Source organism: Aulonocara sp. 'chitande type north' Nkhata Bay, linkage group LG14 (assembly GCF_057382095.1).
Source record: "Aulonocara sp. 'chitande type north' Nkhata Bay isolate Kocher_YH1m ecotype deep benthic linkage group LG14, A_spYH_male_GT1.1, whole genome shotgun sequence".
Taxonomy (NCBI): domain Eukaryota; kingdom Metazoa; phylum Chordata; class Actinopteri; order Cichliformes; family Cichlidae; genus Aulonocara; species Aulonocara sp. 'chitande type north' Nkhata Bay.
Genome location: NC_141357.1, coordinates 21,231,730 through 21,341,779, shown reverse-complemented (window position 1 = coordinate 21,341,779; position 110,050 = coordinate 21,231,730). Strand labels below are relative to the sequence as shown.

The following is a 110,050-nucleotide window of genomic DNA, read 5'->3' as shown; positions in this document are numbered from 1 at the left end:
ACATGGAACACCAGGAACACAACCAGCCAGCACATAATCAAGGAATCCATGACTTGTGACAATAAAACAAGATCATTTTCAAACAGCGTAGTTATGTTATCTCTGTAAGGACTCATAAATAACTACACATAAGTGATAAGGATATCTGTTTATGTTTAATGTGTAACACCTTTTTTAAAACACCTAGTATTGTTCTTAAAATCAGTCTAGATCAAAGGGACTTGTAAATCACTTTTGTTCTCCATTCAGATGCTCAGTTTGAACTTGAGCAGGTCATCTTGGTCATACCTCATTTACTTTAATTCTATCTTTTACCCCTCTGTTCAACACTTTGGCCGACACTTGATGTCTTTTAAATGTGCTATACAAATACAGCTGACTTGACTAAATTCACTGATTTTCTGCCATTTGGTTGGCTGATGAGATATTTGCCTTAATTTGCAGTTGGCCAGGTGTAATTAATAAAGTGGCCAGTGAGTGTAAGGTTTAATTGCACTTCTAGTCCCTGTCCAAGTAAAGAAGACATCATTTCATGTGTTCCTATAACCTGACAGTGCCTCACAATGTGTATTACTGTTCTCAAAGTAAACGTCGTCATTTGTCACGAATTCAATCTGTCACATGAGAAAGAGAACGTAATTTCGTACATAACTTAGATTAGTTTATTTCTTAATCATAATGTACATTGAAAATAAACATTTTATAATCACAAATAAAACAAAAAAAAAAAGTGTTTTAATTAAAATCATGTAATCGGGTGGTAGATCCTCAATACAGAAATCAGAGCATGCCAACAAATACATAATCACCTTCTTACATGTTACCATCTCGCACACAATTGAATTAAAACAATTTAATTCAAATACAACCCAAGAGCATGTTACCTCCTTCTGTTGTTCTTCCCCTATATTCTACTGCCCAGCTTCACATATTCCTCAAAGAAATAAACTCAATCATGTATGTTAAGAGTATGAAACAGATCAGCTGACATGTACTGCAAGGCTCTTGGTTTTAGGCACCGTGTCTATTGTTCATCTTTGCCAGCACGTTTTCACACGAAGCTTGTACACAACACAAGTCCTGTGTTTTAAATGCAAGATCAGGATGCTTCGGTTAAAATATCATGAAGGTTAATTCAGAGGGTGACAGTGACAGTTATGTTGTACACAGCCATTCAAAGTTATTAAACCCCATATCTCTGCCCTTAAATCTCAAGAAAAGTGAACACCACTGATGGCCAGTGTGCCACAGATGGGAAAGAGAAGCACTTTTGCAGTTTGGAGCAGCTCCGGTGAACTGAAGGTGCAGAAAAGAATGAAATGATCTCATTCTTGTTTGAACTCTTTCACCCCATAAAGATGACATTTCACAACCTGCCCAGTACCCTTAATGATAAGTTTTGACAGCTCAGTATATATCAATTAAAACAACCATTGCACATGCAGAGGCCACCCTCGTTAACGTCTAATGCAAACTAGGGCTGCCACAAACGACTATTTTGATAGTCAACTAGTCATTATTTTTGCGATTAGTCGACTAATCAGATCATGCATCCATTGGACGTAAAACTACAGCTTATTACACCAGCATGCATCTGCTCTCATATAATCATTAGCTTACAGCTTGAAGTGTTTAAAGTATGTTCTAACTGAAAATAAAGACAAGATGATAGTTTATTAAATTTTAATGAAATTTGCAGATTGTCTCGGTGGGGTTTAATAAACTCAGCCGTCTGCTCTTTGCTCCCTAAAATATAACAGGACACTGGAATAAATTCTCTACCATCTCACTGTTTAATCAGTTTTCTGTTTGATGTTTATTCAGCTGTGTGAAAACTAGAACTACTCAGGAACAAATAAAAGTCTAAGTGACTCATATATCATGTTTAACCTGAGTAGTGAAAGACTGCGGGGGTCTGACAATGATGTGCCGGAAGTTCGGTGTTCTCGCCGTCTCGAGTGAGCCTTGACCACCCGGTCAGCTATCAAGCTGGTGGGTAACAGATGTGTCTGAAAACGTCGGAGCACTTTTGCAAATATGTGATGTGTTGATAAATCGAGCAGATATTTGAAGTTCACACAGCTACATTCTCACCTGAAAATATCTTAAAAGTTTATTTTGTGACCCAGAAAGAGTAATATTAAAACTAAGTAGCTGCCGCCATTGTTGGAAACTGGAATTGGCTGAGCCATAGTATGAATTTTGGAATAGGTTGGACCGGAAGCATACACCCGACCCATCCTTCAAATCTGGGGAAAAGGAGGACGCATTTGGAGAGGTCCTCAAATTTCATTGTGTCTTCGTAACGTAATCGGCCTCAGAAGGATGTGGTCTCTGAATTTGGACAAAGCTACGATACAGAAGACAGCTTCTTCTTCTTCTTCGGCATTTAACGGCAGCTGGCATCCTTGTAGATGCATTGCTGCCATCTTCTGTTTCAGTCTGCTTATTCCTGCATCTTTCAGGATATTAAAAAGCTTCAAACGCCGCGACGACTATAAAATTTGTTGTCGATGATTTTGATAGTCGACGTAATCGTGACTAGTTGACTAATCGTGGCAGCCCTAATGCAAACTCAGTCATTTAGGCCTGAAATATGACAGAAATCACTCAGTTCAGAAAAGAGCTTTAAGGGTTACTCCTAGTAGGCTTTAAAGGGGTAAAGAGTTAAGATAAGTGTTCCAAAGCTTTGATGTAACTCAAATAAGAAATGCACGTAACAACACACTCATAGATAACCATGTTGCTGCTCTGTATTTCTACTAAAATTAGGCATTTGTAGGTATTAACTGAACTATCAGCCATGTTTATTTCCCCCAGAAGTATATTCTCTGCCTGTTTGATGAGAAATAGAACAGCTGGTACATTTTTAAAAAAAAATTAAATATCCAATAAAAGACTCTGAGATAGTGCCCGAGTTGTCTAAATGCCTTCTCTTACTTGATTTTATTCCTCTTTAGGCATGAGCAGTTATTTTTCAGCAGCTTTATTCTCTAAAAAAAGCTAGACTAAATAAGAGTCAATTATCCATTTGTGCCAAATTGTAAATAATGTTTTCTTAATGCTGGCTTTGTTTGCTTGTTTGAGTTGCCCCCTGGAGATTTCACACGTCAGCTGTAATATCCATGAACAACTCTGTCACAGCAAAACAGATTAAAGTTAATATTTAAGGAGATTTAATATTCAATCTGACATCTTTGAGACCTAAAATATGATTCAGATTGGTGCATTTTATCTATATGGTCTTTATCCTTTAACCTTAATTGGCTGGTCTTATATAATCCTGATGAGATAATAAGTGCTTCACTACAGACAGGTGCTTGAAGATCTGAAGAGCCTTATCGATACGTCTTTAAATACAAACAACTGTTTAGTGCTACACGTGTCTAATTACAATGATCAAGTTTATTTTTTTGAAAGCCTCCAAGTAACCCTATGTTCTAGTCAATGAAATAAAAGTCATACACACAATTAAATTCAGACTCAGCTATGCCTCACTTTTAATGCTATTTACAAGTTGCGATTGAACCCAAGAGTGCAAACATACGGGGTGTTAAAGCACTTTGAAAGGCAGTGTGTGAAATACTCTTTATGAAAGTGAAGTTAGATAATATGACAAAAATACTTACCTTCCGGTATAAAGGGCCAGGTGGTTGGACAGGAGTATGTACAGTACATTAAAGTGCTGCTGAACAGATATTTCTGACTATATTAACTCATTAACACAGTACCCAAGGATGTATCACTCTGCTAGTGTTTTCAATAGAGCATCACGGGAGGAAAAACAGCCACCGTGTATGGATTTTGAAGTTCTTACCAGCAGGTGGGCTACAGTTTGCCAGGACTGTTGTCACACGGACGATTTATTAAGAATGGAAGCTGCAGGGAAAGGCTAATGCAGTGTCAGCTGGACTGGAGGAGTCAGAATAAATCCAAAGAAATAAGCACACTGTGGATCTGCCATGAAGCAAAGGAGCAAGTGCGGCCAGGTAAGAAAAATAACAGCGCGAGGCAACGCTGTTTGTCACAGTGAGATCAGGGCTAGCCGCTGGGCCCCAACTGAAGCTTTTCTTGCTTATGCTTCTCCAGCCACTGTAAGATCTGCTGTTTGAGTTCATCATTTGGCCTGATTTGGTCCATTGTCAGAGGACTGCGGTTGAAGGGGTCTGTCTGGTCACTAAAAGGCAGACACAATTAATAAATGGTCATGACTTCTATATACCAACTTCATAAAGATGAACACATTTTCCATCCATCCATGGAATTTGCTTTTTTTTTTTCCCACATCTGCGTGGATTCTCTCTAGCTCCTCTGGCTTCCTCCCACAGTCCAAAGAAATGCACGGTTTAACTTAATTGTGACTGGCCATAGATGTGACTGTGAGTCTGAATGGTGTTTTGTCTGTTAGCCCTGCGATAGACTGGTGACCTGTCCAGGGTGTACCCTGCCTTTCGCCCTATGACCCTGAATTGTTTAAGCAGAAGAAAATGGATGTATGGATGGCTAATTAGATGGCTAAATCTAGCCTGCTTCGCTCTTGCAACAGAGATGTATGTGTTTGTGTACACATGTATAATTAAGGTCGTGCTTGTACATCTGCCTCTTTGAAATGATGTGTGTGGAGAAGGGCTGCACTGGTCCATCATCATCTCCCTATTTCTGTCTGTCGATTCTACTTTAAAATAGAACTTAATGTATCGTTTGCTGCTATTAGAGCATCTTCTCAACTATTAACCAGTGGGCTTGTATGTGTGTTGGGGAAAGAAGTTACTCTGTGTGGGGAGGGCATGATAAATGGTGCAGGAGACATACAGATGCAGATTAAATGTGTTAAAAGAACTAAATTAGGCCTAAATTTAAAACCAGTAAAAAGAAAAAACCCTAAACAAAATTTTTTTTAAAAGTTACAAAAAATAGCCCAGCATATCTTCAGACTTCAAAGTGTTTTAGCTGTTCAACTGATTAATTACAGTTGGCTTAATCATTTACAGTTGTATGTGAACAAGGTTCTCACACAGGTATAGTCAACCTTCTGTTTTATCACACCGGAAGAGGGAAAGAAACATCCACATATGTCTGGATCATATAGGTTATGGTTATGGGCAATCTCACAGATGAATCATCAGACAGTGTAGAGATCATCCAAACAGAATACAGTCATGTAAAAAAATAAGGTTTTTACAAGACAAACCCTATAATTGCCACTTTGTAAAGCCACTTTTAACAGCAATAACTTAATGAATCGTTTTTTTCTGTATGACTATCAGTGTCTTGCATTGTAGAGGAAGTTTGGCCTACTATTCTGTGCAACTTTGCTTCAGCTCCTTAAAATTTGTAGTATCTGTTTATGTACAGCTCTCTTAAGGTCATGACACGCCAATTCAATCAGGCTGAGGTGTGGACTTTGACTGGTCCACTGCAACACCTTTATTCTTTTCTTTTTCAACCATTCTGTCATAGATTTGCTGCTGTGCTTGACACCATTGTCATGTTGCATTACCCAGTTTAGCCTAGCTTTATCTGTCAGACAGATGGCCTCACATTTGACATAATATTTTGATATACAGAGGAGTTCACAGTTGACTCAATGACTGCAAGATGCTTAGGCCCAGTGGCTGCGAAACAAGACCAAATGATCATCTCTCCCCCACCGTGCCTGACAGTTGAAATGAGGTGTTTGGTTTTCACCAAGCCTGGCGCTGTGCATTATGATCAAACATCTCCACTTTGGTCTCATCTGTCCAAAAGACATTGTTCCAGATGTCTTGTGATTTCTTTAGATGCATTTTTGCAAACCTAAGCTCTGCTGCAATGTTCTCTTTAAAGAGAAGATGCTTCCTCCTGGTAGCCCTTGCAAACAAACCATACTTGTTAATTTTTCCCCCTAAAGGGAAGGAGTAAATAATCGGTTCATTTTTGTTTGTTAGCAGTGGAGCATCTACAGTTTTCAAGATATTATTTTGTGTGATGGTAGACAAGATGATAGATACCATCACAAAAGCTCAGTGTGATTTCATTTTGTTGAAAACTGAGTCAAGGTCATACCAAATGTGAAAAATCTGTAAAAACTTACTGACTTACCCACAACTTTTTATGGATCGTTTTCAAATCTCACAATATATTAGGCCTTGGAGGACACGAGTGACATGAGGGGCAATCACTCCCCCCCACACAGAGCCATATAGGTTCAGATTTTTTTTTTACCCCTTAATAAGAAACACCTTCATTTAGAAACAGCATATGATGTTCATTTGTGCTATTTTTGTCTAATATTTAAATTTGCTTGGTGATCTGAAACATTTAAGTGTGACAAACATACAAAAAAAGGAAATCAAGAAGGGTTCAAACACATTTTCACACCATTATAAATGCTTCAGACCAACAAACTGCCAAAACATCTCATTTTACAGCAGCGGCCACGCTTGCTTATGATCAGTCAGTCAATTGCCTTTAATTAGCAGCACTTAGCTGCTACTTGGAACATGGAAGCAGGGTGAGGGTGTTCTCATTTTTTCACAAGAAACTTTCTTTTTTTTTTTTTTTTACATGACTGTACTTTCAATTCTGGGCTTTGTAAAAAGGAACAAACCTGAGGAGGTGTCTTGCTATAGTTGAGCGGTCTACTGTTACATTGGAAGAGGGGAGAAGAACAGGGTCCAGCATCAGGGTGGACATGATGGGATCCAAGAATTCATCTGGAGCATCTGCATATGTCTCCTCTTCCTGCTGCTGTCTGTCTGCATGAGACTAAATAGAGGCACAATGGAAACAAACATTCATGAGTACCTCCTATCGTCTTTTATTACTCTGGTAGCCTCTCCAAGTAAAATGATACCTTTATTTTATCAGCGAGGAGTCCAAAAGCTACAATCATATCCCCAGGCTTGTTGATCTTTTTCAATACTCTAATGGTCTGGGAGAAAAGAGTAGGAGAATACGATCGCCCATCCTTTGGGACAGTGGCACAGAAATTCTCCTCATCGCTGTTGGAGAAACAAAGCAACAGTCTGTTTCAGGATCAGATTTAACAGGGATTACAATTAAAGAAATGTAAGGAAACTGATATTTTTCTCTGTAGAAGAATGTTTTAAACATACCCCAGGTTTAGGTAGATTGTGCAGATGTCAGAAACGAGCTGCTGAGGTTTGAAGTCAAACTCACTGAAGTCCTTGACTTTAAGAGCGCCCATTTTAGGGCCCGCCAGGTGCTGCAGGAAGTAGTTAAGCATGGAGATGATCCTCTCAGCCAGGAATGGGTGCACAAAGATACCCTTAATTTCTGAGAAAGAGAAAAAAAAGAAAAGCAAAAGGCAGAAATAATCACAGTGAATGGATGAGGACAACAATTAAATGGGTTCATGAGTGTAGTGGAAAGGATGTGTAGCGGTCTTTTCTGCCTGACCTGAGGTGAGGAAGGCCAGTGTGCCGATGGTCTCATTGGACATGATGTTGTGGAAGCGTCCCAGCTGTCCAAACATCTGCAGGCTGGACTCTTTCTCTCTTCTGGCATCAGGGGCCAGGCCTTCCCAGTCCCCTCGATCCCTCTCCAGCTGCAGAATCTTGATTTTACTCAGGTACTACAGAGGAAAGAAGATTCAGCTGAAAAACGGAGTCTAAATCACATCAAAAATATCTTTAAAAACAATAAAGTTATTAATAATGATGCTACTATAGAACCGTTTTAGAAAGAGATATGCAGTAGATGACAAGTACTGATAGATTAAACTAGATTTCACCATCAGAATATTGTATAATGTCAGAATAATATTCCAGCAATGTTCAGAAAACATCACATAATACAGAACCAAGGCTGAAGGTTGTGAAGTCAAAATACATCACGGTCTCACCTGAATGGCCTCATCCAATAGGAAGATGGCATCATTCATCAGTAAATTGAGGAACCTGAGGAAAAGAGGGGGGTTCATGGCCTCCAGGTTTTCAGATGCATAGTTGGCCAAATGCTGAAATAAAACATACCAAACTAAATTAAACACATTTATGCCAGTTTGCAGGTATGCACTATCCATTTGTTCCCTTATTATGACTACATGGTTAAAAGGGTTTATACCAGCATGTGTTAAGTGTTAAGCAATTAATTTTATGTTAAAAAACTAAGGAAAAACTTTCCACTTTCACTCTGTCTCTTAAGCAGTAAGTGGTTCTTCATTGCTGGCTAGCTCCCCTGAAACAGGAAAATCCACCTGTTGGCCGTAATGATGGGGTGTGTAGAGCACTTTATAAAGAGAATAGTGTGGAGAAGAGAGTAAATCAGGTGCCCCAGTGGTTCGTTGACTGAATTCGACACTGTCCCCGCCTTGTGTGACTTTTTCCACTCAGTGGAATCAGTGCTGGCAGAGCAGATCACCACAAGATCCGAGCAGCACTACGTCGTGCCATTTTAAGGTGCGATTTAACCCCCAGTTAAATGAAGGTTAAGTCTTTTTTTTCCTTCCAAACACACCCAACAGTTTACAACATGATGTGTTATTATATGCACATAACACTACAACCACAACTAAGTTTGCAACAGTTATCAACAGGAAGGGAAAGCGGAAGGGGAAAAAATACTGCCACCTTACACCCTTCTTCACTTTTGATTGATGTGTGCAATGGACCAAAATCAAACAAAAAGAAACAAAAAATAGGAGCCTTCAAAGAAGAGTCGATAGAATTTTTGAAAACCTGATTTCCTTGTCTTGCTTTAAAAATTCATTAGGTAAACTGCGCTCAAAATGCCTGACCACATTATCTCATGGAGTGAATTGCTTCTTACTAGAAGTGAGGAAAACTGAAGCCCGAATGTAAGCAAAGGAGAGCACGAGGTGGCTGCAGAAGAAAAGTCAAACCAAGGAATTTCATGTTGCATGGCTAAAAAGTACAATCATCACACATCTAACATCTGAAATTTATATCTAGAACATCAACATTACCTTGATGCTCTCTCTGTAGTTGTCTTTTCCCCACATGTATTTAAGAGCTGGATACATAGGCCTTCTGTAGTTGAATTTCTGTTCAAACTGATGAGGATCACCTGTGGGGGGGGACCAGAGGAAACCTTAAACCCCGCATGTTTCAGCTCTCCTTCCTGTTTGCTTACACTTCAGAGTTTATCTCTTTATCTTGTTGTGCAGAGCACGTCCAGGTGAGCACACAAAACCTAGCTTCTTCACTGTTCACAAAAAGACCCTAAATAATACTACGCCTCACCAAGCCGAGCTCTTTTAATCACAGATGGTCTTAGTAACAGTTGACAGTTAACTTAACAGGAATGTTAACAAACAGCTGTTTCAGCTTTCCACCTACAGATCTTTAGAATCTAGAAAGTCTAAACTGTGTTGTACCTGTGAATTCAATGTCTACAAACACAGTAATGAGGGCCTCAGCCAGCTGGGGTGCGTGTCTATAGGAGCAGAAAACTCTTTCTCTCTGGAACACGATTGGCTGAGCAGCACCAGGGGTCACCGGCTCCATGTGGGGCATCACTGCCTCCAAAACCTCGGCAAGCTTTGCTCTTAAATGAGGGTTCTTCATCCTGTTGTCCAAACAAGACATGACAAATCTGAACGACTCTTCATTTCATCTGACTGAAATCACAGACATGGTCGATAAGGTCACTGACCTCTCTACGTTACCCATGAAGACAGTAATAAAGTTTAGAATCTGCTCTAGACTTTCTGCAGACGTCTCCAGGATGTCTTCTGCAAACCGACGAAGGAAGATGAAAAAATCTCCCAAATTTTCTGCAAAAAACTCTGACAGACAAAATGCAGATTAATGACTATCGTGTGAAATGCTCAATATTATTGAGATGAGTGACTAAAAACTGCGATATTGCATGCACAGATGCAGTCATTTCAAACCAGTCTGTAGTGTCTGCTGTGAATGAATCGCATGTACAAAAGCTTGCAGTGATTTACAAACTCACACCTTGAACTTTGACAACAAAAACGCAATTAAATGATCAGTGATGTTATTTATTACATGCCGGTGGGGTGTGGTAACATTCCGTCAAAATGATGTTTGCATGACGTTTTATGAAGTGGGGTAAGGCTTTTTAACACAACGTTCACACCTTCAAATTTAAGGAGGCGAAAGAAAAACACCTGATCCAACTCAATCCTGAGAAAATTAAGAGAAATTAAAAGGCTGAACATGTTGGCCCAGTATGACAAAAAGTAAACCTGAGTGTTTCACCCCATTGTATTTACTGTATAGTGAAATATCTGACGTACCAGGTACATAGCAGAGCATCGTGTTCTGCAGGGAGGGCAGGGGAAAACTGAGTGCTACATGTTCAGGCCCCTGGTTCCCCATACTGAGCTGAACGAGCAGAGCAGCAGTGGAAGCTTGTAGGTTAAGGCAACATTGCAGCATGGCAGGTTGTGTAGTGGCAGCTTTGGTTGAGAGATAGACAATCATCAGGCGCTCAAACTGCTCCAGGAGCTGCTCCGACATTGGGCTGCCTGTTCGCTGGGCCTCCTGCCACGTCACCTGGAGCCGGTGGAGAGACTGGCTCATCTTCACCATCTGCTCATGGAGTCTGCATGCACACATTATGCATGCAGACAAGTGCACAGACACAGTGGGAACAAGATAACATACGTTGGAAGTCTCAGTATTCTCTTTAGCTTCTATATGGAAAAAATCTGCGTTTGTCTGACTGTGTTTACCTGTGAAAGCCTAGATGCTGGGTGAGTTGTGTGAGGATGAGGTTTTCAGTCAGAAGGCTGTAGGACTGCGCCGACTCCATCGGCTGCTGGGGAGGCACAGGGATCAGGCAGGTCTCCTTATCAAGACCTGACATAAGAAAAAGTGGACAGTTTATTTATTACCAAAGGCGTTAAATTAACAATCTTGAAACCATTATAAATAAGGGTCACTGACATCCAGTACACTGACCTCGTGCATGCACATTGCGATTCCTCCTCTCTTCCTCACTCAGCTCTTTGAGTGCGCAGTAGGTTGGGTTGAAGGTGAGCAGTTTAGGTGAACGTGGCCTGCAGAAGGGCTGGCACAGCTTCAGCAGAGCTGCACCCAAGTTCAAGAAAAATGCATCTGAGGCGTACATCTGAAAGAAGATCTCCGGCATCTGATTGGCCCAGATCTTGGCTCGGCCAGCATTAGCTTGCAGGCAGCTGCCCAACCAGGTGAGCAGCAAGTGGCGGGTCTCACCAGACCGCTGGAGCAAGTTTTTCAAGATTTGGTGCAGCTTGTCATGAAACTGGCCCATAAACTGCAAACCAGTGAGAGAAGAAAAGGTCATTGACTCTGGTGTATTTTCAGTTTGGCAAACAGGCAAACAAATCAGGAGCAGCAAATGAAAAAGAAAGCGTTTACCTGGTGGATGTTGGCCTCTTGGACCTTTGTTTCCTGGGCGCTGGAGCGGGAAGGGTTCAGGAAGTAGCCGTGCCCTTCTACCACACCTGGGGTTTTCAGCAAGCAGGATATATTGAATACTGTCCCCAGTAGGCTTTTCTGGTACTGCAAACCATTAGCTGGGTCTTTGGGCTGGATGTGTTCAACGAGTACCTGTGAACATAGAAAAAAGAGGATTTAAAATCGTCTGCTGTTGTCAGAGGGTGCACAACATTACCACAACATTCGCTAAAAGTCTGTCTCTGTACCTTGGCAATATCTTTATGGTGGCTGAAATAGAGTAGAACATCCAGGTAGGAGTAGAGAAGAGGCTGGCACAGGTCCAAGTCCTTGACACGTCCCTGGAAGATGTCGAACACCGGTACTATAACCTCCTCAAAAGTCCGCACCTCCTGATCAGACAGCAGGCCAGCAATGACCTCCTCCACAAATTCAACCACTTCGTCTGGATCTGAATCACAGCAGAGACATTTAGGCAGAAAACTTTACACATAACACTTATAACTTTACTCAAAACTCAAGACAAAACAGTTGGGCCCAGTCCATGACCTACGTGCTCCATTGAAGCTTTCCAGCAGCAGGTCCAGAAGTTGTTCGTAGACATTCTGGCTGATGTAGATCTCTGGTGTGAGCAGGACTGTTCGTGTGTTAGAAACGGTCAGATTCTTACAGCGAACAGCAAACGAAAGTAACTTCTCTGGTACCTTTGTGATCTGGAGGTGAGATAAAAAGAAAGTGAATGAATTATGGAAAAGTGTGGGTTATTTTTATGTTCCAATTACTTAGAATACTCTATTAACAGATGGCCATCTCTAAAAATAGTACCACTAAAGAGCGACAATTACAATCATGCAGAGGGGGGAGAAAAAACAAAAACCCAGTTACCTCTTCCTTAGCCCTCTGATAACAAGCAAAAAGGTAAGGGATGGCACATTTCTCTCCAGCATCCCGGTCAGCAGACAGGTTAACAGCACTGCATGACGTCATATAGATGAGCTGGTTTCCCGGCTCTAGAAGCAGCAGACGGTTAAAAAGGGCCTGGAGGACAAAAGAAGAAGCATCACTGACACAAATCAGTCTGACCAACACATTTCGAAAGCCCCTAAAACAACGAAGTCTTCATGTCAGGCATTTTCTTTATGAAAATCAATTTTTACGCAATGCGTCAAAATGTAATGTTTTTGCATCTGATGGAATACGAGGTTTCTTCAGCCACTTTGCCAGACATGTAGAGGTTCACGGTAAGGTGAGAAATGAGACGGAAGAAAAAAAGTGATAAGATTAAAAACACTTTATTGACATTTGACCTGTTCTATGTTGTCCATGTCCAGCCAGTCCTGCCCATCTAGATCTGCAGCCATCTCCTCCAGGTAAACACACCGAGGAGGGATCCCATTACCTCCTCTCAGACTAGGGTCACCTAGGGGGAAAATAAAAAAATAAAGTCAATTAAGATGTTTTTACACATGGCAACTTATTATCTCTTAGACTACGTGCACTGAATTAACTGGTGCTGAGAAATAGATCAACAGTCCAACAAATAACTGCTACATTTCCTCAACATCATCACTCATCCCTGAGTAGTGGTGGAGAGACTCACACAATAAGACCTCACAGTAGGGATGGTTTTTATATTGTCTTAAAAGGTGCTGAGTCATTTGTTACTCACAGGACAGCAAATCAAGACAGTGTGCTGCATCCAATAATACCTATAATAACAGAGCTCGGTACTATTTAGGAGAAACACACTCATCACCCAGCACCTGACTGCCTTTTAGATCAAAAGAAGGAAAATCAGCTGACAATATGGCATGCAAGACTTTAGTCTGCACAAGCCTCTCACGCACAAGTTTTTAAATAGTCCTACCTTAGGTATTTAGTATTCAAAGGTATTGGTGATAGCTGACCAATTAAAGCAAATTCTATATCATTTTCACACTGATGCATTTAATTGATGTCATTATTACGAGGTTTACATTATAGTGAATCTGGATTGCTATAGTTCCATGTCTCCCCTCCAGATATAACACACTTACAACACAGATTTGACCAAACGAGCACATAAGTTTGTCCACCATTTTTGACCTGCTTTGAATTAGATGTGTGTGGAGCTGATCCATCATCATCATCATCATCATCAAATGAGAGAAAATGGAGTATTTCTAACTTAGGGGCTGATTTTTAAATCAGAGCTTAACATGACTGAATTTGCAGAGACACTCCTTTATCTCATCTACTTAAGTTTTTCCCCCCCCTGTTGGTGTTTCTGTGGGTTAAAAACTTGGCCGTGTGTGGGTATAACCTGGAAAGAGCACAGGAGACGGCTGAGGATGGCCAGCAAATGTTATAACCTAATACCATTTTAGCCGTTTGCCTCATATCCGCCCACTCAAGTTATTACTTACAGTAAAGCTAAATCAATCAGCATAACATGTCAGTGTTTGAACATGCCTTTATATTGGAAGTGCGATGTATAATCCTGGTATGTGTGTGTGCTTCTCTTCCACACATCCATCTTTTGTTTTTTCTCTGTGTCACGGCCACACACTGTACAATATGGTGGGTGGATAGTCCTAAAATAATGGGTGCATGTTAAGCTCCTCTGACTGCCACCCAGCAACGATGCTATTGGTCATCGGCAATGCCATTGGGGGTTTAGTATAACTGGACTCTGGATCAATCACCCAACCCTAGTAGGGCTTAAGTCCCACAGATACAGCCCAAATTATTTTAAAAAGTTTAAAGTTTACATATCAGCATGTGACAAAAATCATACAGCCAGCCAGGATTAGGAGCTAGAAGTACTGCAGCAGTGAAACCTCTATGGTATGACTCTCACAGAGCCCTAATTTAACACTGGTGGGTCAGTCTGAAATTAACTGATGAGGGAAAGAATGGTCATTTCAAAATTGATATAATGCATTTAATTTTGTACCTTTTTGGCCCTTTTTTGAGTTTAGAAACCACAAACAATACTAAGAAGTAACATGAATAGATGTTTTGATCCATATTATCCATACTGAGTTAATACCCAGGGGCCGTGCAAATCACAGTCAACTTACTGTTGTCCAGAGTGATGAGAAATATTCGCTGGATCATGTGATTGACATTGAGCTGCTCGCACAGCTCCTGCCGGGACCGGAAGGAGCGGCTAATCTCTGCCACAGAGTCGTCATTGTCATCAACGCTGTCTGAAACCGAGTTTTCTGACTCCGACTGGCTCTCACCCGAGTCCTCCACTGTGAAAGCACATACAAAAGCCAAACATGAAGCAGCAGGTTAGCATAGCACAGACAGTCCAATAAATTAATATTTTGGCTAGTTTAAAAATAGATAAATCTCATCCGTGCTACAAACTGGTGATAAAACTGCCTTTTTCGAACAAAAAGAAAATCGAGAAAAGTTTCTAGGATCTAAAAATGATCTTGACTGATGGCTAAAAATCAGGGGGCAAGTTATAGAAGGGCATAAAACTGCTTCCATCTTGACATTTTTCACTGTATGAAATGTCATTAAGAAATGCAATTAATGGGACAGAGGATGATCTGAAAGACCAAGAAAACTCTCAAAAATAATCTCTGATACAGAAGTGGTGGTGCACCGTTTTCATGCAAAGACCTTTGGTATAAATAACATGAATTTGGAAACACAGTCTGAGAAAAATCATCTTATTGTTCATGAAGTGATACATAGGTAACACTGGAACCCTGCTGTGTGCAGCGGCTTTCAAGAGAAATCACTAGAAGAAAAACTTACCTGGAATTTCATCACAAAAATCAACATCTGAGATAAACAAGTTACTCTGGAAGCAAATGCTGTGACTGTTGCATGGGGATATCCTCCTTTGGGGTGGAGCTGCGTGATTTACAGAAAATGCACAGATGCAGGCATGCAGTTGCTAAGGTCCATTTGGGTCTACTGATAGAAATGTTGTCATTGGGCAGTAAGCAGAAAGATCCATTCTTGAATTTTTTTTGTGATAGCATGGAGTCATCTGTCAAGACTTTCTATTACAATGTGCATTAACTACACCTGTGCCCCTGGGGCGGACTTCAAGCCGACCTTATTAACGTATTCCAGGAATAGCTAGTCATCAGCAGTGTCTGCAGCTGTCCACACAACAGAGTATAATCAACTTTTACATATCAGCACACTCAGACAAGCTGGCTTCTATAAAAGGACGTGACCTATGATTATCTACCTCAAAGCCTACACACTTTAATTCCAGACAATGTTAGGAGAAGTTGGGATTCTGTCCAAAGTAACACACAACACAAATCAGTCTACTTCAGATATGTTCTGACTGCTTCTTATACTGTATGAAATGTGATCATTCTACTCACGTGGTGGTTGAGTAGAAAGCTGTTGAGGTTTCTGGCCTGATGCAAACTGTTTGGCATCAGCCAGTGAGCTGAAGAGGGCAGCAAAGGGGTTGCGGGAGATGTTCTGGTTGTTGTTGCCCTGGTCAGTCATCTCATTGGGGCTCAACACTTACTCCATCCAAGATCCCAGCTCTAGGGACTAGCTATCTTTTAAAAAAAAAAAAAAAAAAAAAAAAAAAAAAAGGGGGGCAGATGGCAATTTCAGCACACTTAAATGAACAGTATCATCATCACACACAAACAAGTGTATTTTTGTTTCGTTTGGTCACTGTTACTTTGATTTAATATGCAGATCTTCATGATGTTGGCCACTTTACCAAACTCATCTGTCCAGCACACTCAAATTCAACATGTTTTACTGTCAGCACGTTGTTGCCTTCAGGGTACAGTTGCACAACCTCAAGTACTATTAAAGAAGGCAGAGCCTTAAGGGAACCAGTAGCTCTGCTTTAATTTGTCACATGACTGTCTGGAGGCTAAATGCACTTTTTGCACCTTCGTCATCTCTCCCTACAAATATATTCTGAAAATGACACAATTAACATTCCTTTTAATAATCTTAAGTTGTTAAATTGCAAACACTGGCTTAAAATAACATCTTGCTATTTAGGGCTTCTCACAACATTTTTGGTTTTAGTGTGTTTATCTTACATATTTTACATCATCTTACATATTAAGCCAGTATATAAGCTATAGCTCTTTTGCACACATCTCTTTTTCAAATCTCCATGTTTTGTCTCCTTTTCTGTCTTCATTTATTTATTTGTATTTATATGTTCTATTTCTATTGTATATATTCATCAGCATCTGTGGGTGGACAGCAAAGAAAGAATTTCATTGCACAGAGGAATGCCTTTTTCTCTTGTGACACATGACAATAAACACTTTGAATATTGAATCTTAGTTTCACAGCTTAATGGTCATCATAACTTTCTTTTCATCTTTACAAGGTAATAGAGTTATTAAATATTATAGGTAGTAAATATTTCAGTGTATTACATTTAAACAGCAATAATTTCCTACATAGAAAAACTACTAGTGCCCACCAAGGACATGTTTTTTTTTTCTACACAACAATGAGACACGTCGAGGCATACTGTATATGAGAGCAAGAACTGTATGTAAGACTCCAGTGACAATTTAGTCAAACTGGAGCTCCAACAAAGCCAAATATTCAAGAAGACTGTTCCTGCTTAAGGTGGAAACAACAAACTTGTTTCACCACTTGAGGGAAAAACACAGTGAAGTACTACCAGACTATAAAGGAAGAGATTCAAGCAGCTGGTGATGTGAAACCCAAAAATAATTATGACACCTTGTTTCAGTGAATTCACACTTTGAATTAGGTAGTACATCATCAGTGACAGGAACTCGATGCAAAAGAAGGGCAAAGAATGCCCTTCATTTACTTATAGTTATAAATACACCTGACTGCAAGCATCAATAAAACATTTACTATGTTGTTTTTTTCATCATAAATATCATTACTGCAAACTGTCTTGAAATACTCAGCATCTCAAACTGAGTGGCTTGGAGACACTGTTCGAGTGACAAGGCTGAGGTGGTTTGGACATGTGCAGAGGACGGATAGTGGATATATCGGATAAAAGGTTTTGCACATAGAGCTGCCAAGCAAGGAGAAAAAGAGGAAGACCACAGAAGAGTTTCATGGATGCAATGAAGGACCTGCAGATGGCTACTGTAACAGAGGAAGAGGAGGATGCAAGGAATAGGGTGAGATGGTGACAGATGATCCCCTGTGGTTTCCCCCTACAGGGAGCAACCTGAAGAAGAAGCAGCAGCAAATGTTCTTGAAACATCATGATATAATTTTTAAGGGCATATCGCCCAGCCCCAATTTAAACTGAATAGATCTGTACTAATTCAGATGAATTTTAGTCTACAATAACACAGCACTTTGCAAGTTCTCATCGACACCCACAAGAACCCTAAAACAAGTATTTATATGCAAATGCCTTCAACACATTCACTCCTGCATGCTGTTTCAATACTGCAGTGCTATGAGACAGATACCATATAGAAGGATTTCACTTTGACTGTAACTGTATTTTTTGATTATTAAAGTTTTGCACCCTCAAATTGCATTTTAAATGTCTTTAAATAATCTGTAGTCACTATTTTTCCTCTATAAAAGTAACACAACGCGGATCAACGAGGTTTAAAGAAGATGGTAAGCTGTCTAAATGGGCACTTGTTGTTATTACTATAAAACAGAGTGTACCTCCACGTGTATTAGACATCGTGAGATGATAACCTGGGACAAAAAGGTCGTGGTCTGCTGAACCCTACTTTCTGATGATGTTCGAAAGTTTTTAGCACGACAAACAGTAACTCAGTAACATTAACAGTAACATATGGACTGACCGCCAGTCTAGGTAGAGCTCACCTCTTCCGCAGATTACAGTTACTGTGCATAGTCAGGTTTATCAGTTCAGCACCTTACAGCTTTAACTCTGACCACTTTACGAAGACTACTTCCCAGCTAGTCACCTTTACGCTGTTCTGAGAGAGTCACATCACCCGTTAGCCGTGTTAGTGCGCAGAAGATGAGCTGCTTGACGGTTTTGTGCTAACTAGCTAGCAGGTGGAGCTAGCAACCCTGACCGCCCTGCTGGTGCTGGTGCTGCTGCTGCTAAGCTGAGCTGTCATGGGGTCACCAAGGCTCGATTTCAACTTTAATTTCATAAACTCAAATGAGGATTTCAGGTATTATCAACCTCAATAATATATACAAACGATAAAGACGGCTGTCGTACCTGTTTGACGAGAAGTAATGTGTATTTTGAGTTATAAAATTGCTTCTACGAAACCAATGCCAGTTCCTCAGTAAATAGTAAACGTTTTCTTCTTTTTCCTAAAACGGCTGCTGCGAGCTGTATCAGTCCGTCGGCGCCACCGTTCGGTCAGGAGTGATTATTGCGTTGGAGAATTTCTTAATTCACTTAAAATAATAAAATAATATTTTATTTTTTGCCATCTATAAGTTTAAAAAAAATTGAGTCATTATGGCCTTAAAATTGGAATTTCAAGTTTTCTCAATTCCAACTTATTTTCTCAGACATTTGGGTTAGTAAGTTTAAAAAAAACACAAAAAAAAAAAAAAAAATATATATATATATATATATATATATATATGTGTGTGTCTATGTGTGTGTGTCTATGTGTGTGTGTGTGTGTGTGTGTGTGTGTGTGTGTGTGTTTTGACGTTTTTTCAGCACTCTGCTGGTGGTAAACGCCTGTTTTCAGTCTATTTATTTCTAAACTTTACATTCTTTCTTTTACACGTTTTGACAGTTTATAAAACCATAGTAAACCTTTCTGATATCTTTTCAGAGCCTGTATTGGTATTGGTTCGATATTAGTGTAATAAGATCGATACTTTGTTTCTGTCCTCTAAATTAAATAATTTTTTTTTGGGGGGGGGGCGAAAAAAATGAAAAAATATTGAAAATACATGAAAAGCTGAAAGGTGTGATTTATTGTGTGAACCAATCATTGTGCTTAACACTGGAAGTCAAGTATTTCAAAATGTTGAGATTATAAGATGAAGTTGTGATTTATGGCTGGCAAAACCCCTGCAGCAGAAAGACGCTTCTACAAAAAAGAGAGGAAACGGGGGACAAGAGGAACCAATTAAACAGGCAAAATGCACAACAAAATATATAAAATCATTGCAAGTGAGGTTCAACACAGCAACAGACATGCAATATAAACACACAAACAGTCACAAGATGCAGAATGACTGCAAAAAGATGTAGACAGAACCGAATGAGATGCAACCTGAACAAAACTACAAACTGAGTCTTTGAGTCTATCTCATTTGTAGAAGTTGTCTTTGTGATTTAACTGACTCTCCCACTTTTTTCCTACTAAATTACTTGGATTTGTTTATGACGTCTTATCTCAGAGCTCATTTTACATATTTACGCACAAGTTAATTTCCATGAATTCCCACAGAGCTGCTATCCAAGCAAACCTAACATGAACCTAAATATCCAGTAGTAGTGTAAGTCTTCTACCCACTCTAATAAGACCATTATTACCATTAATCTTGAATGAAGTACGCAGTTGTTATTGCACATGTTTGGTTTTGCTTTATTCTTAGTTCAGGAACCTCAAACACTGATGATAATTTACCCATGTCTCGACATCTGGAAGTTTTCACATTTACAAAACTACATGGCTTTAATAAATCAACACTTCTGAGTAGCAGTGTTAAAGGCAGTGAACATATGCAACTCTGAACACAAATTATAAATATTAAAAAATCTGATAAAACCTCAGTTGACTGATTTAAGGTTGACTTGCAGTTATTTAACATGACTGAGTTAAGTGTAACTACATTTGCTTATTTTTTAGCACCTCAGCTGCAGTCTGTCCAGTGTGTCAGATCCTGTCAGCTATGACACATCTGCCTCCCACTAAAGCCTGAAATGTTTGCTGGCCATCAGCAGAGGGCAGCAGCAGACGTATTGTTAGAAGCCCATTTCAGATTATCAAACCGCTCAAAAAATTAAACGCTTTCATGAGAATATTAATCAAGTCAGTTAAACTTCTGGGATATTAATTTGAGCAGTGAAGTAGCGTGGGGGTGGGTTGTTAATCAGTTTCAGTGGCTTTCGTGTTAACGAAATGACCAATATATGCACTAGAGAGGCAACAGTGAGACAACCACTAACACAGGAATGGTTTTACTGGCTAGGTTTGTTGTCTCTGGTAGCATGAAGCAATACCTGGTCCCTCACCTGCTAGTGAGTCCTGTGCTCACTGCCTGGCACTGTGGAGAACAATTAGCATTTGCAATAGAATACCAGAATTGGCAGGTCCATCACCAGTATCCTGTGCTTTTCACAGATGAGAGCAGGTTCACCTTGAGCACATGTGACAGACATGAAAATTGAAGAAACCATGACCGGTTTGGTGGTGGGTCAGTGATTATCTGGGGAGGCACATCCATGGAGGGACACACAGACCTCTATAGGCTAAGCAACAGCACCCTGATTGCCATTAGGTATCAGGATGAAATCCTTGGACATACTGTGAGCTGCTACATTTGACTTCAGCCCTCTGTAGGTTGATCGTTTTCATTTCTTTCAATGTAGCCTCCTTTAATTCCTGACAGATTACCCCATCTCCATATTTGTGTATTGTCTTCAATCTTGCAGCTTTTCCCCTATTAAAGCCAGAATATCTTCAGTAAATAACTTTTATCATGGAGAGTTTTGAAGACAAACAGTGGAGAAAAATGAGACCTGACTGAGTATCATTTAATGTTTTATGAAACTTTCTGTCAGTCCTTCCAGACTTGGTCAGTTTGTACAAAGCAGCTTCAATACTGAACAGTGCTTAACATAAAATAGAGTTTCTGCTGTCCACAGACCATATCAATGTCCAGACAACATGTTTGATTTTTAACTGAAACTATGAGAACAAAATTATAAAAATAACAGATTTCTTCATGTACAAGAAAACGTACAGCGTTTCTCAAACACATTTAGCAACATTGACAATAAAAAAAAAACCCAAAAACAAACATAACTTCTTATATCCAACATGATAAGGACAAATTTAGTACAACGAAAAATGTAGTGTTTAATCACTTACTTCATGAGCATCCTTCTCTTTGATGTGTTAAATCTTAAATATTTTCCACTGAGCTGCTTATTCACCATTTTACAAAATAGGGTGTGATATTTACAGTTAAACCTTCAATTGTAATTCTGTAAAAATGTTGTCACAGTCTTCGTTTTCAGAAGCCTCAGCCTCTCAGTGAAATGTGTTTCAGTCTTTGTTTGCAGTGGCTCCTTCTGTCTTCATGGCTTTTTTTCTCCTTCACATGATGTACAAGAAGCCCCACTAGTGAGTTCCCTTTGACCTTTTCTCTTGGTGCATCTGCTCCACAGTAGTCCAGTAGTGTTCTAGCACTTAGTGTTCACTATTTGCTGTACTGCACCCCTTTGCCCCGCCTTAACCAGTCCCTCCACGGGGATTGGTTTTTGTCCTGATCGCAGTCTGAATTCCAGGAGGAGGCCGACGACTGGCGTGACCAAGATGAAGCCGTTCTGCTGGGTCTGCGAAAGAATGACATGCTGTTGTTGGAGGCGGGCTTCTTCTGAGGCTGCTCCAACTGCTGCTGGGACTTGAGCTGCTGGTTGATGAAGATCTGGATGTCATCCTGGGGAAAGGTGGGGAGGAAGAGGAATTGAGCAGCAAGACTTAGGAGCCGGGGCTCAGTCTGGTATCCCATGATTGGCAAAGATAACATGTTAGTACTAGAGTCGTAGTATTAAAGAAGCAAACTAGTTATCATTAAGTCCCACGAGAAAACCAACAAAGTACTGAGTCTTTAAAAAACATGGAGCTGCCAGGCAGGAGGAAAAGAGGAAGACCTCAGAAGATTCATTGATGTGGTAAAGCAGCGGCCGATGCGCTGCAGGTTTTAGATATCACCCTGGGTCAACATACCTGAATCAAATGATTAGTTTATTACCAGGCCTCTGAAGAACTTCAAGACATGTTGAGGACATAATTTAGCCATTTAAATCAGCTGTGTTGAATCAAGGATACATCTAAAACCTGCAGGACACCGGCCCTTGAAGCCTGGAGTTTCCCCACCCCTGTGGTAAAGGATGAGATGCAGAGGGGTGGTGTGACAGAGGAGGAAGCTAGGGATAGGGTGAGACGGAGGCAGATGATCTGCTCCCTTTAGGAGTCGCAGCAGCAGCCGGAGGAGGAGGGAAAAGAAAAACTATATTGGTTTAAAGCTATTGATCACAGTCTTGAAATCAAACCATTGGGAGATGGATTGAGACAATGTGCTTCTAGGCATATTTGTTCATAACAGTAAAAAGAGGTTATAAAACACCTTCCTTGTCAGCGTTCAGATTCATTAAATCTATGAAGTTCTGAAGGCAAAACTGGTCCAATAAAGTGACTGGTCAGTGCCTATGACCGGTCACTTTTATTTACTCAAACGGTCTGACTTCCGTTTGAGTAAATAACCTTTTCTTTGCATGCCTTTTGTATTAAATAATCATTTATATTAATCTTACATTACTTTATTTTTTTATAATTTATATGTTTTTATCTTGTGGTTGCTCAGAAACACAGTATTTAAAGAAGTGAATCAGTGGTTTGCTCTAAATATTATCTGTATTATCTTCATCAGAGCATGAAGGCTCAGACACTGAGGCAGATGGCTCAGCTTGGCATAATTACTCAGCAGCAGAAGGGCTCAGAGACACATGCCGCTCTTATCCCTCCAAACTGTCAGGACATGGAGATTTATGATGGTGCCTGTCTCTGACTTTCTACTCTAGAATCTCAGACCGATACATCAATCTCAAACGCAGGCAGTGCCTCTGAAAATGTGGCCTTCCCATCAGCGATGCAGGTGATTAAACGTAATAAGAATGTGCTGAAGCAGAAGGCCCTGCAAACAGGCTACGAGATGATAGGACAGTGTGACAAAGTGATGCGAGAAAGATCATTAGACTGGAGGTCTACAGAGAAAAGTGAGTGGTTTACCTGCCAGGCCTCCAGCTCCTGTGATAGCTCCAGTTTGCGTTGGATGGCTTCCAGTAACTGGTTGTTGAGAGACATCATATCGTTTTTACTTCTCACCAGCTCTTCTTCCATTCGGTTTTTCCTGCAAAGAAGTCACACAAAGATCTTTAAAGTAAGGATTTTAACATCCATAACAAGTTAAAACTCAGGGCTGAGCCATGCTCGGGAACTAGGAATTAGTGTTTTTCAGTTTTAAAAATATAAAACATGTAATCTGGAAAGCTTGAACTTTCTCACTTGAATTGGATAAATAAACTCATTACTTACTTCGCAATAGCTTCATCTCGGTCTTTGATGGCCTGTTGGACAACTTCTGTTTGATCTTGAACGCTCTGCAGCTTCTGCATCAGTTCAGCATTTTCTTGCTGCAGCTGCACATTCTGCAGGAAGACGATAAGAGCTCTTTAGACCACAGTATAAAATACTACATAATGAATGTTTATCTGCTTGTCAAATGCAATTCTGAGGCACACAAACATCTCTGAATTTAGATACCGCATCAAGATCAGTAGGGTCAGCACTGGTGCAACCTTTTTGTCATACAACTGGTGCTGTCCCTCTTTGACGGACGGGTCTGTTCATCCCTCGGTTACCTGATCTCTCAGCTCCTGTGTCATGCTCAGATTCCCACTCTCGTCACCCGTCGTTTCGACAAAACCCTGATTCAGCTCCTGGGACAGAGGCATTAACAGAGAGATCAGGTGTCAGCGGTGTGTGCATCAAAAGGACTTTCTGTGGCGTTGGCCTACTTGTGGAGGTGCACTCGCGGAGGAAGGGGTGAGGCTGGCCCCTTTAGTTACACTGACAGACTCATGTTACTGCTCTGAATGTAAGATAAATGCCACAAGACACAACTGGACTATTGTAAACGCTCGCGCAAAGCAATCTGTCCTGTGTGAACACCCTGTGGTGCCTCAAACAGCCACTAGGGGGTAGATAGGTTGGACTGCTATAGTATGTGAGCAGGCTGCTTTCTGGATCTATGATTTATGCTTTTCCTGCATCTGCGTCCAACCTCTAGCAAAGAAAAAACAAAGTAAGGAAATAACTCTGCTTTCAGTACAATTGTCTCTCATCGTACAACAGAAAGAGATGCACTGTTGGAGTGTTAAACGTCGCATCTCTCACCTGTAAGTTGTGTATTTGAAAAGCAATAAATGCGCTCTGCCGTGTTGGTACAGCCCTGCGTTTCTTAGACGTCAGAACTTCAGATTGTTTTGTGTACATTTCTTTATGATTCGAGGACATGACAAAACCTACAGTGTACTATTCCCGTCCTTCTCATGTTTCAAACAACAAGGTCAGCCTTTTGTTCGCATTTCCTCTCCCTGCCCCATTTGCTGTTCGTGTGTGCGCAGCTCACCTGTGGCCTGGATGCCTGTGAAAGAGTTTGAGCCACGCCCTTCAGCCGATGCAACATGGCCTTCAGGTCTTCCTGCTGATCGGCGACTTCTGACTGCTCTGAGCCGTTCAGCTCCTGGGTCAGCGGGAGGAGTAACTGAAGGATGGACCCCATTTCTTGCGTTAACTATGAAAAAAGGAAGAAACGTGTTGATATGTGCTTGCTGTGACTTTCAAAATAGTGTCAGCCGCATTAACACATGAACCAAAATATTAAACGTGCAACAAAAGTTACATAGCTTGGAGGATGCTGCTCGAATTCTGACCTACATTTAGGTCCATAAACTCTTTGCCTTACCACACCATCACAATGGATTTTAAATTAAGCAATCAAGATGTGATTGAAAAGCAGACTTTCAGTTAACTGAATTAACTGCTTAGGAATTACAGACTTTTTCATAAAATCCTTTGCAGGGAAGTCTGGCTGCAAAGGATTTTAATCAGTCGCCTGGAGATCAGGCGACTGACTTGGCCATTGAAGTATATCCCATTTCTTTTCCTTGAGAAACTCTTGGTTGCTTCTACAGTATGCTTTACATTTCACATTCACCCTACTGCTTTGGACCTAACAGCATATTAAAAGGAATTTCTGTGTGTTATACAAGTTATTTCTTCTTCTCTGTTCCTGCGAGCATTCCCCATCTTCTTCTCACATGTCTTGAATGACATCATGTATTTATACGACTGGAGGAGTCAGCATTACCTCATGGGCATATTTAACTTACCTGAGTCATGTGTATCACGTGACAGTGCTTATCTGATCATAACAAAAATAACTAAACAGGAACAGTTTCAGGTGATAAACAGTCACAGTTGTTTGCATAAGTTTTAACACCCCTGACTCTGAGAAAGTTCTATATTTAAGAGACAATAAAATCAGCCTGAGTAAAAAAATGCTTAAAAATTGAACAGTAATTGTGGCTGCCACAAAAATAATGAGCTTTATGTTTTAGTGAGGTATTGCCATCATATACCCCACATGTGACAACAATGTGGAAAGTCTCCGACAATGTGGTAATGACAAACAGGAAATGTGACTCACGAGTGCAGCAACACATTACTTTTTCCTGCTGCAACACAACAATAACAGCAGACACACGGACGGTGAGAAGACGTTTTCTGCTCTCTCCCAGACACAACTCCAACACGTGACTTCTGCACAAGTCCTCATCCAGGACTTCACTCTGTACAATCAGGAGCTTCACGCCTTGGTGACAGTGTGACAGCAAACACGCTGTCACACTGTCACCAAGAACTCGCACAACATGTTCCTGCATGGCGTCCCTCTCTGTAGAGAGAGCTACCGTGCTTTTGCTACAACATTTTCAAACGCTTTCCAAAATTCAGAGTATAAATGATGTATCTCTGGTGCTATAAATCTGTGATCTCATTCTCAAGAAAGACAACTTGATCATTTCATTTCCAGTCATCACAGGAACACAGTTTCCCCTCAAAACGCACGTGACCTGTGAATCATTGCAGGCCCACTGCAGCAAAAGCCAACCACAGTATGGAGATAGTGTGCAGCTGTTCCTACACAGAGCTGTTTGCATGTTTTTCCAATTTTGTCTTGCAGTGACTCGACAGCATTCACATTAGTGCTATAAGAGGAATTTTACTTTTTTTCCTAGTACTTTTTTGTGTGTTTGTGCTTTACAGTACGTATAATTTTAGATCATAACACTGATACAGGATAACACATCACAATGTTGCAAAAAATCAACGTTGAAGAAAAGTCATGCTTATTGCACCTAGAGATACTAAAATACCAACAATACAAATACAGAAAAATAAATGATAAATTATTCTTACTGTTTCGGGGGCACAAATTCGTAAACTTGAGAACAGTTTGGGACTGCAGTTTCTACCAATCATCATTCAAACAGGAGAAATTTAAGACGTTAACTCTTCAAAGCTGTGGACTGACAGATAATCGGTGCTCAAATAAGTATTAAAGGAGCAGGATTGTTTATGTGAGGCTAACACAGACAGTAAAATTGTCTCTCTCTTAGTTTTAAGATCACCTGCACTTGATTACAATGATGTTGTGCATCTACATGCGCCCCCCTGCATTCCTTTCTCCCTCATCACTCTGTCTTCTAAGTGGAGTGATGTTTATGTATAAGGTCACGACTCACGAGACATCTTACCATTAGCTTTACTCTTATTCACAGTGAACTTTATATTTTTAAATTAAATTGAAATGAAATACTTCAATCAGCCACATGAGGCATGTTTTGGATGTTTTTTTTATAAAACAATATGCTTTGACTGTATTAATCAGTAAACCTACCTCTTCTTTGCTGACTCCGAGGCCTGTTATCTCCAGGCTACTTTCCAGCTCAGACAGCAGGGAAGTGTCGCCGTAGCTCCTGGCTTCCTGCAGGGACACCTCCTCCTGAAGCTCCTCCACCTGGGCCTGCAGCTGCTGTGAATGACCCCGTGCAGCCTCCACCTCTTGCCGCGCCTCGGCAAGCTGAAAAGCACAGAGAGCGAGAGGCACATGCACACATGAACGAAAACAGAAATGTGACAAGGATAACACGTCCGACAGATGAAGAAGCTACGATAAAAATCACATTATGAATCCTGCTAGATTACACAGATCCCTGCTTTTAGCCTAAGAGTCAAATGAGCTCTGGAAGGAGCTGTAATAGGAGACTCGTGTAAGCAGACTGTACCAACAAGAGAAAGAAATCCTGACATGCCAGATTCCAGCCTAAAGCCAAACATGAAACTAAACGAACACGAGTGGAATCCAGAGTTGCGGGTGAGAGATACAGTGACGGGAGTGAGGTGATTGTTTAGCGGTACTTTCCGCAATCCCACCGAAACCCAGGCTGGCAGAGAGGGAGCAGAAAATCTTTGTCATTGTGGTTCTTTTAGTCACGCACTAACCACTTGATGCGGTTTTGCTGCCACAATGAGCTCTAATCAGATTGCTTATGTACTATGGAGCTCGAATGACAGTCTTGCCTGCGCTGTACTGTATTCATGTTTGTACCTGCTGGCTGTGCTGCTCGTTGAGTTGGTCGTGCAGAGCCAAGCGTGCGTCCAAAGAGGCCAAACTCGCCCTCAGTTCTTCGTTTTCTTGACAAACGCTCTCCAATCGTTGCTCCAGCACCTGTTCCTTCTGTGAGAGACGCAACACCTGGAAAAACAAGCAGAAATACAGATAACAAAGTTATTTCTTCCCCTCAGGGAGGAAAATTCTCACTAACTCACACCACTCCCTTGCATCGCAACAAAACAATCCACTAACAGGAGGAATGAAGCTGATATTTGAACCTTCCTACTTTTACTTGGAAGGCTATCCGTTTTCTCATTTTCGGAAATGAACAATTTATCGAGAAAAGGATGATTTACCGAGAATCTGTCTGACTGTATTTATCCTATTCAGGAGTACATCCAAAAAAGAAGGTGAACTTGCTCGTCACAATTTCAAAAGTCATTTCAAAACAGATATTCCTTTTTAAAAACCTTTAATCAAACCATTATTACAAAATAAAGTGTTGTTTTAGTACTTTTTTTCCCAGTTTCTGCTGCTGGTTGTCCAGGACTTTCATTATTCTTCTGTTTTATGTAACCACCACATCCATTGCATGAAATAAAACGCATTATGTATTAGAAAAGATCACTTTTTAGACAGACTGTTTATTTGCCATTTTACTTTGCTTAAAACATTACTTAGAAGACGTTATTTTAAGAACCATGTAGGTCTAAACATGACCAGCAGGTATGGGCCAGACATGAAGAGATAGAAGTTCATTTATGACTCGCTTCACTGATGCCAAGTAATTATTAGAAAGGCATTTGAGAAAAAAATTGATACAAAAATATGATATGCTACAAGAAGAAGACCATATTTTAGCATAAATATGAAGCTACACCTCTGTAAAGTCACAGTAACGGCCGCACGTGTGCATTAGAGTACTTGCCTGCTCTCTCATGGCACTCATCAGCTCCTCGTCCTGCTGCCTGTTGTGACTTCCTTTTTGTTGCAGCTCCTGTTTCAGAGCCTGCAGCTCAGTGGACATGGCTCTCTCCACCTCCATCGCCTACACGTGCACAGAAGAAAGAGAACACGAACGCAGGAGAGTCACAAAGGGAGCAAATGAAATGAGAAATATGGAGAGGGTTAAAAAGATCTCAGCCAGAGACTGGCGTCACACACGCGTATCAGTTAAAGTGAAAATCCAAAATGAAGCCTGCCTGTAGCCTGAGCTTTAAGAAAATAAAAGTCTTGGCTAAAGCTGAGATGAGAAGAAGCTGGGGATTAGTTGACTAAATTTAAATGTGGTTGGTTATTGGTTTTCCTGATAGCCTGCAGTGCTTCCAAAACCTGGGGCAAAAACAGGACAGATGTAAAAGCTAACAGCATGAGTGATTCATTCATTTTCCCCCATTTTCAACTTTAACCATAAAACACTGAATATTGGAAAACTTGAAAGCTGATTCAAACACAAAAGATTGGGCAACATTAAAAATTTGGGAAGCTGCTGTGCCTACAGGCCCTGTGAAAGGCCCCCCCTTCGGCCCTCCCTTGTCCTGGACTGGGACCCTCATTTCCCCTTACTCAGCAGTTCGGCGGGGCCCTGTCAGGTCCAATCAATGCCACATAATACAAAATGAAAGGCCGGCCTCTACGGCAGATGGAGCAGAGGGCATCTTGATCTTGGTGGTGACATCATCATGCCACATTAAACAACAATGGTGAACTCGGACATCACCAGAGTAAAAGCTGGAGGGAAGAGCTTGAAAGTATGGAGGATGTGAGGCAGGTTTGTGGGACATAAGTAGAGGGAAGCGTGTGTCTGTGTGAGTGAATAAAGGATAAAAACAAAAAGCAAGCAGACACAGTGAGAAGAGAAGAAGTCTGGGTTTAAAAATGAACATTTCAGTATGGGCCTCTTTCTACAATAGAGGCACCGACTCACTGAGAGCCACCAAAACGAGGAGGGGACGGAGGACACTCCACCCCCCACCCCCTCCACGCCTTCATGAGTCCACACGCTGAAGTATCCAACAGCTGGCTTCCACAGCTATAACTAAGCCCCTTGGGGGGCACAGAGAAAAGATGGCTTTCCCCTGGGATAAAGGAACGTTGGTGCAACATCAAAGAACAAAATGAAAGATTTATATCTCTCTGTAATGTATATTGTGTTTTCCTTTTTTGTCTGTGAGCTTGGTGATGCTGACCGAGGTTACGGGGGCTTGTCTTAAACAATGTACACAGTGAGGGATTTGTCACAGCTGCCCAATAAAATGCTACCGGTGTGAGTGATATGTGACCCTGAGTAGGAAGCAGGAAGTGAAAAAGGTAATGTGATCTGCATCGGTTAACCTGACAGAAAACAAGATATCAACAGAGTGACCAAAAAAGTAGAAACACCTGTCTGCAATGGTCTTAACTCTTTTTGTATACAAGTTATTCAATATTCTGTATGTATGCACACACAGTACGTTTGAGTTATATCTAAAAGGTTATATTATATTGAAACTTAAGTGAAACCAAACAATAAAAACTAAAAGTGAAATGAACAGAAACCCCCTTATTAAATAATAATATGTTAAAAAGTATTTTAAAAAGTGTATATCCATAACAACTATATAAATACACAAACACTTATTGCTGGCATCAGTAAGTCATCCTATTTGCCTTGGGCTATTACCAGTCATGAGGCAAATAAATCCCACAACCAGTACAATCTGGTTGTGTACAATCTGTCTATTATTGGCCAGTGTCAGCTCATAATACCCCCAGCAGTAAGTTAGGTCTACCTGAAATAAGCTCATAGCAAAGTCCTAAACTTACAGAGTTTTGTTGTTTGTTTTTTAAAAACAATTGAAACGAATGAAACGCATGAAAACATGCAGGAAACTATCAGCATTTCCAGCTCATCATCCAGTAATCATACTCCCATTCCAGTCTGGTATTTCTTATCCAGTAGATGTGTTTATATTCAGTTTTCTAATGCACTAAAAATGTTGCACAAGACTTCAGCCAAAATCAGCAAAATACTAAAATGTTTTTACTTTCACTATATGCAATTATCTCATTTCCTTACAGTCATACTTAATGTTTTTCTTCAGACGGTAAACTGTGGTTTTCCTTGTATGAGACTGCCAGGAAACTCCAGTGACAAATTAACAAACGAACATAGAGAGTGATTCATGTTTGACCAAAGTCTTTTCAGCCTGGTTTACAGTTGCAGCGATGGTTTGTAAGAAAACACCCTGACATCAGTCACCTCTCCCTGAGATTTTCAACACTTTGCTTCTGCTCCGGAGCTCCTGTTTTAACAGTCTGCACTGTGTGACAATTTGGCACGCATCAGTATTGTTTTTAATGCAGCTGCTTCCTCATGTGCACCAGGACAGAAGTTCACAGCAAATCTTTTCATGTTGTTGGAAAATTCTTTTTCTCTCTGGTTTCAGTTTATATCCTCCTCCAGATTCCTGTCATGGTCTACTTACGGTTTCATAATTAGCAGATTATGTTTTCATCTGTGAGAAACTTTCGCTTCATCTTACCATTTATCTGTTATGGTTAGTGAAGCACCTAAACTGGTTATCCAGGTATTAGCTTTTAGTCCATAACTCGCTTTTTGATGGCTGCTAGCCATACAGCTAATGATTTTAACTATTTATATACATTTTAAGGTTTTATCTAACATTTTGGAAAATCGTTTTTTCATCACATTTTCATTTTCTGAGAGCTGATAACTCCATTTGCAACTGTTTATCTATATTTTAACGTTTTAGCTGGTTTTAACGGAAGGTTTTTAGCTTGTACTTTCAGCTAGAATTTTATTAATGAATGCATCTGTCTTTTAAACATAATTTAATTTTTAACTGTTTATAAGGAGTTTTAGCTAAGAGTTTATATTTTTTTATCTATATTTTTCAATGACTACCAGCAACATGGCTAACAATTTTAATTCTTTATACTTTAAGCTAATAATTAATTTAAAAAAAACAAAAACTACATTCCTGACTAATCAGTTAACTGTTTATCCACACTTTTAGCTACCCACTTCAAATGCTTACCCATGCTTTTGATAACAATTTTATTTATCTATACTTTGAGAAATGCTAGCCACATGGCAAACAATTTTTAACTTCGACATTTTTTCATTTTTAGCTAACAATTTAATTCATTTCAGGGGCTTTTTAGCTTATAGTTCCATACAAAAATTATACATATACATTTCTTTCTCTACACTCCTAAGTTACCATTTTAAATGTTTATCTACAATTAGAACAAACCATTTTAATTGTATAAATATGCTTTTGATTAACAACTTAATTAATTTACCTTAACTTTCAGCTAAGTTGGCCACTGGTTGACCACCAGTCATTAGGGAAAAATGAGTATTCCCCAATCAGTTGCAAGTGGTTGCTAGAAGTTAATGGCTGTCAACTGCCCCAGGTCACACAGGTCTCCTGACCAATTAGTGAACCTCTGGCAAGCACCTGTCACTAGACAAACATGTTTTCCCCAGTTGGTTGGCAAAAAGCCTCCTTGTGATTACTTTGATTGTTAGCATATTGCTGTGGAAATTTGGATAGAAGTGACGGACTTGTCTACAAACAGTTGCCAGCTATGTCAGTTACACTGACACTGAAAAGCGCTTTTTGTAACATGTTGGCTGCAGTGCTGCAGTACCGCAACTTCTACTTTGAATGTGAATCTCCTCCATTTCTGGTTTACATCACACTTTTTCAGGTTATACAAACACTTGGCTAGTTAACAAGTACTTGGAGACCAGCATAAAAACAAAAAATAAAAACGACAGGCACTTGCGTTAATCTGCTAGCAAACAAAGCCCTTACTGAGAGGTTCTGGTGCAACACTTGCTTTGCAACAGTTTTACCCAGTGAGAACCGAGAATCTCCAAGAACCACTTTCAACCAGTCAGGGAATACATATTTTCCCTAGTGGTGGTTGTAAACCCCCCCCCAAAATTTCTTACGACTTTATAACATTTACTATCTATTTCTACTCAATGTTAATGGTTAACTTCTCTTCTCAAACCAGCTCAGGTCCATTCGGCTTTTAAATTAAAATGTAATTTCTGTTTTTTGAAGATTAGTTCAGCTTTGATTTATTGATTAATTTAATGCAATTCTGTCTATTACACATTAAGTATATAAACTGAAAACAGCAGCTACAATTGATTAGCTCATTGACATATTCAAGTTTCCTAAGTATCCTTGAGTTTTGTTGTTTGTTTGTTTTTTAAGTTAAAAGAAGAAACCTACTGTATAGCTTACTGAAGCCTGAACATGACGCCATGAATAAACCGAGCTCTTCCAGTCAAAACCGTGAGAAACAAAAACTCAATGAATTACAGCACGACTCACCCCACCACACAGCTGTCCGACAGAAGCAGCAGTATCTTTCACCACATCAGGCAAAGACTTGTCAGACATGGAGCGTCTTAAGATTCAGTCTCTTCTCTCAGCTTCACAACTACACAGACCAGAGTTACATTTGGCTAACACTGGGCAGCCCAATAAAGTATTTCCTCCACCTCCCTCTCCCCTAAAACAGCTCAAACAGAGAGATACAAGCTTTTATCTAAATTGGCATTTTCCTGAACTTCTAGGGAGTCTGATTTCCACACACCACGTCCTTCAGTATAGCCACAGAGGGGGAAGGAAGCTCACAGTTCCTTATTTCGTGGACCTTGACTCCTTACAAGCTCGTGTCTGCTGTTCATTCTGCGTGAGCAGAGGTTTGTCGTGTGGAACACAGCACGTCACAACAGCAACGCTGAGAAAAACAATCCTCACTTTCTCAGCCTGGAAAAATACTCAAGTTTGCTCCAGCTGTGTGATCCAGTCAGCTCCACTGATAAGAAGCTGTCACCAGCCTGCTTTGTGTACAGTGTACTGCATTTCTGATCAGATACTTATGATCATAAATAATTTACTTCAACACTCATGATCTCCTGAAGACGTGAGTCAGCGGCATGTTGTCAGCGTCCTTATGATGTCAAGCTAGTTAAAGGTTAACTTTGTGTTACTGAATAAACCAACGTAACAGATTATAATGTTCTGATAAAAGCTTCTATAATATGTCTAATAGATTATCTAGGACATTTTTCTATTACATTTCACAGGTACAATGACATAAAAAAGTGGCTAAAATAATTATACGGCAATGAGTTTAATTCATTTGCCTGAACTAGAATTTGAATAAAGCTTCTTCCAGGTATTTTCCAAGCTTCCCTCCCTCTCAGATTTAAAATTAAGTCATGCTTGAAGTTTCCCTCCCCCTCTTGTTTACATGTCGTTTCCCTCCTGCTCTGCACTTGACATTGCTGATTTGCCTGAGGGAAACTGCTCAGGTTTTGATATGCAGCTCCCAGCTGACTCTAGCTCTATCGCTCTCTTTCTCATTTATCAAAACACTTATTTGTAGTAGAAGTATTTTAGCTGTGACCTTGCTATGAGCCTTCAAATATCCTCAGAGTGTGGCATTGCTTTAGATCAAATACAGTCAGGCTGATACCGGAGTAGTTCACACGGGAACACCGAGTTTCAGTGGGTGGATTGAGTAACTTTCTAGTTTTACTCAGACGGCCTGAAGCTTTGAATCTACTGCCGGTGTTTGTTTCACTGAGGCTCGGTTACTTTTTGAGCAAAGATGAAAAACATGAATCTACCCATCCAGGTGTGGGACTCACAGCTTTGAGCTCCTCCTGGAGCCGCTGAGTGTTCTCGTTGTGCTCCAGCTGAGTTCGACTCTTGTCCCTCTCAGCCTCGCTGAGCGCCCGGGTAAGCTGCTCCACCTGGGCGCTCAGCTCCCTCGCATCCCGCTCCAGGTCTCCCATCTGGCTCTCCCACTGGGACTGGTGGCGCTCCAGCTTCAGTCGCACCTCATGTTTCCCCTGCTCCAGCTCCTATCGGAGGTGGAAAAGATAAATGCCTTAACAGGTGATCTTTAGGGTGGGTGTAGCAAAACAAAGATTTTAAAATATAAAGCAGTAAATACAGTTCAGTTGTCTAGCTACGACTGCAGCAAATGAAGCTGTTTGGCATCGTGAGAGTGTTGTTGGAAGGCATTTGAGTGAGCACAAGCACCTGTCAACCTCATTTAGTGCTCTGACGGATAACAGGAAATGTCCAACAGCTGTAATTTGAATCCGTAACAATAGGGTAGCTGATATCATTAAAGCTAGAAGAGGAAAACATCCACTCTGCTTTCATCCATTCCTTTGGAGCTTAAAAGATCAGTCAGTTTGTCAGTCAACAGAAAAGTCATCCAAGCATTAACTTGCCATGACACCTGATTGATCCAGCACTATTTTAGCTCAATGGGTTGTGCAGGTGACCCATAAGGTGTAAGGTAAATAAAGAGGACTGGGTCTGAATCTTCCCCTGTTCTCTGTCTTTCAAACTTTCCTGCCTTCTCTCAACTTTCTTAAGACAATAAGGGCTAAAAATCCCCCCACTCAAGAAAATGACTGTTCCAGACATTTACCACACCTCTCTGGCAAATTCAATCAGAAAAGTTCACGCAGCACGTTTACATCAATTTAGACACTAGCGCACCATTGTCTTGTCCTTGGTGTGATTTAAGTGATATTGAGAACACGTTAATAGTGCGGTCGGAGGTCCCAATAAATGACTCAGGTGACTCAATGTCATTAATGTTGAATATTTAAGTTGGTCACCTTAACTTAAATAGAGAGCTAGAAAGATTTTTACGCGTTTTCGTGCGTAAAGCTGGGAGAGAAACAACAGCATACAATCTTTGGACATCGGGAAAACTTCTTACCCGCCCACTTCAAACAGCAACAACCATGACGTAATTCTAAACACTTCAACCCGAACATTTCACAGAATGTTTTAGATTATTACAAAACCTACTAGATTATTAGTTCACCTGTAGGGAATCGGATTCTCCTTACCTCCAGCTTCTCTGCGTATTGCTCATGAAGTTTTTCGCTCTTCTCCTTAAGCTGGCGGTTTTCTAGGAGCAATGCGTTTCCCAGCTGGGCTGCCAAAATAACCTCTTCCTCCTTTTGTTTTAAAGCAGCCAGAAGTTCACTGGGGTCCTGATAATCTGTCATTTCCTCCGCTCCATAGTGGAAAAAGAAATCCTCCTCTAGGTCCATTATTTCCTTGGACTTGAAGCTCCAATCATCGAGTCGATCCATAGCTAATCCAATAACACCTTATTATAGCTTCTTATATAAAGAAAACACGCGGGAACGGTGCCATAAACGCGCATCTGTGGATGCCCACTCATGACACCTGCGTGTAGCTGCTGAGTCGAGCAGAGTGTAAATGTAAGTGAAGTCGAACCGAAGGTTGGAGCTGTCTGGTGAAAGCAGGCTGCTCCCTCCCTCTGTCACCCGCAGATGGCGGTTTGTCTCCGTGGGGTGTTGGTTTCAGTCACCTGAGCAACTGTCACCACCCAGCTCGGCAACCACATCGATACCTGCCCTGCCGCAGGGCTCAGAGTGTGGAAAATGGAAAATGGAAAGACACACAAGCACCTGCATGGTGCTGTGAAACAGTGGGAACTGTTTTTCTTGATGTTTTACCGGACTGCAGCATATTGTTTATTATAATCATTCACTGTGGAGGACATTAGTCAAACAACAGATGACGTCCCATTGCAGCATCACGAAATGCACACATGTGATACCAGTAAACTTCAAAAACCAGTGTTTCTGCTTTTTTTAAAAATATGTTTTCATACTTTGATAAAAGTATTTATTATCCTTAATTTGATGTAATTTGATGGTACTTACAGGCCGTTTTAAATGTAATTTATTTGTTATGGTTTCATTTCATTCAATTTGGGTTTTTTATTATTATCAGTTTATCACTTTTGAAGCACTTTGAACTGGAATAAAGCGTTAAATTGTAAATAGACTGGTTCTTATATCCTGTTTTTCTATTTTATTCAAAGCTACATGTATCTCTCTCTCTCTCTCTCTCTCTCGCTCTGTCTCATTTATCCATTTACACAAGTCACACCTTTTTCTCTACATGCTGAATATGTTTATTAAGCTTTTTCTTTTCTTTTTTAGGGGGGGGAAATGAGCTTCTACATGCTCCTGTTTGGGTGTAGTATGCATACAGCTTGTAAAATGTAAGATTATACATCTGCATGTTTATTTTGCACTTGTTCACATGAACAGGACTGCATTGTTTTTCCATGCATCCACGTTAAGTACACATATTTACACATGGAGATTTTTTTTTATTACTACCAATTTCTTTTAGTTTAATCTTCTCAGTTATTTATAATTTGTTAGTGTAAAGTTTTGGAAATGGGTTATATCTTCATTTTTTTAAGTATGCAAGTCAGTATTTCGTGAAATCAGGTGGAACTCTGTTTTTAATCAGGCAGCAAGTGGTTAACAAGTTAGCCTTATAAACAAAGGGAGTTTCTGCCTGCATTGTGTAGACGCTTTCCAGGGGTCAAGGGTCAGCCTTCACAAGGTTTCATGGAGCACGGGGCAGTGTCAGGGGAATAAAAGACAAAGCATCCTGACGCATGGCAAGGCTTTTGTAGTCAGGGAAGCCGCAGCTTCTGTACATATGGCGGCAAAAGCAGACGCACTGTACATCAGGGCCCAACACGCCTCGCTGCCATTGTTTCCATTGTTCCTGTTAGTTTGGGGGCAGCTGATGTGGCGTAAGTGTGACGAGGAGGCTCACATGCCTCCTGCAGTGAAGTCCAACGAGGGACACGTGTGCTGAACAGCACACTCAGACCTTGAAGTACTTGTGTTTAAGAGTGTGTGCACAGAGTCAGACATGAGAAGAGGAAACATGTTTGCATTTGTTCAATGAAAGCCAAACTTGCTTATAAAATCTATTACTGAAAAGATGACTCAGGCCACAGAGGAGCATCACCCTTTACTTCAAGATTTTCTCATCTAACATTTGCTGCCTATTGAGTTCAAGCTACACAAGCAGAACCATCCACCATAAAACTCTCACTGATGTTTTAAATAAAAAAAAATCCCTGACAACAGGGATACTGCATATAACACTGCAGCAAACATCAGCTGCATCAGCAAGACGCAGGATAGTGCTGAGAGCAGTAAATAGTGTTCAGCGTAAATGGTGTATCAAACAGCTGAACAGGAGACATGACTGTGATATTCTTAGTTGAGTTCATGTTCAGCCACTGTACATAATGATAATTTGACAAGATAACAGACATTAATTAATTAATCTAGTTAATTTGCTCATAATATTCACTCCAGAGCAGAGGATGGAAGCTGGTGTTAATACGTCCTAATGAATGGAGCTGTGTTCACGTTTCAAACATCTGTATTCTAACATGACAACTGAGATCTGATTTAAAGTTAAATTTGAGTAGCAGAAAACAATACATACATATATTACACAAACATCACATATCACGTATCTAATATCTGTTTAGTTGCATCCCACCTTTCAAGGTACTTAATGCCAGCAGATTTATCTTTGGTTAACACAGCAGGCTATACAAGACCTCTGGTGACCCCTAACGGGCAAACAAACGCGTATTCCGTCCTTATAGGACAATTTGTTCCCCTCAAGAAGTGAGAAAGGTGTGATGTGTGGGGGCAGAGTGAAACTTTTTTCATTATATCACGGGAGAAAGTTTTAAAAAGATGCCGTCAAATAGAGATGCATAAAGTGGAAAGCTGAGGGAGAGTAAGTATTACACAAATAGTTTGAAACCTTTGAAAAGCTAAATGTACTACTTTATTCACTAATTCTGTAACAGAAAAATAACCTAAACTTATTCATACAAAATGTAATGTTTTTCTGTTCTGCTTTGCTTTTATATATTTTTTAATAATTATGTTGTTGTTTAAAAAAAACACGATTACTTATTTTCTTTTTTAAAATTGGGGCAAATAATACTGTTAACTTTTATAATTTTTCATACACTTGCTCCACAATCTTGTACTTTTGTGTTCATATTTTGTAAAATCGTTGGACTTTCTGTAATTTATCCTTTGTTTATTCATTCCCTCTCTAGTGAACGACTTGGTTATTTATGAAGTTGTTGTGCGCACTCCGGCCAGCAGGGGGCGGTGAGCGTCCTGGATGTTAAAGGAGGAAGCACCCCTTGTAAACACACTTGAACTTCGCAGAGTAAAGAATAAGTCGTACACGCCTGTCTTCATGGAGAGGAGCGCGGGGACAGTTTCAGCCATTAAAGCTCTGGGGTAATTAACATGTTTGTTTTTCGTCGTTACGAAACTTTAATTTGAGAAGAGAAACCTTATTCTCTGCCTGCTTTCTGGGCTTTTGACGTATAATGACACTTGCCGATACGCCTGACAGGTGAATAGGTAATCTCACCTGTCGCCTCCACTTACTTCCTGGTCAGGTACCCGGGCAGCCGCTGCCTCTCCCGGTGCAGATGTGACGAGCTTCCCTGTCCGCTGCTCAGCTGGCTGTGCGCAGAGCTCAGGACTCTCTGCCCGGAGCTACGAGGTGAGGCTCAGGCCTGAGATTTTCATTCATAAATCTTTGAGAGAGGCTTTTTCATGTTTAACCATTGCCTTTAATACAGCGCATTCTCCCAAGGAAGGAGGAAACCATCTCAGGATTGTGGATTTTTTTTTACTGTTTCACGCAGAGGGGTCACTGTGGTCTCAAGTGGGCCGACTCAGCAAAGCAACTGCTTAAGAATCGACCTTACTTCTTATGTTATGTAAAACAAAATGCAAGTCCTTTCTGAAAACATCCACATTAATTCACCAAACCAGTTACAGAACAGCCAATTTAGATGCCTTAAATAAATAAAAATAACAGGATATTTTTTACACGTTGACAGATGCTCTACTAAAGTAAAACATCTTCACATGTAGAGTAGAATTGGATTTGGAAACATTTGGATAGTGACACCATTTTCATAATTTTACCCGCAGTTAATTTAATATGAAGCTACTGAGATGCACCTCACATTAGCTGTAATTTATGTGCATTATATAACTACAACCAAAACATGCTTTGGTAAACAAACTGATGGTTACTATGTTACAAATATAAGCCATGAAAAAAATCAGATCTTTCTGACTCAACTTGCAGTGAAATGTGTTAAATAAACTGGCTTAATTGTCCTTTTTTAGACTCAGGAGGGTCAGGTGATGTGCTGCTGGCGGGAGAGCTGAAAAATGTACTATCAAACATATCCTCTCCCCTCGCTGTGCTGACCTCCGAGGTGTTGGACCCGTCCACTCTCAACAAAGTCGCTGGTGAGAAACCGGACTGTGGTGGATACTGTTGTAGTAAGAACAGATGATTGCAGTGCTCGTGGATTTAGTGATCTTTTGCACATCTTGCAGAGTTCCTTGTATCAGAATTGCAAGCAGCTCACATTATCAAGTACAAAGAGTCACATCCTGACGAGCGGGCGACAGAAGCGGACTCTGAAAAAGAGCAGCGAGTTGAAGATCTGAGCCGTGACTTTTGTGAGGAAAACGAAGGCGATGACGGTTTGGGTGAAAACAGGAGGAAAGCAGAGATGCAAGCAGAATGGATTTTACTTCTGCGTGCTCTCAACGTGGACGCCTCCTCTCGGTTTGAGGACGTTTTGAACGAGGTAAGCTTGAAATAACAGAGATTGAGCCATGAATAAATTGCGAATACAGACTGAGAAGCACTGAAAGAGGAGTTTACAAACATTTGCTTTAATGCAGGTGAATGAGAGGCTTTCTCGCCTACCAAGTGGAGACATGACCAAACCTCTTCTCAGCACCAGCCTCAGCTCAGAGCAGTGGGTAAGCTGCCAGGCCTGTTTTCAGCTCACAAGACTTTAGACGTGACTCTAATGTGGCATTTACATCTTTGCCTGTTTCTCAGCTTCAAGTGAAAAAAATGAATGAAATTCTGTCCGAGGACTATCGGCGTCGGCGACAAATGATGGTCACGCGCTTTCAGGTTACGCTTGAATCATTTGCATGGGGAGAGAAACAAAAGGTAGGAATGTTAAATAACTCTGTTTATAAACTCCTACCTGCCTGTTAGCTGAGTTATTTTACTCTGAGCCTTGGTTCATCTCTTCAGTCTATTCCCTTTTAATAAGAAAATCTTAGTTCAGCAGTGGTAGTGCATGAGGAAGCTTTGGACTGCCCATCTACCTGCAGAGGGCGTCTCCTGTCAGATGTGGGCCCTATAAAAATTGTGCTCTTGTGGCTCTTGCCTGTGCTATTGCCAGTCTGTCAGCCAGCTGCAGACAAGAGCGAAGTTCTAACATGCAAAGAGCTGAAGTGAAACAGAATGTTAAAAACAATGAAAAGTGTGCACTGTAGCCCCTTCCTCAGCTTTTCATAATGTATTTTTTCCACTTCTGGTGAACTCTGCTGTTCCTTATTCCGGCCCACTTTTCAACCAATCAGCATTTAACTGATGCACAGTGTCTTCCACATGGGGCACTGCACAGTTGAGATTTTGTTCGATTGCAATGGTGGTTTAAAAACCCGTCTCCAGAGGCAAATACTGACACAACCTTGGTAGCATAAATTAAGCATAAGGCAGATTTCTTCTACTTGGGTGCCCCTCGCAAACAGAAGCTTTGAACAGCAGGTGGAGTTTTTACATCGGAAGTCAGATTTTGGAGCTGCGAGTGATTTCGTACCAAGTAAACCCCATGGCAGGCTTCCAGGCAGTGTGTGGAGTATAACATAATGATTATTCATTTATTTACTGTGCTTAAAAATGGCACCTCAGCACAGAGAGCCTGGTCAGTACCACGTGTATGGTTTATTTAGCAGTCACAAATACAGAACACTGGTTGTAAAGATTACAAGTTCTCACCGCTGCCACCTCGGATTACAAAGGTAGGGTTGGTGTGATGTCTCTGACTTTTTACGTGGGAAGTCCAACTTGATTCAGGGTTTTAGCTGAAAATTCCAGCTGCAAACTTGAAATTTCCAACTTCTCACTGAAAATGGAATACAGCACGTATCCACGAGATGACCATTTTAAGGGTGTCTTTACCGTCTGATATCAGTTGAAAGCAAGAGTAGTAAAGAAGTGTTTGAAACTGAGCGTTTAGTGTAGTCTGAAGCCTAAATGTTTAGTTTGCAGGGATTACTTGTTCATATGCTTACCTCATTAGAAACTTTGACTGTTTAAATATGAGAATTAATACAACAGAAAATATGGCACGGAATAGGTCCACTTTAATGTGACTGAGAATGAAGAAACCCAGGTTAGAGTAACATTTGTGAAGACACTAAGCAGCACTCTGAAGTTTATTTAATGCACAAAATGAGTTGCGGTTCTTCATTTGCATCTGCATCAAATATCTCCAAAATGCATGAGAACCCTTCCTTCTCTAACACCTGTAACAAGTAGAGTGTATGTAATAAAGAAGATGAGCAGCACATCTGAAGCCTCAATCTGAGATTTTGACTGTCATCATTTTCATCTTCAAACTGAAGGAGGGTGGATGTGTGTTCATGCAGGAGTGATTGCAAGTTAGGCATTCCCTGATTCATCATCTTTCTCTTTTTTTAAATCCTACTTGGTGCCGTAATTGATAAAATCAATGCCATGCTGCAGTAAATAGGACTTAAAACTGCTGACTGAGATGATAAATTCATTAGGAAGGCTCATAAATTTAGTGAGAACCCATTTGTCTAATGTCGTCTTGCAAACAGGATTTCCCATTAGGAGAAAAAAATGTAGTTTTACTTCACTCTTTAGACCTATAGGCTATGTTGAATCTTTATATACAGTATATGTCTGTTACTGTCTGCAAGATCAGGGTGTTATTAGGACAACACTGACATCGTGTGGTCTGACTGAACTGCAACAGACTACTTTTATGTCAGTCGGCTTTAGGCCATCGTCAGAGCATGTGCTGGTGACGCAGAAGATGAATATCAGACATCTCCATTCAGTCCATCATTTATTTACAGGAGCGCAGTGCTGCGCTGGCTTCGGCGCCTAATCTTGCGTCCCTCATCGGCTCTTCCCAAGTGTCTCCATCTCTGCTGCTCGCTGCCAGAGAGGATCAGTCCTTCATTGACCCGGTCAAAGCTGGAACAAGCACCTCTGTTTACAAGGTACAATCATGAACGTGTCTGTGATCCTTAATGAAGATGCCTCTGACTCCAGCTAAGTACCGTAATCATTTTCTTTTTTCTTTTTGTTGTTGTTTTTTTTCTGGTGTCACTAGACGTTGATGGGCAGTGTACCAGACAGAGGAGGACGACCTGGGGAAATTGAGCCTCCTATGCCAGCATGGACAGGGAGAAGCTCGAAAGGCAACAGAGGGGGACGAGGAGGCGGACAATCTCATAAGCATAAGAAGAAGAAAGGGAAAAAAGATTAACTTGTCCGTCTTTTTGGCCTTACTTATCAATTTAAGAAATAAGCGATCATTTTGCTTTATTGAAATCCTTGTTGCGAGGTAAACTACGATTGGGAAGTGCTATATATAATTTTGTAGTTATAAATCTGTGTATAATTTATAGTTATAAGTCATGCACATACCAGATTGTGTACATTTCTATAAAAGCAATGAAGTACTGGTACATGACCAGATATTTTGGTAAAAGAGCAGAAAATGGAAAAAATGTTGGCTTTCCACATTTATCAGTAAGTTTGTTTAAGAATAAACCTCTGAAACACACATCTGTTGGTATTTTGTGCAATTTACATAAAGCATCTTTTAAGGATTATTGCATGAATATTTTATGCTCACTTCACATTTTGGAGACAAGAGTTCCCCTTGCCTTTTTTAGGTGATTTCACAAGATAGCAAACATGATTATGTGGAATGAAAAAGCCTCACTTACATCTTAAAAAACTGAAGGGTGACTTTGAATATCTAAGAATGTTGTTTTATTGTTACACATTAACCAAGACTCACTTCCCCCTGAGAGAGCTCCTTGTTACAGCATTGAGTCATCTCTCTAGTGCCAGTGTTTCCACTTCAAAGTCTAAATTGCCTAAACAAGGAAAAGATCATCCAAATATTAATTATCTTAAATATATTTGGAATAAACTGGTTTCAATGTTTAATTTGGATCTTGCCAAACCCAAAGTTGTGCTAAGGTAAAGCTCATTTTGACCAGAAGTTCTAGTAGTCCACAGTGATGTATTGAAATAATTTCAAGATCTTGTACACCAGTTTAATAAACAACAGTTTCAATTGTTTTATTATCTGAAACTCCACCCTCAACCATCTGAAATCTGCAGATAGTTATGGATTAGATTAAGTAAACTTTAGAAACTGTGAACTTTAGGAAATGTTATTTTAACATCTGTCTATTCTTCTCTGTTGATTCTTCCTCTTGAGTTTTCAAAAAAACCCAAAAAACATGAGAAAGTGGTTTAAGTCTGAAATTGGATGAGAAAGCATGAGAAAGGAATTCTAGGAATACTGAAGTAACGGCTGATGCAAAGAACATCTTGATCAATTTAAGATTATGAATTGCTTTTAACAAGCTGGGACCACGTCCTTATTTCAGTTTGATAACAGCAGATTGAGAAAGCACAAATTGAAGCTGTGGTTTGGGAACGGCCTCAGAGGGGACTGGCTGCAGATCCCAGGCAGATCTAATGAGAAGTGACTGAATTTGGGGAAAAGGGGAGAAGTGTGGGGCATGAAAATGAGTACAAACAGCTTGTGGCGCTGGAGGCATATACCAGTGCATGAGGTATGGTCCTGCACCTGAAATTCAGATAAATTATCTCCAGTTATTGGACACCATACAAGTTTTGAGAAAAGGGCTGGAAGATGCAAATATATACTTTGCTAAAGAGCTTCTTATTTCTTTCCACCGTTCTGCATTGATGGACGCAACATATCGGGCAGAGTTGAAGTTCCGATTTTAACTGGGAGTAACCAGAATTAACAGGATCAGACGAGATTGTTTCAGAGGGACAGCTCATGTTCAGCAGCTGGAGACAAAGTTAGAGACGCAAGGCTGAGAAGGTTTGGACATGTGCAGAGGAGGGATAGTGGATATTGAAGATAGAATTACCAGGCAAGAGGGGACCTGAAGATTCATGGATGATATCTGATTTAGAGAAACTAAATCAAATGCAAACAATAATTAACTTATTTTACGACACACATGCGTTCAAATGTGTTTTTTTCTTTTTATTTAAAGTTCTGAATAAACCTTATGCAGCATTTCGTGGGTAAAAATACAGATATATATACACAGTTTAAAGGACAAAGAAATAGATATGAAGCACAATGTGAGACGGCCTTGATCCTACAATATGAAACATGTAAATAATATTATATAACAATATCAAAAACAGCTTGCAAGTAAAAGCAGTCCGGAGTTCATTTTTTTTAAACAAATATTGAATAAAGCAAAACCGTTTAAGACTTTGTTGATGGCACAGAAAACAATTCTAACCTTTAGCCTAGGTGAACAACGTAATGCGTTACGCAACACTCACCTGGCGGAATCGTCCTTGTTGTGTATCCTGCACACCGGAAGTTACTCGGGAGACAAATGATGTAACACGCGGAAAGTTCCGGATTGTCTAAAGGTCGCTGAATATAAAGCGGTGTGACAGCGTCAGTGTGTATTTATTTAAACCCGCAGGTAAACTTACCTAAGTGTTCAACATGCCGAGAGGAAGCAGAAGCCGGACGTCCAGGATGCCCCCTCCAGCCAGGTAACACTTAGGGTTTAATTCCCTTTTGTTAAAGAAAGGTAGAGTAGATATTTTTAGTTAGCACAAATGCTAACGTTTAGGTAATGTCATAGTGCCGTATGTTAGCCAGGAAAGTGCAGGTCATGAAGTGCTTCAAGTATCTTATAAGGATAATTTCAATTAAAGCTTAATTGCCGGTTAATCTGGGTATTGCTCAGAAAGTTACTGTGTTATGAAAACGATGAAGGTCATTGTCTTTATCGTGGTTTCCTCTGTACAAATCCCCACATGCTAGCAAAGCCAGTGGAGTTGCATCAGCTTCTATAGTTTTTCTTCTAACCTGCAGCTAAACTGAGACTTTATTCTTCCGAGTTATAACGAAATAAGTCGCACAATGGTTGGAAGTATTTCTGTTTCTCTTCTCCTTGTGGGAAGAATAATCCCTCTGTGCCCTCATTTCTCTTTCACTAAATATATCCGAAACTAAGCTGAATATATAGCTGAAACTAAGAATTGCAAGAACACATTTGACTCTTGGTGCTTAATAATTTGTACCAATGTCTCCACCTGTAAGGCCAAGCTGCTTAGGGAAAGACTGATTATTTTCCACAGTGACATGTTTAAAGTTCACTTTGAACACAGGTGGGCTTACTTTATCCAGCTACGGGATAACACTTTTTCTTAGCAAGTGAAGAACAGATCCCAGGAGGAGACACAAATCCCTTTGTGGTTGCATCAAGAAGAGCATCTGAATATTATTCTCGCTTGTGAATAAGTGATCAGCTGAAAGTAGCTCTTTGTTGTCTTACTAGTGTGGAGATATTCTCTGAATCAGAGCTTCACCTTTATCCAAGCTTTCATAAACCTTTGCTGTGATTCAGAGTAATAGCTGGAATAACAGATGTCAGCTCATATCTGTTTTTGATTGTGTTTGGTAAAGTTGCTAAAAAAGTTCTTAACAAAACGTTTTTGTTACAGCCGGGCTCCACCATCCCCTCCACCTATGGCCCGGGCTGCTCCCCCTCCCTCCTACGCCCCGGCTCCGATGCAGGCGCCTCCGTCCGCTGTCGGCACGCCAGCCGCAGCGCCCAGGCAGCCGGGTATGTTTGCCCAGATGGCGTCTACAGCCGCTGGGGTGGCAGTAGGCTCGGCGGTAGGCCACACAATCGGTCACGCCATGACTGGAGGTTTCAGCGGAGGACACTCAGAGCCTGCCAGGCCTGACGTCACATACCAGGTAAGCCCAGGTTTAGCCAGCCACAGGACTGGAACAGTTTCAAGGAAGATTAGGGTGTCTGAGACACAGTATGCAGGGCCTCTGCAACATGGAGCAGGTGACAAACAAACACCACATTTTATGTAACGCATGGAGTTACATGCACTGTGGTAGTTCAGTATAACAGCCAGATGGAAACAATATGATGAAAATTGAGACTTTTAACTAAAAGCAGTGAAGGAATCATCTTGCTTTCATTAAGACTCCTGTGTGCAATCAGTGCTGGTTGATTAAAGATGAATTACTCCCTCTGCTCAATCTGGGTTTGTTTTTTGGTTTTTTTATGTTTACACATGTGATAAGTTTAATTTGAAAATACAGACACAGCTGCTGCTGAAGTTTAACATCAGTTATGAAAAATATTTGGGGTGTTTATAACCAAAACAAAAGTCCAAAGGTCAAACGTGGTTTATTTACATTCACACAAGTGCAGGGAAATATGCATAATGATGTTTGTCTCATTAACCCTGAACCCAGTACATCACTATTATCTTTATGCAGTTACATTCATAGTAGATTTTAAGATATGAGTGATGACCAATCATTTACTCTGCTTTTCTTTATGACAAAAAGGACTTGGAAACCACACGCTCTTGAGCAGTTTGAGGATCGCAGTTTTAGATATTTCAGCATTTTTATCGATAGATGTGTAAATAGATTTACTTTGTGTCATTAATGGAAGATATTCCATCTTTGTGATACAAAACTGAAGCTTGTTCTGACATGTTAAACTCTGTTTTGATCTTTGTCACACACATGATTTAATCCTCTGCCTTGTGTGTATTAGGAGCCATACCAGGCCCAGCCTGTGTACCAGCAGGGGGCCCCTCAGCAGCAGCAGCAGGCCTGCTCCTACGAGCTCAGGCAGTTCGTTGAGTGTGCCGAAAACCAGAGCGACCTCAAGCTCTGCGAGGGCTTCAGTGAGGTGCTCAAACAGTGCAGGTTTGCTAATGGTGAGTGAAACACGTCCAGGCTTTGTATAAATGGAGACTGCTGTCTTTCTGTCTTCTAGTCGTTGCTTTTCATCATTATTAGTAATTTGTAGGGGTGCAACGATACACAAAATTCACGGTTCGGTTCGATACTTTGGTGTCACGGGTCGATATTTTTTTCAATACAAAAAAAATGTTCATGCCTTTTTAATTTGTCATTTATTAAATTTTCACGGCACATTCCGCACCACATCTCTGTGCGTTCAGCATTTGTTTGAAGCCAGCTCACCTCCTGCAACCACTTTTCCGAGAATACGTGCTTCTTTTGTGGTTCGGACTCCTTCTGACATTTGTTTGGAGGTGGAGGAACACCACAGTAATTGCTTAAAGGAGCTTCTTCGACATCTTTAAGAGTTCTAAACAAGTGTCTGTCCTCCTCCAGAAAATCTTATGTACGCAAACGCGCGTTGCAACTTATCTTGTGCGCGTTTTTTATTTTGACAGCGAATGCGCACCTGCGGACCACTTATGTGCACCCCTGGTTATATAGCTCGTCATATCGTCATATCATGAAACCATAAAGCTGCACTTTCTTTTTGCCTTATAGTCTGATTTGTCATAACTTCTCCGTTTTGTGGTAAGCTTTTCTTTGGCTGTCACTTCTTCACCCTGACCTGTCTTATTTGGCTCAGCAGAACTAAAATATATATCCTGCTGCTTTTACACACACACACACACACACACACACATAACGGTCAGCGATTCTCTGCACGATCAACCTCTCATATGTTTAAGCTTGCTGCGGGAGATTTCACTTGTCATGTTTGCATAGTAAGCTAACGATTGATAAGACGATGTCAGAGGAATTGGTGCACAAATTATCATCACTCACAGATCAGTGCTGTCGCTCTCTATACACAGTTTGCGCGATTGCAAAGTGAAAGCAAAAAACAAGCGCAAATTCAAACGCGATTTCAATATGTCACATATTGACAGTGGCTCACCGATGCCAATGACATAATTACCCAGCTACATTTCCAAAAGAATGCAAAAGCATTGACATATATTTTTCCTTCCTACGATAGCCCGACGGGCAGGGCAGAGATAGATTTTGGTAGCCCGACTGGAAAAATCGCTAGCCCCGGGACGTCGGGCTAGCGATATTGCAAGCCCTGTATCTGATTGAGGAATCACTCATCTTTGGAAAAGAGAGTTTATTACAGAGAAATGTCTCTTTCCAAAATAAAAGCGATACTATACGCTTCTTCTGGTCTATATTCTCAGCAGCATATTAAACATATCAGGTCCCCATAAGGAGACTCATGTGCTAACGGCTGTCTAAATGACTCGGGTAAAGTTTGTAGCATGCATGCTTGTTGTTTTTGTCTGCTTCCACTTGTCTTTGCACTAGGATGATGTCGGCGTAAATGTGCAGTCATATTCGTTGTGTTCCCACTAGTGCTGTCAGCGTAAATCTCGTTGAAATGACGTTAACGCCACAACACTGCAAATCTCCGTTAACGATCGCCCCGTGCATGGGGCTGGACGGCCAACACGTTAACGAGCTAACTGTGCTAACACACTAGTTCCCACCCATGTAATTGAGCATTGCGTGGCACATCCAACATACTGTTTTACTTTAGTCCATGACTCGCTTACCTTCAGGGTCATATGTCACATGAAAACCAAAGTAGTTCCAAACGCCAGATCTGAATGAGGGTGGGGGAGGTTCAATTTGCCATGTTGCAAGAAGAGCTTAACTTCTGTCTGCTAGCTTGCCCTGCGCTCAGTGGATCTGCGTTCGACTACTCCGCCTAGGCTGCACTGTCGAGCGCAGATCCACTGAGCGCTCAACACAGACAGCATCGTCAGAAGGAAAGTTGATAAAATAAATTAAAAATTTTGTATTGTTCGATACATATGCGTACCGAACCGAAAGCACTGTATCGAACGGTTCAATATCGATACGTGTATCGTTGCACCCCTAGTAATTTGATATATTTAAAGTGAGTGTAGTTACAAAATGCTATAGTTTCTGTTGCATTTGCGGCTAGCTAAACATTTACTACGTATGGGGGGGTAGACGCACAAGCTGTTGCACATTTTCAGCATGCTCCTTTCATAAAATTCTGTTAAAGTACTGGATCTTCCTGATGCATATCAAATAGATCAACATCAAGCTGTTGCATTTTCAGTCTCATTTTTCTCTTTTCAAACTGAGTTTAACCCAGCAAGCATCAAGGCTTTGAATGAATGGTAAAATGGTAAATGGCCTGTATTTATATAGCGCTTTACTAGTCCCTAAGGACCCCAAAGCGCTTTACATATCCAGTCATCCACCCATTCACGCACACATTCACACACTGGTGATGGCAAGCTACATTGTAGCCACAGCCACCCTGGGGCGCACTGACAGAGGCGAATGAGCCCTTTGTCGCTCACATATCAAAGCCAAATGACTTTGCACTATTCTAAACTCCTGTAATACCCAGTGTGGCCATAAGGGGGAGCCTTAACCTAAGTATGTTAAGTCATTTTAAACGATTTAAAGTATTAACTGTCCTTTATCTCTTTCTACAGGTCTGTCATGAGAAGAGATGCTATCTGCAGAATGAAGATCACATCTCCTTATTAAAGATACTGAGAGGGTGTAATTCACAATCAATAAACATGTTTTAATGATCAATTGTCATCGGACAGCCTCATTTCTCAGACTGCTGCAGAGCTTGTAATCATAGTCTTATAAATAATGTTTATATATTTTGGTTTTAGCTCATGTTTGAGGTTTATTTTCAGTTGTCAGTGCATGCTTTTAATTTAAATCCTGTCTCATGGCAAGACTTGTAGAGAGAAAAAAAGGCCACTTTCACCTTCTGGCTGCTGGGTTTGATTCAGACTAATAAAGGACTTGAATTAAAACGAGACTGTGATGGTTTTTGTTTTGTTTTGTTTTTTTTGTTTTTTTTCCCCCACATCTCCTCATCATATGCGCTCTGTATTATTACACTGAAGCATTTCTGTTTTCACATGTGCTTTCTTTAATTAGACTTCAGCAGCTACAAAGGGGTGTCCCGCACCTGTCCCGTCACTCTGCTTTCAGCGCAAAATTCACGAGCTGCAACCTGCGCGTGAAGTAATGTTTTGACTCTAAAAGCGTCGTGGCGAGAGCACGAGCCGCGGGGTATTATTTCATGGATGGGGTTTTTTGTAAGGACTCATTCGGGGTGTCCTTCTGCATCTGCCGAAGCAAATAGTTATTTTTGGCACCTGACATTAAAGCTCACCCTCTGCAGAATGGCAGCAGCAGACCCGCAAACGCGCCATAGCGCCGGAGTCTGACTGCAGCTCTTTGTTCGTCCTCAGAAACTCACTGTGCGCGATTTGATGATGGATTGTCTTCGTATCAGGGACTGACGGACACGGTGAGGGACGCCGGCCTTTTAATGCGTTTATATTGCAGGTCACTCTGGGACAGTGAGTGAGCAGTTGAACGGGTTCACACGTGGTGGCGTGGGTTGCTTTATTAGTCTGCGCTGTGTTTGGTATGACATTAAGTTTGAAACGATGGCTTCTTGTATTCACCCAAAACACGTTCTGAGTTTATTGGACTTTTGTTTGCTTTACTGGAAGAAGTGAAAGGAGACAGGTGGGTACATGTTGTAACGACGGGAGGAAAAAGTCGCCCATCTGTTTTTTTTTTTAATCATTTAAAATCAGATGTTTAAAAATCAGATATTTTGCGCGTTAGAGCATCTAAGAGGAAATTTTAACCACAGCCGTGTTACTGAGACCATCATCATTTTTTCAAACTGCTCTTTTATTGAACTGAAGCGACACAGTGATGTTGGCACATGTTACAGGCTGTAAAATACGAATTTCCTGTTCAGTATTCAGTGCGCATTCACTGGCCAGTCTCGTTTCTGACTACAGTAAAAAGAGAATGTCCAAACTACACGTTTTCTGTTGGATATTTATGAAAACATTGCTCTTTTTTGCACATTTATTCACAGAATTGCAGAAAATATTTATTCTAAAAACTCCTGTGATGTAAGTAATCAGATGGAGAAGTGGGAACTGATTTCCATTAAAAATCATGAGTTCAGTAATTTAAGGGTTCAAAGTGATGTATGATTTTCAGAAATCTCCACACTAATAGAACTTCCACATTTTTCTGTTTCAGCCCTGTCTATATTCTGACAGGTTTTAATAATAACTTTGCTTATAGGCCGTTATAATCCTAAAAACATGGAAATAATGCTAATAATCATCATCGTTTTGAAGCTTTTCTTGAGATTTTTGCGCCGGAAGTGCATCCAAATGAGTAGATATGAGAAGTTTGTCTCCTGTAAACACTAAAATGTAGTTTCAAGGTAAGTAATTAATTGGGATCAGGGACGTTCTAGTAATTTTTAAACGGAGTGGCACTGCGACAACCAAAGGAAATAAGAATACTTAAAGATAAATAAAATGGATTAAAATAAATCACACTGCAATTTAAAAGGAAAAAAGGTATCGCTGTCTATGGCGACGCCCTAGCAGTTAAGGGAACATACTTAAGTAGGTGTAAAATGCCTAAAGTAACTGTACTCCATATGTTACATAATGTTATTGGTAATAATTACAATTAAATGATTCATTTGTTGATGATTTTGATTACTTAAGTATCACTCAGTAGCTTGATCTGTAATAATGCAGTTTAATTACTTAACATTCTGCTGATAAAGCTTTAAATTTAACAGTATGGCCTACAAAATACAGCTGGCACGCCTGGTGCCCAAACACACATCTTATCTGGACAGCTCCTGCTGGTGAAGCAGCTAACTGGTGAATATCCGTCAGAACAGCTTGGAAGCAGTTCTAGTGTGATCAGATGTGCAAAAAGCCTTAAAGTAGAGCTGTTTTTAGTGAAAATGCTGGAGTTTTGAATGCATGTTCTGCCTGCAGCCTGAGGTCAGCTGCAAGAGGAGATACTTCTGTACTATTAGCCTTGAGCTGGAAACATGACCAAGGAGGAGGAGATCCCTGACTGGGTGGGAGCCAAAGAGTTCTACGACAAGTATGAGCCCAAGGAGATTCTGGGAAGGTATGTTTACGAAACCGTCGTTGTAACGTGACCCATAGCAGAGGTTCACCCAACTGAGCTGAGCAGAAAACTCTCCATTGGACTTTGGACTAAAGAGTGCACAGTTTTACCTCTTAAAGATTAGGTAAACTAGACCTATATGTAGCCACATGTGAGGGTTCCAGGATTAAGATCCACTTGAGCAAAACCCCAAAAAACAATAATGGTTTTTTGTTTGTGAATTTAACCCAACTCGTCTCTTCTTCAGAGTTTACACAAAATAACTTCAAAGAGTAGCAAGGCAGAACACAAAAATGGTAAAATATCTACTTGCTATTAGTTTGTAGAGATTCATTTAATGTTACAACACACCTCAGATTTAGACCTCAGTTCAAACAGCTATCATCCTCTGCACAGAACAAGCACTTTCCCCAAAGTTTCCCACAAGCCCCTGAGAAATGGGAGCCGAGCCAGGGCCTGCTCATTGTCATTCAGTCCACCAGCTGTCAGAGGGTGGTGCTGTTACGTAAGACACATTATCCAAGGAGGCCACATTTATTAACTTCAGCACGCTTCAGACAAAGTGTTGGCCGTCGGTCTGATAGATTATGTAATTTCACCCCCTTTTCCCACATGCAGGTCAGGAGGTCACAGGATGTGGACAATGTGTCCTTCTTCTAGTATTCTTCATTCAGAGAAAAGTCACTGGAGTTCCTTTACTGTGGTCACCCTGAAGTTTCTCTTGTTCATTCATAAATCGCCCTCTGAATTTAATTTCAGCAGTAAGGTTTTCAGTTTGCTTACTTGATGTTTTTCTCTGTTTTCCTGGACGTTAATGATAAACAAGACAATCTTCATGACAAGCACATTCTTCACTGTTTTTACTTGCTCTGTCAGACTGATAAGATGGTAAAAACACACAATACTTTCCTTTAGTCTGACCATGTCACTGATTTCTGACCAAAAACAGTGCTGTTTTGAAACGGTTAAACACATGATTCATGATGAAAGACACGGTCACAGAACATTTTATCCAGCAGTTATCACAAGTTGCCCTCCTACCCAAACCTAAAAACAACAGATGTGCAGCTCGGATGGCTGATGTGTTTTTTTTTCATCCTCAGGGGAGTGAGCAGCGTGGTGCGCCGCTGCGTCGACAAGCATACGTCTCAGGAGTACGCGGTGAAGATCATCGACATCACCCCCTCTGACAAGATGACGCCGCAGGAGATCGAAGAGATCAGAGAGGCAACGGTGAAGGAGATCGACATCCTCAAGAAAGTCTACGGGCAGGAGAACATCAGTACGCATGCTTCATTTAATCAGTTTGACTGGAAAAACTTGGGTTCGTTTAAACTTTGTTCTTCTAACATGGCCAAATATCAAAGTAACTCTCTTCTCCAGTTCAGCTCAAAGACTGCTATGAGTCCAAGGCCTTCTTCTTCCTGGTTTTCGACCTGTAAGTGTTTCACATGGATGATTCCTGAACAGGTATTTATGTGAAAATCAACCAAAGCTTTTAGTTTCTTTTTCCCAGAATGAAGAGGGGTGAACTTTTTGACTACCTCACAGAAAAAGTTACACTGAGTGAGAAGGAAACACGGTCAGTGAGCATGTTATTTAATAAAAAGACAGATAAATTCCGCTAACTCTTAAAAGGACTCTTTAAAGGTTTGTACGTGTTGTCTTTAGGACGATCATGCGGTCTCTATTGGAGGTGGTCCAGTTTCTCCACGCCCAGAACATCGTTCATCGGGACCTGAAGCCCGAGAACATCCTTTTAGACGACTACATGAACATCAAACTCACTGACTTTGGTTTCGCTGTGCAGATTCAGCCAGGACAGACGCTCAAAGGTCAGTGAAAGCTTCCATTACTGCAAGGTGTGTCAGCAGTTCAGAAACCTGGTGGCTGTAATCATACAACTTGTCAAAAGATGACAAAAATACTTAAAGCATTAAAAACTTTCACAGGTTGGCTGACAGTTAAACACCAGTGCATCATTTCAGACCCACCACTGAGTTGAGTGAATATTAAAGTTACAGTTTACAGCCTGCAGTGCACTCGTCAGGACATCAGCTGTTGGTGGTGAGCGGAGAATCTGGGTCTGGTTGCACAACAGCTCCCTGCTCTCTTAGCTGCTCTTACAAAGGTTAAGAAACAGGACACTCTGATCTATTTGCTGCAGTTCCAGACACTCACAGTACACTGACCTTTCAAATAGACTTCTCAGAAGTCGGATCATTAGCAGTGCGAAATGCCAAGCGTCTAATGAAACTGTGCATCGCTGGATAGTTTTGTTCAGTCGGTAAAGACGTAATGGGCTTCTTCCATTAGGCTGGAGATCTACTTGACCCAGCAGCACTTAATCTAAATGTGCTCAATTAATGTCTAAATGCATAATACTTTAATTATGCTATAAATGTTCCCTAAAGATGGATGTTAAATTAAAGGAAAAACCTAATCTCTTGAGTGAGGGGATCTTGTGGCTCTGTTATGCTGAGGTGGAACATTGGCATAGTTTGTACTGAGTTTCTCAAATCAATACAATGCTGTTCAACGTAATGTAATATTTCTAGCGGGATGTAGACCTCTCTTCCAGGGTGAGATCTCCATCCACAGGGCATGAGAGCATGCTGAATGGCTTGATGATGATAAAAACGAGGAGAATCAGAAGCTGTGAGCAGAAGTTCTCACACTGTCTCTGCCGTGCCCTCCTTCAGAACCCAAAAAGTTTGTACTCCACCTCTCACACAATTCTTTTTTATCAGTCACCGACAATAGTCACTCTTTTGGAAGTAGCTCGATCTGCCCAACCAGTTGTGGTAAAAGGAGTTCTTCCTTCACACTGTTTCAAAGTGCTCACTCACACAGTGGTTTTCAGGGTCTTTAGCGTGCAGTATAAATCCCTTTGAGGTGAATATTGCTGTGAATTGGATCGGTTAAACAGTATAAATAAAATTGAACCACACTGAGTTAAATTGAAAGAGTTTGTTTTGTCTCTCCAGTAGAGATGCACTGATTCCCATTGAATGTGATGTCCAAACACTTCCCTAAGATACTGTATTATTTTTTTCTTTTAATATATCATCTATTTGTGTGTCACTTTTGTAGTTGTAGAGATATTAATAGACAATGAGGATAGTAAATATTTAACCCTTACATACCGTTTGGGTCAAATTTGACTCAAATCTATTCAGATGGGTTTTAGATCCACCAGCATGAATCAAATCGAAGGAAATGGCGGGCGTCTTAAAACTCTGCGTGACATGTCTGTGTGTATTTTGTATAGGAAATACTGGTGTTCCCTCCACATCTACCCAGGTTCCTGCAGAGACCTGCCCATGCAGGTCTTTAAAGGACCATCAGGGGGATCTCCACACAGTGAAATAGTAAAACAGCACAGGATCGTTTATGGGTCACATAAAGAACAGAGGTCATACAGAAGTCAGAGAGTGCCTTGGGCAGACACACAGCTGTAATAGGGCTGCACAGTGGTAGAGTGGTCAGCACTGTTGCCTCACAGCAAGAAGATTCCCAGTTGAAATCCTGGCTGTAGCCTTTGCATGTTCTCTCTGTGCCTGTGTGGGATTACATCAGGTATTCCTGCTTCCCGTCACAGTCTAAACATATTAGTTTAGTTTAGGTTAACTAGTGATTCAAAATCCATGGCCTCCACGCCTGATTTACACACTGAGGGCAATTTTTAGGGTTCTTGCCTAAGAACAATTCTGCATGTAGACAAGGATAGACTCATGAATACATGTAAATGAACACCTCTTAAGCGCTTAAGCGTTATTTGAAATTCTGTAAAAGTGGTTTTATGTTGACAAAGATCAGGGAATATGCTCCCTTTAATAACATGTATTTACTCTTCCTGTCTGTAATGCAGAGGTGTGTGGGACTCCTGGTTACCTTGCTCCTGAGATCATTGAGTGCTCTATGGACGCAGGACATTCAGGATATGGTACAGCTGTGGACATGTGAGCGACCATGAAATCGGTTACCAAGTAACAAAAATATCAATAGGAGGGAGTGTCAGCTTTACTCTCATGTTACCAAAATTGATCTTATGCACCTCAGCAGTGTGTTAGAATTATCTGTGTACAAAATAATGACTCATATTATCTGTTGTGTGGCTCGGCTAATACGTGTTCCAGGTGATTAGATTATGCATGTACACACTGCACAGTGAACAGACTAGATAAACTTTGTTCTGGCTCGTGTTTGCAGATGGAGTTCAGGTGTTATCATGTACACGCTGCTCGCGGGCTCTCCACCGTTCTGGCACAGGAAACAGATACTGATGCTGCGCATGATCTTAGCGGGGACGTACGACTTCTCCTCTCCTGAATGGGAAGACCGCTCAGACACGGTCAAAGATTTGGTAATCTTACTTTTGCAGTTTGTTGCAATCTCAGTTTTATAAGTTAGGTGATAAGGTTGAAACCTTGGAACTAAAATAATTCTTCCTCCAGATCTCGCGGATGCTGGTGGTGGATCCAAAGCAGCGTTTCACAGCTACAGATGTTCTGAACCACTCATTCTTTTCACAGTACGTGGTGCACGAAGTACGACAATTCACTCCGTTCAGGCGCTTCAAGGTGAGAAACACAAGATTTTATCAAACTAAAAATCTTAATAGTTTTCATATTTGAGGGATATATTTTATGGTATCTTTATCATATCTCGATCAAAATATAACCCTAATTCCAAAAAAACCTGGATCTTGCTCCCCCTAAATTTCTGTCTATTTCTGTCTACTACAACTTTACTGTCTTTGATAGTTCATAAAGAAACCATAACCTTTTCTGAACTTTCTCCATCAGGTTATTTGCTTGACCGTTCTCGCTACAATGCGAATCTACTGCAACTATCGCCGTGCCAAGCCCATCACCAAGGAGGTGATAAAGAGCGACCCGTACGCCGTGAAGCCCATCCGCAAGCTCATAGATGCGTGCGCCTTTAAGATCTACGGCCACTGGGTCAAGAAGGGCCAAACCCAGAACAGAGCAGCACTTTTTGAGAACACGGCCAAAACCATCCTGCTTTCGATCGCCACTGAAGCGGACGAGCCCATCCAGTAACAAGCAGCGTGGACTGACACGTGCTGAGTTTTACATGGGGAAACATTTAAACTTCTTTCTTTGTAGAAAAGAACTGCTACAACTAGTTTATGCATAATGCAGCATTTTTAAAAGCAGCCGTAGTGACTACAGGGGGATTGATTTATCTCAAGGACTGAAATGTTTGGCAAAATTTTCAACCATGCCACTGGTGACATTGTGCTTGCTTTGTTCTAAAAGTGTACTCAACCCATTGTCAGCTTGTGTCCTATGAAAATGCAGCTGCTGTTCTTTAGATCGAATGCAGCCCCTCAAATACAAGGTGTATCAAAAAAGAATAATCAGATTTCAAAAGGCTATACTTTTTAATGAACATAGAAACTTATGGTAAATTTTAAAGTACATGGCTGAATATACAAAAAGTTACGTTTGCAAATGCCTGATGTGTCTCCCTCTGCAGTTAAACCTCGCCCATACTTTGGAGAGCATGTCTGGAGTCGCTGCTGTTGTTCTTACCAGCAACCATGTAAAACTCGAATCTGCTCTAACAGCACGTCCGTCTTTTGATCGTTAAACGGCGAATGGCTGTGGAATTAAGGCGCTTTTAATTCCAATTTTTTTTTTTGATACACCCTGTATATTAACAAAAAATTTTTTTCAGCACTACATGGTATTCTTATAGCCTTTGCACTCTAAAAACTGTTTATATTTCAAATGTTAAAGAGTGACTCAGGAGGAAAATGGAGAGTTTAGTTAAGTCTATACTCTATTGTGAAACCTTGTGGGAAATACCTGCAGTTTATCTGGCTGGAATATAAAACCTGCGTGATTTACAGTTTGAGAACTATGTGCCTACTTAATCGATATGCAGAGTATGCTCTGGTGGCAGCAACTCAAGGGAAGTGTAACTTTAACTTGTATGCTATGAATCTATTTATTAAAACATGTAAAACCCCAAGTCCTGCAAATGGAGGGGTACTTCAGCTCTGCAATTCTGTGCTTTTCTGTCTTTCTGCAGCATTTTTAAGCTTGAAGTAGAACACTGACACATACAGACAAAAAATAATTACAATTTTAAAGTTTATTATCAACAGAGTGAGATGCACATAAAAAAAAACATCACAGGTTGACCGACTTCAGACAGATTTGAGTGTGTTGACCGTTGTCCCCACAGTCTTGCTTTGGAAGCTTTCATCCTGCAGAATTTAGAAAAACAGAATAAATCAATATGAAACCATCAGGAATAGCCAAATGTGTGTTTGTACTCATTCCCACGCAGCTGGATGAGCTTGAGGAAGGCACTCATCCACTAATTTAGTGGAAATGAGACGTGGCTGTTGCATGGTGTCTGACTGTATCCAGCACAGAGCAGCTGGACCAGAATTCGCCCATGCCTTTAAGTTAACAAGTCTAATAACATACCATCCTCGGGAAGTTCTCCAGAGGCTGGCGACAGGTCGAGCTGCACTTCATGTAAATGTTTAGACACGCTGAAACAGAAGGAGAACCGAAGCTATGAGATAAATCTGAGCTAATAAAACAGGAAACAAGCCAACAGCACAGAGCATCAACAGGGAGGAAGACAGCAAGCAATGTTGAGCAACAGATCATTAATATACCGGCTGAATCGCTTTGAAGGAACGAGGCCGTTGATGTATTCACTCTGACGTAAGAATGAGAAGCACAATGAGCACCCTCATCCTGCTGAGTCAGTTTGTGAAAGCATTCATGTCGCATGGTGTCTGACTGTATTTACTACATCCAGAGCAAAACAGAATTCAGCCATGCATTCAAAATTCAAGCTGTAATTTTATTTATAGAGTACATTTCACTACACTCAAGCTTTCGGCTGTTCCCTTGGCAATGGAGTCACGGCAGAGGGTAGCTTTGCATGTTTGATATCCAGATCCCCTTCCTGATACAACCCCTAGAGGGAAATTCATTTCCAGATGGAATCGAATCAATGACCTTTCACTTGACAAGTGAATGGGTAGAAGATAAAAACATAAAAAGGTATGTAGGTTTAAAATGAAAACTGCAAAATAAAACTTACTACAAAGTAGTAAAACACCAGTTCACACTTATGAGCCGAGTTCTGGGAGAATAAAAGGTTTTGAGCCTGTTTGTAACTGATCTCAGGTCAGCAGGTGGCTCGTTCCAAAGATCAGGAGCACTAGCAGCTGAAAAGCACCCTCGGCACAATATTTTTCACTGCCTTTTTCCAACAACACCTCCTCGGCTCCACTCCATTCTACTCTGTTTTGGTCACTGTGTAGTAATTTCCCTCGTTTCCCCTTCAAAAATGGTGAGTTTGAGTCTTATGAAAGAGTTGCTCTCATGACTTACCCCGGCCAAGAAAACAAAAACAACCTGGTACCAGGTACTACCACTTAATGGAAAACGCTTAAAACCAAGTTGAGCTGAGTAGATGCTAGTGAAAAGAGGAATTACATGTATTTCTGGGGACAATTAAACATCTGCATGATGATCTGAGAGGTCAGACTATGTTATAGACACTGACCTAGTCAGATAAATACTGGGGAGGTCAAACCACTCAGTGCTTTGTCAACTAATAGAAGGATGATAAAAGAAGGATGATAGAGCATTACAGCAGTCCAAACTGCTTGAGATTAACGCAGTGGTTCAACTCAAACAACTACCCACTGTGGTGACCGCTTATGAATAAGGGACCAGCTGAAAGTAACTTTCCATTCAGAATATTCAGTACGAAACAACATCTCCATAGACACTCTGAATAAAAGCCACATAAAGTGTAGTGATGGAACAGACTGGGATAAGTGGCGCGATATGGCAGCCTCGCTTCTGTCAGTCTGCCCCAGGGCAGCTGTGGCTACAACAGTAGCTGCCTCCACCAGTGTATGAATGTGAGAGTGAATGAATAGTGGTATTGTAAAGCGCTTTGGGTGCCTTGAAAAGCGCTATATGAATCCAATCCATTATTATAAGTGGAATACTTTTTTTTTTGCGCTTGGGAACACACTTACCCTGGTTATATCCTGAAAAGACACGTGGTTTTGCTTTGGCATTAACTAACTCAGTCACTTCCCCTGTGTTTCATTTGTACCTTATAGTATATTAAGAACCGTGTGCATCTGCCGGTCGCTTCAGCCACATGGAGATCTGCGTGTTTCAGGATGGGAGCTCCCGCATGATTACTCCGGATATCACCTCCAGTACCACCCTGTGCAACAAGCAACGACGACAAAGCACAAATAAACACAAATGCACATCCTGCACAGGATTCCACCTTTAAGCTGTCAGGTAACACCTTATCCACATAGTTACAACCTATGAGAGTGTTCTTACAGCATGGTGGCGTTACGGAAAATAAGTAAATTAATTCACAAGTGAACACAATTTACACAAATTATCGGGTCCACCACGTGTGCATGGAAACACGTGCCGTTAACTAAATACCTTCAACCTGAATGGGGGGGAAAAATCACCTGCGTCACGCTACAGCCTCATATTTTAACCTTCGTTTCTTCAAGAACGTTTTCCATTCACAAAACTCCACGGTGACTTCTACATGATGTCTATAAGGCCACATCTTCAGCAGACCAAAGTACGTCCGGATAAACCACGCTAAAGACTTTTCCTCTTCTTTTCCCTCCAGTTTGTGGCGGGTGAACCAGAAACAGCTCGGCGTGCACCAGCGCCCCCTTCTGGATGGGAGGTTAACTGGAGCACATATTAAATCAGAGCGTCACAGTTTCTTTAAAGAATCTGACTCATAGATAAAGCCTTTAGATTGAATTTTACACAGGTTGAACTGTCTTTTTAATTTCGCGCCTCTTTAACAGCTCTGTGTGCCTCTTGTTGCTTCTTATTAACCTTTATGGTTGTTTTTCTTCTTCTTTGCTTATTGTAGGAGCTTTTTGCTTACCTTTCTTCAGTCATTTTTCATTTTCACAGGAGCTAATATCCAGGAACGTTTCCAGGGATAAAATGTTGAGAATTCTTTATATCTTTGTGTTGTTTTCACACCTACTTTGTGTTATTTAAAAAATGTTTTAAATGTCAATGTTAATTTTTTTTATATTTTTGATTTATTTATTTAACACATTTTATTTCATGTAAACTTAATTGGTAATGATGACAGATAAAAACATCAAAACCTATTTAGATCTACAACACCTAAAGGCAACACACACACATTGTTTTCATTGTTCTATAACTTATTTGGGCTTTTACATTGCATGTCATAGGTTGGTCTGACTTCCCTGTATGTTCCCTGTATGTTTATATTGTTTGTGTCATTCAAAAAATTAACTGAATATTATGAATTTTGGTATATGTTCATGCAAAATGCCCAAATAATCAATCAATCTAGTAATCAAGCTGTATTTTGCCAAGATAATTGTTTAAAGTAAATTCATATTCATCTTCAAATGCACACAGTGGACTCAGCAAATGGTGATCAGATCATATGTGCATTATTTTTCCTGCTTTTTGTATGTAAAAACATATTTTTGCAAACACACAGCAAATTATACCCATTAAGAGTATAACAGTGTAGAATAAATTATGACATTTATTTTATGTACAGAGTACAGATATGAAATACCTTAATGGTAATAACTTGTGCTCAGAGTTTGTGTACTTTATATTTGATGTTTTATTTATTTAGTTTTCATAGTTTTATTTCTTTTATAATAATGTTTGGTCTTTGTCTGGGACCAGGGTCAAGAAGTTTAAGAACAGGTGAAAAAACACCTGACACACTCAGAGATATTCAAATCTAAATAGTAAATAGGGGGAAATATGGCGACAGTGGGAGTTTCAATGTATATTTTTACTTTAATTAAAAAGTAAATGTGTACTTCATGCTGTTTTTACACAGACGAAACTGACTAAACCTAAAACTGGGTGGTTAAGCCTGATGTGGCAGCATGGTTATGTGCTCAAATTGTGGTCATAAATATTTTGTACTTGTAAATCAGAATGCGTATATTTGTGCATCTGTAGATAAGAATTTGTGTGTGCGTAAAAAAGATTTGTGTGTGTAAAAAGAATTTGTGTGTGCGTAAAAAAGATTTGTGTGTGTAAAAATATTTCCCCAATTACAAATTATTTTTGTTAAGGCCTGGTTACAGATACAAAGCAAAAAAATTGCTAGTTAAATTTGTGATTGTCATGACATTGACCATTCGGCTGAAAGGAAGAAAAATCGGGTCAAAGTTCGTACTTGTAAGTTGAAACTTGAAACTTGAGTGCAGAGTTTCACACGTATTTTTTTTGTTTGCTTTGTATCTGTAACCAGACCTTAACAAGAATTAGTAACTTGTGTAAATATTTTTACACACACAAATCCTTTTTACGCACACACAAATTCTTATCTACAGATGCACAAATATACGCATTCTGATTTACAAAACTGATTTACAAGTACAAAATATTTATAACCACAATTTGAGCCCATATTTTTTCTTAAATCTAGCTTCATAGACAGTGTCACATCTGTGCCTGATTTTGAGAGCAGGGTTCCATGATGTTAATTAGCCTTTATATGTTTAGTGTTTCATGTCCTCTTAAAAGTTGGTGTCTTGCAAATTTTGGAGGTTTGTTTGTGTCTCTTTTTCATAATTTTCTCTCTTTTGTAGTTGTTACATATCTTAGTGGCCATTTGAAGCCGATGTGACTTAATGTTATTGTTTTACTTCGTTTTTGTCTCTTTTCAATCGCTTCCTTTCGCCTTTGCGCTCGTTATTTATGGTAGTTGTTTTTCTCCCTCTTTCGCCGCTGGTGTCGTCATGGAACCGAGCCAGCGATGTAGTGGGCGGGCCCTAATCGGCTTCTCTCTGATTGGCCCACCATTCAGTGCTTTTCTTCCTCGTCCACGAGCCGACCGAGAGCTGTCGGCTTTTATGCTGAAGCTGCTGTTCGTGCCTTATCGTCGCTGCACTCGCCGGTAAGTACTACAGGACTGTCCTAATGTTTTTAAGTATTTTTTTTCCTGCCTGGTGCTGTCTCTCGAGTTGTCGGCAGTTGAGCAGCGTTCAAATCAGCTGCACCGGACAGATAACAGCCCGCTTATTCTCAACGTACAGCCGTGATATATCGTCATTTTCATGACTATATGTCTGTCACTTTATATCAAAGATGCACAAATATACGCATATACGCATTCTGATTTATATACGCATTCTGATTTATATCAAAGTGACAGATACGAACCGTTAGGCCCAGTTTCAGTGTCTTCACGTTTGTTGTTGGTTATGCTGCCCCTCAGTAGTGACCCTCTGGGTGACGCAATACGCGCAGAGTATGTCCATCCCGGGCCTCTCCTATGGTTTGTTTAAGCACACTGCTTTTTGTAACGCACTTTGGCACACATCATCGGCTGGGAGGTGATCCCCGTCGATTGCACATAGGTATTTGGGTGAATAGATGCGTTTGCTGCTCCACTGGATGAAAGACATCCTTTCTATACAAGACTTAGTGCATTAGTGAAATCAGGCAGCCGCTGGCCAAAATCACAGACCTCACGTTGAATCAACAAATGCAGCACGGGACCCTGCTGATGACAATTACACCCTCCCCCCAACACACACACACATACACACACACAGTGTGCATCTGCAGCAGTGAAATTTGTTTCACCAGACTGCATCTTTTTTTTTAATGTAATTTCCCAGCATGATGACAACGCTGTCGCAGACAAAGGAGCTCTTCAGGAGAGCTGAAGCTGTCTGCTTTGATGTGGACAGCACAGTAATCAAGGAAGAAGGCATTGATGAACTCGCCAAATTCTGTGGTGTGGGGGATGCAGTCACTGAAATGTAGGTGGATTTTTATTTTTTTTAATGGATTTGTTGTGGGTGTTTAGAACAAACAAAAATGTGTTACTTGGACGTTTCAGGACACGCAAAGCCATGGGCGGCTCAATGACCTTCAAAAAGGCCCTGACTGAGCGTCTTTCCATCATCCGATGTTCCAGAGAACAAGTCAACAAGCTGATAACAGACCACCCACCTCAGCTTACTCCAGGTGTCAGGTGAATTAATGTAGAAATAACTGACCTCTTTAGGTAGATGTTGTCCTCCACATTATAATAATAACTTATATGAATGCATGGTTGAAAACTATTGCCAAAAACAAATAGGAGTCAGCTGAAAATGCAGAAAGCAAAACCTTCAGAGTGTGAATCACAAACCAGCTGTAATGTGTGCATACAAACACAAAATTTCTCACACACACACAGACAGACACAGACCCTGTGAAACACAAAATTTCTCACACACAAGACAGACACAGACCCTGTGAAATACTGCTGCTGACCTTTCTTCCTGAATCACAACGTTTCCGTCCAGCTGACCAACATCAGGTCAGGTAAACAAACAAAATGTTTGCACCTGATGAAGTTCAGTTGGACGGAAATGTTGTGATTCAATAAAATAGTGGTAAACAAGTTGGTTCTGGAGTGCTGCCTTAAAAAACCCAAACAAAATATATCTGCAGTTCTAGCGATGTGAACGACACTTGGGATCAAGAATAGAAACATTTGTCTGCTTCATCAAGTGAGCGCATGTACACTTCTGTGAGTTTGCAGTAGATTTTGTGCCACTGTAACTTTACTGCACACTCTCTTTTGGTTGCATTAGTAAGATATGCACATCCAAATGATCAGAGAAAATTTTGCACTTCCAAAAGATTTTCAAACTTTAAACACATAACCTGCTCTGGACGTGGTCAGTATGTTCAGCATAAGATGCTATGTTGATCTAGAGAAAGAGAGTCACCTTCCTGACACAGAAAACTCTGACTTTAAGCGCTAAGCTAGCCTAACCCATTAACCGCTCACCTCATAGTTTATCTCTCTGGCCTGACACTGAAAAATAATTGCCCTGTGCTTAAATGAACAATGTGGTGAATCAGGCCCTGAAATCTTGTATCCAACAAGAATGGAAAAGACTTTTGTCTGTCCACAGTAATCACTACTGGTTAATCAGTCCTAAAAGTCTACAATCAACTTGTGCTTGAGATCACATTTGGTCACATTTTCCAGGCAACAATCTGTGAACTGAGAGCTGGATAAGCTACCACGTTCTGGTTTTACTTTGTATCCATTTTATTTTTTGATTAGTTTTTACCTTATTAAGTCATGTGTTTGGTCATATTTGTATTGGATTTCACTGAGCCACATACCGTTCTCCTTATTTCAACAGTCTGTAATTTGTTTGTGTTCAACTCCTGTAACAAAGGAAAACAAAGGAAAAATTTCCCAGCATTGGGATAAATAAAGTGCATCTTGTGTTATTTCATTTTGCAGTAAAGTGGCAAAGCCGTGTCTCCTGGAAATTGTTCTTTCTTCTTCTACATTATTGCATTTTTGTAATTAAATTTTAGGAAACTTCACACGGCACAGGGCAGCAGAATAACTCTCATTGCATGTGAATGTCAAAAAACATTTTCTTCTGAGTGTTGATGTTTTTCCATTTCTTTGTCCAGGGAGCTCGTGGACCGTCTGCATGAGCTCAACATAAAGGTGTTCCTCATTTCAGGTGGCTTCCGCTGCATTGTTGAACACGTGGCCACTCAGCTAAACATCCCTTTGAATCACGTTTACGCCAACCGGCTCAAATTCTACTTCAACGGTAAGAGCCAGCGGCGGGCTGTTTGTGATGTTCTTCTGTTCTCACATGAGTGGAAGTCCAGGCTAAACCCTTTGAGTGGATCATTGAATATACACAACAGACCCTTAGGTTTAATCTAAGTCAGGTCTTTTGACTGGTTAAATTAAATTTAATAAAAATATCATCTTCCAGGAGAGTACGCTGGTTTTGATGAGAGTCAGCCCACAGCTGAGAGCGGAGGAAAGGGGAAGGTCATCAGCATGCTGAAGGAACAGTACGGCTATGAGACTGTGGTGATGATCGGAGATGGTGCCACTGATCTTGAGGCCTGCCCTCCAGCTGTAAGTGTCGCCGTTTGCCAGTGTAAAAAGCGATTACAGTGTGATTACAGTATTTCACCCTTTTATTTTGTCTTCAGAGCGCTTTCATTGGATTTGGCGGGAATGTCGTCAGGCCGCAGGTCAAGGAGAGGTCTTCGTGGTATGTGACGAGTTTTGGGGAGCTACTGAAAGAACTGGAGAAGATTTAAAGGTGCTCAAAGATTAGTTTGATTTTTAACACATTATACTTGCACCTAAGGGTGTGCCACTGGTAGATTTTACCAAGTGGACGTTTTTCCTTAGACCTTGATAGATTTTTATATTAAATCAAATGTTTATACTAGTGGGAGCAATCGTAACTTTAATAGCTATGTTGCCCTTTTTTATACTACAAGGTACTAAAACACTACATGGAAGACAATCTTAAAAAGATTATTTTAGTGTTTTTGCAGTTTACATGAAAGCTTTTAGGTGGACTAGAACGACTCCTTTGTATTATGGCACGTGCAATGAGAAGTGAAAGTATTTTTAATCGGGTTTCTGTTCTGTAAGAGCTGTAAGCAGACCTGTCAGTGACAGTGTAGTGACTCAAGTCAGAAAAACACAGCATTAAAAGATGAGTGTCCACTTCGCTGTTTGAATGACTTTAATCTGTGTTCTTGTCCTTGTCTCTACATTGTTCCCTCTGAACAGAAACACCAGATCAACATGCTTCCTTTAACAATAAAAACCGTTACGGTATAAAGCAGCGTGACTGTGATCACCTGCGTACCAAATTCACTCAGTCACTGATATGCAGAACACCTGTTTTAACTGATTTGTGCCTCGTTAAGATACGTTGGATAAAAACGGACTTTAAAACCACGCATGCCGTCCTGAGAAAAAGAAAAACTGTAAGCCATAGTTACAAACACAGCACCACTAAACATTAATGTTACCAGGAAATGTAGGGACATCCACGAAAAGCAACCAAAAGGAGTAAAACAATGATTCATAATACACATCAAATATAAAATTATGGTATCTGCATTTCACACACTTATGATTTTGAAAGAAATATAGTTTCTATTCATACAAGGGATCTCTTTTCAGTCTGAAATGGCATGGCTTTTACATCAAAGTTTCTCAGCACACTAAAAACATGATGTACTTTAAAGTTACATTAAATAAATAAATAGCTCCTGCAGCGAGCTTCAGCAGTACTATTTTTAATCTAGCTGTTCCCACACTTTAACGCCATACAGCTGCTCCTTTTGATTTTTCCTGTCAAGTAACTTTGGTTGGCTCTAACCTTGGAAATGAAATCTCTCCATGGACCAATTTTGATGTGGCACCACATTTCAGACATAAACACATCTACATATTTTAACACTCCCTCCCAAACCTGAACTCACACAGAAAATACTGCGTGTCTTAAAAGTGGCGTGGAGCCTTTCAGTAACTATTTGAACTGCAGATAAATTTCAGAGACCCGACTCGATCCAAGCGACATCCTTCAGTAATAAAACAGACGTTAACAAAAAGAGAATGGACGTTGTTTGGCAGCACTGACAAAGATTGAACCCATGATGCTGATGTAACATTCAAAGGAGGTGCCGCTCGATGTCAGCTTCCAGCTGGCTTTTCATTTTACTGCAGCGGCGAAGCCTTTGTGGGAATCATGATCCTTGAGTCCATGTGCTGAATGAGTGGGACTGGGAAAAGATGAGTTTAAAAACCTTTGAGGCTCAGAAAGTGACAAACTCAACAAAAAACTTTGTAAAGTTTTCAGTCGCACAGCTTTGAGTTTACAAAAAGACTTATTGTGCTCACCTGTGTAATACACCACCTCGTGCCAGCCTTCCTGCTGCCACACAGCATTCCTCGTGTCTTCTCGGGACTGAAGGTCCTTGTAAGCTGTAATTAACAAATCACTGCATTATAATGCTGCAGTATAAGTACATGATTTTAAGTTAAGACTTAATCTGGTAACTTTGTAATGATCAAATTAATCACGGAAGACATTTTTAGGACACGTGCATCTGTAAAGACAAGCTAACAAATGTTTCCTCATGTTTGAGCTCCACTTTGCTCTCCACCAACTTTCAAGCTCCTGATGGCTCCACTTGTTTTTTTGTTTTTACCTGCTAGTTGCTAAATTTTGCTTAATTTACGGAACAGCGATTGTGCGGGTTTGCTGAGAGGCAGTTTCAGCCACTAAACGTGCTCCTGTGCAGTCCTCCAAAATCTCAACCACATTTGTGCTTCTCCCAGGAATGGGAGAAAACCCAATCAAAGACAAAATACAGCATGAGAAGCACAGACTGTGGCTGCAGCAGAAACTTTCAATGCTTTGAACACTCAGTTTCACTTCAGCTCTTTGCTCTCCTTGATGGATGACTGACAGACCAACAACAGCACAAGCAGGAGTAGACAGACCAGTCATACCACATATTTTGTTTGCTTCCCCCATCTGTTAACAGACAAAGTCTTGCAGGTGGAGGGAGAGTCTGAAGCTGACAATATGCTGCCACCTCTCAACCATAATTTCCTTGTTAGGCTGTGGGGTTGTGCTCATGATGTCAGGGATAGATGGTGGTCAATTTTAAGGTGATTTTTATCTAATTTCCCTGCGGATTCATTGTTCTGCGATTAATAACAAATTCAACCTGCCAGGCCACGGTTTCATGTCACTCCTCCACACATAACTCACACTTGCAACACAGACCTCTGTGCACATTTAAGTTAATGTGTATGTGTGCGAATTGCGTTTGCTGTTCCATCATATTCATCATCCAATGGGAGAAAACAGGAGGCTGGATTTACAGAGATCCTAACATTGTCTTGTCTATGTGTGCTGAGGCAGAGTGAAGAAAGCAGGATAAACAGGTGAAATATTTTACACAGGAAAAAACCCAAACTAGATTATGTAGAACTGTAGGTCAATTCAGTTCAACTTTATTTATATAGCATGATCTCCATGTCCTCCACACACAGCTGAGTTTTTCACCAACAAAAATGTCAGATGGGGAAAAGTTTCCTATTTTGACCCAATCAGTAAATGTTGTATGTTAACAGGCAAGCATTTCTTCATGATGGAAGTGAGAAAAACTAATGTAGGCTACCTGTTTCTCTTTCACCCATGCACATTTTTTTGTGCATATAAGTTATGGAGGGTAGACAGCGATGCCTCGGGGTGGGCAACAGGACTATCAAGAAAATCGCCTCATCCCTAGTGTACAGAGGGCCGTCTCTCCCTCACAGCTGTATGCTCATTCTTGAGAACAGTGAGACCGTTTTAATAGATTTGTTGTAGTTTTGGTCCGCTTTGGTCTGAGTGACGTAAATTATGTGAGAGGTGAGCGCGAAGCTCTGACTTCACATCACAACGAACCAAGTTTGCACACTCCCTTCAAGCAGACTTCAAAGCAGTTTTCACAGGAATGACTATTTGCTCGTGATTAAAGCTCTCTGGAGAGCTGGGTGTACTGCAAATTGGGATGATAATTACCTCAGTTAACATTGCACACATTTATCTATCAATTACACGCCTCAGGAGACAATCTCACATTGCCTGTTTTGACCAAACAGCCCAAAAATCCAAATATATTAACTCTATAATAACAAAGAAAAGCAGAAAATCTGGAACATGACATTTCTGGTATGTATATCCAAGATAAATTACTGTTAACTGTTGTTGATTTTCTGTGAAGCAACTAATGATTTCAACATTAGCGTAATTATCTAAAGTCAGCGTGGAAGTGTTTGAACGTACCCCAGAGGTGATGGACCATATAGAGGTTTCCAATCTGTGAGAAAAACCCTCCCACAGCTTCTCTGTTCTGCTGGCGGTATCGAACGGCTCTGGCCCTGCAGACAAAAGCACCTTTGGTCACAGCACAGGCCAAAAAAAACACAAAGGCTTCATCTGGCTTAACACCAGACCACCACAAACACACACATGAAATATTTAACCAGCATTCAAAGGATTTCAACATCATCCCCGAATACCTCCTGATTAATTCACACGACTGGATTTTCTCAGCTAAAGCAGGATGGCAACCTGCTCCTTTAGCTGCGATTATAACTTCCAACATCACATCCGACCGCGAGACGTGACATCATCATGACTTACTGTACGCATGTTTATGAATCTAAAGACTGGCCAAGTCTTCGTGAAACGAGTGAGGAGAATGTTTTGAATCTATTACATTTTCCTCCCAAAGCAAACATAAACATATTCAAACCATAATCACTGTCTGGATAGAAAACTATGAAGCTCGAGTTTCATCAAACTGGTGAAATACGAAGCAGAAGTTTAAACCTTTAACCGCACAAATTATATTAAATAGCTTTACTGGCATTATCTGCAGGACTTTGGAGGTTTATTTAAAAAAAAGCTGGTTAAAGTGTGAATGAATACAAACATTAAGAATAAAAAAAAAAAAAAAAAAAAAAAAAAGCTGTCACAGTGTGTTTTTTTTGCATTAAGGCTGATTTCCTAGCCATGATTACTGAAAAGCACAGGGAACAGGGGGAGATCAATCAATCATGTGTGCTTTTCTAGGAAAAGGCAAAGCATAAAGCTTCAAAGCAGAAAATCTTACGTCTAACTTAAAAATCAAATAATACCTGTAATAATATTTACATATAAAACTGCACACAGGCTAAGTTTGCAGGATAATGACAACTTTTCTTCTGAATATGTAATCCCAACCACTAATAACTAAAAGAAATAAAACTATGGTCAGACAGAAGAAATTTATCTGGAAAGCAAAGGCTTGTGCAGAAAGCTCACATCCTCAATTTAATCCATCACAATCTTCGCTGCTGCACCTACTGATAAATGCTGATCTGCTGGCTCTGTGAGTCCACGCAGCGGCTCTTTCCAGGCTCACATTACTCAACTATTATATACACGTTTGTAGTGTACACACTGTTACACTAGCATTTGATTCTTGGCTTGAGGGAATGACAGCATAGCTTCAAACGTGGGGGTGTCTCTGTGGAATAGCTCTTATTAATGACAGTGTGATGAGGGAGCTTTCATGTAGTACAACTGTTCTGTAAGTACAGTTCAGTGAATCAAGTGAATTCAGGCTGCCTTACCAGTAATTACCCCACTCGATCATGGTTCCTGGCTGCGAGAGAGAAAACACAATATTCTTTATTAGATTTAAGCATATATATATATATATATGTAATGGAGAACTTTCGAACTTCTTTCCAAAGTAAATATATTAATGTGAAAAAGAAAAAAAAATGGCAAAGAGGTAGTAACACAGGTATTTTGTCAATGCGAACAACTACACCCGAGAGAGTGCCTTCAATCATTCTCTGGTGCATAAGACGACAAACGCCCTGCTGTTTCAAAGATGCAATCTCAGCCTGTGATGAGGGGATAATAGCGAGCATTCATCACATGTCACAGAGGGATGCTGGTCTAGAGACAGTTTGATTTTTTCAATTATAAAAAGCATGACTTAATCCCCGGTGGATGGCGTGGTTTCGATTAAGCGTTTCTGCACGTTAGTGATCATCCCGTGATGGTTAGCACAACACTCGGGATGATCCTGAGTGTCGTGCTAACAGCTTGAGGGGAAAGAAGTAATTTAAGTCCACAGAAGGATGTCAGGATGGAGATCATCAGTTTTAAATGGGAAACATGAGGTAAGAAAAGGATGGATAGTTTAACAGCCAAGCCCGAGCTGCTGCAGTGAGATGTGGCAGCAGATAAACAATTGTGTTTTTACCAGAGAGTCTTTAAAGTCTGTCCATGGACAAAAGGTGTGATCATGAAGAGTGAATACTATCTGTCACCTTTTTTTTTTTTTATAATAAATATAACCATGTAAGTTTAGGGAAGCTCTTCTAGTGCTGTGAACGGCTGCACAATTTCCTTAAGTGTAAACTAGGGAGCAATCACTTGAATACAAACTGACAGACAGGCAAAGTTTTAAAGTGTAATAAATGCAGAAAATGAGTAAAGAAAACCACCAGAATGAGACATTTGTTAAACTAGCAACTTGCTGATTTCATACACTGAGTGCGTTTAGCTTTTAAGGCATCATTGTTAAACTTGGTGTAAGAAATCCTCACTGAATACAGTCATCTGTTTCAGTGTTTCTGTTTCAGTTGCATTTATGTGGCCCATTTTGGAGCTGTAGAACACATTCTGGAAATCAGACTTTAACACACCGAGCCCAGTCCTGACAACGATACAGGCTGCAGCTCAACCACTCACCCTGAGCTGGTAGGTCCTGAGCTCGTATACGTTTGGTCCCGTTCGGGGTACTGGCTCGTTCCAGAAGCTGAACTCCAGGAGGAGCTGATTCCTGCGGGACAACAGCATCTTTCCTCGCTCCTTCCTGTAGGCTGTGAATTCCTGGCAATGGACAGACATTAATCAGTGAGCTTACTCAGACTTATAATCCCCCGGGTAAAGCAAAGGGCCGTGTAGTAGTACCTTGTTCTGCCTGAGCTTGTTCATCACCTCAGTAAGAGCTGGGTATCCACCTCTGTAACGCCACAGATGCACTGGGGAGACAATTTGTCACAATTACAACATCACATCAAGTACAAACAGAAGGATCATCACGTAGCAGAGTAAAGATATCCAGATGTCCGGCTTTTAACGTCTGACATAACTACATCCATTTGTGGTTAGTGTAAATAAATACTGGGAGGGAAATTACTGTGGTGTAAACACTGCAACAAAAAAAATAAACACCTCCTGATCATTAGCTTGCAAGACAGCTAATGATTGATGCTGTACTTGCACGTGAATATGCGGTGTAACACGCATGCTGATTGCAAACTGTGCGGATCGCAGCGCTGTTATACCGCAGATGTCTGTGTGTGTTGATATTAGTAATCCTACCAGCCTGGTCTTGTTCTCCATACCAGGTATTCCAGGTTCCCACCAGCTCACAGGGGTAGTACTTATCAGCGTGGATGGAGGGCAACACATCCTCACTGTGGCAAACGAGAAGCCAAATAATTAAATGCAGTACGACCAGCATGTGTTGTGCTTCAAGTCCATGGGTTCCAGTCATCTTAGGTATGAGCATGTCTGGTTTGTGGAGGACAGAAGTCATACCAGCCCATACATCATCTTACAGGAATAGACTGGATAATTTTTTACACGAAGTGTCCAGTCCTTGATCCTCCTCCCACTTATGGTAAAGCTTCCTCTGCACTAAAGGTTCACAACATCAAATGACAAAACACTCACCAGAGTTTGTTGTATGCATCCAGGCACTCTGGCTTGACGTTATGGACTGAAACAAAAGTTTAAATGAGAAAAAAAGTCTCATTACTAAAGGTCAAAATGTTGTTAATGTAATGCGGGGACCCTAAAGGCAACTTACACTGAATCTTATAGAGGTTACTCTCCTCATTTTTGGTCAGTAGGGTGGAGTGTGCATCTTTTCTGGGATCAACTTTCCTCACAAACAGTGACTTGAACCAGCTGTCCTCTCTATTTCTACAGCTGGAAGTTGCAAACCCCCTGCAAACACAGGCCACCATGAAAAAGAAACACACGGACACTGCAACGACTTCGGAATGACTGACTTCCTAGTCTATATGTACATGCACAGCCACGTAGTATCTGTTTTAGGGGCTTTGGTGCGGTTGTTCAGTTGAAAATGTCAGACCCTCTGATGCACATGGTGATCAGTGCACCTGCATGCTATCTGTAAGTCATGCAATTTTTACAAGGTAGCAATATAAACTGTCAAATTGACCTTGAGCGTTTTAGATGCTTACTGTCAAACGTTGACAGAAACTATTGCTCTTTTGAGTTTCCCAACAGTGACAGAAGCGTTAGTCTTAAATATCACGTACTAAATCAACGCACATAAGCTGAAGCTCCTGGTTAAGTTCAAGCTGAAAGGCCACAGTGGGCTGGCTAGCAGTCACTGGGCTAGCTTTACCGGGCTACTCGTAGCCACCAACAGATCCCCACTGAAAACACTACACAGCTAACACAGGAAGCTACAGAGATGACTGTTGAACATTCACGATGAAGACTGCCCCACCTGCCCCACACCGCGAGCTGTCCGGCCGAGTGGGCCCCGCTTTTAGCCCGACCCAAACCACCGCTGACTCTCTGAAGGACTCCAGTCGCCATCTTCAACTGTGCTAATGCTCCGCGGAGCAGTGGCTGGTACCGCGCCTCACCACCAGGTGGCAGCAGAGCAGCACATCCACACATTCCCTCTATGTGTGTCTGCAGGGACCAGAACATGCTGGGCACTGAGCATACTGAGGAATGCAAAGGATACCCGGATCAACTAATTACAGACCCCTGGGTACAAATCTTTGAGAGGCTCCAGCAAACTTTGATTTTTCATAAAGATTTCGACATATGTGTGCAAAATGATTTCTAATCATTAAGGAGAGGACTGCGTCTCACTGGGAAATAAAAAAAAAAAGACCATTATAACTTCCTTAGGTGTTAAAAGGCTTAACAAATGAAAAAACAACAACAACAACATTCCTTTGGAAATAGTCAGGTACAAGGACTGGACTGAAAATGAGTGAAAATGCAGCCAATGTCCAAAAAACAAAACAAACAAAAAACCTGAAGAACTATTGCTCAAGACCACTTTAAAGATTACAGAAAAGTCTGGCTCCTTGCAAGTAAAACAGGAGTCTCTCAGGAGGAGTCTTGTATCAGTGCTTCCAATTTTTATGCTGCATGGATGGGCCACCAAGTGTGGACCCCTGGGCTCTTACCCAGAATGCCCATTGGATAATCCAGCCCACAGAGATATGAACTTGCAGACAGTAAACGTAAACTTATAAAGTTTTATATGGTAATAGTATTTATTGACAATGAGTATGTTTGCATGTACATTAGTATTTGACTTTTTCAATTTATGGGGTTATTGATTTACTGCTTTCTTTAGATTGTACACTGATAGAAGTATTGAGTGGTATTTAATTTATCATATTTTAATAGATTATATTTTTTGTACCTCGCCCCACTGTCAGGTCAAACTTCATACATGAACATGTTTACATGTGGACTCAAATCCAAGTTTTGATTCTTTCCCTGGTTTCGATCATGTTGTGGTTATTATGTTTAGGTCCACATGAAGTAGGTGTGATACAGATGTGCAGATCAGGTCATAACTGCTGTATGTGTGAACATCCTGACTTTGTGATAAGGCTAGTATGCCTTTAAAATTATATCATATCTAGCAGTTTTGGTACATCCCATGTGTAACACCAGGACACTAAAACTGAAGACACTGAATTCAATTCAAACATCAATTCATTTTATTATATTTTAAAGACATTCTGAGGCATTTGAAGCAAAAGAGAATAAAACAAAATAACAATTAGCTTGCTGTTAGCTATCCTGAATACTCAGGATAGGGCAAACACAGGTGTAGTTCATTTATTTGTTGGTAATTCATAAAGCTAATAAACCATAACTCTGGGGTTAAAAACAAATCTGAACGCAGTCGTTATCTAGATGATCACCTGTACCAAGGTTCACTGTTTGTCCCATGCACTGACTGCTCACTGTGTGTCTGCTGTGGATTATAGCCAGCAGTAAAACTATCTTCTGTTGACATCCTCTGAAAAAAAAATGGGGCCCTCAGGTAGATATGGGATCCATGGAGATCGTGATGGATGTGAATCCCTCTCTTCTGTAGGACCTAACACAGAGTATAGTACAATAGCCTTTAGTTTAATAGGTTCACCTATGTGAAAATCTTTCAGCAGCATAAGTGATGATAACACAAAAAATAAATCTTTCTTTAAAATGCATTTTTGGTGGAATATCTAAAATACACAAATCACTGCCTAGCAAACTAAAACTGTTTGAGAGAGGGGAAAAAAATCAGCATGTGGTGATGACATATGGCACAAAACATACAACACTTTCTGAACAGTTGTATTGATATTTGAGTTACTGTTGCCTTCCTATCAGCTTGTAATTCTCCTCTGACCTCTGGTATGGTATGAGTCTGAAATACTCTGCCCAGCCCGTCTGGCACTGACAACAATGCCGCCTTCAAAGTAACTTAAATCACTTTTCTTCTTCATTCTGATGCTCTGCTTGAATTTCAGCAGGTGATCTTGATCGTGCCTTCATGTCTAAATGCACTGGGTTGTAACCCCCGATTACATACCTGAATTAATAAGCAGTTGAACATTTGGATAGTAAAAGGTGTTAAAAAAGGGTCTTATCAGAATGATTACATACTTCACAAAACTTACTACACTTTCTGAACAGATGGGGGTTCTACAGTCTAAGTCATAACCCACCAGCTACTACCCAGACCACTGTCCAGAGACAGATCAACAAAATCTGTCTGTAACTCTGCTGCACTCATCTATAAAATCAAAAGAGAATTGCATCTTTAGAATTTTAGGCATCCATCCTTTCACTGCTTTAACCATCTCCTCTCCACTTTCACCTTCAGATGAGTCAGAGTTGGACTCCAGCTGGAGGATGAAGCGCTATCTTCACACACATAGTGCACGATCATTTCCAGAGCCTCGTGTGCACTGTAAAGTCTTGCCATCACCAAAATGACTGCCCCTGCACTACTGCTCACACTTCTAACCATGGCTGCAGTGCAGCTGCATTAACGTCTTGAGCAAGAACCAGAATAAAGTCCAAGTTTGTTTTGGTTCTTGCTGCAGAGATATCACACAAATACACTCATACACATGTGCACACGCTCACACACCATTATCCAACATCAATAGCAGGAAACATTTGCCATATCAGCAGAAAACAGAAAAAAGGGTGAAATTTTGGTGCATGCTTTGAATGGTTAAAAAATAGCGTCACCTGGTGGACAAATGTAAAAATTAAAAATCGAAGGCAAGGAGTCCAAAATAAAGTCTTAACATAAAGGAATGCATGTGCCGATAAATGTGGGATCAAAAGATTATTTTTTAATTATTTTTAATCGGTTTGTTTTTTCAGCAATAGGATAAAATGTGGGGGGTTTGTGTAGCTTAGCCATTTAAAGCTAATTTCAGGAACTAAGACAACAATTCTAAAATTTAAATATGAGCTATATTCATTCAGCACAGCCAAAGCATGAAAGCATGAAAAAAAAAAATGCCACAAAATATCCCCAGGATATTTAGGGTTAAATACTAAATGTAAATATGTAGTTGACGAGGGACTGACTGATATTTTGTATGTTGCAAGACTGCGTCACAACTGCAGGAATTCAGAACAGTTGTGATTGATTTATTATTTGAAAGAGCGACTATATAGCTAACAAAGACCATATTGCTAAAGCCCACTTGGCTTTCGGAGAAAGACTACTTACCACCAGTGGAATTCAGAAACTATGGAGGGATTTGTTTTAAGTTCAAAGACATGAATCATGTGGGAGTGTTTTCCTCATGAAACATTTTTGAATAGCAAAGGGCAAAATATGGATATGTCTGGGAATTCAAAGACTGATTATATCCAGTTAAATTCTGTGCTTTTACTCTGGAAATTTGTCAAGGTGGTTGATTCTCACTTAATTTTCAGCTGGTGATTTTTTTTATTTGGTTGTTTATTTTAAATAAAAGGACTCCCCTCGCCTTTCATCACAAACATTAATGTGAATTAAAAATTAAAAGTGGGGCTTCACATCAGCGCAGTACAACTCCCGTAATGTCAGTGTTAATCTGAATGGATGTGAAGTAGTTTCCCAAGGGCAAATTTTATTAATGGAAGAAGTGAGATCATCTCAGTTTTACTGCAGCTCTACATATACCACGATCCACTACACGTGTAGTAAAAGGTATTTCATGGGGTCTTATCACAACGTTGACTAAGAATTGATAAACTTTGATTTTTTTGTTGTATTTCTATTAGAATATGCATATTTCTAATATATTTCCAAAATTTTTAAAGCACAAAATAAACTTGTGGCGCTTTCAGGGTTATAGTCATAAATGGTCCTATAAGAGCGCAGCCTTTACTTTATTATGTGATCCAGCTTGACAACGTACATGTAAAATGCCATTAAACCATCACAGGCCTGTCATATTGTGTTGTATTGTACAGAAGTTATGAGATGTCTGACAAACACTGGCAATGTTACCAGCTGTTTAATATAACAATCATGGTTTTGATTTTTGGAGTTCGAAGAAGGTCAAGAAAATGACTGAGTCTACAGTAATATACCATCCATCCATTTATTCCCAACCTTTCTCAGTTGTCATACAGTGAAAGGTCAACAGCCCATCACAAGGCTAATGCATCCCACTTGTTGCCCATTTAAACCCTGCAGTTACCCTAACAGGCCTGTCTTTAAACTGTGGGATGAAGCCAGAGTAGATGGAGAAATCCCGCACAGGCAACAGGAAGAGCGTGCAGGCTCCACACAGACAGACCTCAGCCTGCTGTGATACAACAGTGCTAACCAGCGCATCACCGTGCTGCTTATAGTCTGTCATTTATGATGCTTGCACCTGAGTGAAGATAAGTGTAATTTTGCAATTGAGCCCCTGGACAATATAACGCTCTGCCTGAGAGTAAGCATAACAAATTTCTTACTTTATTTAAATGTAACTAAATTTCAGGCTTCACAGACTTCTACTTTCCTTCTATTAATCCTTTATTATTTTTCATGTCATAATAAATAAGCATCTCCAACCAAAACCGAATAGCTGGCTTATCTTTTCTTTGATCGTTTTTGGTCATTACAGCACCGTGCTGTAGGATTAGGTGCTTTCCTGCAGCACAACAATGAGCTGCAATAGCTAGAATTCAATTTTAGATGCAATTAATTTCTCTCAAGCACGACTCTGAGAAGAACAGCTGTGAAAACAGCTGATATGAATCCTTCACTAATGCACCAGAAAATCATGGAGTCCATTTATCAAGAAGTTTAGAAATTATTATTATTTTTTTAAAAACCCACCTCACCCTATCCTCTCGTGAACATCATGTTCAGAGTGAATCTTTAGAAAACTGAATACCTCCAAGCCATATCATCTGACTGGCTGTCTTTGCCATTTCCCTCTCTCTTCCCTTATTATCTTTGGCTTTATTATCAACATGCCTGCTGGTAAAACCTTTCCAAGAAATGCTGCCGGACGTGTGAGAAAATACTTTGAACATTTTGTTTATAATCTTCACTTCTTATCTTGTGTGGGCACTCCAGTGAGTGAATGCAGCTCTACATCACACCGTGGCACTAAGGCATTTTTAGTGTCTCCCTTAAGTAGATTAATAACAAAGAATAAGTCTGTGTTTATATTTTATGGATATAATATAGATAAGAAAATGAATGAACTCCTCTAGAGTGGTAAATTACTGGTTGGCAAATCACCATCACTCAGCTTAAAGCAGAAAGACAGCCTCTCACAGCGTTGCTCTTTTAAGGAAAATCCTCCAGAAAGTCACTTCCTTCCTTTCCATATTCTTTATGTTGTCTCTCACTGGTGTTCAGTAACAGAAGTGGATGAAGTATTCACATCTGTTTCCCAAGAAAATATGACAGACTCTACAGAAAGGAAAAGTTACAATCCTTAAATATTCTTCTTTGGCAAAAGTAAATCAGTAATACTGTCCAAATGTACTCAAAAATATTTTTTGATATTATTATTAATACTGAGTATTATAATGAATAGATATTTTAGCATTGTAGTTGGAGTTAATTTGGATTATTTTAGTTATTTTGTGCAGTGTCAGGCAGTTTAGTCTTTAGTGGGTATCATCGTTTATAAGATAAGCCTGTATCCAGACTAAGTGGAAATTACAGCTTCCAAAATATATAGGAGACTGAAGTACTGAGCTTACATGTAACTTTGTACTACATATGTAAACAATAATTCTCAGTTTAAAACAACTGTGCAACTGTAGAAAAAAATTCCCAGGATTTGATTCCATTAAAAAAATATTTTAAGAAGTATTCACACTGGCCACTTTATTAGGTACACTTCCCTGGCACTGGTTTTGGGCCCCTTTTGCATTTTATGCAAACATTAAAGACGACCATGTCACATTCAAAGTCACTCAAATCGCCTTGCTTCCCCTCCCTTGTGCCCGGTTTGAGCTTCAGCAGGTGGCCTTCACCACGTCTAAGTTGCTCGCATGTGACTCCCCGATTGAATATCTGTAAAGCTGTCTCACACAGAGAGCTTTACTTATAATGTAATGTTGGTAGAAGTTAAAGGAAAACGTTTTTTTGTATTTGAGTTCACGTCATGTCACATTAAAGCTTGAACAGTCTTATTTTTCAATTAAAACCAGGTCATATCTTCCTGTTACACACCTGTTATACAAAACGTTGCTTCAGGCAGTTTAATGACCTGTATATAATCGTACCCTCTGTCCTTAGACATTGGATTCGGATAAGGAAAAACTTACACAAAAATGCTTTAACAGAGGAAAAAGGAAAGAAATTGAAGGAAGGGGAGAATTTTTAAAATTTACTGTCTGTCTCTTGTTGAAGCTCAGTGGTGTTGACTAGAAACTAAAGATTCTCTTACTCTCTGGACACTGAGGCCCGCTGGATCTGCTGGGAGTGATGATGCTATTTTCCAAGAGTAATATTTGCTCAAACACAACCTGCTCTGGACTAAGTTAGCTTCTCTGCATAAGTTACCAATGGGATATACCCCGGTAAGAACTGTACTCCATGACACCGAAAACCCATGACGTTACCTCGCTAGCAGCTACATCCTGGCCTCTGAAAAAAAGGATGAAATGCAAACACACAAATGGAAACAGTCAGGCATGATTCACACATAAAGGAGAAAAGGGACAGTGAAATTCGTTTTCCCCGTCTGTCTCCTCACTGTTTGTGTCTTGACTGAGGTCAGGACATGGATTTCCGCCGGTTATGAATTGCAGCGCAACTTTCTAAAAGACTGATGACTCTATTTACACAGCCTAATAACTGAAGGAAAGAGCCATAATTTATGGAGGGAGAGCAGGTGACCCAAATGAGAGCTCTGACACCAAAGCACAGTGTTGAAACCGAAAATTATACAAAAGAAGTGCAAATTGAGAACAGTTGGTTGAGTTGTCAAAACCTGATTAACTGTGCCAAATTGTTTTTGTGTGTGTGTGTGTTTCTCTGTCTAGCTGATTTATTTCTAAAGGAAAAAAATATGAATCATACTAGATCTTATACAAGCGCAATTATCAAGTGTTATGTCTGAGTTTTAACCTTTGTGTTCGACAAGGGCACAGTCTCTGGATTGCATGATGTGTTCTATCTTAAATGGTATGACTATCAGCCTTTGAGAGAGGACAGAGAAGGGTCCTGGGAAATAAAGGAATCCTGCGTAGTTACTGTGGTATTTCCAGACGCTGGATCCGGTCCTCCTTTCCGTCTCTGCCGCTGCTGCATTGCACTTCTTCTCTGTATGGTAACACATATAGAAAGAGGTTGAAAAGGTAACTATACAAGGCTAAACGTTAGGTTTCTAAAAAGGTGAGAACCACCTTCTTCAGCAGGTCTTTTTCACCTTTGAGATGTGTCTCTGGAAGCAGTTTGGCTTTTATGTTAAGTCTTATGACACAAGGGAATGTGTCCACAGATTTACAGTGATGTTTTTCTCATACTCCACTCTATAAGGTCACCCCACTGATTTGGATTTTTTTTTTTTTAATGAAAAGCCAGACAAAAAGAATGGTCCGTCTTCCCAATACTCGACTTGGATGTATGTGAGGGAATGTGCTTTTGAGATATGATGGATGAATGGTTAGGCCAGATACTTTCTCTTCTTTGTTCTGATCAAAGATTCTGCTGGTATTTCAGACCACATGTTTTCTTATTTCTTGGTAGAAGTAGACAGTTTGCCATAATTAAATCAGTCATTATGTGATCTGCTCCATTGCAATTGGAACAAGTGAACTAGTATCTGTTCAGGAATATTTAATGTTTCTCACTGAAACAAATGCATGCAAAGGCTTTGTTGTGAGTAAATGGACTATATCACAAGATACAGCGGCATGTGATTTAATTTTTTTTTATTTTTTTTATTTTTTACAGTCGATCATCCAGGAATTTTTTTTCCTCACAGAAAAATGATCCACTGATCTGCAGCTACATCTGCTGTCATGTCTGTTCAGTCAGGCATTTATTTTCCATATTATATTTCTCCTTCAGAATCACAGGTGGCTGAAGCATCTAACTTTTATTAACGCAATGACCTAATATCCCCATGTGCACGAGCAAAGTTGTATTGATCTGAACTGAAATCTTTGCAAAGGATTGATTAAACACATGGGTGGCTCATCATCTGATATTAAACTGTTTCTGGTATTTGCTTCCACTTCCAGCACTTTAATAGTTTGGAATTTATAATGATTGTTGTTCCATTTGCTCTTCGCAGAGCAACTGCATGTTGTCCAGATCTATATCAGCTTGATTATGTAAAATAATTAAAAAAAATTTGGATAATACTTTGGTCTAAAAGCATAATTTACTTGTAACATACAATCCAAACTTCGTTGCACAACCGCTTCTTTAATCTTGACTGTTATGAGGATTCCCCCAAGACCCAGAATAAAAGCTGCTGTTATTAAATAAGATTAAATTAATTACAATTTCATAAAATAGGAATGCTATGTTCTAGCACGGCCCACTTCTAATCAGGACTTCTCAACACCTGACACTGTTGAACCAGGTGATGGCCAAGCCGCTAAGACTTTACTCAGATTCTTCTCGCTCATGTTCTGAGGTAGATTTGGGTAGCATGTGGGTCTAGCCCAGGGGTCAGCAACCTTTAACACCCAAAGAGCCATTAGGACGCGATTTCCACGCAAAAGAAAACACTGTGAGCCGCCAATACTTTTTGACATCTAAAATGAAGATAACACTGTATATATTGTTTTTTACCTTTATGCTTTGTGTGAACAACTAAGGTCTATTGCTTGTGAAATCCATGAAGTGCTACAGAGAAAATTACATTTTATTTATGTAATTAACACATTTTGAACTCTTAAAGAAATATAACAAAAGGAAAGACACCCATGAACTAAAATGATCCATGTAGCAAACAAAAACTGCTGTGAGCAATATGCTGCTAAAAAAAAATGAAAATAGATATTTGCAAAATTCTGCCTAAATATGTATTTCACCTGGTTAATGTGTGTGGCGGGGCGTGGTCTGCAGCGCCGCTGCAGGGGAGGCGGACGCACCTGAGCGGCACTTAACGCTCTCTATGCTGTTTTGTTGGTATGTGTCGGGCTGTGAGCTGAAAAGCTGCAGCCGGCTGTATGCGTACAGCAACCGTGTGTGAAAAGTGGTAGATGCTGAAAAGCATGTTCATGGAAACATCATCGGGTCTGCCGTGGTATGTTTACAATGGGACTTCTGCTCCTGAACCTCTGCGCACAGCGTCTGCAAATCGGGGCTGTACGAAGTCACTTCATCTTTACGCAGGACTGTAAGCTGTCATCTGTGAGGCGCGAGCGGTGTTTGTTTTTAACATAGTTCACGGTGGAGCTGCTGACATAATGTGGATCCGAAGATCCATAATTGGCCTACCTGGGGGTGAAAGTCTTGATAAAGGCATGGCGTTTCGGCGGGTATGCCGGTGTTGTGCCAAAAAGTGATTGTCTGCCAAAAACTGATTTCCAATGTTTCTGTGTATTTTTTATGTGTAATATCTTTACGTATGTTCGTAAATAGACTTCGGTGAACAGGGTTTACAAAGGGGTTATATAGAGAATTAAAACAATATCTGTTTTTCAAGTATCTTTACAACTCTCTGCTATTGTACTTACATTATAACCAATCCGGTCCTTTATCCCCACTTAAAATATTTTTACGGAAATATTGTAATATTTGCTGCCATTTCTGCTGTCCTCTTGGCCAACTTACTCTTACAAAAGACATTTTTAATGTTAATGAGATTTTTTTTTAACTGGATAAATAAAGGTTATATAAAAGTCACTGCCAAAAACTGATTGCGGCTTCTACCTTGTTACACGAATGTTGTTTGTGGCTCAAGATGACTTTATGTCATCCATGAGGGATGCATTTGACATATGTTTCACATATTATAGCCCAACAAGTTACTTATAGCAGTTTAAATACGAGCAATCAGTTTTTGGCAAATACCGGAAATCAGTTTTTGGCAGACAATCACTTTTTGGCACAACACCGGCTTCCGCGAGTGTGAGGCTTATTTTGAGCGATCAAAAAATAATAGAATATAATTTTATATTTCAATATCATACTCTTCCAATTTAGAACTACAAGTTATAAATAAACATAAATAAAATACACTTCAGCTAAATACTTAAAAAAACTAATTTATTTTCCCAGACCACCGGAGCCGCACTATAAGGACTAAAGAGCCGCATGCGGCTCCGGAGCCGCAGGTTGTTGGTCTAGCCTGATGACCTTTACACGTTTCATGCCTTGGGACTCAAACCCCCAACCAGTTGTTTCCAAAACTGTATCATTGTCGAAACACTGTTGCTGTGTGATAACAATGTTGTGATCTAAGCAGACCACAACAAAGAGGAATACCAGGGGCTGAAGGAACACCTGGAGCAGATGTGGAAGGTAAAGTCTGAAGTGGTCCCAGTGGTGATGGGAAACTGAGTCCAGGCACACTGCATAGTGCAGTGCAGGGGTGTTAAACTCATTTTACATCACAGTCTGCATACAGCACACCGGCTGGCACAATGAAACTCAGCTTTCTGACAGTGTAAAGTTTTTCTACATGATAAAGAAAAAGCTGCTGTGACAAATAAAGAAATCTGTCAGTACAACTCTTTGGACCTAAATAGTAAGAAATAAATGTGTAAAATTACAGAAAACATTCTCAAAGCCCATTACCCAGACTGATCAGTGCTTTGTTTCGTTTTTTTAACTGTAGTCGTAAAAAACAAACAAACAAAAAAACAAAACAAATCCATAGAGGGTCTGACACACCAGGCAAGACCCCAGGTGCAGGCTGTGTAAAGATGCCCCTGAGACAATACAGCACATAACAGCAGGGTACAGTGTGCTAGCAGGCAGGGAACGCCATAATCAAGTAGCCGGCATAGTATACAGAAACATGCCTAGTTTCCCTTGGAAGTCCCGAGGTCCCGAGCTAAGATCACGTGGGACTTCCAGATACAGATAAACAAACGGTGATGGCTAACCAACCGGACATAGTAGTGGGGGACAAGCAGAGGAAAACAGGCGTACTGACAGATGTAGCTGTACTGAATGACAGCAACATCAGGAAGAAGGAACATGAGACGCTGGAGAAGAACCAAGGGCTCAGAGAAGAACTCAATTAGATGTGGAGGGTGATAAATACCGCATGCAGGGGCAAGAGGGAAATTTTTATATATTAAAAAAACAAACAGTCCCCTCTTGTTCCTGTGGGCGGTCTATACTTCCAGCTTGGGTTCTCTACCAGAGGCCTTGGAGCTTCGAGGTGTTGCGCAATATCTTTGCTGTTCCTACGACTGCGCTCTGCTGGACAGAGATCTTTGATGTTGTCCCTGGTATCTGATGGAGTCACTCGTCTGCACCGAGTGCTCCAATTACCACTGGGACCTGGAACCTTCACCCTCCACATCTTCTTGAGCTCTCCTGCTGTATTTCCTGCTGTGCTCTTTGTGTCCTCTGTGCCACATTTAAGAAATCCTGGAAAAGCCTCTGGTTGTTAGGTTTACTTCTCTTAGAGGAGAAACAAACTCTTACTAAACAACTGCAAAAACAGCTAACATTTTTCCAATGCTTTTAATTGTAATATGCATCCTTTTATTTATTTATTTTTTCAGTTAAATGCAGACAGGGCACTTCCAAAGCTGTCCCTGCTGTCTGTGAGAAGGGACAGCTACCTGCAGTATATAAGAATGCTAAAAGGATATGCACATAAGCATAAGCAGGTTAGTGGGCAGTAGAGTGTCTCATTTGGAAGCGTTATTTAAATTTTGCTCATTTTATGTCATTTTTTAAGCTAGCTACTCCATTTTCATCAATGGTTAAAATCTATTTTTCTTCACTTTTTGATTAAGTTTAAGTATTACAAAAAAATAAGAAGATATATAGTCAGGAATAAAAAAAAAAGACAATGAACTTCCTAGACAATAAAGATGGAAACATATCCAGGTAACATTAAATATTTTTCTATACATTACGGTGATTTATGACAGAATAGTTTCTATATGTGACTATTTTTTAATTTCAAAACGCTTTATTCCATATAACACGAATTCAATAAAAATTTTCACGTAACAATAGATTATATAAGATAAAGTTAGATCAAAGTATGTTTGATTTTGTAGTAGCAGCTGGGCTGTGAAAGTTTCTGCAACAGGCAGTCATTTATTTTGGAGGTAAGTGAGCGCGTGTCATGGCCGGGTATGTTTGCAGTGTGGACTCAAATGCAGACAAGGGAGAGAAGAACTGAGGTTTAAACAAAAAGCGAGCTTTTATATGGCTGTACACAAGGTACAGTGACAGACCAGCACTGAACAGAGGAAGACAGAGGACTAAAATACACAGAAGGATAATGAGGGAAGTGGAAACACCTGGGGGAACACAGCTGAAACAAATGAACCTGACGCCACAGGGGAACTAACTAAAAACTAAAAACACTGAACATGGAAACACAAGACTTTCAAAATAAAATGGGAAATATAATGGAACGTAGACATGACACACGAGCTTGACTGTGTGGACACGCAGACTGGACAGGAAACATGAAACATAAACCAGGGGGCATTGATGGTCATATTGACTAAACTAAAACTCAACTAGACCTTAACTAATAATAACACCAGAACTTCACATTTTTTCAATATAACATAAGAAATCAAAAATATAACATAACTGAAAATGCTGGATCGTAGACCCAGCCCCCTGACAGCGCAGGGTCCTTTCTGCTTGAACCTTGCATCTTATCCCTGTTTCTCAGCAGCTCTCCTTCTTCCCACACTCCAAACATGCTGGTTAGGTGATTAATAATTTGGCTTTAGGTGTGAATATGAAAATGAGCAGTTGTCTGTGATGGACTGCTGACCAGGGTGTACCCTGCCTCTCACCCTTACTGGGACAGGCTCCAGGACCTTCCCGGAGACCCTGAATTGGATAAGCGCTTAAGAAAATGGATGGATGAAGATCCATGCTGTCTCCTGCTCCGCATAGATGTGATGCTGCATTTGATTATAGTCAGAAGCTGAAGCTGGAACTGAAGAACTTGTCTTGACCTCCATGCTTTTGCATCAGGCTGCCAAAGCAGAAAAAAACATGCCGATCTGAAGTCCTTTTGGATGCAAACAAGCAACACTGACGAAAGCAGAACATTTGGCTTGTAGAAGAATACTCTGAACAAAAGAAAATACACAAAAGGTAAGATTTACTGTAATCCAAGTAGGGTGTTTAGAAAATATGGCTGTCTAGATAGCTATTTTCAAAATAGCTATCATGTTTAGTTTTCAATAAGAGGAGACAGGAAAGAGATTTTCTTTGATAAATTGAGTGCATTGATTGCTTTATTATTAGAAACAGCATTATAGTTATTTATTTATTTATTTTTTGCAAAAGATGTGAACAGATTCATATTATTGGCTGTAATAAAAAATAAAGTTATTATTCATTGCACATCACTGATTCAGCCAATTCATACTAAATTCTTTAAAACAGACATTTGATCTTAGAAATAATTCACCTTTGTAATAAAAGGCAGGTGCACAGTGCTGTAGATACTGGAAAAGGTTATTGTGTAGTTGGCTATTTAGTTCATCACCTTTCAGCTTCAATCTCTTTAGAAGTGCACACTGATGTCAGTGGATTGTGATTGGTGATTGTGGAGTGGGAGATTAAGATAAGGATAGAGGGTTACACTGTTTGCTGACAAGTGCCTGTATTTATGTAGCTTTGGCTAAAAAAGGAAGAGCCTCCCAGAAGAATGCCACAGATTGGACTGCTGAGAAAAAACAAACAAACAAGAAAAACCAAACCAATATTTCTGTTGCTGTTTTGCTTAGATACCTCCCAAGTTGGATGATCTGTAGTCAAGGATACAAAACTGGGTCCAGGTTTGCATGTTTTTGCAAGCATAAAACCTACTGCTTCATGCACATTAGGTAGCATCGGAAGCATCAATGATGCCTCTTTAAAGTACTTTCATGCATAGTTATGTGGGGAATTATAGGGGATTACATGAGCAGAGGTTGTTACAGTGTGTTTTCCTGCATGTGATTGTAGACGAGACCAGATGGTTCATAGTTAACCCCGGAGACTGCGAAAGAATGTAAGATGCCAGAATTTTGAGAGTTTCCAGCTTCTTCAGTATTAAGAAGTGACCTTAAAAAGGTTTCTATTCATCATGATGAGTAAGCTCTTAAAGCCCTTTCAGAAGATGACATTCTGCAGAACATCACGGCTGTGAATGCAATCAGTGAGCAAAGGAACTAAAGCATTAGTTTCAGATGTGATAACAATATTAGTTACTCGTGATACTGAGACTGAAACTTCCTGTATTCTATATCAGGGTGTATCATAATCATCATCCGTCTGTGCTACTATTATCAAATTATGTGACATGAATAAAGTTTGCTTTGAAATAAAAAAAAAGCAGGAACCAGGCGTTTTACTTTTGCACTAGCACAGTCATCACTGACCATTTTGCTAATTAATGCAAATATCTAATCAACCAGACATGTGGTAGCAACTCGATGTATTTAGGCATGTAGACGTGGTCAATATGACCTGCTGCAGTTCAAACTGAGCATCAGAATGAGGAAGAAAGGTGATTAAAGTATGGTCTTTACTGTGACGTTAACGTTTTAATGTCAGAATTTGGTGTAAACGTCATGGTTTCCCAGTCCGCCTGTGCTGACTCGCCCCTCTCTGTCTATTCTCTGTGTTATTCTCTCTCTCTGTTCTGCCTTCTGAGTTTATGAGCAAGTTAACCACACTCTGCACACCTGCAGGTAACAAGCTCACCTGTCAACAATCATTTCATCGGCCTGAAGGTTGAAGACCTTTAGTTGATGCCTGATTGTTGAGCTAACACTGCTAGTAAACAGACTACTCTTCCTTGTGTGTTTTCCCTTTGAGTTTTACTTACCTCTATTCTCTTCTGCGCAGAAGCCTTGAAGCAGATCTGAGGGTGTTTGCTGAGACAGAATCTTGTGGAGGAAAGGATTTATGGACCTGCCTGTTTTCTGACCTTGCATTTCACTAGCTGAAAACATTTTGCAAATCATTCTTTTGAATAAACCCGGGAACTTTCTGAGCCTTCATTACAACACTAAACAACATGAATGCATTGTTCCATCCTGCCTTCAATGAACGTTTCATACTGCTGCTGGTGAAATGGTGTTTTTTTTTTTTTTTGCACATTGTTAAACACCACAGCCTACCTGAGTATTGTTGCTCACCACGTCCTTCCCCTTCTGACCACGGGCTACCCATCTTCCAGTAATTTTAATGGGAGATTCACATCTTGGAGGCACAGCTGGCAAATCTGCAGCAACTGTGTGATATCATCATGTCAATATGGACCGAAATCTCTGAGAAATGTTTCCAGCACTTTGTTGACACCCTCATGCAGTCACTTTTCCTCAAAGGCAACCATGTAGCGGTTCTAAATCATCAAACTACATAGTTTTTGTTTAGTACCCTTGCTGACACATATTAACAAGCATTCAAATGAAGATGTAAACAGCAGTAGAGACATGCCTGCATAAGTGCAATATTAGGGGAAACTAACACAACTGCAGTGTAAAGCTTGAATTAAGAGTTTAATGCTTAATTCTATTGACGGCTCAAATTCAGATCTAAAATAGAGATATGAATGCTCACAGTGATTTTTGTTCATGAGCCCTTTTTAAAAGGAGCAGATTGCATAAAAATGCATACTGAAAATAAGGTTAATGTTGACGTAATATTCCAGCTCCAAAAGAGCGACCTTATATGAATTCCATGTGCAGCAGCAGTGCATCAGAATCTCTTGAGATTACCTCAGTTTAGTACCACATGTGGCCTTGAATAACAATAACAGGTAGGTCATAGAGTGATTAGCACCAAATGACAAATCCAACTTGCGTCTCGGAGCCAGTACAGAGTAAAGCTGGATTTCAGTGGCAGACAAATGCAGATGTGCTTCCTTCATTGTGCAACGTCCCCATAAAATTGATATGAATCTTTATGTCTGTAGATGCTGGTGTAAAGCTGGTGCAAGCAGTTGCACTAATACTGAAGTTAACTACATGTAAACTACGCCTGAGATTTTTGAGGCCGCTTATTGCGGAGGTAAGCTGATGACACAGCTAATGCCTCATTCCCATTTCCTCATTGTAAGTACCATCGACGTTTATCAACATTTTATGAGATACCGTTTTACCTTTCACTCAGCCAAATGTTTGCAGTATTAGGTCACATGTAGTAGGCTGTTCAAAAGCTTGGCGCCAGACTGCACATCTGAACTTTATTATAAAACACTGTTTCCATGAATGAAATTGAGATGTATAGGGACAGAGCTGTATTTTATTTTATTTTATTTAACAAAAACAAGGAAGATTTTGTATCCTGGCTCTCTCAGATTTGAGAAAAAAAAACCCTCACAATCATGCAAATAAAGATATCACAATTGTACAGTGTTGCATCAACTTCTGATAACGTGACAGTGTCGCGTAAACAAATGCTGAGGGTCAGTCCTTGAGCATGTGCGCTGTGCTAAACATGCAAAACATGTCACCAGTGCATTAGACACAGGGATGTTGTCAGAGGGTTCATCTTTTTTTGCAGGAGGTTGCAACAGATGGTTTCAATTAATGGGGAAATCCTGTAGGGTTTATTTTGGTAAGACTTTTGCTTGTTCAGTAATATTCTTGTGGTTGGTTCATGTTTATTATGCAGATGCACGCATCTCTGAAACTGGCGATGCATTCCAGCGAAATTACGAGAAGTTCCTCCAAAAGAGATGTTGTTGTCAATACAACAGAAAGATCTTCTGACAGAACGTGGCAAACACGGCATCCATGTGGTGGAAAAAAAAATCTTCCCTGAAAAGTCAGTGAACCGTGGCTTCCTTTTTTCTTTCGGTGAGTCTGGATTGATTGATAGTGTCAAACTATGGCCCGTGATTTTAGCCAGGCAGGACAAACGTAATGGCACGTCATTTGTTTTTTTGTTTTGTTTTATGAAACGCACTGATTTTATTGGAATCAAGCTTGCAGGAAAATGTTCTCGTCTGTGCTTACGTTGTTTTTGCCTCATTGTTACTGCAGAATAATCAATAAAATGCGATGTGAATGACAAGTCCTAAAGTCTTAAATAGCACTTGTAGCTGTGAACTCAGAGATTACAGCTGGCATGCATTAGTGTGCAGCATCATCTCTTTTCTTGGCCAGTGGATTTTCATAAATTTCCTTTAAATGTATTTTCTATAATGCTTTGAACAAACTCATCGTTCAGTCATTACACTGGTGTCAACGCCCTTCTTTTTTGCAGTTTTGAGCAATAATTCCGTGTTAGTGTATTCTGGGAAAGCTAAACCTTTTGATTATGATATGCAGCATGTGTTGTATTGCTCCACCACTTGGCTGCACCATAAATCAACAAAGCTAATGCTTGGAAGAGAGCAGTGAAGTGGGATTTAAGCATTTTATGGCTGAGTTTAGGGAAATGATTACTCCAGATCTTAGTGCTGGAAGCTGCGTTCGATTTGAAATATTTGTTTCCAAAATTAAAAATATAGTGGGAAAAAAAAAAGTTTGACCAAAGGATTAGCAGCACTGTTTTGTCTTCAAGGGTAATGTGCATTTCCAACGCTCTCACTGGGCCAGTGTGTAATCCGCTCAAGTCAGCACTTGTCTGACTGACACCTTGACCTCTGACTCTGAAATGTTGTGACAGAGTAGCTGCATTGAAAAATGTTAAAACGTCTGAAAAAGAGATAAAAGAAATGTGTCCCTTACGCTTCCTGGAACAAGATGAAAATTGCAAATAAATGCCTAACCCGAGCGCTTGCCCAGAAGTGCACATTTGCCAACAAATGAAAGTCAAACTATTGCATTAGTAGTGTGGCAGTGTCCTCATGACAGGCTGTAATATTATATATCTATGGTCCAATCAAGTCTTTCTTCAAGTGTAATCATGAGCACAATGCTGCATTCTGGTTTGTCAACACTTAAAAGTCCTGTTGCTGGTTGCTATTCGACTGCGTATCGGCCACACTGGTCTGCCAAACCAGCTTGGATGTCTCCAGTGAACTTCTGAGAAGCCAAATTCTCAAACAAACAGGATCATCTGGTGCACTTGGTGCCAACCTGACCCTGAAATCTAGGACTGATTTAGTCTTTTTGATGCTACCCAGATGTGAATCTCCACAGGGCTAACAGTGCTGTAGTATTTACTAGCAAAATCCACCGTAACCTGAGTTTGTTTGTCCGTTTTGTGACAAACATAATTGTTTTTTGTGCATGTGTGTGTGTGGGCTGCCATTTAGGTTAATCAAGTATTGTTATAGAGTATCAGTGTTCATTTTCATCACATGTAGTTTTGCCCATCGAACACTGGTTTTCATTCGGTTGATGATTTTGCTGTAAATGTTTATGAGTTTGAAATTTGTTGTTTTTAACATGATTTTAACCATCATTAGTTTCTTTTCACGCCTGAGATGCAGTGAAAGCGGATAAACGCAGTCACTCAGTGGCGTGCTGTACGATAGATTAACTACTGTTTTAATATTTACGCAGAACTTTTTTTCCTGTCATATCAAAAAGCATCGATCCGCAGGCACTGAACCTGACACCTTGCTTTCATTTTGTCTGCACTTTTTAATTCTAGTCTATCCTGTACTTACAGGGGAAATCCCTGTTAATAGTATGTAAACACAATGAACATACTGAAAGGGTAATCTAAGGAACTGTAGTTCTCATGCACTTGGCAGTAAGGAGTAGGTCTGTTCATTGGCAGCACTCACCTGCCAATTTATTAGGTATGCTAGCACCGGGGCACCTTTAGAGCACCTTTAATCTTTCAAGGCATAGAAACTTGAAACTTTCCTCAGATATTTTGGTCAGTATTGACATGACAATATCACACAGCTGCACATGACAATGTGAATCTCCTTTTCCACCCAAAGGTGTGCCACTGGATTGAGATCTGGTGACTCTGGAGACCCAGTGAAGCACAATGAACTCATTGTTATGTAAAACCGAAAACTTCAGAGGATGGGTACACTGTGGCCATAAAGGGATGCGCATGGTCGGCAACAATACTCATGTAGACTTTAAATGATGCTCAGTTAGTACTAAGGGGCCCAAAGTGTGCCAAGAAAATATCACTCACACTATTACGCCACCACCAGCAGCTTAAATCAGTCATACAGTGTGGGATGGATTCATGCTTTCATGTTCTTTACACCTAATTCTGACTCTGCAGAGGCAACATTTTCTCACTTCTGGGAACCTGTGTGAACTGTAGCCTCAGTTTCCTGTTCTTATCTGACAGGAGTGGCACACTCTGCCCATCTATTATCTAAGGTCTAACATGTTGTGCATTCAGAGATGCTCTTCTGCATACCTTGGGTGTTATGAGTGGATATTTGAGTTAATTTTGCCTTTTTATCAGCTCAGAGCAGTTTCCCTATTCTCTTCTGACCTCTGGGATCAACAGGCCAATTTCACCCAGAGAACTTGTGCTCACTAGGTATTTTATCTTTTTCACACCACTCTGAAAAAGATAAAATATGGCTGAGCAGGGAAATCTCAGTAGAAATATCTGAAATAATGAGAACACACTGGCACCAACAACAATGATGTGGTCAAAATCACATTAATCAGTGTGCAGTATACATTAACCATTTAGCATAGAGCAACATTTCTTTAAGTTTTCCTACAGCAGCACAGATAGATCAGCAGTTGGATCCTTGCACAGACCACCTGGAGGATCATTAACCAGGAAAGCAGTTGCATGTTACTTCATGTCTAAACAGACTAGTAGCCCCCTGTGCACTTTGCATTTTTGTAGGGCTGTTACTCAGAAAAAAAAAAATAAAATAAATGACACATTCACCGCCAGAAAAATGTGAAGGCACAAGTGATTTATTGCAAAGAAGTGAAATAAACACAGGTTTTCTGTTGTCCCATTGTGCATTTGTGACAGAGACGTATGACATGGGAAGTTTATTTGAATGTGACCTCATGTTTCTGGCTTCCTAGTTCATCAGCAGCCGTAATGTTACCCCTGGAAAACACATCAGGTTCTCTAGTTCTCTAGTTAACACTCACTTTTACAAGGACCGTGAAATTTGCAAAGCTGTATGTACATAAAGTATTCAGTATAATGAATGATCATGTACGAAACACATACCGCATGATAATTTGTACGGAAAAAGTTTATTAATGTTTATTTATACTGGTTAGTGTTTCACATTCAGTGAACTTTGACCAGAAGACTTTTGGTGACTCAGTAAAGTGTTTATAACTGAAATTCTTCCACAAATACTGACATATTTGGTGCAGAACAGCAATTTAACTGCTAAATGGCATAGGCATTCAAAAAGCTGACTTTTATATAGAAATATAACCAGGATGCAACCAGCTGAGTCACATCTCCTATGTCAAAGAGATGAGTTGTGCTCATTGGGACACACTGACTCAGATTAATTGCAACATGTTGGCATCTGTCTGTGTTTGTTAATTAGACAATAGTTATGTGCAAACATTTGCCAATCTGTCTAAGAGTGATTGGAGGCAGTCTGAGACAGAATGGATTTGTTTGGAGACAGGTTGCTTCAACTTGCACAACTGACAATATTGCCCAGAGGTTAAGGATGTTGCACGTTGCACCTCTGGGTGACCAGTTGGTTGGTGCAACTACTCGTCAGTTACCAAACAACAACTAAAGGAGGTTACCGTCCAATTTTTATTTATTTATTTAATCTAATCGTTAAATTAATAGTGCTTTTGGCAGAAATGTCATTTAGTTTTAGTGATTTCATTTAGTTTTCTTTTGCTTTTATTCACAATTCACAATGAATCCTGCCTTGAACACAGCTTAGTGGCAGTGGACCGTGATGAACACTGGTTAATACCACATAGCTTCTACAGTAGCTATCTGTATGGTGAAGGTTTATATCATTAGCACTGACACAAATGTGTTACAGCTGAAAAGCATTTTTAATTCATCCTATTTATATTGAGCAATATTCCTTGAGTTGATTTCAGAAATAAGAGTGCATTCCTCTCTTCTTACGATTACCTGGGGTCTGATTAATGGGAATAAAAGCTGAGCCATGAAGTGGACCTGAAACACGTGACAACAATAAATAAGGCTGTCATCCTTTTTTATTATTTTATGTGGATGTCTGCTAAGTTACAAAAGTCCTATGAGTTAGTGTTTCACACAGAAAACAGTGCCTTGCTTGTTGGCAGTCCAACCTTTTGTTCTGTTATCTGTCTACAGCACCATGGAAAAAAATTTGCCTAATATCTACAGAGCAGCAGACGATGCTCATAAGAATAAGCAGCTGCCTCACGGTCTGCCATTCTTTATTTCCTTGCAAGGGAAATTACAGACTAGCTTGTTTTAAAGATTAATTCTTGCACGAAGATTGTAAAGCAGACGCTTCATTTCGCTAGTTGTGAATCCCGTGCTTCACAGATCGTGCAATTGCAGGAAACCTGCTTTACTGAGCATTAGCTCACACCAAGCCTGAACACTGAGCAGAGTCTCTCCTCAGTGGATGAGCTAAGCTCAACACTTAGCGGTAAAAAAACCCACAACACCCACAAAACAATCGAAGAGCCAACAGATCCAAGACGCCTGCATGATAACGACATCACTGCTAACAAAAACACATGAAATTGAAAATAAACAGTCCCATGACTCTTGGAGCTCTTTGACACAAACTTGTCTGTAGTTACCGCCCCATCGGGTAGCTACAATATGTTACCCGGATCATCTTCTGTCTTATGCCAACTTATCATCGATTCATGATTTGTACAAATCTAGAATCAGGAAATGAGCAGACCTATTGCACCCTGGACACAACCTGTTCCAACTTCTCCCCAACTCGCCAAAACAACCAGACATCTGTAAAGTTTCTTTTTAAAGACATCACTCTGATGAACACACACACACACACACACACACACACACACACACACACACACACACACACACACACACACACACACACACACAAGTTTATATAGATACAGAGTCCTGCATAGTATCTTTGCTGTTCCTCGGACTGCGTTCTTTTGAACAGAGGTCTTGGATGTCTTTCCTGGGGTCTGCTGCAGCCAATCACCCAGTTTGGGGGTCACTGTCCCAAGTTCTCCTATTACCACAGGGATCACTGTTTCCTTCCCCTTTTCAAGCTCCTCCCTTGTTATTTCTCACGTTTCTCAAGCTCCTTCTTCCTGATGTTGCTGTCACTTGGATATATCTACATTTATCACAACGACAGTCTTCCTCTACTTTTCCACCTCTGCTATGTTCTGTGACCAGTTTGTCCGTCAAGATCTGGAAGCCCCACGGGATCTTGGTTCGGTCATTCTCAACAACCCTGGGGGCAGGCGTGTCCCATTTTGACCTCGGGACTTCCTGAGCATACTTGGCACAGATGTTTTTCTATACTATGCCAGCCACTTGGTTTTGCCGTTTCATGTATTCACCTCCCGCTAGCATCTTGCACCCTGCTGTTATGTGCTGGACTGTCTTTACACTGCCTTTATCAGAGTTTGTTCCTGTGCTGCCATCTTTGTTCAGCCATTAGTAGGATTTTTCAATATCAGCCATTTCTTCTGTCTGCTGGTGGTACGTGCCATTCCAACATCTTCATCCACCATTGCAGATATAAATACAAATGTATTTGCTATTGCCTGTTTTCTATTCTGTTAAGTACACCAAGAGCAGAGAAAAGAAGAGCCCAATTCCTTGTGTGCATACCCTTACTTGGTCAATAAAGCCGATTCTGAGAGCAGAGAGCTGACATGCCACTGCGGTTATGAAGCCACTGCATTATTGGCCATCATTTTGTGGTTGGTTTGTTATTTTCCTTGTAATAACATGAAACATTTAGAGATATTTCGTGTTTTTTCATATCCATTAAACATTAGCTGTCAGTTAAGTCAGGTTAAATTACCACCACCCTGATAATAACATGCTGGTGGTGGTGGTAAGGCATTTGATTTTTAATTGCAAGGTTCAACTCCCGAAATGTTTTTTGTGCAGTGATTTTGCATGACAGTATTCTTTCCTTTAATCTTTCCTTGTTCTGTGTAGTGTCAGTGGTGAAGCACTTGCTTGTCAAATGGTTCAGTGTAGCCACTGTGTGGGTCACATAGTAAGCAACATGTTTTGGTTTCGGGGTTTTTTTTTGTTTATTTTTTGTGTGTGAAATTTAAAAAGACGTTTAGATGAATACCATAATTAGGGTGCAAACTCTTTGTTAGATTTGTGCATCCACAGTCTAAGAGTTGTGTAGAAACTAGCCTTTTTAATACACCTACTAGATGTGGGAGACACAAAAAAAACCAACCCAAATCACACAATTTAACACAAGCAGTCATTCTACTCTCATCATATTCATGTACCGTTTGGTTAAGAACCCAGTGTTTAAGTCCATGCCCTGCAGAAAGTTGTATTCTCCTAGCAAATCCCAGTCTGATCATCTCAGTGGTAGTGAATGGAGTAGAATACTTGAACAGGTTAAAGGTAGTATATAGTATGTATAAATACTCCAAAAGCTAAAGTGCATGCTGTTCCCTCACAAGCTCTCATTCTCTTGTTCAAAACAAGGTTCCTTTTATGCTTTCCAAACTGTAAAATACGATGCCTTTCGAATGTTATCACAGATGTTTGGCAATTTACACTTTCATATTGAAGACATATCTTCAGGCTTACACTCACGATGTGTCTGCATTAGTGTGATTTTATGAATTCCAAGCGTAAGCAAGCCCTGCCAGCATGGTGACAGACAGGATACAGCAGTGCGGCTAACTGCTTATCACTTTATTGTTTTAGCGTGTTTAGCTTTCCCAGGATATGCCTGACTTTGTTGAGAGTGATTGCTGACAACTTAATCAGAGGTCATGTGAACTGACTTGCAGCTTTCTTTCTCATTTATCTGTAATGAACCAACAAATTGTTTTTATTTAACAGCTATGGTATAGAACACTGTGTCAACATGCCCGACTTGTGCATATATTATATGCACACAGCTGCAGAAATTTATCTTGGTTATGACAGAGCAGTGGTCTGTTTCTGCTGGCTGAATTGACTGTGGTAGCTAATTCTCATTTTCAGCCATCATTTGTCAAAAGAAACAAAAATAAACATGGAATAAAAATGATGGCTAAAATTTAAGATTTGTGGTTATTACTTCAAGAACAATGGTTTACAATCCTTGGGAACCAATATGCCTGCTGTTTGAGAATGGGCAGGTCCAAACATACCAATAAAACATCCATCCAGCCATCCATGCAGCAGTCTAAGCAGAGATGCCCAGACCTCCATCTCCCCAGCCATCTCTTATAACTCTTCTGGGAGGACACCAAGCCAGTTTAGAGATATAATCTTTCTAGCATTTCCTGAATCTACCCTGGAGGTTCCTCCTGGACAGACATCCCTCTTTGACTAGGTGCAAATAGTCAAAGACCTCAAGTGGCTCCTTCCAATGTGGAAACTCTCATATGAATCCCCCCCAAATGGCTGAACGCCTCACCTTATCTTTAAGGCTTCCACCATGTGTATCCACAATCTCATTCTTTTGGTCACTACATGGAGCTCTTAACCACAGGTGAAGCCAGGAATGTAGAGCTACCAGTGGATGCAGATGCGTGTTTATGAATCTCAGCAACACGTCATATTTTCATCTTCTCTCTCCCTTAGTTTGTGTTTTGTCCCGTCTCCCTATGCTGTCTTTTTCTTCCCCCTTTTCCCAACAACCCCCTGACCAGATGTGGCTGTCCTCTCTAAGATGCTCGTCTTTAATGTAGCCAGAATTTTTTCGGAACTTAGCGAAACAGCATTATCTTATTTTGCACCTTAGTTTTGCAGTAGTATTTTGTATTATCTTGCTCGTTGACTTGCTTTATTTTTGTTTTATGTGTATTTATGTCATATTTTTTTTTTTTTTTTGATCTTTAAGTTTATTGACTTTTATATTACAGAACAAGCAAAGAATAATAGTACAGTTAACATGAGATTTATATTAAAGAACATAGTCCCCAAAATAAACAAATATAAATTAAAAGGAACAACAACAATAATAATAATAATAAAAATAAATAAATAATAAAATAAAACGAAACCGATGCACAGCATGGGTAAAACAAACAGGACGCGAACGAAAAATAAAAACAACAAAAACAAAGAAACGGTCAACAAAGAAAACGACAGCAAAAAAAACAAAAACAAAACAAAACAAAAAAAAAACAAACAAAAAGAAAACCACACACACACAAAGAAACCCAAAACTCAGCACCAAGTATCACCCTCTAAATTAATTCCCTTCATAATGTCTCAGAAACTCAGTTAAAGGTAACCATATTTCTTCAAAATCTGCTCCCTTTCCTCTGACAATATAAGTAAGTCGTTCCAATACAATACATGATGCCATCTCCTTCACCCACATATGACTTGAGGGTACATCCACTTTCTTCCAATACAAAGATATTAAGCGCCTAGCTTGCAGGAGGCCAAAGTCAATTAACTTTAGCTGTCTGGTGCTAAAGTCACAGTTCTTTGGATATATACCCAACACACACATTTTTGCTTCAACAGGTATATTTACTCCAACAATCTTAGATAAAGTTTGCGTGATTAATTTCCAGTACTGTTGTAATTTTGGACAGCTCCATACACAGTGGAGCAGAGTGCCCCTCTCGTCTAAACATTTACTGCAGCTATCTGGGATGACAGGCGACCAGCGATTCAGTTTGACTGGGGTTATGTAAGTCCTCATCAACCACTTATATTGGAGGAGTTTCATCCTTGTATTAATTGATTGCCTTTGGGCTTTCAAACATGCAGTTTCCCAGTCCACCTCGTGTATCTCCTCTTGGATGTCAGCCCTCCATGCGTCCAACTTGTCAGTGGCAGAATCCCCATCATGCGTTAACAGAGCTGTATAAACTGAAGAGATATGACCTCTGCCCACTGGCTTTTGAAGTATGACATTCTCCAAGTGTGATAATGGTGGCTCAGATACAATCCGTTTATATTTTGACATAATGAAATGTTTAACTTGTAGATATTTAAAAAAATGTTTTTTGGGGATGCAGTATATTCGGCATAGCTGATCAAATGTAAGAAGGTTGCCATCCTTATAAAGATCTGCCACCCTCTGTACACCTTTATCTGCCCAGATTTTGAAACCCCCATCCACTCTTCCTGCTTTAAAACATGTGTTGCCCCAAATAGGTGAAAAACGAGAGATAGAAGACTTATCTCCCATATACTGATGGGCCCTATACCAAACATCTATTGTGTTTTTTAAAAAAGGGTTATTTGTCATTTTTTTTAAATTGCTCGGGCTCGCAGAATATAAATACAGATTTAACTGAAGATTTGTTACTGATGTTTGTTCAATTTGTAACCAGGCCGGGGGTGTCTCAGTGGAAAAGTAGAACATGGCTGAGCGCAGTTGTGCAGACCAGTAATACAGTCTAAGATTAGGGAGTTGTAACCCCCCTCTTTCATATGGTAGGTACAACAAGCGAAGTCTTAGTCTAGGTTTTTTATTATTCCAAATAAATCTATTAAAGATACCGTTTAGTTTATCAAAGAATTCTTTTGGAAGAGGCAGAGGAAGTGACTGGAAGAGATATAAAAATTTGGGCAATATATTCATTTTAATCATGTTTATACGGCCAATCACTGATATGGGCATTGTCATCCATTTATTTAGAGATTCCTCCACTTCACTAATCAGAGGATCATAGTTTGTTGCTACAATGGTATCAATGTCCGGGGTGATTTTAACTCCAAGATACACAAATCCTTCTTTTGCATTAATAAATGGGGTTTGTATAATAGGATTTAGCCTTTCATCCTTGTTCAGAAATAGGATTGAGGATTTTGAGTCGTTTATGTTATAGCCAGAGAATTGTCCGAATAACTCCATTTGTTGCATTAATTTTGGTATACTAACAGACAGCCTAGTCAGAAACACTATCAGGTCATCAGCATACAGAGCCAATCTATGCTCCTGATCTCCTAACTGGACACCAAATATGTCAGTTCTCATTCTAATTGTCATTGCCAGGGGTTCTATAGCCAAGATAAATAGCATTGGAGATAATGGACACCCCTGGCGAGTGGAACGCTCCAATGTAATAGGGTTCGAAACTGTTATTTGTTAAAACACTAGCTTTGGGGTTTGTATACAAAAGTTTAACCCATTTGAGAAAATTGTTTCCAAATCCATATCTTGGGAGAGCAGCAAATAAATATGACCACTCTATCCTGTCAAAAGCTTGACGAGCGTCAAGTGATAACAATGCTGTATCTTTAGCATCAAATTTCTCGTGAATTATATTTAGAACCGTTCTTATATTGTGAAACCCTTGACGTTTTGGCACAAAGCCATTTTGATCATTATGAACTAAATGTGATATATAGGGGTCTAATCTCCTTGCTAAAACTTTACAAAGTATTTTAGTGTCAACCCCCATCAAACTTATTGGTCTAAATGATGAACGCTCTGCAGGGGGTTTGCCAGGTTTCAGTATCAAAGTAATCATTGCCTGTCTCAGAGTGGGTGGGAGAGCTTCATTTTGATATGCTTCTTCATACATATTAAAAAGTGGAATTAATAATTTGTCTTGGAAAGTTTTATAAAATTCAATCGGAAAGCCATCTGGCCCTGGTGCTTTACCACTATTAATGCTTTTGATAGCCTGTGATATCTCTTCAGTAGTTAGACGTCTGTCTAATTCCTGCTTTGTGTTTTCTGTTAGTGTCTGAAACTGAAGTTGATCTAAGAATATGTCCCGTTCTTCTGAGGATTGAGCACATTCTGATTTATACAAATTTTCATAAAATTCTCTAAAGCTGTCATTAATTTCCAATGGATCTACTGTTACATTCCCTGAAGAGGTCTTTATACTATTAATTGCTCTATCACTCTGTATTTTCTTAATTCTCCATGCCAAAAGTCTACCTGCTTTCTCTCCTTGATCATAATAAGAGTTCTTCAGCCACATTAGACTTTTTGCTGCAGCATCAGATGATAATTTATTATATTCAGTTCTCAGACGTAGCAACTCACTTTGTTTTGTTGAGTCGTCGCTAAAGTTTAAGTCTAATTCCAAAGATTTAATCTGTTTATCCAGGGTTTCCATTCGCTTTCTTTGCTGTTTATTCTTTGTACTCGTAAAGCTAAGAATTTCACCTCTAATATATGCTTTGAATCCTTCCCATCTCACTGAGGCACAAGTTTGATCTGTATTTAACTCAAAGTAATTTTCTATTTTCTCCTCTATAAATTTAACAAATTCAGGATTCTGCAGCCATTTTGTTTGAAACCGCCAGTGAGGGGGGTTATGGATAAACTTTCCTAGATGGATACTCAGTGAGATAGCTGCATGATCACTGATCACTATGCTATCATACTGACACTGTTTGATCCTTGATAAAAGTTCTCTTGAGACAAGAAAGTAATCTATACGTGAGCGGGATTTATGTATACTTGAATGACAGGAGAATTCTATTTTATCAGGATTTTGTTCTCTCCATACTTCTACCAAGTTGATATCTGATATAAATCGATTTATTAGTTGTCTAGTTTGTGCTTTATATGTATCTGAACCTGTTGAGCGATCCATACTCGGATTGAGAGTACAGTTAAAGTCTCCTCCAATTATATACAGTCCTTGCAAAGCAGATACAGTGAGAAACAGATCTTCAAAAAATTTGGGCTTATTTTCATTTGGGCCATAGAGACTCACCAAGTTTAAAGTAATAGAAAGGATGGTACCCTGAGTGATTACGTACCTACCAGCAGGGTCTTTTATTATTTTCGTCATTTGGAATGGTATGCTTCTATGAATCAAAATAATTACACCTCTCGCATAGTTATTGTATGATGCGTGGATCACCTGGCCAGGCCATCTGTTCCTCACAGACTTTAGTTCACAGTCTGTCAGATGTGTTTCTTGAAGAAAAACTATTTTTGATTTCAATTGCTTGATCCTGCTTATAACCTGTTTCAGTTTGAGTAGTTTCCTCAGACCCCGGACATTCCAACTAGTGACTTTTATGTCAGAGATATTGCGGGTGTTTAGTTGGTCCATACTTGGAGTTTTCATTCTGTAATATTAAGATAACAACACGTGATGCTGATGTTGAGTAAACAAAAGTGACAAGTAAACTTTGAATAAAATAAAACAGAGAAACAAATAGAGAAAAAAAACCCTGGCATTGACCCATAACACTTAAAGTCCCCCCCCCTTCCCTTACTCAGAGTAGTAAACTACGGGGCTGTGCTATTCCACTACAAAGGGGAATAGCTGAACTATAAGAACCCAGCCCAACTAAAGCAACAGTGGTGTCCGTCAACCATGCATACACCATATTCAAACATAACATAAACATAACAAACCCATATGTGTTAACATATCAGACTAGCCACTAGATTAGAATAATTCCATGGCAGTGTCCTTTTTTTAACTTACAGAATCCCACTTGAAAAGGTAAAAGTTTAACCAAAGTAGGTAACATTGTTGTGTTCAAGAGGGAGAAAGAGAGAAAAAGGAAAAACAAACAAACAAAAAATTACGTTTGTAGTGGCGTTATTAAAACGTAATGGAAAAGTTTCAAGCTATAAAAAAGAAAATAAAACTTCCTGTGCCCAATAACATGGCATGTCAATGAGTAGCAAAAAGCCAAATATCATAACTGAGTGAAAATACAGATTTTTACAGCTTGTCTATTAGTTATGAGCAGCTGATTCTGCAGTTCAGGGAGTGAAACGCTCACCGCTACAGTTAGTCCTGTCCAGTGTGTCTACGGTGGAAATCCTTGGCCTCCTTTGGAGATGAAAACAGGCGCATCTTCCCATCGTGGAGGATTCTCATCTTGCATGGATTATATTGAAAACCGCGGAACACCCCTTCGTCAGCAAACACTTTTCTGATCGCGTTGAACTCTGTTCGCTGCCGGATGGTCTCAGCTGAGAAATCTTGGGAAAAAAAGAGTTTGTTTCCGTCGTGCTCGATGTTACTGTGTTTTGTGGAGCGGAAAACAAACTCCCGATCTTGGAAGTTCAGGAATCGGATAAGGACAGCTCTGTGTTGGTTTGGCTTTGGAGATGCTAGGGTGCGGTGAGCCCTCTCAATAACGAACGATCTGTCGGTCTCAAGCCAGCGCGGTAACATCTCCCTTATAAACTCCAGCATTGGCCGCTGACCCTCGGCGCCCTCTCGGAGGCCAAATAGCCGCAGGTTCTTCCTTCGGCCCCGGTTCTCCAGGTCGTCGGTTTTTGCCTCCAGGTAGGATATCCGCTTCATGGCATTGCTGAGATCGGCCACGCTCTTTCCCAGGAGCTCCTCTGCCGACATTATTCTATTTTCAGCTTCCTCCAGTCGTGTGGCATTTGCAGCAACATTTTGCTTTACCTCCATCATGTTTGTCTCCAAAGCAGCAACTGACTTCGTCATTTCGCCCATACGGTCATCTATGCTGTCCAGTTTAGTTCCGAATACACTAAACTCGGAGCGCAACGACCGAAGTTCAGCTAACACCGTGCTAAGGTCACCCATGCTACTAGCGCTAGCAGCTCCCTCGCTGTTTTCAGGCGTTGCCAAAATATCGGTTTTAACTGGTTTTTGGGAACCGCGTTTTCGGGTGAAAATATCACAGTCCTTGAGATTAGTCGTTTTTGACATTTTCCAATAGCAGTTAAGTTTCTAGTTTTGGGTTGTTCTGGGTTTTTAATGCAGGTTACACGGAGCAACCACTTTATGCTGCCATCTTGGTCCGCGGCTCCATAGCGCCCCCCATTTATGTCATATTTAATATTAAAATCTTTGTAATCTTTTCAGTGTTGACTCTTCATTGTTAGGTTTCCCCAGAAAAAGCTATTTTTTAATCTCAATAGACGAGTGACAGAAAACAGTCCTGGCACTGTCCAACACTCACTGGGAACCAGTCTGACTTATTGCAGGCTATGCAAAGCTCTCACTACAATTGTAATGAGAGCTCCCCCTCCACCACCCCCCACAGGACACCCTGAGGAATGCACTCGAATGCCTTCTCCAAGTCTACAAAACACATACAGACTGGCTGGACAAAGTCCCATGTGCCCTAAAATATTCTTAGGAAGATATAAAGTTGGTCCGGTGTATAGAATATACTGGGCCAAGTTCAAGCACTGGCGTAAATGTAATTTTCTTATAACTTATATGATTTACTGTCTGCAATATTTTATTTTAAAATGCTATTAAAAGAAAGAATGACAACTTTAGCACTTGGATAAACCCTCCTAGCTTACCTGCTTAGAAATATAAAATATGGTATCTGTCATTTTGACACATAAAGCGCTGGGGTCATTCGCAATGTGGGAAGTAACTTTCTGAACAGTATTTGATTAATTATGATCATTATTACTCATTATTGCAGTGAGATAAATGCTTCCTTGATTTGTTTCGTCCTAGCTGCAGGAGATTCATGTTGGAAAACGGTCTTCAAGGACCACCTCAGGCCACTGCTAATGATTTGTTAACACTCAGAGACGTGTGCACAGATAAATAACCGCGGTTCAGAGAAACATATTGCAGCTCTAAATATGATTTGCCAACATAAGGTTCCCTTTGAAATCAAAAGTCTAGTCGTTGCTAAGAAAGCATGACAGAGAAAACAAAATACCTCACCCATATGGCTGTCTCATGCTCCAAGTTAGCAACATGTCAGCGCTGCTTTACATTCTTGGTCTGCTTTTGTTTGTTCTTGACAATTTCTTGGCAAATTTATGTCATCCACTGTTCTCCATGCCCTCTGGCTGTGTCTCATTGTTGACTTTTTGTATTACTTTTTGCACATTATTCATATTTATTGCCACACACTAGCTGGAAGGGTGTCACCCACATTTTGTCCCTTTTAAGTGTTGATATCACGATGATATTAAAATGAATATTATTATCTAATATTAAATTCAGATTCTGACCCATGAAATGGGCCAAATAGAAACTTACATTGAACTATGATTTCATTTAACTGTTGCCAGTCTCTAAACCTTTCCAGATTGGAAAGCCCACCTAATATCTGATAAAATAAACTGTTGTTCTTGTGAGTTGTAAACTGCTATTTGAAGGTTATAAAGAACATAAGAAAGAGACGATTTAACCAGGCCTTCTATATCTGTTAACACTGCATTTGTGTCACAGTCCATTCTATGAAAAAATGAATCTGTTTCTGTTAATTTCAGGTATCTGAAGATAAGACTGTTTTCTTTACTTTAGCCATCTGGGATTCTGGTGTCTTTGCTTGAATGCTGGCACGGCGGTTTTCTTAATTCATTTTTGGCAGCCTGGACTGCTGTTGGAAGGTAATCAAAGCAAATACAGCCCTATGTCGACAGGTGTTTTGCTTTTAAAACACAGACTGTATTAAAAGTGGCGGCATGGTAACAGCATCTTTCTTCCTCCTGCTGTCAGCCCAGGTGTTTAATGCTTGGTCAGATCCTTCACAGCAGAACTATCCGATTCCCTAGAAGCTGTAAGCTGTATGACACTGTAAGAAGTTGATGATTTTTTGGAAAGGACCTGACTTGTGTCATTTTTGCTCTGTATGTTCCTGACAGAGACCCACAATTCAAGCACTCTACAAGTCTACAGGTCATTCAGAGGAAAGCTAAAGCTGGAGCAGGAGACACCATCTGTATCTAAAGAGTCACACCTGATACCGATAGTTCTTTAAATCTGAAACTTTACTGATAACAGAAGATATACTCACTGATCACTTCATTACTTACATCTTGCTAGTACCAGGTTGGAACCACTTTTTCCTCCATTTTTCATGGCACAGCTTCAACAAGGTGCTGGAAACGTTCTTCAGAGAGATTTTGCACGTGACATCACACACACGTCGTTAAAGAGCTGTCTGCCATACTGGACGTGATAAGTGGTAGCGATCACATCCAATCACTCATAGTTTACATAGAAATTATCATTACTTTCCCCCCTCACAATGCCTATATTCTGCAGGTAAGAGCAGCAATCATGAAGGACAGAAAGAGAATCTTTTTTTAATCACTCTCTTGTTTCAGATAGAAGAATAAGAAAATAATGGATAACAGTATAACAATTATAACTTACTTGAATTTTTAAAATTCAGTCTGTTTCAAGCAGAGTATTTAAAATTTTTGCATTCATATTTTCATAATCTCTTCTTCCTCACCTTAAGCCTCACTTCTGAACTGAAGTTAGGGTTCAAAATTTAGAAATCCTACATGAATATAGTTAATCTTAATGCTGTTTCAATTAGTTATCGTCGGCAGATCAGACATGTGACCCTCACATTTCTGGACTCCTGGCAGTTTGGTTACATTCTCTCATCATATTATAGTTTATTTAAGTGCGAGTCTGCCCATGATAGAACCACATCAAAAAAGTTTCAGTAACAGCAGCCAACAGCAGCACTTACTGACAGAAAATTACAGATATCTTCAACAATTCAACTCAGTGTCAGTATCAAAATCTAATAAAAAACAAGGTAATTCCTGAGCAGTGACCGTGGTCCACTTAATCCATCAACAGTAGTTCCAGGCAGAGTCTAGTGACTCAGGTTTGTACCCATCTTGACACAAAATACAATCACCATTCTGGTAGACTGATGTTTAAACTATGCTCACAGCACCATCAGCAGCTTGAACCAGTCACAAAAAGCACGATGGATCCATGTTTTCATGTCGTTTATGTCAAATGCTTTTTTTTTTTAAAGATTTTTTTTGGGGGGGTTGCCTTTATTGGGAGCAGGAATAATTAGATGGGGAAGTGAGAGAGAGAGAAAGCAAAGACACACAGCGCCTGACCACAGGTTGGACTCTAATGGCACCCTAGTGGCAACCGGTGTGCCCCTCTGGTCCTGGTGTAGCCAATCTGCATCAGGGTTTCACATGTTTTGCATTTAGAGATGCTTTTCTGGATACCTAGGTTGTTAAAAGTGGTTATTTGCCTTTGTTTTAGCTCAAAGCAGTCTGGCCATTCTTCTCTGTTGACCTCTGGTATTAACAAGGCATTTTCACCTAGATAACTGCAGCTCACTGGTCAATTTTTTTTTACACCATTTTTTGTAAATCCTATAGATGGTTTTGTGGGAAAATCCCAGTAGATCAGCAGCTTCTGAAACAACAGGGAAATGGCATGCCTAACAGCATAATTGGCTAATTAGATATTTGTGTTAAAGAGCAGTTAAACAGGTGTACATAATAAAGTTGCTTGTGAGTGTACAATTAAAATATATTTTATTTAAACAGTAAGTAATTAAAAATAAGCCACTCTTTATTTCTATTCAGGGAAAGGCAGTTTATAAATTACTAAAGCCTTGACATGGAATTGTCATAGATCCTATTTATAATTGCAATGAATAAGTTAAAAAATCTGTCTCATGGAAAAAATAAATATACCACTTATCTACTGGATAAATGGAAACTTAGGGGTTCCATATCAGATCCCTGTAGTTACAATCCTCTGACAGATGGAACCTGGGTTATGTCACTGTCAGACATAGGGTCTCCTATCATGTGCATCATGTAGTGTCCTTATGCCAAAATCTAAACAGCTCTCAAAGGGCATTGTGAATATCTGGCACAGATTTAAAAAATCTCCAAATTATCTGCAATAAATTAGTCTTGTACCATCAAGTGGCACAGATTTCAAGCAACTGCCCATTTATCCAGGACTGGCTGGAGACTTGAGAAAAAAAACCCCTTTTCAAGAACCCCCAGATTTCATCGCGGTGTCTGTAAGTATGCAACACTTGGTCAAAGTACATGTCTAATGTCTAAAACAGATTACAGAAATGTGACCTGGACGTCAGGCGTGTCAGGAGAAAGCCACCGCTGTCCAAAAAGAACATTAAAACAAAACTACCTTCTGCCAGTGTACATGCTGGCAACAAAACAGACTTTTTGAAATAATGTGCTCTTGACAGATGAATCAAAGATAGAGCTGTTTGGCCAGACTAACAGTGTTTTAGTGAGTTAAGTTCCCAGCACTGACTAATTTTGAGTGATCCATTAAAAGCTAAACAAGAGGCGAGACTAAATGAGACTTGTTGCTTGCCACCTTTTGGATTCATTCTCATTTATCAGTAGTCAGTCCAAGTGGTTTTATTTTACAGTTAGAGAATGAAAAAAGTGACATACACTTCTAAACTTGTATGTGCATAAACAGTATTATGTTTGAAGTGCTTTGGGTCATAGCAAGTCATTACTCACAGCTCTGGACACTGTATCTAAGAAGCAAAAAAGGAAGCAGATTTTTAGCCTAATAAGGAAATCTGGTAATAGGGTAATACGGTTTATACCAAGCAGATTTTCCTCAGTGA

At 40.1% G+C, this 110,050-nt stretch overlaps 7 protein-coding genes, 1 long non-coding RNA gene and 2 other non-coding genes across 13 annotated transcripts; 4 read left to right on the top strand and 6 right to left on the bottom strand.

Moving 5' to 3' along the window:
• Positions 1 to 648: 648 nt before the first annotated feature.
• ube4a (ubiquitination factor E4A (UFD2 homolog, yeast)) lies at positions 649 to 18,670 on the bottom strand. 2 transcript variants are annotated; one of them, XM_086261498.1, is made up of 20 exons: positions 18,535 to 18,670; positions 15,719 to 15,904; positions 14,438 to 14,614; positions 12,683 to 12,795; positions 12,261 to 12,413; positions 11,929 to 12,088; positions 11,624 to 11,826; positions 11,337 to 11,528; positions 10,899 to 11,232; positions 10,670 to 10,796; positions 10,232 to 10,539; positions 9,619 to 9,751; positions 9,341 to 9,531; positions 8,930 to 9,030; positions 7,847 to 7,960; positions 7,402 to 7,576; positions 7,098 to 7,278; positions 6,836 to 6,983; positions 6,590 to 6,747; positions 649 to 4,177 (listed from the first exon to the last, which is right to left on the bottom strand). In XM_086261498.1, exons 2-20 carry the CDS (start codon positions 15,846 to 15,848, stop codon positions 4,042 to 4,044), a joined length of 3,234 nt encoding a protein of 1,077 aa, XP_086117624.1. In that variant the 5' UTR covers positions 15,849 to 15,904; positions 18,535 to 18,670; the 3' UTR covers positions 649 to 4,041. The 2 variants fall into 2 exon arrangements, with proteins under 2 accessions (XP_086117624.1, XP_086117625.1); XM_086261499.1 differs by having other exon boundaries at positions 15,719 to 15,900; positions 18,535 to 18,665.
• A 1,250-nt stretch (positions 18,671 to 19,920) lies between these two features.
• LOC147314523 (BICD family-like cargo adapter 1) lies at positions 19,921 to 36,154 on the bottom strand. The gene is made up of 10 exons (XM_086261497.1): positions 35,668 to 36,154; positions 34,441 to 34,656; positions 28,684 to 28,803; positions 27,750 to 27,896; positions 27,039 to 27,221; positions 24,708 to 24,872; positions 23,938 to 24,015; positions 23,612 to 23,724; positions 23,306 to 23,426; positions 19,921 to 21,953 (listed from the first exon to the last, which is right to left on the bottom strand). Exons 1-10 carry the CDS (start codon positions 35,914 to 35,916, stop codon positions 21,714 to 21,716), a joined length of 1,632 nt encoding a protein of 543 aa, XP_086117623.1. The 5' UTR covers positions 35,917 to 36,154; the 3' UTR covers positions 19,921 to 21,713.
• A 2,643-nt stretch (positions 36,155 to 38,797) lies between these two features.
• Positions 38,798 to 43,382, top strand: LOC147314522 (tRNA-splicing ligase complex subunit FAM98B-like). Its single transcript, XM_086261503.1, has 8 exons — positions 38,798 to 38,943; positions 39,108 to 39,214; positions 39,853 to 39,978; positions 40,069 to 40,325; positions 40,423 to 40,503; positions 40,586 to 40,702; positions 42,649 to 42,795; positions 42,909 to 43,382. Exons 1-8 carry the CDS (start codon positions 38,822 to 38,824, stop codon positions 43,062 to 43,064), a joined length of 1,113 nt encoding a protein of 370 aa, XP_086117629.1. The 5' UTR covers positions 38,798 to 38,821; the 3' UTR covers positions 43,065 to 43,382.
• Positions 43,383 to 45,208: 1,826 nt separating this feature from the next.
• chchd2 (coiled-coil-helix-coiled-coil-helix domain containing 2) lies at positions 45,209 to 50,246 on the top strand. Its single transcript, XM_086261505.1, has 4 exons — positions 45,209 to 45,373; positions 46,331 to 46,589; positions 47,416 to 47,581; positions 50,141 to 50,246. Exons 1-4 carry the CDS (start codon positions 45,324 to 45,326, stop codon positions 50,149 to 50,151), a joined length of 486 nt encoding a protein of 161 aa, XP_086117631.1. The 5' UTR covers positions 45,209 to 45,323; the 3' UTR covers positions 50,152 to 50,246.
• Positions 50,247 to 50,580: 334 nt separating this feature from the next.
• Positions 50,581 to 58,921, top strand: LOC147314520 (phosphorylase b kinase gamma catalytic chain, skeletal muscle/heart isoform-like). Of its 3 annotated transcripts, XM_086261502.1 has the most exons (11): positions 50,581 to 50,982; positions 52,505 to 52,643; positions 53,747 to 53,925; positions 54,027 to 54,081; positions 54,160 to 54,225; positions 54,315 to 54,478; positions 55,212 to 55,355; positions 56,515 to 56,605; positions 56,856 to 57,009; positions 57,101 to 57,226; positions 57,452 to 58,921. In XM_086261502.1, exons 2-11 carry the CDS (start codon positions 52,561 to 52,563, stop codon positions 57,707 to 57,709), a joined length of 1,320 nt encoding a protein of 439 aa, XP_086117628.1. In that variant the 5' UTR covers positions 50,581 to 50,982; positions 52,505 to 52,560; the 3' UTR covers positions 57,710 to 58,921. The 3 variants fall into 3 exon arrangements, with proteins under 3 accessions (XP_086117628.1, XP_086117626.1, XP_086117627.1); XM_086261500.1 differs by lacking the exon at positions 55,212 to 55,355 and having other exon boundaries at positions 50,584 to 50,982; XM_086261501.1 differs by lacking the exons at positions 50,581 to 50,982; positions 55,212 to 55,355 and adding an exon at positions 51,023 to 51,206.
• LOC147314517 (uncharacterized) lies at positions 58,751 to 61,349 on the bottom strand. The gene is made up of 4 exons (XR_015124683.1): positions 61,156 to 61,349; positions 60,774 to 60,890; positions 59,111 to 59,178; positions 58,751 to 58,884 (listed from the first exon to the last, which is right to left on the bottom strand). It is a non-coding gene; the product is annotated as an uncharacterized LOC147314517 (long non-coding RNA).
• Positions 58,946 to 59,082, bottom strand: LOC147314519 (small nucleolar RNA SNORA15). Its single transcript, XR_015124878.1, has one exon. It is a non-coding gene; the product is annotated as a small nucleolar RNA SNORA15 (small nucleolar RNA).
• LOC147314518 (small nucleolar RNA SNORA15) lies at positions 59,339 to 59,476 on the bottom strand. Its single transcript, XR_015124877.1, has one exon. It is a non-coding gene; the product is annotated as a small nucleolar RNA SNORA15 (small nucleolar RNA).
• A 2,153-nt stretch (positions 61,350 to 63,502) lies between the features above and the next one.
• psph (phosphoserine phosphatase) lies at positions 63,503 to 67,232 on the top strand. Its single transcript, XM_086261496.1, has 6 exons — positions 63,503 to 63,620; positions 64,348 to 64,491; positions 64,572 to 64,706; positions 66,161 to 66,306; positions 66,478 to 66,626; positions 66,704 to 67,232. Exons 1-6 carry the CDS (start codon positions 63,577 to 63,579, stop codon positions 66,812 to 66,814), a joined length of 729 nt encoding a protein of 242 aa, XP_086117622.1. The 5' UTR covers positions 63,503 to 63,576; the 3' UTR covers positions 66,815 to 67,232.
• Position 67,233: 1 nt separating this feature from the next.
• Positions 67,234 to 74,782, bottom strand: LOC147314515 (protein NipSnap homolog 2-like). The gene is made up of 10 exons (XM_086261493.1): positions 74,627 to 74,782; positions 73,955 to 74,094; positions 73,819 to 73,864; positions 73,465 to 73,559; positions 73,051 to 73,121; positions 72,829 to 72,969; positions 71,694 to 71,725; positions 70,360 to 70,454; positions 68,418 to 68,501; positions 67,234 to 68,299 (listed from the first exon to the last, which is right to left on the bottom strand). Exons 1-10 carry the CDS (start codon positions 74,716 to 74,718, stop codon positions 68,235 to 68,237), a joined length of 861 nt encoding a protein of 286 aa, XP_086117619.1. The 5' UTR covers positions 74,719 to 74,782; the 3' UTR covers positions 67,234 to 68,234.
• Positions 74,783 to 110,050: the final 35,268 nt, after the last annotated feature.

Bases quoted from the DNA above. Each gene is read 5' to 3' on its own strand.
- ube4a (XM_086261498.1), bottom strand. From the start codon at position 15,848: ATGACTGACCAGGGCAACAACAACCAGAACATCTCCCGCAACCCCTTT. The intron at 11,827-11,928 runs GTAGGTCATGGA...GCTGTGATTCAG, and splicing joins GGAAAGCTTCAATGGAGCAC to ATCCAGACGAAGTGGTTGAA. The intron at 6,984-7,097 runs GTATGTTTAAAA...TTTCTCCAACAG, and splicing joins ACAATCTACCTAAACCTGGG to CGATGAGGAGAATTTCTGTG.
- LOC147314523 (XM_086261497.1), bottom strand. From the start codon at position 35,916: ATGGATCGACTCGATGATTGGAGCTTCAAGTCCAAGGAAATAATGGAC. The intron at 34,657-35,667 runs GTAAGGAGAATC...CACCTCCGATAG, and splicing joins AATACGCAGAGAAGCTGGAG to GAGCTGGAGCAGGGGAAACA. The intron at 23,427-23,611 runs GTAAGTAATGAG...ACTTCTTTGCAG, and splicing joins CGAGATGAAGCTATTGCGAA to GAAAAACCGAATGGAAGAAG.
- LOC147314522 (XM_086261503.1), top strand. From the start codon at position 38,822: ATGTTAAAGGAGGAAGCACCCCTTGTAAACACACTTGAACTTCGCAGA. The intron at 39,979-40,068 runs GTGAGAAACCGG...CACATCTTGCAG, and splicing joins CACTCTCAACAAAGTCGCTG to AGTTCCTTGTATCAGAATTG. The intron at 42,796-42,908 runs GTACAATCATGA...TGGTGTCACTAG, and splicing joins CAAGCACCTCTGTTTACAAG to ACGTTGATGGGCAGTGTACC.
- chchd2 (XM_086261505.1), top strand. From the start codon at position 45,324: ATGCCGAGAGGAAGCAGAAGCCGGACGTCCAGGATGCCCCCTCCAGCC. The intron at 45,374-46,330 runs GTAACACTTAGG...TTTTTGTTACAG, and splicing joins AGGATGCCCCCTCCAGCCAG to CCGGGCTCCACCATCCCCTC. The intron at 46,590-47,415 runs GTAAGCCCAGGT...TGTGTGTATTAG, and splicing joins GGCCTGACGTCACATACCAG to GAGCCATACCAGGCCCAGCC.
- LOC147314520 (XM_086261502.1), top strand. From the start codon at position 52,561: ATGACCAAGGAGGAGGAGATCCCTGACTGGGTGGGAGCCAAAGAGTTC. The intron at 55,356-56,514 runs GTTTGTACTCCA...TCTGTAATGCAG, and splicing joins CCTCCTTCAGAACCCAAAAA to AGGTGTGTGGGACTCCTGGT. The intron at 57,227-57,451 runs GTGAGAAACACA...TTTCTCCATCAG, and splicing joins CTCCGTTCAGGCGCTTCAAG to GTTATTTGCTTGACCGTTCT.
- psph (XM_086261496.1), top strand. From the start codon at position 63,577: ATGCTGAAGCTGCTGTTCGTGCCTTATCGTCGCTGCACTCGCCG. The intron at 64,492-64,571 runs GTAGGTGGATTT...TGGACGTTTCAG, and splicing joins GGGGATGCAGTCACTGAAAT to GACACGCAAAGCCATGGGCG. The intron at 64,707-66,160 runs GTGAATTAATGT...TTCTTTGTCCAG, and splicing joins CAGCTTACTCCAGGTGTCAG to GGAGCTCGTGGACCGTCTGC.
- LOC147314515 (XM_086261493.1), bottom strand. From the start codon at position 74,718: ATGGCGACTGGAGTCCTTCAGAGAGTCAGCGGTGGTTTGGGTCGGGCT. The intron at 73,865-73,954 runs GTAAGTTGCCTT...CTTTTGTTTCAG, and splicing joins TAACCTCTATAAGATTCAGT to TCCATAACGTCAAGCCAGAG. The intron at 71,726-72,828 runs GTGAGTGGTTGA...TCTCTCTCGCAG, and splicing joins TCAGGACCTACCAGCTCAGG to CCAGGAACCATGATCGAGTG.